The following is a 128,765-nucleotide window of genomic DNA, read 5'->3' as shown; positions in this document are numbered from 1 at the left end:
CGAGGAGCAATCAGGTCACAATCGGCCTGCCCCAGCAGAGACAAGAAGTGTCAGGAGCAGAGAAGTGGGTGGGAAGGTTCCTTCAGTATCCACAGGGGTGGGGTGAGGGCAGGTTGGGAGGGTCCTTCACCCACCAGTGCAGCTCCAGATCCCATACTCTGGGGGAAGCAGGAGGCCAAAAGGGGCAGGGTGGTTTCTACCAGCGCTTGAACCCCGGGGCCCTCAGCACCTCTCCTCTGGGGTCCCTGTGGAACCTGCTTTTAGTGTCCTGGTTGGTGTTTCTGTGTCTGTGAGCCTGGTCTTGAGCCCTGTGTGGGAGCCCATAACTGGGGCACAGACCTAGCACCAGCAGACTCCCAGGGGCACTCAGAGACCCCCCCCCCCACACACACACAGAGCTGCACACTGCCAGGGGCACTCAGTGTCATGGGGAGTTGGAAACTCGGTCTCTATGGTTGCTGGGGCTGCCGGTGAGGAGCTGGGCAGCCTCCATGGGGCTGGGAGCAGCTTCTACTCTATGACCTGGGCAGGGACCCACCAAAGAGATGCCCCAAGCAGCCATCAGCTGGGTTGCTCTTCTGCCCCCATGGACTTGGCTCTGGACTGGAGCTGCAGCTGCATTTTCCATAGCAGAAGCCTGTGAACGGGCAGCTGGATCCACCCAGGGGGTGACATGGAGGCCCCTGGGAAACCCTCTTTCCTGCAATTTCAAACACCTCCGTGTGAAAAGCAGGGGATCCCCACCCCCGCTGTCTGAGTCCTCCCACCTACTACGAGAATCTCAACAAGGCCAGGAGACGTCGTTACCTGTGGGGGTCACCGGCCTGGGGAGACTCTGGAGCGAGGCTGGAGGAGAAGAGCAGAGAGGGGGTGAGAGCTCTGGGGAGGGTTGGGGGAGCAGGAGAAGGAGAGACGTGTATAAACAGACACACACAGAGGGGCTGGGGGCAAAAGGGGCGCTCACCCAGCAGAGGCAGGAGTAGAGGCAGCACCATGCTGAGCCGATCACTCTGGGCTGGGAGCTGGGTTCTCAGCTCAGCTACTGGCCCCATCTGGGCACAGTGGGGATGGGACCCTCCCTCTGACGCAGGCAGAGGAAGTCACAGCCTCAGGTGTGGTCACTGCTCTGCTCAGTGGCATGACCGAATTTGGTGCTCGCTGCCCAGGGAGTGTGGGGAACAGCTGCCAATTTTCCACTGCTGATACTGAGGGGAGGAGCTAAACCAGCAGCCCCTAGTGACTGACAGCTCTGGAGCTAGGGCAGGGATGCTGCTGGGGTAAAGGAAATTCAGCTGAGTGACTCTAGCTTACGCCAGGCCCCATCGACTGCAGGAGACACAACACACTGACCCCAGCGGGGGACTGGTGACAACTCTCCAGCCAGGCCCAGATCCAGCTGGGGCCCTGCCGTGTATTTAAAAATAACTTTGGGAAGTTCTGCTGGGCTGCAGGGAACTTTGGCACAGACAGCGAGTGACGGGGCGGGGGAGGGTTTCCAGTCCCCAAACCCTGACCCCATGGGATGGGACTGACCCTGCTCGGAGGAACTGGAGCTGGAGGCTGGGCCATGCTAAGCAAGAGATGGAGCCTGGCTGGGAAAGGGCTGAGGAGAGAAGCACAGTGCAGGGCTCTGGGGAGGGCCATGAGTAAGAATTCAGAGGTTCAAGGTTCAAAAGCATCTAAGGAAGCTCAGAGGCATCTAAGATCTCAGCTTCTCACCACAGACCCTGGGTCCGCCCCTAGGAATGGTGGACGGGATCCTCCAACAGATGGAGAAGTGCTGCTGAGTTTGGGAGAAAGTCCTCAGAGTCATTGGCCTGTTCAGGACCAGCTGACGACCTGCAGAGCCCAGGCGAGTGTCAATGGGGCTGCAGATTATGGAGCCCAGGAAGGGATGGAGAGTTGTGCTGATCAGAGGTTAGTTTACTGCCCTTTGAGTGCAGGGGAAGGAGGGTGGTTCCCCCCAGGGACATTCTTTAATGTGACATCTCAAAAGCTCCATCTTCAACAGCACAATGACCACAGGGCTGACACAAGGGCCGTAACCCTCCCAGGAGGCGGCTGCATTTTAGTTGCTCACCGAAGTGTCTGTGGTGCCCAAAGCCCCTTCAGACCCTGTGGGTGTTTCTCAGACCTGGGTCTCCTCCTCCAGGCTGAGACGGGTGTTTCTAGCCCAAAGGAGTCACCTTGTGGAGAGAATCCAAAGCACAGAATGAAGTAGACAGTTCCCTGGCTCTAGAAGCAGCAGTAGGCAATACGGGGGATGAGGATATTGATGAGGAAGAAGGAGCCACCCACTTCTAGCTCCAGGACACAGAAGAAGCCACAGAAGGTAATTGAATGTGTTTATGGAAAAATAAAATGAATAAAATGAAGTCAATTCCACCCTGATGCAGGGTGGAGAACCCAGGGTAGCTGTGCCCAGCTGATCACCACAGAGGCTCTCTAGTGTCTTGTGTTAAAATCTCCATTCAATTTCATAAACTCATTGAAGTAGAGAACTGGAAGGGACCTCGAGAGGTCATCAAGTCCCATCCCCTGCCCTCACACGAGGACCAAGCACCACTTAGATCATCCCTGACAAGTGTCTGTCTAACCTGCTCTTAAATAGCCCCAGTGATGGAGATTCCACAACCTCCCTAGGCAATTTATTTATTGGCTGGTTTGTTATTTAATGGATCCCATGATGATGACATGATGTCAGAAGTGGTAAATGAGAATAAAACTGACAACACTGTGAATAAAAGCTACAGAGGGGTAGCCGAGTGAGTGTGTAGAGGATAAACTGAAAAAACAACAAATGGTCTGGTCGCACTTTAAAGACTAACAGAACATGTACATGGCATCCCAAAGCTCATGATACCATCTGCATGTTTTGTTAGTCTTTAAAGTGCTACCAGACTTAGGGTATGTCTACACTACCCCCCTAGTCTGAACTAGGGGGGTTAATGTAGTCATACGGAGTTGCAAATGAAGCCCGGGATTTGAATTTCCCGGGCTTCGTTTGCATAAAGCCGGCCGGCGCCATTTTTAAATGCCGGCTAGGTCGGACCCTGTGCCACGCGGCTACACACGGCACGGACTAGCTAGTTCGGATTAGGCTTCCTATCCGAACTAGCTGTATGCCTTGTGGAAGTGAATGTACATTGAAGTGAATGTAGCAGTCATAGGAGCAGAGGAGACAAAATGTCGGCTGTGGAAATTTTGGACATTTATAGCGATTTTAAGTGTGAGGAAAGGGAAAGCAGGAAATCAAATAGGGTATGTCTACACTAGCTCGTTAGTTCAAGCTAGGTAGGCAAATGAGGGCAACCAGAGTTGCAAAGGAAGCCCAGGATTTAAATATCCCCGGCTTCATTTGCATCGTCCCGGGTGCTGCCATTTTTAAATCCCCCTTAGTCCAAACTAACTGCCCACGGCTAGACGCGGCAGTTAAACGTTCATTCAAACTAACTCCTTCGTTCAAATTAACTATTAGTCCTTGTGGAATGAGGACTAACAGTTAATTTGAACCAATGAGTTAGTTCGAATTAACGTTTAACTGCCACGTCTAGCCCCGGGCAGTTAGTTCGGACTAAGGAGGATTTAAAAATGGCGGCACCCGGAAACATGCAAATGAAGCCGGGGATATTTAAATCCCGGGCTTCATTTGCAACTCCGGTTGCCCTCATTTACCTACCTACCTCAAACTAATGAGCTAGTGTAGATGTACCCATACTGACTAAATATGAAGAAAATGGCAAGTCAAAGAAATGAGCCCTTGGAGAGAGAGAGTTTTCTACAGGTGTGCAAAAAACAGAAAACTTCATGGAGTAATCTAGCCCAGAATGCAGGAAACTCAGCAGAGCTGTGACTTTCGGTGAGCAGACAGAGCTTCTGGTCAGAGGCAGGCTCATGTGTGTTATTAATAATGACAATGTGTGAAAACAAAAACTGCTCTGTGCAGGAGAGTTCACTGCAGAACATGCTCCCCAGACATGCAGGCAGCAGACACTGTGACAGCACAAGCCAAGAGTTGGATTCACTAGAAGGGGTTTTCCGTGTGCTACGTACCAGTGAATGCAGCTAGAATAGATCCCATCCAAGAGGGTCCCACTTGCCATGAAAACTAACACTGGCCTTGGAAACAGAGTGCAGATAGTTCTGTGGAAGTTGTGGCTCACTGCCTGGGCCCAAACACCTAGTTCCCTTTGGGAAATTCTATCACAAATAAGGGAAAATGATCAGTTTGCACAATGTGGCAGATCCCAAACACAGAACAGCCAAGTGCTCTCAGTGGCAGCCAGTCTGTTGAGGAGTCTCACAGACACACTGGGATCGAGCAGGCCTGAGGAGTGGGACTGGACCTGGCCTATGGCAGGGACTGGAACATTTCTCCCCAGCACCGTAACTAGCTAATTGTGTGGCAAGAATATAAAATTGTGCCCCTCATGTGTATGTATTCATGGGAGTTATTTTATAAAAAAGGGGGAAATATATTGTTATTATTGTTAATAATAACAACAACAATAATAATAATAATATTATTAATAATAATAACAACAACAATAACAGCAGCAACAACACAATGTTTATTTAATATAGTGATGAGATCTGCATATAGAGATGAGGAGAAACCGAAAGTAAAACCTAAAGGGGCTCCAAGCAGACACATGGACATGGTTACTGTGCAACAAACACACCAGGGGTGGGAGTGGGACATTGGTAACTAGCATCATCTTTAAAAAACCCACCAATTTCAGGATCCCATTCATTGTAGTGTCAAAGAAAGTGACACCAATTCTAGGCCTGGCTGTGTGTGGGAATTCCTTGCCCCCAGGGGAAGAGGCAGTAACAAGATTGCATGTTTGTGTCCACTTCATGGGTCAGGGCAGGAAACAGCAAAATGTTTTCTCCACTGATGTTGCACAGTTGTTTGGCTGCTGTCTGGGGTCCTTCTTAAACTGGGCAGGAAATTGCCCCTGTTGTGGCAAACTAGTGCTGTACTTCACACTTCATCCTGTGGCTGTGCGGGGGTTCACAGTTTCAGAGCAAATACTTAAAAATAACCCTAGGACAGGGGGTGTGGCCACTGTCAGTGGAGACGCTAATAAACAAGCATCTCACAAATTTAAACACTGAAGACATTTCTGCTTCTCTCCAGATGTGAGGGTGTTCAGAGTGTTAGAGCAAACGATTAAACATCACCGTGTAACATGCTTTGTGTCCAGTATCACTGAGATTAATGGAGAAACATATAAAAGGGCATCTCACAACATTTAAATACTACCGGCCTTTTTATAAGTCTGACACCTCTACAGAGCAAACCAGCCCCATTTGCCTTGGTCCAGTCTCCAGCTGTGAGTGTGTCAGTTCTTAGCTAATCTCTGCAACCAGGGCAAGAGCAGGGATCAGACGGGCCAGCGTCACACCCCGGCCAGTTTCACTTCTCTTCTGTTAGCTCAACCTACACACACTCATCAATCCACATTGCCTTGTCTGGGGCAGCCTTGTGTATCAGCTGCACCCACAGCACATCCCCAGCACACACACAACTCTTTCTGCGCACAGGGACATTCAGCATCAGGGTCGGTGGGTTTCACGAGATCCCTGACACGACAGCTCCATGTTCTGACACCACTGACTTGGGCTCACCCTTGCCACATGGCTCACAAGGGCTGTTGGGGTGTAAAGGGTTAAGGATATTGGTGCTTGTAGGAGGGGGAAGAGATGCAGGGAGATGCAGACAGTGTCTCCTTCCTTATCTGGCTGCCTTCCGGGTGGGCTTGGTCACCACCTCGCTGTACAGCACATGCGCCTCTGCAGCAGGCTGGGCTCTGTTCTTCCACGGGCTTGTGTGAGCACCTGAGGCTGAGAACTCGATGTGTGTGTAGGCGACTTCTGAGCCCTGGTGTGGGAGGACAAAGAAACAGTGAGTGGGAGGGGTGCCGGGGCACTGAGTGCTTGAATGATGCACGGGGAAGGATCTCTGTGAAATAGGGGTTACAAGGACATTGGAGGACAGAGTGAGAGTGATCTTAGGAAAATTGGAGACGTGCCCTGATAGCGTCAAGGAGGTGCAAAGATCTCCACGTAGAAAGGAAAAAATTAAAGGCTGTAAACTTTGAGTATCACTGGCGAGGTAGGAGCACTGCAGAGAAAGAGCCCAAATTGCATTTCAGTCAATAGAACGATGCTGCTGCCGGAAAGGCTCACATTGCTCTGGGCTGTATGAATAGCAATATTCTGTGTGAGGCAGTTGAGAGAATTCTCCCTGCCAATGTGACGCTGGTGAGAACTCCAGCAGAGCCCCTGTCCAGGCCTGGGCATCGCATTTGTGGACAAACTGCACAGAGCCCAGAGGAAGGCAACCAAACTGACCAGATGTTTGTACAATACGAGCCATGTGACAGGCGCACAGATGGGGCCTGTTCAGTTAGGAGATGAGAAAGCCGAGGACAGAACAGCCCTTCTGAGACAATGTTACAGACAGGCCGGTGACCGGCTGTTCTCAGTGTCCTTTGAAGGTTTTATTAATCCTAGCTCAGCACAGCGGGTAAGACTAGACTTGCTGTCTCTGCCCTGCCCTACATCTCAGTGAGTCTGTGGGGGTTCAGAGTGATGGGGAAGGGACGACCGAGACTCAGCCCTGCCTGAACAAACCTGCCTGAACAAACCTTGGGCCGCTTCCCTTGGGGGCTGTTCTCTGCCCCCCGGCCCAGATGGGAAGCTGCATTGCAGGACTGGGCACGAGATTCCAGCCGTGCAGTCCCAAGGCAGCTGGACTGTGCTGGGGGTTTGACTCTCTAAATCGATTCCTGTTACCTGATCTGCTTGCTCCACTCCAGCACTCGGGGCTTTGGGTCGCTTATTGTGACGACCGGGATTCGTGTTTCTGGCGTGTTCTCTGGACGCAGATCCCTCGGTGCCTGTCAGAGGCTTTGGAACTAAAACAGAATCAGAGGAGAACGGAGCTGAAGTGGGGAGGAGCAAGAGGGAATGACTCCACCAGTGTGTGACCCTGAGAGAGCAGACGCCAAGCTCAGCTTTGTGACTGTTGATTTCAGTACGTGTGTGAGTCTGTGACTTCCACCAGGGCACAGGGTGAAAACAGATCACAAAATATCTGTGTGTGTGTATAGATGTGCGCATTTCCACACCCAGAGCCATGAAGATTCCTGAATCTTTGAAATTATTTGACTCCTCCTTTAACCTTAACCCCAACCACAGCCAATGACTCAGCACTCATCTCTACGCTCAGTTCTATTGCATGGCCATGACCCCAACAACTCACCCAGGCAACCTGAGAAGTAGTTGGGCCTGGAGACGAGTTCTTGCTTGGGACAAGGGAACACTCAGATTCTCTGCTCTGGCCCCCACTTCCCGCGGGAGCCTAGACCCCAGGGGAATTGGCCACCTCAGTCCTGTTGATGCTGTGGCTCTCGCACCTCACTCTCTGCTTGTGACATGGAGCCAGTAGCTTGCGGGAATGCTCAGATGCTGTGGCAATGCCTGGCCCTTCCCACTTCAACAGACCGTCAGGACGTGAGAAATGATTTTCTGTCTTTCAGGCAGCATCTGAGGGACGGATTTGCAGGGTTTCCCCTCTTTCCTGACTGACTAGTGCTGCGTGGGGGTTGTTAGTCTTGAATCAAACAGCCACAGAGCTGGTTGTTGGGAATCGTGTGTTAGAGAAGCCAAACAGGGACCAATTCATGTTTGAAAAGCTACTAAGAGCTTTAGAACTTGATCTTTTTCTGCAGTGACTTTTCAGTCAGAGGTCGATATATCCTGGGCCAGGCATGTTGGGATTTGGTCTCCGTACCCCCCTTGTGGTGTGTTAGTTTGTAGTTGTTGGTGGTTTGAAACTGTTTATGCTGCTCATGACAGAATAGTCATTGGCTAGACCCCATTGGGGGAGCAGATGGGAGGTCAGAGCTCCCGGCCTCATTTCACCCACCTCTTTTCTTCCTGAAGCAGTAGCAGATCAGAGCGGCCAGGGCTCCAGCTGGAAGCAAGATACCACTTGTTAACAGAATAACCTGGGCTTTGGGTGAGGCTGTTCATGAAGGAGACAAAGAAAAGGGAGGGAAGGACAAATGAGAACAGCTGGACCACTATGGAGCAAGTGTGGGACCCCCATAGGAATCTTCCCTGGCAAGAACTATCCTGTGAGAACCCTTCACTGCTGCCCATGGCACGAGGTGTCTGTAGCAGCCTCCTCCTCGTGCCAAAAAGGGGACCAAAAGTCCAGGGGTTGTGTAGCATGGGCTATGGGGGATTAGTTCCTTGCTGAACTTCACATCCCCTGGGGCACATTCTCTCTCTTTGCCTCCATTCCCCAATTCTACAATGAGCATGGGAAGGATAAATCAATTAACAACAGCCCTTCAGAGGAAGCAACACAGGGAGGTGAATAAAGGAGTGTCTCACCTGTCCTGGTGACATTCACGGTGACGTTCCCAGCCTGGCTCTGGAGGGACGGGACCCACCTCCCACTCACGTTGTCCTCGTACCCGCAGGTGAATTCCCCGCTGTCACTGGGACTGGCCCGTGGGATGCTGAGCACAGAGCCCTTCACAGAGCGAGAGCCGGGCTCCATGGTGCTGATCTCAGACCCTGCATCCCTGGGGACAAACTCAACTCCGTCCTTGTAGAAATGAAACCTCCCCTCGCCGGTGTCCCCTGGGGCCGTGCAGGTGAGGAGCAGGGGGAGCCCTTCACTCACCGCTCCAGACGGGGGATCCACACTCAGCACTGGCTGGGGAGGGGGATCTGTGGGGAGCAGCAAAGGCGAGGGATCAGCAGTGACACGGAAGGAGAGAAAGTGAAGATGGTGCCCACAGTTCAGTGCACTCAGAGCTGACTTGGACTCTCTCTCCAGAGCTCTTGGTTCAGACCAGGATGCTGGGGGGCTCCCCACAGACATGAGCGAGGGCCGGGCTAGGGATGGGAATTGCCCCTTCACACACAATGGGGGCTGCTGGGATGTGGGAATTTTGCCAAAGCTCCTAATTTCACACGGTGGCTCCTGCACTTCAGGGCAGCAGGAAATTGAGCTTCATCTTTCTGTCTGGGGAAACGGCAACTCCCTGTCTGATTGGCTCCCCTCAGAAGGTGAAGGGACCATTCCCCAGGTAGGGCTCTTCCTACCACTTGCATCTGGACCTGCAGGTTTCATTTCTGACCATGTCTCTACAGTTCCTATTCTGAACCAGTCCATCTTCCTTCCACTGCACCTGGAGCGCCACTAAACTGACTAAAGGGGAGGCTGATAACGAGTTCCAGGTGGACCCCAAATCTACCAGGAACCAGGGGGTGATATTCCAGGGGGTTCAAACTGACCTGTGTGGCCCTGTGTGGAGCTTAGTTTCTCATATGGTGCATCGTGAGATGATACCCTGCCCTGGGGCCAGCAAACAGCAGGAGAAAGGGGGACTCACCTGTCACTGTGATGGGGATGGGGCTGCTTGTCTCCGATAGGAGCTCTTGACCAGAAACTGTTGTCCAGAATTCACAGCTGTACACTCCAGCCTGTGATCCAGACAGACCCGACAGCTGCAGGGGATGGTTGTAACTGTCCCGAGGGGAGGGGAGTTCCTTGGAGTGGATTTCCCAGCCGTCCCTGAAGAACCGGAACCCAGAAACAGCAGGTGCCCCAGTAGCTGAGCACGTCAGGGTCACGGCTTCCCCAGCGATGTAGACAGGCTGCTGTGGGGACACTGTGAGCTGGGGGGCTGGAAAAGACAAGAGGGGCAGGGAAGCAGATGGTTCCTACTTAGGAGACTGGGGACAGTGAGGCAGAGGAAGAACGAGTGAAGGGCAGAGGAGGGAGGGATCCTGGACACAGACTCCAGCCAGCCACAGCTCTGTGCCCAGGAACCACGTCTCCACAGGGCCATGCAAACTCTGAGCACCAGAGATCTCCCTGCTGGGAACCCAGGGGGTCCAGCCTCCCTTGCTCGGTAACTGAGGGGCCAGCTCCTGCTCAGGCCAGCTCAGTCTGCAGGGGCTGGGGCAGGGGGCTCATGCAGCTGAGGCTGGGAGTGTCAGGGAGCTGCCCCCAGAATGCACAGACCAGGATACTGGGTACTTACAGCAGGAGGCAACCATATGCCACAGAGACTTGGGAGACCCATGGCAGCATCTCACACTCCAGATGGGACATGGCCCAGTGACTCCAGGGAAGCCCCAGCCCCTTGAGCCTAGCTAGGATCTTGCCTATTCACCCACTGGGGTGTTGGTGCCAGCAGTGGGGTGGGGAACAGGACAGTGACCAATCCCTCTCCTGACACTAATCACAATGGAAAATACAGGCAGCTCAATATTCATTCAGGGTCTCCCCTGAAAGTGCCCAGCTCAGTGTCCAGTGCTGTGAGCTTCCTGGGAGCAGTGCCCACTGCAGTCCCAGTGCAGTGCCCAGTCTCTGAGGATGAGCTGGAACTCAAGCCCACTAGGGAGTGATTGAGATACAGGGAGGGGCCCTCACCACAGCCAGGGAGCAAAGTTGGCATTTTGGGATGGGCCTGAGATTCCCAGTGAGCCACTCACCAAAGAGCAGGAAACGGGCTCACCTGTCACTGTGATGGAAATGAAGTTGCTGTTTCTAGATGACTTCTCTCCTGTGGCATCACGTCTCCAGTACGCACAGGTGTAGGACCCCGACCATCCCTTCTCAGCTAGGAACTCCAGCCAGGGCTCTGCAGTGGAGGAGAGGAGGCTCTGCTGCCCTTTTCGAAAGGAGAATCTGTATTCCCCGGCCTGCTCATTGCACGGAGGGGAGCACATGAGCTTGACCGGCTCCCCGGGAGGATACACTTGGTACGTGGAGTTCCCCACGAGGGTAGGAGGTGGCAGGAGATCTAGAACAGAGGCAGGGGGTCAGTGCACAGGGAGAGGCCAGGATGCAATCAGAAAATTAAGAAGTGAGAGGAGAAATATAAACAGAAGCCAGCTGAATCTAGCTGCCCAGCACCTGCCCACACACTGGGAAATACCCCACGACGAATGAACCACGGCCTGATTCTCTCGCTCTCTGTCTCTCTTTCTCTTGTGTCCCATTATCTCTCTCCCCCAGAGATGAAAACCTGAAGCGCATTCCCAGCCAGAATTTGTGCAGCTCCCTCTCCTAGGAACCAGGTTGTGTTGAATCCCTGTCTGGTCACCTGAAGAACCCTCCATTGTCAAGAGTCTGGTCCCCAAGTCAGAACTTCTGGGCAAGGATTCAGTCCCCTGAAACTTCCCTTTGTGACACTGAACAGGCTCAGATCCTGGAGTCTTTCCTAGAACATGTACCTGCCTTCTGCCCAGCTGCGCAAATTCCTCCCTCCAGTCTCTGCATCTTCACCCCTGCACCCCCCAGCTTGTGACCCTCTATGTCCCTGCCCTGCCCTCCAGCCCGCTGCTCTCCCCTCTTGGGAACAGAGGAGCTGGGAAGGGGATCGTGCCAAGGAGCAATCAGGATACAATTGGCCTGTCTCACCAGAGACAAGGGGTGTCAGGAGCTGTGTGGGAAGTTTCCTTCTGTCCCAGTATCCACAGGCTGCCCCCTCTCCATCCCGGGCAGGGGTGAGGGCACATCGGGAGGATCCTTCATTCTCCAGTGCAGCTCCAGATCCCCACACTCTGGGGGGAGCAGGAGGCCAAAACAGGAAGGGCAGTATCTGCCAATGCTTCAACACCAAGCCCCACAGCAATAGCTAGAAGGCACTTTGGAGAAATGAGGAGGGTTGGCAGGACATGGGGAAGGGAGATTATCCTTTGGGGTCTCTGCAAAACCTGCTCCTAGGGCTTGGATGGTGATGCTGGGTCTGTGCCCCTGGCCCTGAGACCTCTGTGGCAGCCCAGAGCTGGGGCAGAGAGACCCCCCCTCCACACACAGCCCCAAACTGATGGGTCCTGCCTAGGGCTGTCAGTGGCATGGGGAGGTGGGAGCTCCATTGCATGGTCCATCCAGCCCTCACTCTCTGTGCTGGGACTGTCAGTGAGGGGCTGGGTAGTGCCCATGGAGATGGGGGCAGTTTGTCCCCTATGGCCTGGGCTGGGACCCACTGAAGAGACACCCAAGTAGCCATCAGCTGGGGCTGCTCTTCTGCCCCCAAGGATGTGATTCTCTGGACTGGAACTGCAGCTGCAGTTTCCATAGGAAATGGGCAGCTGGACCCACCCAGGGGATTACACAGGGGACCTGGGAATCCCCTTCCCTTCAATTTCAAACACCCCATGTGAGAGGCAGGGGATCCCCAGCCCCACTGACTGAGTCCTCCCACCCACCACAAGCATCTCAGCAAGGCCAGGAGACGTCGTTACCTGCGGGGGTCACCAGCTTGGGGAGACTCTGGAGCGAGGCTGGAGGAGAAGAGAGAAATGGGGGTAAGAAATATGGAGCAGGGATGGGGTGTGGAGGGGGAATATGGGCCGTGAAGGGGGAATCTCCAGACAGACACACAGAGGAGCCGGGGCCGAGAGGGGACACTTACCCAGCAGAGGCAGGAGCAGAGGCAGCACCATGCTGAGCCGGTCGCTCTGGGCTGGGAGCTGGGTTCTCAGCTCAGCAACTGGCCCCACCTGACCATAGGGGGGATGGGACCCTGGCCGGTGATTCAGACAGGCAGAGGAGGTCACAGCCTCAGGTGTGGTCACCGCTCCGCTCGGCGGCGTGACCGAATTCGGTGCTCGCTGCACAGGGCGTGTGGGGGACGGCTGCCAATTTTCCACTGCTGATGCTGGGTGGGAGGAGCTAAACCAGCAACCCCTAGTGACTGACAGCTCTGAGGTTGGGCCAGGAATTCAGCTGGGGTAAAGGAAACTCAGCTGAATTACTCTAGCTTACGCCAGGCCCCATGGACTGCAGGAGACGCAACACACTGACCCCAGCGAGGGATTGGTGACAACTCTCCAGCCAGGCCCAGATCCAGTTGGGGCCCTGCCGTGTGTTTAAAAATAACATTGGGAAGTTCTGCTGAGTGGCAGGGAACTTTGGCACAGACAGCGAGAGACGGGGCTTGGGCGGGTTTCCAGTCCCCAAACCTGACCCTGTGGGATGGGACTGACCCTGCTCTGGGGAACAGGAGCTGGACGCCGGGCCATGCCCAACTGGAGATGGAGCCTGGATGGGAAAGGGCTGGGGGGAAAGGGAGCAGAAAGGGGGCCAGCCCAGGTCAGATGGAGGATGAGGAGAAGGTCTCCTGTCCCTCTCTGATCTTTGGAGGCTGGAGGCGAGGTCTGGGAGATGCTCCACGCAAACAGCCTGGGGAAGGCCAAGGGGATATGCCCAGAGGAAATCCAAGGTTCAAAAGCATCTAAGGAAGCTCGGAGGCATCTAAGATCTTAGCTTCTCACCACAGTGCCCTGGGTCCACCCCTAGGAATGGTGGACGGGATCCTCCAACAGATGGAGGAGAAGGGCTGCTGAGTTTGGGAGAAAGTCCTCGGAGTCATTGGTCTGTTCAGGACCAGATGAGGACCCTGCAGATCCCAGGAGAGGGCGAATGGCCTACAGATTATGGAGCCCAGAGAGGGATGAAGAGTTGTTCTGATTGGAGTTTAGTTTACTGGACTGGATGCAAGAGATTGGGAGTGGTTCTCCACATGGGACAATCTTTACTGTGACCCAGCTCAAACCCTCCATCTTCAACAGCACAGTCACTGCAGGGCTTGGACTGTGACACGGCAGCTGTAACCCTCCCAGCCTCTTCAGACCCTGTGGGTGTTTCTCAGACTGGGGTCTCCTCCTCCACAATGAGACGGGTGTTTCTAGCCCTAAGGGGTCACCTTGTGGGGAGAATCCAAGGCCCTTCACAGAACTAGACAGTTCCCTGGCTCTAGGAGAAGAAGTGGGCAATGTGGATGATGAGGATATTGATGAGGAAGAAGCAGCCTCCCACCGCAGGCTCCAAGTCCCAGAATAAGCAACAAGTTGTAACAGAGGGTAATTTAATGTGTTTGTGGAAGAATAAAATGTAGAGACGATCCCTCCTAAGGGAATTGGGGAGTTTAGAGATGTGCCCTGGATGCTGGGGTGGAGAACCCAGGGTAGCTGTGCCCAGCAGATCACTACAGATGCTCTCTAGTGTCTTGTCTTAAAACCTCCATTCACTTTCATAAGCTCATTGAAGTACAGAACTGAAAAGGACCTCAAGAGTTATCGTGTCCCATCCCCTGCCCTCGTGGCAGGACCAAGCACCATTTAGATCATCCTGACAGGTGTCTGTCTAACCTGCTCTTAAATATCCCCACTGATAGAGATTCCACAACCTCCATATGCAATTTATTTATTGGCTGGGTTGTTATTTAATGAACCCCAAGATGATGACATGGTGTCAGAAGCTGTGAATGAGAACAAAACTGACAGCCCTGTGACTAAAAGCTTCAGAGGAGTAGCCAAGTGAGTCTGTACAGGATAAACATAAAAAACAACAAATGGTCTGGTAGCACTTTAAAGACTAACAGAACATGTACATGGCATCCCAAAGCTCATAAACCCATCTCTCTTTTGTCAGTCTTTAAAGTGCTACCAGACTATTTGTTGTTTTTTAAGTACTGTGAATAGAACTCCTGTGTTTGCACCCAAAAGGGGAGCTACAAATTGGGAAGAGCAAAGGCTTCTTGTCAAGGCTGCTCCCCGCTCTGTGACTTTGAGTGCAGAAGTTGTGGGCCTAAAAGAGACCCTGTCATTAAAGCTTATATTTAAAATAACACTGTATGGTCACACTGGGGGAAGTTGCAACCACCCAAATGCAAAACCCTTTGAGATGACTCACTTGAGAACTTCTTACTGTGGGGTAACCCCAACCACCTCAAACCTTCCTCGGGACAGAGCGTGAAAACAAAGTGTAATTTCTTAACAGCTGACCTTCCAATTCAGGCACGTTCACACACAACGCCCTGCCATCTAGGATACAAGAATCAGAGCATGTTCCTTAGAAAGTGATTTTAGTAATAAAACAACAAAGACAGACTTGATTGCTATGTGTTAAAGAGGAACAAAAAAGAGGTAGGTTAAAAGCACAGCTATCGCCTCCCTGGGATTCAGTTAGTGTCAGGGCTCACATGGCCTAAGCACAGAGTTGAACCATACCACAAAATACACAAATAACATGGTTGTGTCTAACTGAACACTCCCTGTTCCACTCACATCTGTAGTTCCAAGGTTTAGTCTTTCCTTAGGTATATTCATTGCTGGCTTACTCCATCTTTTGCCCAACTCCTGCTCTGAACTCACAGAAAAACTAAAGTAAGAGGAACACAGTTTTCAATTTAAATCATTCATTCTCTTGCTATTGTCTCCCTGGATATGTCTAAACTACAGGGTTTTCTCAACAAAAGTGTCCTTTTGTCGACAAAACTATACCTGCATCTACACTGCTGCTGAGTTCTGTTGACATAATGTCAACAAAACTCAGCAGTTTTGTCGACGGCTGTAAACCTCATTCTGCGAGGAATAACACCCTTTGTCGACAGAGTTCTGTTAACAGAAGGCGTTATTGCAACTACATTGTCCTTTGCGTTCACACTGTCATGTCAACAAAGCGGCTTACTTTGTTGACAGACCTGGATGTAGTCTAGACACTCTTTGTCGACAGAAGCTTTGTCAAAAATATCTGTCAACAAAACGTCTGTCAACAAAAGCCTATAGTCTAGACATACCCCCAGGCTCTCTGCCAAGACTTCTGGATACCCCTGTCTCTTGGCGTAATCCCTTACAGAGCCGTAAGCCCCCTAGATCGATCTAGGGAGGCTAATGAGGGTGACCGGAATTGCAAATCAAGCCCGGGATTTAAATATCCCACACTTGATTTGCATGTTCCTGGCCGGTCGCCATTTTAGAAATTGACTAGCCGGAAGTAACTGCCCGTGTCTACACGCGGCAGTGAAACGGGATTCCAGAATAAACCCCTAAATCGAATTAGGTGATATTCCTCGTGGAAAGAGGTTTACCACCTAATTCAATTTAGGAGCTTTATTCCAGAATCCCATTTCACTGCCGCGTGTAGACACGGGCAGTTACTTCTGGCTAGTCAATTTCTAAAATGGTGACTGGCCAGGAACATGCAAATCAAGCGTGGGATATTTAAATCCCGGGCTTGATTTGCAATTCCGGTCGCCCTCATTAACCTCCCTAGATCGATCTAGGGAGCTAGTGTAGACATACCCTTACAGAAAATTATGTAACTGAATATTTGGGATGTCTAGAATAGGGCACTATGTCTCCCATCGATCACACCTGTGCACGTACTGTGTGAGCTCAAATAGCTTGACCACATTAAGAAAAACAAAGAAGCCAAAAATGCAGCCTCCAAGTCTGACACTGTCAGAGAATACTGTAGAGAATTTAAAAAATCCCACAAACATTTGAATTGAATGTAGCAGTCATAGGAGCAGAGGAGACAAAATGTGGGGGGCAGAAAGCTTTGGACATTTATAGCAATTTTAAGTGTGACGAAAGGGAAAGCAGGAAGTCAGATACTGACTAAATATGAAGAAAATGGCAACTCAGAAAGAAACGAGCCCTTTGACAGACACAATTTTCTACAGGTGTATAAAAAACAGATGCCATCATGGGGCAATGTAGCACAGAATGCAGGAAACTCAGCAGAGCTGTGACTTTCAGTGAGCAGATAGAGCTTCTGGTAAGAGACAGGCTCATGTGTGTTATTAATAATGACAATGTGTGAAAACAGAAACTGCTCCGTGCAGGAGATTTCACTGCAGAACATGCTCCCCAGACATGCAGGCAGCAGACACTGTGACAGCACAAGCCAGAGTTGGATTCACTAGAAGGGGTTTTCCATGTGCTATGTGCCAGTGAATGCAGCTAGAATAGATCAAATCCAAGAGGGTCCCACGTGCCATGAAAACTAACACTGGCCTTGGAAACAGGGTGCAGACAGTCCTGTGGAAGTTGTGGATCACTGCCTGGGCCCAAACACCTAGTTCCCTTTGGGAAATTCTATCACAAATAAGGGGAAACCATCAGTTTGCACAATGTGGTGGATCCCAAACACTGAACAGCCAAGTGCTCTCAGTGGCAGCCAATCTGCTGAGGAGTCTCACAGACACACTGGGATCGAGCAGGCCTGAGGACTGGGACTGGACCTGGCCTAGGGCAGGGACTGGAACATTTCTCCCCAGCACCGTAACTAGCTAATTGTGGGCCTGAGGCAAGAATATAAAATTGTGCCCCTCATGTGTATGTATTCATGGGAGTTATTTTGCAGAGAAGGGGGAAATATATTATTAATTAATTATTATTATTATTGGCAATAATAGTAATGTTAATAGTAATAATAATAACAACAACAACAGCAGCAACAAGGCAATGTTTATTTATTATAGTGATGAGATCTGCATATAGAGATGAGGAGCAGTCAAAGGTAAAACCCAAAGGGGCCCCAGGCAAACACATGGACCTGGTTACTGTCCAACAAACACACCAGGGGTGGGAGTGGGACATTGGTAACTAGCATCATCTTTAAAAAACCCACCAATTTCACGATCCCAGTCATTGTAGTGTCAAGGAAGGTGACACCAATTCTAGGCCTGGCTGCGTGTGGGAATCCCTTCCCCCCAAGGGAAGCTGCAGTGACAAGTTCACGTTTGTGTTCACTTCATGGGTCAGGGCAGGAAAAAGCAATGTGTTTTCTCCACTGATGTAGCACAATTGTTTGGCTGCTGTCTCGGGTCCTTCTTACAATGGCAGGAAATCGCCCCTCGTGTGGCAAACTAGCACTGTACTTCACACTTCATCCTGTGGCTGTGCGGGGGTTCACAGTTTCAGAGCAAACACTTAAAAATAACCCTAGGACATGGGGTGTGGCCACTGTCAGTGGAGACACTAATACACAAACATCTCACAAAATTAAAACACTGAAGACATTTCTGCTTCTCTCCAGATGTGAGGGTGTTCAGAGTGTTAGAGCAAACGATTAAACATCACCGTGTAACATGCTGTGTGTCCAGTATCACTGAGATTAATGGAGAAACATATAAAAGGGCATCTCACAACATTTAAGTACTACCGGCCTTTTTATATGTCTAACAACTCTACAGAGTAAACCAGCCCCAGGTGCCTTGGTCCAGTCTCCAGCTGTGAGCTTGTCAGTTCTTAGCTAATCCCTGCAGCCAGGGCAAGAGCAGGAATCGGACGTGCCAGCAGCACACCCCGGCCAGTTTCACTTCTCTTCCGTTAGCTCGACCCACGTACACTCGTCAATGCAGATTGCCTTGTTTGGGGCCATCTTGTGTATCAGCTGCACCCACAGCCCATCCCCAGCACACACACAACTCTGTCTGCACACAGGTGTGGGCGGGTTTCACATGATCTCTGTCATGACAGCTCCATACTCTGATAGCAGTGACATGGGCTTGTCCTTGCCACATGGTTCACAAGGGCTGTTGGGGTGCGAAGGGTTAAAGATATTGGTGCCCGCAGGAGGGGGAAGAGACGCAGGGAGATGCAGACAGTGTCTCCTTCCTTATCTGGCTGCCTTCCGGGTGGGCTTGGTCACCACCTCGCTGTACAGCACATGCGCCTCTGCAGCGGGCTGGGCTCTGTTCTTCCACTGGCTTGTGTGAGCAGAGGTCGAGAACTCGATGTGTGCGTAGGTGACTTCTGAGCACTGGTGGGGGAGGACAGAGAAACAGTGAGGAGGAGGGATGCCTGGGCACTGAGTGCTTGAATTCTGCACTGGGAAGGATCTTTATGAAATTGGGGGTTACAAGGACATTGGAGGACAGAGTGAAAGTGACCTTAGAAAAATTGGAGCAGTGCCCTCAAACCTTCTAGGAGGGGCAAAGATCACCAGGTAGGAAAGAAAATGTAAAGGAACCTTTATAAATTGAATTTTACTGGCATGGCAGGAACACTGTAGAAAAGGAGCCCAAATTGCTGGGAAAATGTCTCTCGTCTCTCTGGGCTCTATGAACGGGAGTGTTGTGTCTGAGGGTATGTCTACACTAGCTCGTTAGTTCAAGCTAGGTCGGGTAATTAGGGCAAACGGAGTTGCAAATGAAGCCTGGGATTTAAATATCCTGGGCTTCATTTGCATGTTCCTGGGTGCCGCCATTTTTAAATCCCCCTTAGTCCGAACTCTGTTCCCGCGGCTACACGCGGCACGGAATAGGTAGTTCGAATTAAAGATCCTAATTCGAACTACCGTTACTCCTCGTGGACTACCGTTACTCCCTGGCTGTGTGTAGACTGGCAAGTTTTTCTGCAAAAGCAACTGCTTTTGTGGAAAAACTTGCCAGCTGTCTACACTGGCCACTTGAATTTCCGCAAGAGCACTGACTTCCTACTGTCTGAAATCAGTGCTTCTTGCGGAAATACTATGCTGCTCCCGTTCGGGCAAAAGTCCTTTTGCGCACAGCTTTTGCTCAAAAGGGCCAGTGTAGACAGCTCAGATTTGTTTTTCACAAAAAAGCCCCGATAGCGAAAATGGCGATGGGGGCTTTTTTGCAGAAATGCGTCCGTGCCAATCTAGACACGCTTTTCCGCAAATGCTTTAACAGAAAACTTTTCCGTTAAAAGCATTTGCGGAAAATCATGCCAGTCTAGACGCAGCCCTCCTGTTCAGGCGTGGACATCGCTCTTGAGGAAAGATGGAGACAAACTACAAAGAGCCCTGAGAAAAGCAACCAAACTGACCAGATGTTTGTACAATACGACCCATGTGACAGGTGCACAGTTGGGGCCTGTTCAGTCAGGAGATGAGAAAGCCAAGGACAGAACAACCCTTCTGAGACAATGTTCCAAACAGGACAGTGACCGGCTGTTCTCAGTGTGCACTGAAGGTTTAATTAATGCTACCTCAGCACAGCGGGTAACACTAGAAGACTTGCTGTCTTGGCCCTGCCCTACGTTTCTGGGAGTCTGTAGAATTTTGGAGTGATGGGGAAGGGACAACCACATCTCAACCCTTTCTCCTGCCTGAACAAACCCCGGGCAGCTTCCATTTGGGGCTGTTCTCTGCCTGCCCCGCCCCAGACATGAAGCTGCATCGCAGGACTGGGCACAAGATTCTGGCCGGGCAGTTACAAGGCAGCTTGATTTTGCTGGGGGGTTGAATCCATAAATCCATTCCCGTTACCTGTTCCGCCTGCTCCACTCCAGCACCTTTGGCTTTCGGTCGCTTATTGTGACGACCGGGATTCATGTTTCCAGCGTGTTCTCTGGGTGCAGATCCCCTGGTGCATTTCAAAGACTTTGGAACTAAAACAGAACCAGAGGAGAATGGAGCTGAAGTGGGGAGCAGCAAGAGGGAATGACTCCACCAGTGTGTGACCAGTGTGTGACCCTGAGAAAGCAGAAGGCAAACTCAGCTTTGTGAGTGTTGATTTCAGTACGTGTGTGAGTCTGCGGCTTCTACCAGGGCACATGGTGAAAATACATAAATAAATATTCCCCAGCCCAGAGCCATATAGATGTCTGAACGTCTTACATTAATTAACTCCTTGCTTAACTGTAACCCTAACCACAGCCAATAACCTTAACACTCATCTTTCACCACAGTGTTATTGTGTAGCCATGACCCAGCCCTGTGGGCACAACCCCAATAACTCACCCAAACAACCCAAGAAGACGTTGGGCCCACAGACCAGAGCTCTTGCTTGGGACAAGGGGAAACTCAGATTCTCAGCTCTGCCCCCCACTTCCCGTGTGAGCTTGGATCCCAAGAGAATTGGCCACCTCAGTCCTGTTAATATTGTCGCTTTCACATCTCACTCTCTGCCCGTGATATGGAGCCTGTTGCTCTGGGGATGCTCAGATGCTGTGGCAATGCCTGGTGCTTCCAAATTCAACATAAACTCAGGCCGTGAGAAATGCTGCATCTGAGGGATGGATTTGAGGAATGGATGGGAAGTGAAGGAAGGTGCCACTGACTCTCTCGACTCACAGGGGGTGCAGGTTTTTCCCTCTTTCCTGTCTGACTAGGGCTGTGTGGAGGGTTGACCGGTGCTAAATGCATCTTGGGCCAGACACACTGGCTGCATCTAGATTGGCGTCATTTTCCGGAAATGCTTTTAACGGAAAAGTTTTCCATTAAAAGCATTTTTGGAACAGAACGTCTAGATTGGCACGGACGCTTTTCCACAAAAGCACTTTTTGCGGAAAAGCGTCAGTGCCAATCTAGACGCGGTTTTCCGCAAAAAAGCCCGAATCGCCATTTTCGCGATCGGGGCTTTTTTGCGGAAAACAAATCTGAAGTGTCTAAGCTGGCCCATTTGAGCAAAAGCTTTGCGCAAAAGGGACTTTTGCCCGAACGGGAGCAGCATAGTATTTCTGCAAGGAGCCCTGATTTCTTACAGTAGGAAGTCAGTGCTTTTGCGGAAATTCAAGCCGCCAGTGTAGACAGCTGGCAAGTTTTCCCAAAAAGCGGCTGATTTTCCGGAAAAACTGGCCAGTCTAGACACAGCCACTGAGATTTGGTTTCTATGCCCACATAGGGGTACAGTAGTTTGTGGTTGCTGGTGCTTTATAGGTATTTACACTGCTCATGAAAGAGGAGTTATTGGCCAGACCCCATCATGGAGGTAAATGGGAGATCACAGCCCCAGCCACCTTTCACCCACCTCTGTTCTTCCTGCAGCAGTAGTAAATCAAAGCAGCCAGGGCTCCAGCTGAGAGCAAGACCCCACCTGTCATCAGCACAATCTCCTGGGCTTTCTGCGTTGCTGCTTACAAAAGAGACAAACTAAAAGGTAGGGAAGGACCAATGAGAACAGCTGGACCTCCATGGAACAAGTGTGGGACCCCTGCAGGAATCTGCCCTGGCAACAACTACACTGTGACAACCCTTCTCTGCTGCCCATGGCACAAACTGTCTGTAGCATCCTGCTCCTCATGCCAAAAGGGGAGAGAAGGTCCAGGGGTTATGGGCCTGCCTGGGGCACAGGCTATGGGGGTTCAATTCCTTGCTGTGCTGCAAGTCCCCTGGGACACATTCCCTCTCCTTGGCTCCATTCCCCATCTCTACAATGGGCACAGGATGAATCAATCCAGTAAGAACAGCCCCTCGGACACTGTGTGTGTGTGTGTGTGTGTGTGTGGTGCAGGGAATTCTGAGATTTGAGTGTCCACTTTGATGTTATTTCCACGTGTCCCCTGCCACCTGATCCAACTTCCCTTTCCCAGCAGAACTCCCACAATAGGTTTCCTCCCATGGGAACAGTACAGGGGACTGACTGAAGGAGTTAGGAGTGTCTCACCTGTCCTGGTGACATTCACGGTGACGTTCACAGCCTGGCTCTCGAGGGACAGGACCCACCTCCCACTCACGTTGTCCTCGTACCCGCAGGTGAATTCCCCGCTGTCATTGGGACTGGCCCGTGGGATGCTGAGCACAGAGCCCTTCACAGAGCGGGAGCCGGGCTCCATGGTGCTGATCTCAGACCCTGCATCCCTGGGGACAAACTCAACTCCGTCCTTGTAGAAATGAAACCTCCTCTCGCCGGTGTCCCCTGGGGCCGTGCAGGTGAGGAGCAGGGGGAGCCCTTCACTCACCGCTCCAGACGGGGGATCCACACTCAGCACTGGCTGGGGAGGGGGATCTGTGGGGAGCAGCAGGGACAGGACTGGTGAGTAAGTGAAGATGGTGCCCACAATTCTGTGTACTCAGTGTTGACCTGGGCTGTCTCTCCAGAGACTCTTATTTCACCTGAAGACTGTGAGGGGCTCCCCCGGACATGAGCGAGGGCCGGGCCAGGGATGGGAATTGTCCCATCACACACAACATGGGCTGCTGTGACATAGGAATTCTCACAAAGCTCCTAAGTTCACACAGTGGGCCCTGTGTGTCAGGGCAGAGGGATGCTGAGCTGTATCTCCCTGTCTGGGGAATATGGCAACTCCCTGTCTGATTAGCTCCCCTCACCGGCTCACCACAGCTCAGTCTGATCCCGCTGCTTCAGGAGCAAGCCACAGTCTGATTTTTAGCAGGAGGGAATGAGAGTGGGAAAATCTCCCAGCCTCCAGTGGTCTCTGCAGGTCTGGAGGCAACAGACTGGATCCGTCATCTCAGCCTCTCTCCTTCCAAAAGGGGTTTTCCTCCCTGAGGGTATGTCTACACTACAAAGTTAATTTGAAATAACAGCAGTTATTTCGAATTAACTTTAATAGCATCTACACAGGCAAACCGCTATTTCAAAATAAATTCAAAATAGTGGAGTCCCTCATCGAGGTAGACAAGCAAGCAGGGAACCCTGAGAATTGTCTGTCCGGGGTTGGGGTAGGGACCCTTTAAGCACAGAGCTCAGTTAGCCTCAGGCAGCAGCCCCACACACTAAGTCCTAACCTGATGCCCTGCCGGCACTGGTTCCGGCCAGCCTTACCTTCGGTTCAGGATCCACTCAGTGTGGACGTGCTATTTCGAAATAGTTTTTGTGTATAGATGTGTTCTTTCAAATTAGCTTAATTCAAATTAACTATTTTGAATTAAGTTAATTCGAAATAGCACTGTAGTGTAGACATGCCCTCAGACTTTTGGGGCGTGAAAAGACCATTCTCCCTGCTCCTTGCATCTGGTCCTGCAGGGGGTTCCCTCATGGACCTGACTGTGTCTCTACAGTTCCTGGTCTGCAGTCCTGCATCTTCCCCCCACTACTCCTGGTGTACCACTTAACTGACTAAAGCGGAGGCTTTTAACGCGTTCCAGATGGTCCTTGATGGGCTACAGGTTTCCGTTTCATACCTTAGGCTATGTCTACACTTGAGGCTTCTTGAGCACGAACGGCTGCTCTTGTGCAATAATCCGCCGTGCATCCACACTGCCCACCCGCTCCTGCGCAAGGAGATGTACAGTACGGCGTGGTAAGAGACGGATTCTTGCACAAGAGCTACGCTCTTTTCTTACAAGTGTAAGCTCTCTTGTGCAAGAGCTCTTGCCAAGACAGCTTCCACGTGTAAGAAAAGAGCGTAGCTTTTGCGCAAAAAGCATTTTAGCTATAGAGTTTTCTTGCGCAAGAACCCCTGCCACGCATCCACACTGCCATGGGCGTTCTTCACAAAAGCACGTCTCATATGGCAGTGCGGACGTGTTCTTGCGCAGGACTCCTTGTGCAAGAATTTTTTACGCAAGGAGCCACCAGTGTAGACATAGCCTCACTTCTTAAGTAACCCCTGGTGCCTTAATTCACCTTAGCTACCTGCCCTGTGCCTGCCACGGCAGCAGGGATTTGGTCAGCCATGGTCTCACATAGCTGTTTTATTGCTCTCTGGGGGTCATTTTGCCTTCTCCCCTCACAGAATAATAACACTGAATGATGTTCACATTTCTCCTTTTCAAGCATCTTCACATTACGTAAGAATCTGACCATAAATAAAGTTCCCTTGTTTGTATATTTTTTTTCTGTATGTCCTTAAAAATCATTCTTAGCATTTGCCAACCCTGGTCCACATATTACCCAAGGAGAAGCAGGGCCTCTCTCTGAGATCAGCTGGGTCGACTGGATTACCCAGTGCACAACAGACGTCAGGGATAGCCAGTCTCTGCCTCAGCTGTGAGTATGAACCAATCACGGCGGTGGGACCAGGGAACCTCTGATAGAAGTTGTTTCAGAGGGATCCTTCATCCCTGGGTGTCAACACCTCAGCGTAGCGTGTTCCCATCCAGTGCACATGGGCAGTGGATCCCTGCTATATTGGTGCTGATGCGGGAGTGGGTAAGAGGCCATAAATTGATCCATCTCGTGACGGTAATAATGAAGGAAGCAGCTGGGCTTCGGGGCTTAGAACTGTTCTGTCACCTGGGATGGCAGTACTTCAATCACCCTACACCAGTGGCCATGGCTGGACTAGGTTTCCCAATATTTCTCTGGGCTGGGACCCGCTGTACCCAAAAGTTCCATCAACAACTCTCCCCAAACCTACCAGGAGCCCAGGAGTGCTATAGCAGGGGATTCAAAAGCACCTGGTGGCCCTGGGACGCAGCTGAGTGTCTCACCCTGGGCATCATGAGATGATACCCTGTCCTAGCACTAGCAAACAGCAGGAGAAAGGGGGACTCACCTGTCACTGTGATGTTGATGGGGCTGCTTGTCTCTGATAGGAGCTGTCGCCCAGACAGTGTCTTCCAGAATTCACAGCTGTACACTCCGGCCTGTGATCCAGACAGACCCGACAGCTGCAGGGGATGGTTGTAACTGTCCTGAGGGGAGGGGAGTTTCTTGGAGTGGATTTCCTGCCCATCCCTGAAGAACCGGATCCCAGAAACATCAGGTGCCCCAGTAGCTGAGCACGTCAGGGTCACGGCTTCTCCAGCGATGTAGACAGGCTGCAATGGGGACACGGTGAGCTGGGGGGCTGGAAAAGACAAAAGGGGGCCAGGGGAGGAGACAGTTCCTACAGAGGCAGGGGAAAAGCCAGGGAAGGGCAGAGGAGGGAGGGATCCTGGGTACAGACCCCAGCCAGTCTCAGCTCTGTGCCCAGGACCCACATCCCCATGGGGCCATGCAAACACTGAGCAGCAGAAATCTCCCTGCCGGGAACCCAGTGGGACCAGCCTCCTCTGCTGAGTACCTGAGGGGGCAGCTCCTCCCCAGGCCAGTTCAGCCATAGGCTGGAGGCAGGGGGGCTTGGGCAGCTGAGACCAGGGGTGTCAGGGAGCTGCCCCCAGCAGGCACAGACCAGGATACCAGGTACTAACAACAGGAGGCAGCCATATGCCGCAGAGCTCTGGGTGCCCCAGGGGAGATTCCCACACTCCAGCTCGGACCTGGTCCAGTGACTCCAGGGAAGCTCCAGCCCTTTGACCCCTGCTGGGATCTCACCCATTCACCCACTGGGGTGTTGGTGCCAGCAGTGGGGTGGGTAACAGGACAGTGACCAATCCCTCTCCTGACACTAATCAGAATGGACAATCCAGGAAGCTGCAGGGCTCAATGTTCATTGAGGGTCTCCCAGACAGTGCCCAACTATAATGCTAGTGCTGTGAGCTTCCCTGCAGCAGTGCCCTGCACCAGTGAAGATGAGCTGGGACCTCAAGCTCACTACGGCATGTTTGAAATACGAGGGGCCCTGACCACAGCCAGGGACAAAGCTGACATGTCGGGATGGGCCTGAGATTCCCAGTGACCCACCCATCACATACCAGGAAACAGGGGCTCACCTGTCACTGTGATGGAGACGGAGCTGCTCCACCTAGATGACTGCGCTCCATTGGATCCCCATCTCCAGTATTTACAGGTGTAGGACCCAGCCCGTCCCTTCTCAGCTGGGAGCTCCAGCCAGGGCCCTGCAGTATCCTGGAGGAGTGTGCTGGGGCCATGGGGCCCTTTTTGGAAGAAGAATCTGTATCCCCCAGCCTGCTCACCGCGAGGAGGGGAGCACTTGAGTGCAAACAGCTCCCCAGGGGGATGCACCATGTAGCCAGCTCTCCTCCAGAGGGTAGGAGGGGGCAGAGGAGCTAGGACAAAGACAGAGACCCAGTGGAGAGGGAGAGGCCAGGATGGAACAAGGAGAAAATGAGAAGTGAGATGAGATCAGCCCTGGAGAAATAGAAACACAAACCAGACACATCTCACTGCCTTGCACCTACCCCCATGCTGGGAAATGCACCACAACAAATACACCCCGGCCTGATCCTCTCTCTCTCTCTCTCTCTCTCTCTTGTGTCCCATTATGTCTCTTCCCTGACGATGAAAACCCGAAGTTCATTCCCAGCTGGAAATTGAGCGGCTCCTGCTCCCAGGAACCGGAACATGTTGAATCACTGTCTGGTCACCTGCAGAACCTTCCATTGTCACGTGTCTGTTCCCCACGTCGGAACTTCTGGGCAAGGATTTAGTGCTCTTCCCCCCCTCTCCCCCCAAGCTTTTCCTTTGTCTCAACTCCTGGAACCTAGCCTGTAACATGGACCTTCCTTCTGCACAACTGGGCAAATTCCTCCCCCCATTGTCTGCATCTTCACCCCTGCACCCGACGGCCTGTGACCTCAAATGTCACTGCCCTGCCCCCCCAACATGCTGCTCTCCCCGCCTGGGAACAGAGGGGCTGGGAAGGGGATTTAGCCGAGGAGCAATCAGGACACAATCGGCCTGTCCCAGCAGAGACAAAGGGTGTCAGGAGCAGAGCTGGGTGGAAAGGTTCCTTCATGTGTCTCAGTGTCCACAGGCTGCCCCCTCTGCATCCAGGTTGAGAGGGTCCTTCACCCACCAGTGCAGCTCCAGATCCCACACTCTGGGGGAAGCAGGAGGCCAAAAGGGGCACAGCGGTTCCTGCCAATGCTTCAACCCCAGGCCCCCCAGGAGTAGCTAGAAGGTGCTGCAGAGAAGTGAGGAGGGTTGTCCCAATGTGGGGAAGGGAGGGGGGAGTTTTTCCACTCACCGCCTCTCCTCTGGGGTCTCTGCAAAACCTGCTTTAAGTGTCCGGTGGTGCTGGGTCTGCGCCCCTGGCCCTGAGCCCTTTGTGGGAGGTCAGAGCTAGAGCAGAGAGACACCCCTCCCCTTCACACACAGCCCCACACTGATGGGCCCTGCCCAGGGGCGCTCAGTGCCATGGGGAGGTGGGAGCTCAGTATCCATGGCCCGTCCAGCCCTCGCTCACTATGCTTCAGTAGCCATCAGCTGGGGTTGCTCTTCTGCCCTATGGACGTGGCTCTGGATGGGAGCTGCAGCTGCAGTTTTCTTTGGAGATGCCTGTGAACGGGCAGCTGGACCCAACCAGAGGGTGACACAGGAGCCCCTGGGAATCCCCCTTCCCTGCAATTTCAGACACCTCATGTGGGAGACAGGGGATCCCCACCCCCACCGCCACCCCCACTCCCAACTCAGTCCTCCCACCCACCACAAGCATCTCAGCAAGGCCAGGAGACGTTATTACCTGTGGGGGTCACCGGCCTCGGGAAACTCTGGAGCAAGGCTGGAAGAGACGAGCAGAGAAGGGGTGAGAGCTCAGTGGGGGGGGGGGGGGAAGGGCAGGAGAAAGAGATATAGGCAGTGAAGGGGGAGTCTCCAGACAGACACACAGTGGGGCTGGGAGCTGAGGGGGGCACTTACCCAGCAGAGGCAGGAGCAGAGGCAGCACCATGCTGAGCCGGTGGCTCTGGGCTGGGAGCTGGGTTCTCAGCTCAGCTACTGGCCCAGTCTCTCCATTGGGGGGATGGGACCCTCCCCTCTGATGCAGACAGAGGAAGTCACAGCCTCAGGTGTGGTCACCGCTCAGCTCGGCGGCCTGACCGAATTCGGTGCTCGCTGCGCAGGGCGTGTGGGGGATGGATGCCAATTTTCCACTGCTGATACTTGGGGGAGGAGCTAAACTAGCAGTACTTATTGACTGACAGATCTGGGGCTAGGACAGGGATGCAGCTGGGGTAAAGGAAATGGAGCTGAGTTACTCTAGCCAGGCCCCATCGACTGCAGGAGACGCAACACACTGACCCCAGCGGGGGATTGGTGACAACTCTCCAGCCAGGCCCAGATCCAGCTGGGGCCCTGCCATGTGTTTGAAAATAACATTGGGAAGTTCTGCTGGGCTGCAGGGAACTTTGGCACAGACAGCGAGAGACGGGGCTCGTGTGGGTTTCCAGTCCCCAAACCCTGACCCCATGCGATGGGACTGACCCTGCTCTTGGAACAGGACCTGGATGCCAGGCCATGTCCAACTGGAGCCTGGCTGGGAAAGGGCTGGGGGAAGAAGGGGAGCAGAAAGGGGGCAGCCCAGCTGAGATGGAGGATGAGGGAGAAGGTCTCTGGGTGTCTTTGGAGGCTGGAGGTGAGGTCTGGAGAGATGCTCTGTGGAAAGAGCCTGGGGAGGGCCAAGGGGGACATGCCCAGAGGAAATCCAAGATTCAAAAGCATCTAAGGAAGCTCTGAGGCATCTACGGTCTTAGCTTCTCACCACAGTGCCCTGGGTCAGCCCCTAGGAATGGTGGACGGGATTCTCCTACAGACAGAGCAGCAGGGCTGCTGAGCTTGGGAGTGAGTCCTTGGAGTGATTGGTCTGTTCAGGACCAGATGATGATCCTGCAGAGCCCAGGTGAGTGTGAATAGGGCTACAGATTATGGATCCCAGGGAGGGAGGGAGGGAGAGTTGTTCTGATTGGAGTTTAGTTTACTGGCCTTAGGGTGCAACACATTGGGGGTGGTTTCCCACCTGGGACAGTCTTTACTGTGACCCAGCTCAAATGCTCCATTTTCAATAGCACAGTCACTGCAGGGCTTGGACTGTGACACGACAGCTGTAACCCTCCCACGTCTCTTCGGACCCTGTGGATGTTTCTCAGACTGGGGTCTCCTCCTCCACAATGAGACGGGTGTTTCTAGCCCTAAGGGGTCACCTTGTGGGGAGAATCCCAGGCACAGAATGAAGGGCCCTTCACAGAACTAGGCAGTTCCCCGGCTCTAGGAGCAGCAGTGGGCAATGGGGAAGATGAGGATATTGATGAGGATGAAGGAGCCTCCCACCGCCAGCTCCAAGACACAGAATAAGCAACAAGTTGTAACAGAGGGTAATTTAATATGTTTGTGGAAGAATAAAATGTAGAGTCGATCCCTCCTAAGGGAATAGGGGAGTTTAGAGATGTGCCCTGGATGCTGGGGTGGAGATCCCAGGGTAGCTGTGCCCAGCAGATCACCACAGATGCTCTCTAGTGTCTTGTGTTAAAACCTCCATTCACTTTCATAAGCTCATTGAAGTACAGAACTGGAAGGGATCTTAAGAGGTCACCATGTCCCATCCCCTGCCCTCACGGCAGGACCAAGCACCATTTAGATCATCCTGACAGGTGTCTGTCCAACCTGCTCTTAAATATCCTCAGTCATGGAGATTCCACAACCTCCCTTGGCCATTTATTTATTGGCTGGTTCGTTATTTAATGAACCCCACGATGATGACATGGTGTCGGAAGCTGTGAATGAGAGCAAAACTGACAGCCCTGTGAATAAAACCTTCAGAGAGGGAGCCAAGTTAGTCAGTACAGGATGAACTTAAAAACAACAAATGGTCTGGTAGCACTTTAAAGAGTAACAAAACATGTGTGTAGATGGTATCCCACAGCTCATGAAACTATCGACATGCTTTGTCAGTCTTTAAAGTGCTACCAGACTATTTGTTGGGTTTTACGCACTGTGAATAGAACTCCTGTGTTTGCACCCAAAAGGAGAGCTACCAACAGAGAAGACCAAAGGCTTCTTGTCAAGGCTGCTCCCTGCTCTGTGACTTTGAGTGCAGAAGTTGTGGGCCGACAAGAGACCTTCAATCCCTGCCACTAAAACTTCTGTTTAAAAAACACTGTAAGGTCACAGATTTCCTGACCTTGTGTGGGGGAAGTTGCAACCACCCAAATGCAAAACCCCTTGAGGTGACTCACTTCAGAACTTCTCACTGTGGGGTAACCCCAAGCTCCTCAAACCTTCCTCAGGACAGAGCGTGAAATCAAAGTGTAATTTCTTAACAGCTGACCTTCCATTTCAGGCACGTTCACACACAACCCCCTGCCTTCTAGGACACAGGAATCAGATCATAGTCCTTATAAAGTGATTTTATTAACAAAACAAAGAAGACAGATCTGGTTGCTACTTTTTACAGAGCAACAAAAGAGAGGCAGGTTAAAAGCACAGATATTCCTTCCCTGGGATTCAGTTAGCATCGGGGGTCACAAGGGCTAAGCACAGAGGAGTTCAACCACATCATAAAATAAAAACAAAATAACATGGTTGCGTCTAACTGAATATTCCCTGTTCTACTCACATCTGTGGTTCCAAGGTTTAGTCTTTCCTTAGGCATAGATATCACAGAAAAATCCTGGCTCAGTCCATCTCTTGCCCAGCCCATGCTCTGAACTCACACAACAATTACAGCAGGAGGAACATGGTTTTTTATTAAAATCTCTCGCTCTCTTGCCATTGTCTCTCTGGCTCTCTGCCAACACTTCTGGATACCCCATCTCTTGGTGTAACCCCTTTGACAGACCGGGCCAGGTCTGGGCACAGCTGAGGGTGTCTGCTCAGGGATAATTGCAAACTCGGGGCTCTCTATAGCCCCCAGACTGGGGACCTTCTCAAACAGGCCATGAACCAGTCCCACAGAGTTTTTCAGCTGCATGCCTGGCCAGCCAGAAGCCTCACGAGAAAAACCCCTCCAACGCCCCCCCAATATCCATGCCCCAGATGACCCCAGGCCTCATACACAGGTCAGAGGTTTGAGAACCCAATGTCACTTTCCCCAAACAAGTTCTGTCCAGTTCCAAGAAACCAGCCACAGATCCAAGGTCAATTTACACTCTGTATCTTACCCATAAATCACGCTGAGCCAATCCTTTAGAATCTAAAATCTAAAGGTTTATTACTACAACAAAGAAAAGCACAAGAGTAAGGTTGTTAAAGTATCATACATTACATGCATCAAATCTCCCAGTTCTCGATGCAGGCTCACAGCAGAGATGTTATAACTGCTGGCTTAAAAGTCCTTGGTGTACATCATATGTCAGGATGGGTCCACAATTCCTTCTGGGTCGTTGATCCCTGCAATCCTGCATCTGGGATGAAGAGCTGAGCTGAGCACAAGATGGAGTTGGCCACATGGCCAATTTATATCCCCCCCTAGCTTCTCCCAAGCTGGAGAGAGTCACATGGTCTCTGACCAGGCACCTAGATTCCTTCATAGGTGGGTCTCTGGTACTTAAGAGACCTGTTGTCCCTGAAGCCTTGCTAATCAGCATGTCCATAGGCTAAGCCCATTGATCAACCACATACAGAGAAACTTCCAGTCTCCATACACAGTACATATTCATAACTCCACACACAGACATTAAACAGATATATGAAGAGCATATATAGAATCAGAAGAAAGTAAGCTTTTGTTTGACCCCTCACATGGCCCCCTTTGTACCAACTTTTGTGGCAAACCAAGAACTGAAAAAAACCAAATCCTACATGCGTTTGAATTTAATTTATCATTCACAGGCACAGAGGAGACAAAATGTCAGAGGGGAGGGAGCAGAAAGCTTTGGTCATTTACAACAATTTTAAGTGTGATCAAAGTGAAAGCAGGAAGTCAGATATTGACTAAATTTGAAAAAAATAGCAAGTCAAAAAGTAACGATCCCGTGAAAGACCATTTTCTAAAGGCCTGTAAACATTTGATGGCATCATGGAGCAATAAAGCACAGAGTGAAGAAAACTCTTGGTGAACAGATGGAGCCCCTGGCCAGAGACAGACCCACGTGTGGCATTAACGATGTGTGAAAAGAGAACAGGCTCCATGCAGGAGATTTCACTGCAGAACATGCTCCCCAGACGTGCAGGGCAGCAGACACTGTGACAGCACAAGCCAGAGTTGGTTTCACCGGAAGGGGTTTCCCAAGTGCTACGTACCAGTGAATGGAGCTGGAATAGACCCAATGCAAGAGGGTCTAACTTCCTCTGAGAAACCAGGTGTGGAAAGTGTGGATCACCACCTGGGCCCAGACAGTGCATTCCCTCAGGGCATGTCTACACTACAGTGCTATTTCAAATTAACTTAATTCAAAATAGTTAATTCGAATTAAGCTAATTTGAAATAACGCATCAACATACAAAAACTATTTCAAAATACCATTTTACTATTTTGAAATAGCGCGTCCACACTGAGCGGACCCTGAACCGAAGTTAAGGCTGGCCGGAACCAGTGCCGGAATTGCATCAGGTTAGGACTTAGTGTGTGGGGCTTCTGCCTGAGGCTAACTGAGCTCCGTGCTTAAAGGGACCCTACCCCCACCCCGGACAGACAGTTCTCAGGGTTCTCCGCTTGCTTGTCTACCTCGATGAGGGACAGCAAAGCAGTCCTGTCTTGGAGTGCCCTGAGTGCCCGCACTCGGGACACCACAGCACTCGGCCACATGGAGCCAGAGCTGCTCCTGGGCATGCAGGTGCATCTCATGGGGTCATTGCCATCAGCCTGGCTGCATTTGCTGCAGGCTGCCATCCGGAGGATCCATCAGGGGGCTGTCAGGATCCAGGAGGCCCTGAGGGAGAGCATCCACCCCTAGGAGCCCTCAGAGCCTCCTCAGTCCTCCCCACTGGGGGCTCATGCCCCATTCCTCCCTCACGTCTTTCCACTCACTCCTCCCTAGCCCCCCTTCCTGATGTCAAATAAAAGACACGTATGTTCAAAAACAGAAACTGTGTTTATTGAACAAAACTGGGGGGGGGATGAACTTCTGGGGAGACTGGGAAAGAGGTGGGAGAGGGGAAGATAGGGGGTGCAAGAGGGGAGGGGGAACCCTGGGAGGAGGGTGCTGGAAGGGGGAAGCAAGAGGAAGAAGGGGGAGGGGAAGCTCAGGGCTCAGGGTTGGGGGTCTCGCTGGACCAACTTGACTTTAATGCTGACCTGCTCCTGGGTTCGCATGTGGCCTTTGGTGGCCAGGCTGGCAGCTCTCCTGCCATAGACGGCCGTGTCATGAATAAGGGGAAAACAAAAACTTTGCTCAATGCTGCAGATCCCAAACACAGAAAGTCAAGTGCTCCCAGTGGCAGACAGTCCAGCTGGGAGGTGTCTCGCAGACACACTGGGGTCTAGCAGGCCTGAGGAGCGGGACTGGACACGGCCCAGGGCAGGGACTGGAACATTTCTCCTATTGACACTGGCCCCAGGAGCTCAGGTTCACATTCTGTCTGAGCCAGATGAGGAGAAAGTGAAAGTAAAACCTAAAGGGGCCCCAGGCAAACACAGGGACGTGGTTATTATGGAGCAAACACAGCAGTGGCGGGGGTGGGGCATTGGTAACTAGCATCAGCCTGAATAACACCCGTGTCTTGGCTCCCGTTCATGGCTGCTTGTGAGAAACTCACTCTAGAGAGCAGGTGCTCTCCCTACAAGATCACTTGGAGCTCTCTGAGGCTCTCACTCAAGAATATCCCCTGATCCAAGTGCGGGGCTGCCTGTCCGGTGACCATACAATTTGGATAAGCCAGTGCCCATCCCTGGGGAACGTGCCATTCGCTCTCCGCAATGCATTCCAGGCTGAGCCGGCGAGGATGGGGCAAGGCAAGTCATGCAAAGTGGTGAGGATCCGATGGAATAGCTGAGCTCCCTCATCGACACGGAGAAAACAACAGCCAGACACACCTCTCCTGAGCCCCAGGGACCTCCTTACTGCTCTCAAAAGAGAACATGAGAAACCACCACCGGAGAAGAGCTCCCAGCTCAGTTTGCAAAATGCCCCAGATCTCAGCACATTGGATCCATCCTCAGAATTCTGGCAGCTAAAATTAACTGGAGGGAGCTCCACACAATGCACATTTAACCCCTTGACTGGAAAACACCGTCTCTTACGCTGCGCCTCAGGCAGAGCTTGAGAACCAGGAGAGCTCCACGTCTTACTGGGGTGGACACGTCCGTGGGTGACACCATCATCTGGGGCTCAGCGAAAGTGGCGCGTGATCACAACTCTCAAGAAGTCCTGGATGCAGCCAGAGCTGCAAACCACAAACAAACGGAGGAGAAAGGTGTGTTCGGGGTGACAGAACTGACTTTGGACAGGGGAGTTATTTCCAAAGAGGGTGGAAAACCTGGGGGGAAAAAGATTTCACCTCTGAGATGATGCCAGGGTCCCACTTCAAGAAAGATGCCTGGTGCTCCATGGGCATGGTTAATTATCTTCTTATTTTATTCCCTTCCCCCAGAGGTGAAGGGGAGGTGACAAGTTCACATGCTCATCTCCAGTTCAAGGGCCAGCAATCAACAAAGTGTTTTCTCCTCCATGGTTTCAGAATTATTTGTCTGATCTCTGGGGCCATTTTCCTCTGGGCAGGTCACAGCCCCTCCCCTGAAAAACTCACAGTTCACACTTAATCTTGCTTCTCTCAACCTGTGAACAGGCCTGTGCTGGAGAATCACCCTGCTCTTCCCCTGGGTATTTGCCCCCTTGCCCTGACTCTGAACCTGGGCTCCTGAACGGCGGTGAAGCCCTAAGACCGTCTCAGTGTTTAGTTGTGGTTTTGCCCTGACTCAGGGCCCGGGCTGTGGGGCAGCCAGCCGGACCACTGGTTAACAGCTGGTTTACTGCCTGGCCCTGAACTGCTAATTAGCAGCCATCCAGCCATTCAGGCTGGGGACTGGAGGCTTGCCCCGAGTCAGCCTGGCCTCCTGCTGACTCAATGGGCTACACCACAGGATGTAGGTTTAACCCTTACAGGCAATTCAAGTTACCAAATGACTGGGCTGCCCAGAACAGGGCAGTGTCCCTCCCATTCATCACAGTCCCTTTGCCTTACATGCAAATGTGCTACTGTGGGCGTTTCACACTGTCTGAAGCGGCTCATGGGTCCCAACCTCAGAGCAACTCTCACAGCCAGGGCAGACACTGGCCCGAACTGCTGCTGGGTTCTAGGAGATTTCTCAAATCAAGTATCAAAATGTGAACTCCTAGGCTATGTCTACACTCGCATCTTCTTGTGCGAGTAATATGCAAATGAGGCTAAGCATTGACTATCGCCGAGCCTCATTTGCATAACTAATGAGCCGCCATTTTGCGGAAGAGGTTCTTGCGCAAGACAGAGCTGTCTACACTGCCCCTTCTTGCGCAAGAAAAGCCGTCTTGCACAATGCCGTTACACCTATTACTTGAGAGGAAGAACGGCCTTGCACAAGAGGGTTTTTCTTGTGCAAGAAGGGGCCGTGTAGATGCTCCTTGCACAAGAGCCTCTTCTGAAAAAAACGGCGGCTCATTTGTTATTCAAATGAGGCTCAGCGATATTCAACGCTTAGCCTCATTTGCATATTACTCGTGCAAGAAGACGTGAATGTAGACATAGCCCTGGGTCATTGTAACAGCCTAATCATGGAGTCACAGCTATTCCCTTTTGGCTCTCTAGTCCCTCTTTCCCCCAGACACACGGGAACTAGGGACATTGGTCACTGACACCAAAAATCACATCACGTGTTGGTTGCTTCCAGGCCCTAAACACCAGTCACTTACCCCAGATCAATTGGTTCCCTAGATCCTACACAGACCACACCAGTGGCCAGTGCTGTGAGAAACCCTTTAATGGTTTATTAACTAGGAGAAAGGAATAAGCGAGTGATCTGCAGGTTAAAACAGGCAAACAAATAGACAGCAATGAGTCACCGCCTGACTCTGAGGCGCGACGGAGATTTTTGTCTGATCAAAACTGTCCCTGGGCAGAAAGAGGAGGCAGCCCTGGTGATCTCCGGTTTCAGTTCAGTCTCTAGCCCTTCAGAATTCAAATGGTTAAAAACTAGATTCTTGTTGTCAGGGATTTTTATTCCTTTTCTGCAGAGATCAGGAGGATGGGACAAGCTACCTGCTCATCTCCAGCTCATGGGTCTGGAGAGCAAACAGCAAAGTGTTTTCTCCTCTGACGTTTCACAATTGTTTGCCTGCTGTCTAGGGGCTTTATTCACTGGGCAGGAAATGACCCCTCCTGTGGTGAACTTGTTTTTCACACCTAGTCGCACTTCCTGTAACAAACTCATATTTCTCACTTGGTCACACTTCTCTCTGGACTGTGTGGGTGTTTACAGTTAAACAAACAACACTTAAATATCACCTGATAACACGGGGTATGGACATGATCATTGAGTTTATTGCAGGCAGCCACACACACCCATTTTGTAGACTCTAAACATTAAACATTTTCCATGATACCTGTCAAGATGCTGGTTGGCTAAATATTCCGCCAGCAGTGACTTGGGTGAGCCCTTTGCTACATGCCATACAAGGGCTGTTGGGGTATAGAGCGTTCAGGATGTGAATGTCTGAGGAGGGGAGAAGATGCAGAGGAGCAGAGAGGGGGATTCCCCTCTTGTTTAGCTGCTTTCTGGCTGCGGGTTGTCACCACCTCGCTGTACATCACGTGCTCGTCTTCAGCAGGCTTGGCTTTGTGTTTCGACTGGGTCGTGGGGCCTGTGAGGCCAGGAGAGCTAAGAGCACAGAGGTGATTTCTGAGCCCTGCTGGGGAGGAAGGAGCAATGGTGGGAGGGAGGGGGGCATGGATGCTGCTGCTGAGAAGGAGGTTACTGGCATTCTTGGTGTATGAATGAGAAGAGACCAGGGAGATAATGGTCCTGCTCTACTCTGCACTGGTGAGGCCACAGCTGCAGGGGTGTGTCCAGTTGTGTAGAAACATGGGGGCACATTGGGGCGGGTCCAGAGGAGAGTATGTTCAGTCTGGAGGTGACATGGCTGAGGGGGGACATGCTGGCCATCTCCTAAGCCAATAGTATAAAGAGGATGGTGATCCACTGTTCTCTATGCCCACTGACGTTAAGGCAGAATGGGTGTAATCTGTGGTGAGGGTGAGCTAGGTTAGAGTTCCAAGAAACATTCTACCTCTAAGGGAAAACACCCACTTTTGCCACAGCCTGTCTCTTACTTGCAGAATAACTCCTGCTAACTTTGGTTCAGGCACCAGGCCCATGCTTCAGGGTCTTTCTTTCTCCTACACAGGGGAGATTCCAGAAGACTGGAAAAGGGCAAATATTGTGCCCATCTATAAAAAGGGGAATAAGAACAACCCAGGAAACTACAGACCGGTCAGTTTAACGTCTGTCCCAGGGAAAATAATGGAGCAGGTAATTAAGGAAATCATATGCAAACACTTGGAAGGTAATAAAGTGATAGGGAATAGCCAGCATGGGTTTGTGAAGAACAAGTCATGCCAAACTAATCTGATAGCTTTCTTTGATAGGATAACGAGCCTTGTGGATAAGGGAGAAGCGGTGGATGTCATATACCTAGACTTTAGTAAGGCATTTGATACGGTCTCACATGATATTCTTATTGATAAACTAGGCAAATATAACTTAGATAGGGCCACGATAAGGTGGGTGCATAATTGGCTGGATAACCATAGTCAGAGAGTTGTTGTTAACGGTGCTAAATCCTGCTGGAAAGGGATAACAAGCGGAGTTCTGCAAGGGTCTGTTTTGGGACCCGTACTGTTCAATATCTTCATCAATGATGTAGATATTGGGATAGAGGGTACGCTTATTAAGTTTGCAGATGATACCAAACTGGGTGGGGTTGCAACTTCTTTGGAGGATAGGGACATAATTCAAAATGACCTTAGCAAGTTAGAGAAATGGTCAGAGGTAAACAGGATGAAGTTTAATAAAGAGAAATGCAAAGTGCTCCACTTAGGAAGGAACAATCAGTTCCATACATACAAGATGGGAAGCGACTGTCTAGGAAGGAGCATGGCGGAAAGGGATCTAGGGGTCATAGTGGACCACAAGTTGAATATGAGTCAAGTGTGATGCTGTTGCAAAAAAAGCAAATATGATTCTAGGTTGTATCAACAGGTGTGTTGTAAGCAAAACTCATGAAGTCATTCTGCCGCTCTACTCTGCACTAGTTAGGCCTCAGCTGGAGTACTGTGTCCAGTTCTGGGCACCACATTTCAAGAAAGATGTGGAGAAATTGGAAAGGATACAGAGAAGAGCGACAAGAATGATTAAAGGTCTAGAGAACATGACCTATGAAGCCAGGCTTCATGAACTGGGCTTGTTTAGTTTGGAAAAAAGAAGATTAAGGGGGGACATGATAGCGGTTTTCAAATATCTAAAAGGGTGTCACAAGGAGGAAGGAGAAAATTTGTTCCTCTTGGTTTCTGAGGACAGGACAAGGAGTAATGGGCTTAAAGTGCAGCAGGGGAGGTTTAGATTGGACATTAGGAAAAAATTCCTAACTGTCAGGGTGGTCAAATATTGGAATAAATTGCCAAGGGTGGTGGTGGAATCTCCCTCTCTGGAGATATTTAAGAACAGGTTGGATAGACATCTGTCAGGGATGGTGTAGACGGAGCTTGGTCCTGCCTTGAGGGCGGGGGGCTGGACTCGATGACCTCTCGAGGTCCCTTCCAGTCCTATGATTCTATGATTCTACACCATAACTCCCCAGAGTCACAGATTCACTGATTTTGGGGGGCAGCTGACACCACCAAGTGAAACCCCTTTCTGCTTGAACCCAGGAAGGAAGCACTTGGATTTATTCCCCAGGGGTTCCCCAAGATCTTCTGCCACAAAGGAGCATGGGGAAAAAAGAAACAAAAAGTGGAGAAAACAAACTGTCTCTCTGATAGCTGACCTCTCAGGCTAGCAGGCACATACACAGAGACCTCTTGTCATCTCCCAGGACACAGGAATCAAATCATCACCTTAAAAAGAATGATTTTATTAACAACACAAAAAGAAATACTTAATGAAGCATACTTGGTTACTAAGTGTTACAGAACAACGGAGTAAAACAAATTAAAAACACAGAGAACATCTCTGGATAAAGCTCTGAGATAGTGAATGGGCCAGGGAGGGGATGGATTCACACAGAGAAGTTTTAACCAAACAACTAAAACAAGGAAAATTGCCCAGATCACGACTCGTGATCCCTTCCTGGTTCAGTGCACTTCCATGCCCCGAATTCCTGGTAGGCATGGTGATTCTGATGACTGCATGTTGGTCCCTGCAGCCCTTAACTTAGAAGACACAAAGGAAGAGCAGATCAGGTGTCTATATACAATTCCAATTTCAGCTCTGTATCCCATTGGCTCTTCTGGCCCCCTGCCAACACACTTGCTAGTTACTTGATTTTAACACTTTAGTGACCGGTGCTAGCCAGCTCTCCTCCAATCCATCATACTCCCAAATTGTGGAGATGGAGAATGGAAACAAGGAGGGGAAAAGTACCGCAGGCCCCAGGGGCACAGCAGGGAGTTGAACCCCCATCCCCAGGGTTCCCAGCCAGTCCAACAACAGCTGGACCTTCCTTCCTCTCTTTGGGATGAGGAGCAGCTGGTACAGAGTGAACCTGCCCTAGACACCCAGTGAAGGGTGGTCTCAGGAAATGTGTTGCAAGGGTGGAATCCTGCAGGGTCCCAGAGCTTGTCCCAGGGCTGCCAGCTGTCCCCATGTCCCCTTCCCTCCCTTTGCTTTGTCTCTTGCCTGCACAGCCCCACTCAGCACCCCGGGTATCCTGCTGCCCACAGGCAGCCTCTTGCCTCCAGCTGGAGCCCTGGTTGCTCTGCTCTGCTACGGCCGTAGGAAGAGAAGAGGAGGGTGAAATGTGGCTGGGGGCTGGGACCTCCCATCAGCTCCTTCAATGTGGTCAAGCCAATAACTGTTCATTAAAAACAACACGTCCTCCTGTCGCACCTAGAGACTCACTAATACACATAAAGCATCATGAGCTTTGATGGCCACAACCCACTTCCTCAGGGGAGCAGAGTTCGAGGAAGTGGGTTTTGCTCACAAGAGCTCATGATGCTATTTATACATTTGTTAGTCTCTAAGGTGCTACAGGCCTGGGCCTTGTTTTTAAAGTTGCAGACGAACACAGCAGCCCCCCTGGGACTATAGTAATTGGGGTAAATAGTTTTAAACCATTAACAACCACAAACTACCACACCACCATAAATCCGCCTTACTCTGTATATCTGTTTTACCCAGAGAAAACTCATGAAGTCGGCTTCATTCATCAGTAAAGGGGATGAATAACAGCAGCTGTTTCACCCTAGGGAACAATTATTTATACTGGCTTTGATAATAAACAAAGTGATTTTATTAAGTATAAAAAGAGGGATTTAAGTAGTTGTGGCTGATACCAGGCAGATCCAAGTAAGATACTGAGCTAAAATATATTTTAAAAAAACCACACAAAGGAGGCCTAGTGCACTCAGAGATGTTGTTACAAATCAGAGTTTCTCACCCTAGATCTCATTTCAGCGTAAGCCAGCCTTGTCTGTGAAGACAGAGGCAAAAAAAATGTAGGATTTCAGCTTTTCCCACTTCATCTGTCACTAGGCTGCCTTCCCAAATCAGTAGGGGCCCCACATTTTCCCTAACTTCCTCCTTGTTTCTAACATACGGTATGTTAGAAACATACCTATAGAAACCCTTCTTGTCCTGCATATCTTTTTCTAGCTACAACTTCAGTTGTACTTTGGCCTTACCGATTAAACCCCTTCATGCCAAAATCCCTTGGGTGTGTCTAGCCTACATTTTTTGGATTTTTTTTTGAAAAAAAAATGCAGTCTATACAGAGTTCTTTCGAAAATAACCTCTTTTTTGGAAGAACCCTATAAACATCATTTTTTCCGAAATAAGGGTTCTTTTGAAAAAGGGTATTTTTTTTTAAAGAACCCTGTCTAGAATGCGGGGGGGGGTTCAAAAAAATCTCACCCGAAAAAGCGATTGCAAGAGGTTATGCAAATGAAGTGCAAGATATGTAAATCAGTGATTCGTTTGCATTTTTTATTTCGCTCATTTGCATTCCTCTTTCTGGAATGTAGTCTGGATGCACTCTTGGGCTATGTCTAGACTGGCTAGTTTTTCCAGAAAATCAGACGCTTTTCCAGAAAAACTTGCCAGCTGTCTACACTGGCCACTTGAATTTCCGCAAAAGCACTGACTTCCTACTGTAAGAAATCAGGGCTTCTTGCGGAAATACTATTCTGCTCCCGTTCAGGCAAAAATCCCTGTTGTGCAAAGCTTTTGCGCAAAAGGGCCAGCGTAGACAGCTCAGATTTGTTTTCTGCAAAAAAGCCCCGATCGCGAAAATGGCGATCGGGGCTTTTTTGCGGAAAAGCGCGTCTAGATTGGCACGGACGCTTTTCCGCAAAAAGTGCTTTTGCGGAAAAGCATCCATGCCAATCTAGATGCTCTGTTCTGAAAATGCTTTTAACGGAAAACTTTTCCGTTAAAAGCATTTCAGGAAAATCATGACAATCTAGACACAGCCTTGGTGTCCAAGCTCACACAGGAAGTGGAGGACGAAGCAGAAAATTTGAATTTCCCCTTGTCCCAAACAAGAACTCTGGTCTCTGGGCCCAATTTCTTCTCCAGGTTGTTTGGGTGAGCTGTTGGGGTTGTGGCCACAGGACAGGGCTAGACAATAGCACTGTGGTGAGTGGTGAGTGCCATGGTCATTGGCTGTGGTTAGGGTTAAGGTTAAGGGAGGAGTAAAATAATTTAACACTTTCAGGTATCTTCATGACTCTTTGCTGGAGCAATGTGTATTGAAATACAGAGACAATTTCTGACTGTTTTCACCCTGTGCCCTGGTGGAGGCCGCAGACTCACACACATTCTGAAATCAACAGACACAAAGCTGAGTTTGGCATCTGCTTTCTCAGGGTCACACACAGGTGGAGTCATTCCCTCCTGCTGCTCCCCAGGTCAGCTCCATTCTCCTCTGGTTCTGTTTTAGTTCCAAAGCCTCTGCCAAGCACCGAGGGATCTGCGCCCAGAGAACACGCCAGAAACACGAATTCTGGTCACCACACGGAGGGACCCGAAGCCCGGGTGCTGGAGTGGAGCATGTGGAACAGATAACAAGAATGGATTTATAGATTCAATCCGGGCTGGCCTTAAGCTGATTTCCAAATCAGGCCCTGGGCCCTTCATTCAAAAGTCAGCTCCCTCGGCTCGGCTCCCCCTTACCTGCGCTGCGCACACTGCCGGCTGCTGCTGCCCTGCGTGTTGTTTGCAGGTGGGCGGGGAGACGCCCGGGCATGACGTGACGTCACTCCCGGGATTTTAAAGGTGAAAAGTGACACGCTGCTGCCACGGCGCACGCGGTTCACAGTCCGGCCCCGCAGAAGGAGTAGGAGCGGTGGGAAGGGCTTGTACTGGGGGGGAGGGTACCCAGAGACAGGCTGGAGGAGAGTCAAAGGCCTGGGGGGGAGGGCAGGAGGGGAGGTGTCAGTGGGAGGGGGACAGGGTGATGCTGAGAGAGGAGAGAAGAGGGGAAGGGCATTGGGGGCTGGAGGAGAAGGTGCTGGGAGAAGGCTTGAAAGAAGGGGTGGGGATGGAGCAAGGCATGTGTGAGGGCACAGAGGAGCAGGAAGAGAACGGGGGCAGAGAGTGGTGAGGGGATGGGCAACAGGGAAAAAGAGGGCAAAGGGGACAGGGGCAGTGAGGGAAGGGGGAGGCACGAGGAGGGTGCAGTGCTAGGGGAAGGTCCAGGTGCCAGGGGATTCTGGGCATGAAGCAGAAGGGCAGACACCTGCAGGGGAGGGACCAGCACCAGAGGAGAGAGGCAAGGCAGGTGTGTAGAGGGAGGTGTTAGAAGAGGGGTAGCTCACATGATCAGAGTGGGGCTACTGGAGGAGTGGGCACAGCGGGGAGAGAAGGGCTGGAGGAAGGGGGCAGGTCGCAGGAGGGCTGGGGGCAGTGAGAAGGGCAGGAGTCAGGACAGCAGAGGAGAGTGAGGAGTTGGGGGGCAGCAGGCACCAGGGGAGCTGATGGAGCAAGGAGAGGAGACATGGCAGCAGAGAGAAAAGGTAAAGGGTTAAAAATATTTATTAATAACGTGGTTTGCTGCCCACGGCAAGTTTGTTTGCGCCCCGCGGTGCAGTTTGGGTTTATGAGGGATCAACACGTGGCCGGCGAGTGGGAACCAAAACAAAAAAGTAGTCAGTGTAATGATCTTCTGTTGACAGGTGTTTTAGTAGTTAAATTCTTGGACTGTCATTGCTCATGAAAAGTGCTGTCACATAGGTAGAAATCGGGTAAATGTTGCATTTTGTTAATATCAGCAGAGCTGACTGAAATGGGGCCTGTGTGTTGTGTAGTCCTGCCTTCATCTTTGTATTCATGCCTGTTGGTGTGAGAGAAGCTATTTGTATATATTTCATTGCATATGCAACCACACTTAAGTTGAGGCCCTCAGCATGTTCTGTAAGTGTCAGTGTGGCCCCTGGGGCTTCCAAAGTTGAGTTGCCCTAGCTCATCCCTGACAGGTGTCTGTCTAACCTGGTCTTAAATATCTGCAATTTCAGCCCCTTGCTTCTCATCCTAACCTCAGAGGCCAAGCAGAACATTTTTTCTTCCTCCTCCTTGTGACACTCTTTTAGATACTTGAAAGCTGCTCTCGTCCCTCTTTGGTCTTCTCTTTTCCAAGGTAAACAAGCCCAATTCCTTCAGCCTTGCCTCATAGCTCATGTTCTCTAGACCTTTCCTCATTTGTGTTGATCTTCTCTGGACTTTCTCCAGATTCTCCACATTTCCTGAAATGTGGTGCCCAGAACAGGACATGATACTCCAGCTGGGGCCTAATGTAGATGGCTCATTCTCTGCCTAGGGGATGTGAGACTGAGCGGGTTAATTTCCAATCCTCCTGTTTATTTCTTTCCTAAGCCAGGAGGGCACAGTAGCTCTGATGGTGGTAGGAGATGGGATCCTTTATTTTAAGAGGGATAAGGGATCTTTTGGAAAAGGCTTTATTTTCCGAAAGATCCACGTCTAGACTGGCACTTTTTTCCGGCAAAGCTCCAAGCTGGAAAAAAGCGGCAGCCATTTTTATGCTAATGAAGCAGGGGAGATTTAAATCCCCGCTTCATTTGCAAATGCGATAGGTCTAATTTGCATCCCTTTTACGAAAAAGGCAGAGCTGACTAGAATCAATTGAGTCCTTGTCTTGTCTCAGTGATCGCTTGAGCAAAAATCATTGATAAAATCTTGTGTAGACTGACCTTGGACTCAACATGCAGGCAGTGTGTTGAAGGGCAGTGCAAAGGAGGCAGTGGTGGGGAGGTACCATATTACCTAGTGAAATCATTGGTGCTGAAATCACTAAGGACTGGAATGTAGCCACAGAACTGACATTTTCTTCACAAATACTCCATTTTTGCTATTTAAAAAGTAAATCAAGGTAACAGAAAACTGTTAACGCTTTCTGGTAACTTTTTAAAAATCAAACTTTAAACTCTATTGACAAGATTGGCTATTTGCAATTGAAAATATTTGACCCACACTTAAGGCAACTGATTTAATTTTGTGTAAAATTTTGCATCATAAATGATGGCATTTTTTTTTAAATGTTCAACTATACTGATATACATTTTGATCAGATCTACTTCTGATGTGATATTTGTGCGTGGTTGTGGTTTGTTGTGTGGGTGCTTTTTTTTTTTTTTTTGCTCAACAAAAAATCCTGGGTAGGGGGGTCCTGGCTAAACTGTTCGAATTGGGCCCTGCACTTCCTGAAGCCGGCCCTGGATTCAGTCCCCCAGCACAGTCCAGCTGCCTTGAAACTGCACGGCCGGAATCTTGTGCCCAGTCCTGAGATGCAGCTTCCTGTCGGGGCCGGGCAGGCAGAGAACAGCCCCACAGGGAAGTGGCCCGGGGTTTGTTCACTGATTTCAGGGCAATTCTCCCATTTTTTCTCCCCTCACACCACTCCTGTCCTCCTCCGTCCCGGTTAGTTCCCATTTCATAGCTGTGTTCTCAACTCCATCGTTCAAGCATTGAGTGTCCATCCACCCCTCCCCCTCCCTGTTTCTCTGTCCTCCCCCACCAGGGCTCAGAAGTCGCCTACGCGCACATCAAGTTCTCAGCCTCGGACACTCACAGAAGCATGAAAAAACAGAGCCCTGCTTGCTGCAGAGGTGCATGTGCTATACTGCGAGGTGGTGACAAACCCCACCCGGGAGGCAGCTAATTAAGGAGGGGAAACCACCCTATGTTCCTCTGCATGGTCTCCTCCTCCAGAATCTGCATCCTTCACCCTTTGCTCTCTCAGCAGCCCTTGTATGTCACTTGGGAAAGGGCTCACTAGAGTCACTTAGCAAAATGTGGAGCCAGCCATCATCACAGACCATATAAACACTGGCACCCGCTGGCCATAGATATCACCACATGGTGTATTACAGGCTGTGTAGAAAGAGTTTTCTGTCTGCTGGAAAAATACCATGGGGGCAGGTGATATACAAGACAGTCCTAGACAAGGGAATGTGGATGTACAAGTCTGTAACAGGCAGATTAACACTATAGAGCTCCTGTGCCACAGGCAGGTCTGCTAAAAGCTCCTGCCTAAGCAGCAGGGGTTAGCTAAGAACTGGCAGCCTCATAGCGGGTGACTAGACCAGGATTTATAGATTCCTGGGAGTCAGTTTTGCTTGATACAGATGTTAAATTGATGTGTCTGTAATGTGGGTGCGTCACCACCCGCAGTAATCTCACTGGTAATGCACATGTCACATGCGATGACATGATGGGTCCGTGTTCTGACACTGTCAGTGCCCACACAGGCTGGAGAGACCCTGACCAAGGGTGGAATACGAGTTTGCCAGAAGAGGGGCTATTTCCTGCACAGAAAAAGAGTCCAGCAGACATGAGAGAAATGGACCATCACACGACAAAACACTTGGTTAGTCCTGCTCCAAGCTCTGGGAGGAAAGTGAGATCTAGTGTGTTCCAGAGAGACTCAACCCAGCCGTTCTGTCTTCATTTAATTTTCTTTCTACCCCACTTGGCTTAGTGTTCTCTTCTACTAGTCACGGGGCAAGTGCACCCTGTCACCTTTTGGGGTGAGTTAAGGGTGTGGTAGTCCTGTGGATAAGTCAATATGGCTTCCCTTAGCCTCAGGGTGGCTTTGCCCAATGGGCAGAATCAATGGCACAACCCCTGACTGCAGAGCAGTGTGGCCTAGTGGCTGGAGCCAAGGGGTGGTTTGCTGGGCCTACCTGCAGTGGTGGGGGTGCTGGAGTCAGGGCCCCAACACCCTCCTTGCTCCACCAGGTCCCAGTCCAGTGCCCTGCTAATGTAGGGGTAATAGATAGTCCCTGGGCTATTTCTTATTGTGACCCCTTGTTACGTAGTGGGGGTACCTTGCTGGTTGCTAGGCTGGGCAGTGGGCTGTGGGTGACCTCCACTGGCTGGTGGCTGTAGCGTGGCCCAGCAGGGCCGAGGGTGAGTCATTATGCAAAAAGGGTCTCTCAACCTGTGCGACCAGCTACCCCCCAGGGAGAAAAACAAAGGAAGGTGGAATGCTGCCCTGGCTGGGGGCAGGGCTGGAAGTGAGGGGGTTAGTTTCTATCTGGGAACATGGAGGAAACAGCCTACGGAAAGGGGCTGGGATTTAGGGGCCCAGTCTCCCCCATCTCAAGGGGGGGCTGAGGCATCCTGGGCCTGCCCTGTAACCAGATTACATCTGTGCTGTGCTGTATCCTGGAGAAGCAATAAACTCCCTCTGTTCTACTGGCTGGTGGAGTCTGTTCGGGCCATTACAGGGGAGCAGGAGACGGGAAAACCCCAACGCGCCGTCACACCCCTACATTAGCAGTCTCTCGGCTCCTTGTGCAGTGATGCTTCTGGTTGCTGCAACCTCCCTGAGAATCTGCAGGTACCTGGGCACCTCTCTGGGTCTCGGTGTCTCTCCTCTTGTTCTGTCGGGCTGGGTTTCCATCCAGTGCTCAGCTGGAGCCAGCACCGTGTGTCCTTCCTCCTTGGCTGCCAGACCAGACTGAGGTGGGTGGCTCCCTTTTATACTGCAGCAGCACTTGGAGCAAGCCCAGTAGGGGTGTGTGTGTGGGGCTATTGCAGCCAAGAGCTTAACACCTTCATTTCCCGTGTGGGACAAGTGTCTCCCATCACACAACTGTGCAACGGCTGCACAGCTTGGGAAATTACACCAATAATGGGGCCCTCCAGCTGGGTCAGGTTAAAACCCTCCCCCAAGGCTTGGGAGAACTGCCTTCCAACAGCCCTGACCGTGACAGTGTGGAAGGCCTGTGCTGGCAGGTGCTGGAGAAGCCTCAGCCCTCGCAACGGATTCGGAAGGATGGAGCCTCCACTGCAACAGGAAAGATAAGATGCAGGGCCAATGGGTGAGTCCAGGGGCAGCCACCAGGGGGCAGACACCTCCTAGCCATGCTGGGGCCAGGAGACGGACTCCATCCTCAGAGAACTGGCTGGATGCTTCCAGGTCTCCATGAGGGCCAGCTGTGGTGAGGGACCTCGACCCACGGAGATGGACGCCTGGGGTCTCGGCCCACTAGACACACCCAAAGCCGAGCAGCTGCCAGGATCACCCCTCACTGACAACCCTCAAGACATCAAACATGAGCAGTGGGGGGAGTTCAGGAAGGAGCCCAGGGCAGTGGGGAGTGGGTGACTCCCCCATTTGTGGTCTGCGTGTTGTGGGGGGACCCCTGCCAACCCAGCAACAGTCTTCTCTGCCCAGAGAGCTTTGGGCTGGAGTGTGGTGGAGTCAGGTAGGCCCAAGACCCTGTCACCCATCTGTGACGTAGTGAGGGAGAACTGTCTGCTCTATAACCCAGTGTGGTATGGAGGTGCCTTGCTGGTTGCTGGGCTTGGGCAATGGGTGAGCTCCACTGTTTGTATCAGGGCCCAACAGGACAGCGGATGAGTCACTAGGCAAGGGTCTCACAACCTGACCGACAGGTTACCTCGCAGGGACTGAGACAAAGGGAGGAGGGCGGAGACCAACCCCTGTCTGGAGGGCAGGGCTGGAAGACTGTTTTAGTTTCTGTCTGGTAGCATGGAGGAAACAGCCTAAACAAGGGGGCCTGGGATTTAGGGGCCCAGTCTCCTCCATGTCAAGGGGGGCTGAGGCATCCTAGGCCTGCCCTGTAACCAGATTAGATCTGTGCTGTGCTGTATCCTGGAGAAGCAATAAACTCCCTCTATTCTACTGACTGGTGGATCTGTTTGTGCCATTACGGGGGTGCAGGAGGCGGGGGACCCCCGACACGTCATCACACCATCCCTGGAGTGGCAGTTTCCCTCCTTGCCAGTTGTGAAGCCACGAACCTGCACCCTGCACAATACACAGCTGGTGGCTGCTTGAGGCATTTCTGTGGTGGTTCTCTGCCTAGGCCACAGGCACGGATGATTCTCCCATCCCCATGGGTGCTACCCAGCCCCTCACTGGCAGCCTGAACACAGAGGGTAAGGCCTGGATGAGCCATGGAGACTGAGCTCCCACCTTCCTATGCCACTGAGCTTGGGGGAGAGGGGGTCTATAAAATCCACTAACTGCAGAACCCCAGAAACATAAATCTGGTCAATGGGAAGACCTGAACCTGAGTCCTCCTGCCCTTCTCCTTGCCCTGCCTGGGGCGCAAAACAGCCCGGCCTGGGGCGCAGGAGAGCGAAGGCCGGTCAGGATGGAACGCTGTGACTCACCGATTAACTCTTTCGTATCCTGTATACCTCCCCCTCCCCCCCCCCCCCCATTCCGAGCGGGAAGAAAGATGCGGTTTGTGCGGTGCAGGGACAATCCTGGAAACTCTTCAACCCACAAACAAACAAACCTCCTGCCCCCGGTTCCAAGTTACATGAACCTTAAGGACAAAGGGAGCGAAATGGTTCCCACCAACCGGGCAGAGCCACAAGGGGGCAGCAAAGTGTCACGTGGGAGCACGAAGCGTTTCTTCCCGCAGACTGACCCTGGGCACAGGCTCCGGGAATTCCCGCCCCAGCGCCCAGGGCTGGATTGTCCCAGGGAGGGTCCGACCGCTCCGCCCCCTTCCCCGTCAGCACAAGGGCAGCGCCCAGGGCCCCTCGGAGGGTTTAGCCCATTTCACCCGGGTAGGGAGAGTTCTTGGTTCTGACACGTCAGAGAAATGAGCAGGCCGCTCTGTGAAGTTTGCAAGAGGAATTTTGCTCGAATCCGGGATAAAATCCCCATTTAGTCAGGTCACCTTGAAAAGGGGGGTGGCAGGCCAGGGACTAGAGCAGAGACCCTGGTGCCAAGTCTCTTACATGCCCAGACGCCCACAGTGACCCATCTCCAACACTTCAGTAAAAGCTCTTGGGGCCTATTTAAAGCGGCACAAACCCTTCTGCCAGCTTATGATTGGGGGGGGGGATACAGCGGCCACCTCCCCCCCGAAATGGAGCCCATTATCCTTGGGAATATCAGGCTGAGATTTGCTGAGATCTCTAAGGGGTTGTGGGTGCCAAGTTCCCCCTTACTAAGGCAATAGAACCACCTAACCGCCTGCCTAGTGCCCTGCCTGTGCCTCCACCCCATAATCAACAATCAGTAACCAATAAGGAGACCTAAATAGCCAATAGCGGTTGAGTTTAGGACGCATCAGCGATAAGTTTTGGGGGGTAAGTTTCCCCGGAACAGGGAAGGACGCGGAGTAACTGGAGTCTCAACATTCAATTTTTTTCATCTCCTCCTTTGCTCATGCTAATGACTGGGCACCAGAAACTAATCGGAACAGCAGCTCGGTGGGAGAGTTTAATTCACTGAGAGCTTTGGGGTGCTCCTCTGCAGCAGTGTGTGTGTGTGTGTGTGTGTGTGTGTGTGTGTGTGTGTGTGTGTGTGTGTGTGTGTGTGTGTGTGTGTGTACACACCCAGGAAGGACACAGGGAGGGGCCTTTTGATCGTCTCCTTCTTGCCCCTCTGTTGGGCGCTGCCTCCTTATGAAAATCCCCGCTTCAGGCTGAAATAGTGGCCCCCGGGGTGCCCACAGCCACTGTGTCCCCAGGCGCTGAGCTGCCCTCGCGAGTCCTTCACTGTCCCCTCCTCGCGCACCATGAACTCCCCGCTCTTCACGCTGCTCCTCCTGGCCCTGGCCCCGGCTCCAGGTGAGTCTCGGCAGGAGGCGGCGGGAAACAACGACGGTGGGGGCGGGGGAGAGTGGGTTGGAGTCTGACCGATCCCTACTTTTCCCAGGTGCCCGGTCCCAGCTCCGGCTCCAGGAGTCCGGCCGGGGCGCGGTGAAGCCCAGAGAGACCCTCACACTCACCTGCTCTGTCACTGGGGGCACCGTCACCAGCAGCACCTACTGGCAGGCCCCGGGCCAGGGGCTGGAGTGGATAGGGCAGGGGCGGGAGCACAAACTACAACCCGTCCCTGCATCACCATCACTGTGGATTCCTCCAGCACCAAGTATTATCTGCGGCTCAGCTCGCTGACAGCTGCAGACACCGCCACGTATTTCTGTGCCAGACACAGTGACACGGAGCGAAGCAGGGACCGGCACACAAAGGGGAAGGGGATTCTGAGCAGGGCAGTGAAGCCAGAGCTTCAGGGAGAGCTGGGCCCAGAGTCCCTCCCCTCCCCACACGGACACTGACAGGGCTGGGTCCCTCCTGCAGGGAGCAGCACAAATATCCGCCAACCAGCATGCAGGAGATACTGGAATGGGAACTCCCTGCTTTAAACTCCCTGCTCCTCAGGACACAGACTCATGGGACTGGAAGGGGCCCAGAGCGGACATCTCGTCCCAGGCCTGCACTCCTGGCAGGGCTCAGTGTTATCGAGACCATCCCTGAGAGGTGCCCTTGGCCACATCTGGGACTGGAACTAGCAAACCTCTTCATCCGGGTTAGATCTGGCAGAGATCCAGCCTTCCAGGCACACACAGACCTGGTTTGGAATTGACGGTAGCATGTTGGGGCTGGGCTGCTGGGTAACCCTGACCCTGGTGGTGGCAAGAGAAGCTGCTGTGCACTGGGACATGGCTGAGCTCCGGCCTTTGGTCAGATGGGGACATGGGAGTGGAGTCTTGTGTAGGTCTGGCCCCGTTGTGGGCAATGAACCCTGCAGGACCTGGCTCCTAACTGTTCGGACAACGCGGTTCTTGAGGGAGGTCGGACGCTCCGGGTCTATTCACCCTCCTGAATCCGGCCCTGGCTGATGGACCGGTCTGCGAAATATTCACAGAATCAAACATTCACATCGCATGTGTGTTCCCATGTCCCTCACAGAGTAACTGAATCATTGGAGCACAAGCTTAAAGACCCACTTTTGCCCACAAAAGCTTATGCTTGAATAAATCTGTTAGTCTATAAGGTGCCACAGGATTTCTGGTTGTTTATGCAGATTCAGACTAACAGGGCTACCCTTCTGATTCTCAGATAATAAGGACTGTGAAACCTATTGTGTCAAATGCATTGGTAAACTCCCTGGGGGAAACTATGTGGATTCTCTATACCTGGTACATACAGTGCCCAATAGAGAACATGTGCATCTTATATCAAACACAACAATAACAGCAATCCAATAATTGCCCATTGGAGGGCGATCAGTAAATCTACCGCCCACGTAGCCATGTCTGTAGGCGCAGCTCAGGATGCATCCAGTGGTTATGAAGCTCTGGAGACTAGCTGGTTTATCTTCTCGTTTAGAGAAGTGTGTATCGGTGTTAGCTGGAAGGTTCCCTAGGCTGCGTAGGCCTGTTTCCTTCTAACCAGCTCTTAATCATTCGCAGGAGGAGCGATGTTTTTAACGGAGGGACTCGGCTCGCCTAGCAATCTCTTCCTGGTTGTGTCAGTCTGGAGAATATTTGGGCTTTTACTTATGAACTCCGAGTAGTGAGAGAAAAAGGAACTCGGGGTCCTGCCACCCGGGTGTGTCCTGGGAGCCATCAATCTGTGTGCACCAGAGCAGAAAGCTTCTCTGTCTCTGTCTCTTTCTCTCTCGCTTTCTCTCTCTCTCCTTCGCTCCCTACGAGGCCGGGGATTCCCGTTCACCCAAAGCAGCTCTGTGTCCGGTACAGAAGGAAGGGCTGGAGGGAGGGGATGTTACCGCTGAGGCTGAGCGCCCGGTATTCACACGGGACTCTGACTTCTCTTCCGTTCCCTTCCATCCCACCCCACCCCACTTCCCCGCCTCTGGCTAGGCTGCTGGAGAGCCACCCGGGAAGTGGGGGGTCGGGATTGGTGCGTGCCTGGCCGCTATTCGCTGTCACCCTGCTCCCCAGCCGCTTCGCAGTGGCAGGCAGGTCTGTCGTGACCGCTCCGCTCGCTGGGGCTTCCCTCCGAATTATCGGGTTCACACGGCGCCTGTGCGGCGGCGAGAGGCGAGCGGGTCCTTTTCTAGCACGTGCTTTCGCCTCCCCCTCGCCTGACTCCCCCGCCCTCGCGGTGTCCAGAAGGGGGATCCCCGCAACTCTGAGCGGGCGGGCGGGGTGGAGGAGCCGCGACCCCCGGCTCCAGCCGGCCGGCTTGGGACCGCGTGTGGGGGGAAGGGGGAGAGAGCGAGCCGGACCCAGCCCCCTGGGGCTTTGGTAGCGCCTGGGATTAGCGGCTGCCTCGCCCTCCCTCCAGCCGAGCGGAGAGTTCGTGCAGGGCGCCGCATTGAAACCAGGGGTCCCCAGCGGGGAGCGGAGGCGGCCGCCGCTGCAGGGGGGCCCATTAGAAACTAGCAATTCCCCCTCCCTCAAAATAGCACCGGCCTCTCTTATCCCCCCCCCCCCTTTCTCTGCTGCTGCTTCCCCGGCTGCAGGGACCCGCGGCGGAGGGCGGCAGGCGGGGCGGCTGCGATCGCAGCTCTCCCGCCGGAGCAGGCGGTGTCTGGCTCCAGATGCGGATTGCTCAGGCACTTGGCGGGCACCGGGCAGGAGGCGCCTGTAGCGGCGGCGGCAGCAAGGGGAGCCGGCTGCTGAGGGGCGGCCGGGGGAAGGGGCCTGCCGCCTGCCCCGAGCCGGAACCAGGGCAGGTGTTACCCGCGGCGGGGGGCGGGTGCCCCCTGGGTGCATCTGCAGCCGGTCTCGCTTGTCCCTGGCGCTCGGGGAGGGACTTGCTGTTTCTTATCAGGCAGGAGATACGCAAATTCAGCTGCAGTTTCCGGCATAAATCTGCGCCTCTCTCTACCCAGGCCGCACCCGCAGGGACAATCCACAGCCCCTGGGTCTGCGCAGTGACCAGCCAGTCCCCGGAGAACGTCCCCCTCCAGCACCAGGGACAATGAGACTTTGGTTCTTTTTCCTGTTCACTGGGGCGGCGTTGAGAGGCGATTTCTCCCCCTAGATACTCTGCAGAGGTAGAGGAACTTCGGCTTTTGCTGTGGCTACAGGGGTGATTATTAACGTGTTTTATGTGCAGGTGCCCGGTGCCAGGAGCTGGTGGAGTCCGGAGGGGATGTGAAGAAGCCCGGAGACTCTCTGCGCCTCTCCTGCAAAGCCTCCGGCTTCACCTTCAGCAGCTACAATATGCACTGGGTCCGGGGAAAGGACTTGAATGGGTCGCTTATATAAACCGTGATGGGAGTGCTATACACTACCTTGATGCCGTTAAAGGCCGATTCACCATCTCCAGGGACAACCCCAGCAACCTGCTGCACCTGCAAATGACCGGCCTGAAGCCCGAGGACACCGCCCGCTATTACTGTGCGAGACGCACAGCGAGGAGAAGCCGGGCTGAGCCCAGACACAAACCTCCCCTGCAGTGAGGTTGGCGCTGGGGGCGCCCAAGGTCCGCGTGTGAGAAGTAAGATCATTGGGAGCCAAGGGCGGTCACCTGCGAACCCTCCACGTCCTTGCGACCGTCCCACGTGGCGATGTCTGCAGGCGCAGCTCAGGATGCATCCAGTGGTTATGAAGCCCTGGAGACTAGCTGCTTTATCTTCCCTTTTAAAAGAGTATCGCTTTTACCTGGAAGGTTCCTTACAGGGCCGGCTCTAGGCACCAGCAAAACAAGCAGGTGCTTGGGGTGGCACATTGCCAGGGGCGGCATTTCTGCCCGCAGGAAGAGCAGGCGGGGAGCCCAGCGGAGGCCCCCCCTCCCCGGCTGCTCCAAGTCTGCGTCTGGCCCGGGGGCGCTGGGAGCTCTGAGCGGGCAGCCCCAAGGCACGACCCCAGCCTTGTGGGTTTCCCATCTCCTGCACCCCCGAAATGGCACGAACAGACTCCACCAGCCAGTAGAATAGAGGAATCCAGGATACAGCACAGCGCAGATCTTATTCAAGTAGGAATAAGAAATCCTCCGGAAAAGGACTTATTTTCCGGAGAATCGCGTCTAGACTGGCGCTTTTCTCCGGCTTATCCCCAAGCCAGAAAAAAGCGGCAGCCATGTAAAGGCAAATGCCGCGGGGGATATTTAAATCCCCCGCGGATTTGCAATTCCAACTCGTCTCATTAGCATCCCTTTTCCGGAAAGGGGTGCCAATGTAGACACAGCCCATGTGCATTCTTGTGCAAGTAAATTTACAGTAAGGCATTGGAACAGAGGACTTCTTATGCAAGAGTTATTCCTCTCCCCATGGGTGATCGGGGTACTGGTTGGAGCTATGACCTCCCCAAGACCGGGGGGAGGTGTACAGAAATGCTGCAGTGTGACAGCTCACAGCTCACAAGTCGTTTTCTCTGTTTCTGACCTGGTATATTGATTGGTGTGTTTAGAATCCAGATAATGATGCAAAATCCAAGGCTCATCCCAGGCATGTGTATGGCCCCCATTTACCTCATGTCCCTGACACGGGGCAATGCAGGGTCCCCTTTTCAGTTGGCTCCTGTGATGTAGTGGGGGTGCTGTCTGCTCTATAATAAACGGCCGGTATGGGGGTGCCTTGCTGGTTGCTGGGCTTGGCAGCTGTTTGTAGCACAGTCCAACAGGACAATGGATGAGTCACTAGGCAAGGGGCTCCCAACCTGTCCCACCGGTCACCTCCCTGGGAGAGGAACTGAGGGAGGAAGGGGGAGTGCAGCCCTAGCTGGGGGGCAGGGCTGGAAGTTGGGCAGTTTCCTGTCTGGAATTATGGAGGAAGCAGCCTAAACAAGGGGGCCTGAGATTTAGGGGCCCAGTCTCCCCCATGTCAAGGGGAGCTGAGGCATCCTAAGCCTGGCCCTGTAACCAGATGACATCTGTGCTGTGCTGCATCCTTGGAGAAGCAATAAACTCCCTCTATTCTACTGGCTGGTGGAGTTTGTCCGTGCCAAGATGGGGGTCAGGAGTCAGGGGAACCCCAATGTGTCATCACAGAAGGGAGGGGAAAAGCGATGGCTGGTGCTGTTTTTGGGGGAGGGGGAATTGCTAGTTTCTAATGGGTCTCCAACAGGTCGCCTCCCAGGGAGAGAGACAAAGGGAGGAAGGCAGAGACCAACCCCTGTCTGGGGGGCTGGGCTGGAAGAGAGTCAGTTTCTGTCTGGGAAGCAGGGGAGAAGGAGCTAGGGAGGGGGCTGGGATTGTAGGGCCCAGCCACCCCCCATCTCAATGTGGGGGCCCTGAGGCCTCCAAGCCCCAATTCCTGTAACCAGATGACATCTGTGCTGTGCTGTATCCTGGAGAAGCAATTAACTCCCTCTATTCTACTGACTGGTGGAGTCTGTTCGTGCCATTATGGGGGTGCAGGAGATGGGGAAACCCCAACGCGCCGTCACAGCTACTCAGCAGGTAAACTTTGGGGATGCCCCAGAATGAGGAGGAGCAGGGGGAGGGTGGAGGTGAGGAGGAGAAGGATTCACAGGGATCCCAAAGTCGCGGGGCTGCCAATGGCAGGGCTGCAGCTTCCTTCCTTCCTCTCTTCTCTGCTCCAAACCTTCCTCCTGCTTTGGCAGCCTATTTCAGGAGCCTCTCGGCCCCAGGCTCCATTGACAGCACTCCCTGCAGACATGTGGGGCCTAAGCCGATGTCCGTGGAAGCCATTTAAATATCCCCTCTGATTTCAATGGGATTTGGGTCACAATGTTCCACCCCTCTTGCTCCAGGAATGCAGGGGCAGGAAATGAGACCACCTAGCGCAGGTGGATGAACTGTGAGTGCAGGGGATGAGACGTGATGGCCTCTCTAGGGCCCTTCCAATGCTAGAGTCCTAGGAATCTATGATGCTCGTTTTGTTTTTATCATCACGGGCATCATGGTAGGACCTATTGTGTGGAATTCTGATCTGAGTCCCTTTATGCAACACCCTGCACAGGCACACAGAGACGGTTGCTGTCAGTAGCTATCCACATTGAATAGCTGAGAATGACAAAAGATGTAATTATCCATGTATAACAAATGGGGAAACTGAGGCACAAAGCATTTTGGTTACATGCTGAAGGGCAAACAGAGATTCTTCTGCCCAGATGGGACTTGAACCTCGACTTCCTGTAGGCCAAGCCTTTGTCTTAGTCACAGCATACTGTTCTGGAAATAATTCCCATGGGCTATTGTGATGTAGTGGGGGTACCTGGCTGGTTTCTATGCTGCTGGCTCTGGGGTAACTAACCCCCACTGGCTGCCGTGGGTACCAGGACCCAGCAAAACAGGATGAGTCACTATGCAAACCAGTGGCCAGACACCCCCCCATGGAGAGGAACAAAGGAAGGTGGAATGCTGCCCTGGCTGGGGGGCAGGGCTGGAAGAGAGTGAGTTAGTTGCTGGCTGGAAGCATGGAGGAGACAGCCTAGGGAAAGGGGCTGGAGTTTAGGGGCCCAGTCTCCCCCATCTCAAGGGGGCCTGAGGCATCCTAGCCCAGCTCTGTGACCAGACTACATCTGTGCTGTGCTGTATCCTGGAGAGGCAATAAACTTCCTCTATTCCACCGGCTGGTGCAGTCTGTTTGTGCCATTTCGGGGTGCAGGAGACGGGGGACCCCCAGCGCGCCGTCACAGCTATTCAAATGCAGTTGTGTTGAACTGATAGTTTTCAGTTAATAAACACTATAACCCTGAGCTGCCCCTGCTTTTGCTTCTAGGCCCACCCAGTGCCCAGAGCTTGGGGATCAATGGAGGTTTCCCATTGCGCATCAGAAGCTGCCTTGATTTTAAAATCATTGTGCACCGTGTGTGCTCTGACCTCCCATTCCTGGTTTGTTTTGCCCAGGCACCAGAGTCTGGGCTTGTGGCTCTTTGGAAGTTGGCTTCTGATGCCAGTGGAAAGACATCAAAAGTGCACGAGTGCAGACTTAGCTGAACGAGAGCTCCCAGTGCAAAGCTGGGGCCACAGAGCTAATGTGACCCTGGGGCACACAAAGGAAGATCTTTGAGTAGGAAAGAGGCGGTTTTGCCTCTGGTTCCTGCACCACTTGAATACTCTGCCCAGTTCTGGCATGCAAAATTCAAGCCAGGGGCTGATTGCTTGGAGATGATGCACACAGCAGCTATAGAATCCGTGCAGTAGAAATCCTGCCTTATAATGATAAACAGAGGCTACGTCTACACTGGCATGAATTTCCGAAAATGCTTTTAACGGAAAAGTTTTCCGTTAAAAGCATTTTCGGAAAAGCATGTCTAGATTGGCAGGATGCTTTTCCGCAAAAGCACTTTTTGTGGAAAAGCGTCTTTGGCCAATCTAGACGCGGTTTTCCGCAAAAAAGCCCCGATCGGCATTTTCGCAATCGGGGCTTTTTTGCGGAAAACAGTACTGTGCTGTCTACACTGGCCCTTTCGTGCAAAAGTCTTTCGGAAAAAGACTTTTGCCCGAACGGGAGCAGCATAGTTTTTCCGGAAAAGCACTGATGATTTTACAGGAGATCGTCAGTGCTTTCCTGGAAATTCAAGTGGCCAGTGTAGACAGCTGGCAAGTTTTTCTGCAAAATCAGATGATTTTGCGGAAAAACTTGCCAGTCTAGACACAACCAGCAAGCTGTACAGATCTGTGTTATGAGGCTGAGACTCTCAGAGACCTCTACAAAGTTTGTGTGTCCAGTTCCGATTCATTCTGGTGCAATCTGAGTGTGCATGTCCCTCGGGCAGCATTGAAAATGTCAGCCTGACAGCGCAGAAAACACAGCTCAGGATTGTAGAAGCATTTCTATGGTAGATAGAGCTCCAGATACATGGGGCTGCGTTGGCATGGGTGAACGGAGAAAGTCACAAAAGCCACCGAGGGGCCATGCTGACGTATTTATAGGTGGATTTCTAAACAGACTCACAAACTGCACGTCAACATGCAGGCCTCTGACCTCCTTTCAGTTTTCTCAGAGCCGCTTTCACCTCCTTGTTGCGCAGCGTGTAGATGGCCGGGTTCAGCATGGGTGTGACCAGGTTCCCAAAAATATCCACAGGGGTCACCAGCACTTTGCTCATCTCTGGGTGAGAGTAGATCAAAGCGCAGGGCCCGAAGAATATAGTCACAACGGCCAGATGGGAGGCGCAAGTGGAGGCCGCTTTGCGCCGCCCTTCGCCCGCGTTCATCTTCAGGATGCAGTAGCTGATCCTTACGTAGGAGGCGAGGATGAGGACAAAGCAGCTCATGTGCACCACCCCAATGTTGGTGAAGCTCACTGTTTCCAAGATGTACGTGTCCCCACAGGCCAGTTTGGCCACGGGGAAGATATCGCAGAGAAAATAGTCCACCACGTTGGACCCGCAGTAGGGCAGCGTGAAGGTCAGGCTGGTGAGGACGGTGGCATGGATGGAGCTGGCGATCCAGCTGCTGGCGGCCAGGAGGGCGCACACCCGGTGGTTCATGATGAGCAGGTAGCGCAGCGGGTGGCAGATGGCCACGTACCGGTCAAAGGCCATGACAGTGAAGAATAGACTTTCAGTGCTGGCCAGGAAGTGGAAGAAGAAGACCTGGGCCATGCACCCGCTCAGCGAGATGGTTCTACTGTTGGCCCAGAGGATGGCCAGTAATTTGGGGATGCTGATGGAAGAGATACCAATGTCCAGCACAGCAACATTGCAAAGGAAGAAGTACATGGGGGTGTGCAGGCGGCGGTCGGCGAGAACGGCTGATAGGATGAGCAGGTTGCCCAGCAGGGTGCAGAGGTAGAAGGCTAAGAAGGTGAAGAAGAGGATGGTCTGGAGGCCGTCGGTGTTGGGGATCCCTAAGAGGATGAAATGAGTCACCTGGGTGCGGTTCTCCAGCCTCATTTGGGTCTCTTTCCTGGGGAAAAGGGAGAGAAATACAGCCAGTGAATTACAGAAACAAAAAAACCCATCACCCTCTAGCTACAATGCTCCCCTTCCATCCACTGTCCCCAGGACTCGCTTTCCTTGCGCTTGTAATGCCAGTTGGGGGCAGGGCCTCACTGTGCGGGCTCTGAGCATGGTGAGAGAACGTGCCTGCCATGGATATCGGAGTCAACACAGACCAGACAAAACGGACCATCCGATTCTATTAGAATCTCTTCTGGTCTGCTCTGCGCAAGTTTCTTCTCTTCTCCCCTTGTGCAATTACAGTTTCTTCAGTCATGTTCTCTCTCAGGCTGCTCACTACAGTAACCTGAAGCCTTCTGTTTGCGGCTAACATTTGAGGAGTGGTTCTCTCTCTCACCCTCTTTTCAGAAACTAGAAGACAGTGGCACTTTAAAGTGTATCTACATAGCACCCTACATTTGAAATAAGATACACTTCTTTTGAAATTTGGTGCAGCTAAACAGTACCAACATTCAAAATAACATCCTATTTTGTGACATCCCTTAACCCTCACGGAATGAAAAATATTTTGAAGTAACGGGAGGCTTGGTAAGGCACAGGGTATCTATTTAGGGTTACCTGTGGTATCCCAAAATAGCTCCACTGTGTAAAGATACCTAGGTTCTGGGGGCAAAAATCACTTTGTCAAATGCCTGGAGTACAGTACAAATAAATGACGGTCACATGATCACCAGCCTATACCAGAAACCTACTGACCAGTCTTCTTATGCCTCTGGCTTCCATCCTGGTCACATCACATGATCCACTGTCTACAGACAAGCCCTAAGGTACAACCACATCTTTTCCAGTCCAATCCGTTTCACAGAGATAAACACCCGCATGGGCTCCATGTGTTCAATGAAGCGGTTTTTACCCAGGAAAGCTTATTCCCAAATAAATCGGCCAGTCTTTTTGGGACTCCTCATTTCTGCAGACACAGACCAACAGAGCTGCCCCTCTGGTTCCTCTCTGCAGAGGGCTGGCCCTGGTGCGCAGTGGAGGGATTATCTAGGGAAGGTTTTGTAGGTAGAAGCACGGGAGCTGCAAGAGACGAGTGGGTACTACGGAGGAGGGGGAGGAGAAGGGAACATGCAAAGGGATGAATGTGGGGAAGAACTGAAAGACTGGTGTCTTGGTGGCTATTTGGGTTAGAGGGAGAAGGAAAAGGGGGCAGCCCCAGCCAGAGGCTGGATCGAGGGCTGCCGAGAGAGACGTTAACTTGAAGTGGTTGCCATTATTCACAGTTTGGGTCAGCATGTCTCAGCCCTCCCCCACCGCCAACAGCCGCCCTGGCCACAGCTCCTCATCTGCTCCGCTGTGGTCAGCAGGCTGGGCTGTGCAGCTGTCACCCCGGATGGGATTTTTACAATGAGATTTGAAGGACGATGGTGCAGTGTCTGGTGGCGTTTGGCAGGGAGGTTCCCCATGCGGGATCCAGGGCTGCAGGGCGGGGTTATGACAGACGGGGAGAGAAATCGATGACACAGCCCAGAGGCAGGCGCTGCACGGATGGGGCCAGAGGGCTGGTCGGATTGTTCTCTACAGGACACCCCTGGCTGACAGGCCCTGGGGGCGGCGGGGCCAGGCCAGAGACAGGCAGAGACCGAGGGCCATGCAAGAAGGTTGGTACCAAAGCAGGCGCCTTACACTGGCTGCATGGGCAGAGGTGGCTCCAGCTGACTGGGATTCTTCCCTTCTGCCCCGGCTGGCACTCCAGTGGCCCCATCCAGCATCCTCCCCAGCCTGGCCCACTGCCTGGGAGAGGGGCCCAGCTGGGTTGCCTGGGACCCACCCGGGAGCCCTAATCAGCTGGCCAGGGCTGCCACCGTGCCTCACATCCCACTGCTGCTGAGCCCACCACTTCCCGCCGTCTCCCGGCTCCGCCTGGGTCTTAAATTCCCTCCAAGCCCCTCAGGACCGGCCCTGAATCCCCACCGGGCTCCAGGCTGAGCCTTCAACAGGGTCACCAAGCAACAGAGTTTTGGCCTCGTTTTGGAAAAGCCCAGAGGCGCCCAGGGCCAGGCCATCAGACTGGTAATTAGTGGCCAAACCATGGAGCCGGAAGGGCCCGATCCCCAGCTCCACCCAGCCCGGATTTTGCTATCGGCCGCCTGGCCTGACTCCTGAGGGCTCCGTTAGGTTTCCTGGGGCTGTTTCTGTCCGCCCTGCACGTGGGTGTGAATCAGGAGAAACACCTTTGGACTGGAGAAGCCGTGTAGATTTGCACCGGAGACCGAAGCCCTGAGATGCCTGTTCTACGCCCTGTGCTGTTGGGGGGTTGGGATGTTGACCCTCGTCTGGGCTCTGCTGCCCTTTGACACAAGCCAGAGAATCCCCCTGCGGGGTGAAATAGCAGAGGCTGGGCCAGAGCTTGGGCTGGAGGCCTGAGTCCAGCCGAGCTTTCCCCTGGGGGTGTCCCCACCCGGCCTCCTCTCTGTGTTCACAGGGAGGTGTTCATGCAGCACGGTGGGGACAGGTGGGGGGACATTCCCGCTGTGCAGACGGAGACTCCATCCATCCCGTGCACCACAGCGCAGCCCTTTTGTGGCAGGACAGCAGAGACGCTGAGAAGGGAACTGAGCCATTTGGGGCAGGACAGCCGCCCCTCCCCCAACCCCCCTGACACCGAGCCAGCCAGACTGGCCTGGCAGAGCTTGCTGTCTAAGTGACCCACCCGGGGAAAGGTTAATCACCCTCACCCCCTTCACTGGGATGCACGTCGCTCCGCATCTTCCCGGGCCTTGGGCGGGTTCTGTTCCCCTCCCTTCCCCCCACACCACCACTTTGCACAACCAGGACCCAGGAGCAAGGGCCTTTAGTGCGTTATGGCTAATTGGACTCAACCAAAGCTGCTCCCTTCCCAGCCAGGGCAGTGGGGTGGGCACAGGCCTCGCCAGACACCTGGGCTGTGCACCTTGCACTCTGGGGTTGGCAGGGGCTGGCTTCACGGGGGGACGCTCTGTAATGGAGACAAAGCCACAGACACTGCACAGAGGGAGGGGAGCGGGACAGGCCCCTACACTAGGGGCATGAGCTCATCCAGCCACTTGCTTGTGTCCCAGCCCTGCAGGTCTAACAAGGCCCCCAGTGATCCCTCTAATCAGTCTCATTCCCTGCCCTTCCCTGGTGGGCACCTCCCCTGGGAGCTGGATGCGGGGCAGACGTGACGATTAATCTCTGTAGATGTGTTATCCCCAGCCCTGGCTCACTACCCCTTGGGGTGGAAGGGGCCCTGGGATTAATTAAAACATTGGCATTGCTAACGAGTCCCCGGCCTGGAACTTACTGCGCTGGGAGCCAGGCTCAGCTGTAAGTTTTGCTTGGCACCAGCTGAGTTCTGTGTGTTGTTGCCACGAATGTCGGAGCCGGACTAAACTGGATGATTTTCTCCATTAAGAGTTTAGCTAATGGCCGAGAGTGCGCGCTTATAGAGTGTGCTGGCGAGATCAGACAGGGAGGGGCTGCGAGTCCCTCGGAGCAGTGGCTCCCAAACACTGGCTGCCAGTTTATGAACTGCGGGGTGCCGGGCTGCAGGAGCTGCCAGCGCTGAGGCCAGGTGTTCATGGCAGCTGAGCTCTGGCAGCCCTGGAGGCTGATTTCTGTGCAGTGGCAGTGCTGGGTCAGTGGGGGTAGGAGGAGGCAGAACAGGCGACACTTTTCTCCTCCCCGCCCCACTCAGGTAAGATGATGGCTCTGCTAGGTCTCCACGATACCCCCACCCATGAGGGTGCAAGATGCACTTGGGGACGTAGGAGGTGCGATGGAGAAGGGAGCATGTGCGCTGCCAATAGCTGCTCCCTTTCCTGTGCGGCAGTAATGGGCGCTCTCTCTGGAGGGGCAACCTCACTCTAGGGAGTGTGGGGATGGGTTGAGGCAAAGGGGTGCTGGGTGAGGCCATGATGGGGTCATGGGGCAAGAGAGTGTTGGCATGGGATGTAGGGGTCAGAGGTTAAAGGGTCAAAGGGCACAGCTTGTAGGGGTGGGGTGTCAAAGGGTGGTAGGCACTGGGGAGCAAGGGGCTATGTTGGGGCTTGACAGACCGGTAATGCAATATTTCCATAATGAGTAAGCAAATATGCAAATAAAATATTTCCAGTCCGCCAAAAGTGGAGTTTGCCAGTCTGCAGCATAAAAAACATTGGGAACCATTGACCCAGACCATCTGTTTGCCTCTTTTGTCTACTGGTATATCTGCCCCAGCTGCTTTATTTTCATGTGGTGCTGCTGGGCATCCCTGGTGTGTCACCTCAATTCCCCAAAACCTCTAGCAAAAATACAGATTGGCAGAAAATATGCTAATAAGATCATAACTCATGCAAATGAATCCCTCATTAGCATATTTTTTGCCAAGAAACTTCATGGTGTAAACGTCGCCTCCCTGAGATCCAAACCCACAAAGACGGATTTACTCACTTCCACCACCCAAGCTAGTGAAAGAATATATAAAATATGCCCTTGGGATCACTTGGGAATCCCATCCCTAGGGCAAAGCTGTTCCCCCCCCCCCCCCCCGCTCCATCTTGCTTGGAGTTGGGAAAACAAACAGAGGGAATCCGCAGGGAACAATGGGCTCTGCTCCTCCTGGAGGATTTAGGCACGCAGGCTTTAAAGACACAACAATCACCCGACACCAGTTATTCAAAACAAAAAGAAAAACATTTTTATTATCAAAACAAAACTACTGTTGCAAACAGTAAATGACTGGGTTTTAAAAAGCCATGGAGTGAAATAGACTCAAGGAAAGTCCCTGGGTTGCAATCCTTACTTCCAAAGAGAAAATCAATTAACCAGCTCAGACGTGATTTACAAACCCCCAAACAGGGAAAACAAAACCTAAAGGCTACGTCTAGACTGGCATGATTTTCCTGAAATGCTTTTTAACGGAAAAGTTTTCCGTTAAAAGCATTTTCGGAAAAGTGCGTCTAGATTGGCAGGATGCTTTTCCGCAAAAGCACTTTTGGCAGAAAAGCGTCCATGGCCAATCTAGACGCGCTTTTCCGCAAAAAAGCCCCGATCACCATTTTTGCGATCAGGGCTTTTTTGCAGAAAACAAATCTCTGCTGTCTACACTGGCCCTTTTGGGACCACTCTCTCCTGACCTTACCAAGAGGTTGCACCAAGAGGTGTTCTCTTCTCTCCGGAACCTGTTCTGGGGTTTTCCACACACTCCAGGCTTCCCTCTAGGCTTGTTGATCTGTGCCGGCTGGTTATGGGTCAGCAGCTGGACCTGCCCATCGTGGCTCCGTTGCTGCAGGGCAAATCACACAACAGATCAGCTTCCTGGGCTCTCTGGGAAGCCCTGAGGGCAAATCTTTCTTCTGTGCCAGCTTTAACCACTAGGTGGCACCCTCATGTGGAGATACCATAGAGAAGCCAGCGTGGCAGAAATTTCCCTCTTAAAGGGGAGATGCCACAGCACCTGTGCTCCAGCATTCCAGATCCCATGTCCCTCCCCAGAGGGGTCTGTGTCTGTCATGGTGGCTGGGCACTTGGGAAGAGGTTACTCACCTGTGCCAGCCCCAAAGGAACTGTTGACATACACAGGCCTGAAAAAGGGAGAACCATACATCAGTGGCGGAGCAGGGTACAATGAGCAGGCATGGGGATGGGTCTGATCCGGGAGCAGGAAGAATTAGGGTCAGCAAGGGAATGGAAGTAGGTGGTCGGGTCAGGGGTAACAAAGCTTTTTTGTCCTTGCATTCATCATTCCCTTTTACTCCGTCATCTGCTCTCACCTCCTTTTTTCCCTCTTCACATGCTCCTTTACTCCATGTCTATCTATGTCTCATATTCACTACTCTGTTCTCTGTTTGATACCTTCTTTCACACCCTCTTTCCTCTGTCCCTATCATCTCCTCTGCTTCTTTCCTTCGTTGATTCATGCATTGCTTTACTTTCCAATTCCTTCCTTCTCTGCCTCCCATTCTTCCCTTCTGATCTCCCTCAGTAAGCATCGACAATCATCCATTTTTCCATATGCAGGCAGACTGACTAAAGTATCCCCGCTGATGATAATAAGCAAAGTAAGAAACATGCTGCTTGAAAATTGATGTTTGCCTTAGGGACATTTACTTTGTTAATGTGCCATGTTAAAATAAGCCATTTCCCTTGGCACTTAGCAAGCTGTGATTCTTGTCTGTGATTGTTGGGACCTTAAATAATTAGAGCATAAGTCCCACTCAGAATTTCTCATGACCATGAAAATTCAAAGAGGAAAAATTGGGGGAAACACTTAAAAATCACCATCAATCTTATAGAAAAATAAAAACCAGATTCTTCTGAGCCATGTTCTCAATTCAAATCCTAGTAGCTTGGCTTTGAGCAGCCATAACCAGGTGATGGTCAATTAGAAGTTGGGGACATTCCACCTGGGTTAGATGCCAGGCTGGGATAGCCATTCCTGTCCTCCCTCCCCCTGCCCACCAATTACAAGTTCCTAATGGGGTGAGCCAGTTGGCTGGGTGTGGGCAAACCCATTTCCCTTTGGTTGGAAGCATATCAGCCTCTGCAAGTGGGGCAACTTACTCTGTTGGTTCTGCAACATGACCTGCGAAGAGAAGGGGAAATGGAGCCATTAAGCAGCTGGACACATGGTCTAGAGGATCTCTGGGGTCTTTGGCTGCAAGCTAAGGTCTGGGGATCTCTGTGAGTACAGGGAACAGTTTTACAGCAATGTAGGATGTTGTGCAATAATCCTGTTGGGATTGAAATGAAAGGCCTGAAAGGGGGATCTCTTTGGACCGGACAAGGCTGCAAGTTTTGCTGTTGGGAATGAGACATACAGTAGGGGACAGGGAAATACCTTGCTCCTAAGTTGCCGCTCTTGATTGCATCTCATGGGGTCTTGCCACTGTGTTTCCAAGTCCTGATTCCTGAGGATCTCTGCCCCTTTACCTCTAGCCCCATGAAATAACTAACCCTTCAGTGTCCTTAGAGACATGCCTGAGTGTCTCACCTGGAGGAGAGTGATGATCTGAGGTGAAGCCAGCAAGCCAGAGACATCCTGGCCTCCTGGAGGTCGAGAGACTCAGCAGGCAAGTGTGACCGCCAGGGCTGGCCTTACCATGAGGCGAACTGAGATGGCCACCTCAGGTGCCAGACTGTGGGGGGTGCCACTAGGACCCAGTAGAAAATTGTGTCTGCTGCTGGTGCATGTGCAGGAGAGCAGTTCCATGAGAGGAGTAGAACGGGAAGAAGGCAGAATTGAGACCTTTCAAAGTTTTGGCCCAAGCTAGCGGGAATGGGGGCATCATTTGAGCTCCCCGCCTCAAGTGCCAAAATGTTGTGGGCTGGCCCGGGTGACCAACTTTGGGGGCCAGGTTTGTTTCAGAAGAGCGAGGTTCAGAGCGGGAGGCCAGAGAGAATTTCCCCTGTCAGGAACCCATGGGCTCTGCTCTACTGATTGACCACCCCCCACACAACCAAAGCCACCGGCTGTGTCTAGACTGGCAAGTTTTTCTGGAAAATCAGCCGCTTTTCCGTAAAAACTTGCCAGCTGTCTACACTGGCTGCTTGAATTTCTGGAAAAGCACTGACAAGCTCATGTAAGATTGTCAGGGCTTTTCCAGAAATACTATGCTGCTCCCGTTCGGGCAAAAGTCTTTTTCCGAAAGACTTTTGCGTAAAAGGGCCAGTGTAGACAGCAGAGATGTGTTTTCCGCAAAAAAGCCCCGATCACGAAAATGGCAATCGGGGCTTTTTTGCAAAAAAGCGCGTCTAGATTGGCCACGGACGCTTTTCTGCAAAAAGTGCTTTTGCGGAAAAGCATCCTGCCAATCTAGACGCACTTTTCCGAAAATGCTTTTAATGGAATAACGGAACTCATGCCAGTCTAGACGTAGCCACCATGTCTGTAGCTCTGACACTTATGTCCCAGATGACATCCAGGGATGTTAGTTAATAAAAGACCTGTTGGATTCCCCTCTCCCAACCTCCCCCACCCCCAAGGTCTCTACACCAGAGACCCAACCTCCCAGTCTCTCACCACCACCAGCAGCACCTTTCCTCCTCCTCCTGCAGAAGCAGATGAGAAGAAGTGAGGAGAGCAGCACCACGGCTCCGACACATCCAGCCATGAGGGGCATCCAGCCTGGAGAGAAGGGGACAGGTGAGCTGTCGGGGGGATATAAGGGGAATTTTGCACCTGCTGCTAGAGAGCAGATGTTACTTTCGGCTGCAATGCTGCCCTCTCCAGATCAGAAGTAGAAGCCACAGAAAATCTACACCAGATGTTCCTTCTGAGCTGGGTCTGTGCCTTGCACTGTGTCCACACTGCAAACGGACCAGGCTGGAACTCATATAACTGCAGGACTTTGGGTTGAACCTGCTGTGCTGCAGAGTCCTGACACCCAACAGCTGTGTGTTGGCTGTCCTGAGTCAGACAGGTGTGTGTGTGTGCATGGCAGGAGGGGAGAAGCTTGGGTTGAAATGAGTGGGATCCAGGCTCAGTTGGCAGTGTAGACCTACCCTGATTGCAGCTTGGGGAATCCTTTTTGATCACGATGATATTCACAGCCTGGCTCATGAGGGATGGGACCCACCTCCGGTCTATGCTCTCCTCATACCTGCAAGTGAATTCCCCAGTGATGCTGGAATTAGCCTGTGAGATGCTGAGAATAGAAACATTCCTAAGGCCAGTGCTGGGTTCTGGGAAGTCAATCCCAGATCCTACATCCCCAGGGATGATCTCAACTCCATCCTTCCAGAAGTGAAACCTCCGCTCTCTCCCATTCCAAGAGGTTTCACAGGCGATGAGAAGGCGGGAATCTTCGCTCAGCACCATAGAATGGGGATCCACACTCAGCACCGCCTGGGGAGGCAGATCTGTGGGGAGCAGGAAAGTAGAGAAAACAGTGGGGGAGCCACAGTGTTAAGTGTGACAAGGAATAGACAGGAACAATGGGCACCAGAGGATGGGAGAAAGGGGATGCAATACTGTACACCGGACACTAGAGAAGCAGAAGGTGGGGGTGGGGGGACTATACTGTATAATGGGCACTAGGGGGCAGCAGAGGGTGGGTGGGGAAGGGGCGGCTATACTGTATAATGGGCACTAGGGGGCAGCAGAGAGTGGGCGGGGAAGGGGCGGCTATACTGTATAATGGGCACTAGGGGGCAGCAGAGGGTGGGGTTGGGAAGGGGCAGCTATACTGTATAATGGGCACTAGGGGGCAGCAGAGGGTGGGATGGGGAAGGGGCGGCTATACTGTATAATGGGCACTAGGGGGCAGCAGAGGGTGGGGTGGGGAAGGGGCGGCTATACTGTATAATGGGCACTAGGGGGCAGCAGAGGGTGGGTGGGGAAGGGGCGGCTATACTGTATAATGGGCACTAGGGGGCAGCAGAGGGTGGGGTGGAGAAGGGGGGTTATACTGTGTAATGGTCAGTGGAAGGCAGGGTGTGGGGGAGGGATTTTCTATACAGTCCAATGGACACTGAGGTTTTTCGTACCAGTCACGCGCAGAGGCACGGGCTTGCTGGGGGGCGACTGGAGGCGGTGCCCATGTAGCTCTGTGCTGTACCCACACCGGTAGGTCCCTCTGTTGCTGAAGGTGACGCTCAGGATGAGTTCGGGCCCCAGGTTCTCTGTAATCAGCTCCTCATCTCTCCGTAACCAGGTCCCTTGTGGCTCGTAGGGCCCAGCAGGGACAACACACTCAACTGTCACTCTTTCCCCGGTCACGTAGACTGGGTGGGTCGGGGAGAGTCGCAGAGACGGGGCCGCTGGTGCCGGGAACACAGAGGCGGAGATGGGGTCGCTAGCACGAGAGGGCACCGCCCGCCCCTGGATCAGCTGCTCGTAGATGCAGGAGAACGAGCGGGTTGTGTCTGTGATGCCATTGGCTAGGAGATCCATCTGCCAATTTGAGCTATCTCCCAACGTTTGTCCTATCGCCTTCCCACTCTGGTAAAACCCGAACCGCTCTGGGGAGACCCCCGGGGGAGCCGAGCAGCGAATTTCCACCCTTTCCCCAGACACATAGGCCAGTTTATGCGGAGACAGCGACACCGAGGGCTTCGGAGGAAGATCTGCAGGAAAACAAGCAAAATTTAACCTCCTGTGGCAAACGTCTCCAAACAGCCCGCGGAGGCCTGTCCAGAGCATCCCCCCAAGGGTCGGAAACCTTCTCACTTTGGCCAGCCCCTGGTGATTGAGCCTGGTTCCCTTCTTTGTTCTCCTGCCCCCTCTGTGCTGCATTGCTTGGCCCTTCCCCACCCACCCCCAACTTGGTTCAGATGCCATCAGACCCTGCTTGGTCAGAAATTGGGGTGAACCAGCCCAGCTCCCCCACCCCAGCTCCCCCACCCCAGCCCAGCTCCTACTGGGATATGGGGATTCCCAAAATAGGCCCCGAACCACAGCCAGGCTCAGCCCCTCCTTAGGAAGCCCAGTGGGGTGAGCTTCCCCCCAGATTGGGCTTGATGGATCTTGGTAGGGCCTGGTTCCCACTAGACACTCTGCAGTGCAGTGCGCAGGCTGTGGAGGGCAGGGAGTGGTGATACACATGGGGTCAGAGGGAGCTAGTGGGCGGGCGGCATGACGGGGTGAGGTTTGCTGGCAATTGGGAAATCTGGGCCGGAGAGGAGGGGGAGTCCCTGGAGAGATAACACTCCCATACCCCATAGCACTGCCCCCTCCTCCAGGGAAGGCAGCCTCACCTTGCACTGATAGGGACACCGTCCGGCTTCTCTCTGATAGGATCTGTCGCCCGGATCGCAGGCTCCGGTAGGCACAGGTGTACGTCCCGGCCCTCCCTGTCTCTGCCACCACCTCCAGCTGGGCGACTCCGTCTGGGGCAGGGACCCCTTCTTGGATCAGCCTCTCCTGCTCTCCATAGAACCTGTATCCCTGTGGCCTCTCGCCCCCTGGAGCTGAGCACCTGAGGGTCACATGCTCCCCAGAGAGATAGAGAGGCTGAGGGGGATGCAGCGAGAGTGTGGGGGATGCTGGGGCAGCTGGGACAGAAGATCACAGGGGAGGAATCAGGAATGAGAAATACCCAGCCAGAGAGCCAATGGCAGGAGCTGCCCACTCCCAGTCAGTCAGCCCCAGGGTCTGTTCTCTTCCTTAGCCTCCATTCACACCCACTCCCCATGAGACCCAACACCAGGCTTCACTTGGAGCAGCAGGAACCAGGGCATCCCATTGGGGGCAGGCAGGGAGCAGTAGCTGGTGGGCAGGGGCAGATGAGAGTTTTGCGGGGCCCAGGGCAGCACAATTTTGGGGCCCCCCTTTGGAGACAAAATAGAAAAGAGGCGTCAAATGCACAAATTGAAGCTATTTTCATATTAAATGTGACTTGGGTAAATCTGATGGAAACTTAATTTAGTTGGATAATTTTTGTTTTAATGATATTGTAATTCATTTGTAAACACAATTCTGCATTAATAATTAAACATTTTCATTTGCATTTAAGTCTAGTCTAGCTGTCTAGCTCTTTTGGCAGCACATTCTTCAATTATGTCAGTAAAGTCCATTTCTTTACACAGGTCGTTTTCAATCGATATAATCGAAAGATCTACAATACGCTCCTGGCTCGCAGTCGATTCTCTTTGGCTGCCCATGGCTGGTATTTTCCAGGCATCGCTGGGTGTTGGGGGGAGGCAGCATGTGTCTGTTGGGACTTGGGGGGCCAGGCAGCATTAGGTGTTGGGATTTGGGAGGGGACTGTACCACCCCCAGCCTCTCTCTGGGCGGGGCAGGAGGGTGGAGCAGCAGGATACCCGGGCGCATGGCCAGGTGTTGTCCTTCGCCTCTCTGGCAACGAGCCGCTGCGGTGCACGCGCCACTGGCTAACGGAGCCGCTCGTGGGCTCGCAGCGAAAGGCAGTGGCGGAGGCGGCTCCAGCCGGTGAGGGCAGCAGCAGCAGATATACGGCAGGGCGAGCGGGGCTGGCGCGGGGCCTATTGAAGCGTGGGGCCCAGGGCAGCCGCCCCACTTGCCCTGCCCTATATCTGCCGCTGCTGGTGGGAGCTGAACCTTGCACTCCGAGTATAAGGGGCAAGTGAATTGCGGCGAAATCTCAGAACCTGGGCACCATCCAGGCAGACTCTGGGTCTCAGGCCCGTATCCCTGGTTTAACACCCTTGGGAGTCACCATCCATGATAATCCCTGAGTCCCACCAGAATCCATATCAACCTTGCTGAGCTCCTGTGACCCCTCCCTCCCTGCCCTGCACCAGCCCCATCTCCCCTGGCTGAGGGTAACTAACGGCCCTTCGCATGCCCGTCCCAAGGCACTCACCCCGCACAGTTACATAGATCTTGTTACTGTCCCTGGAGGGGACCTCCTGCCCAGACTCCATTCTCCAGTACTGGCAGGTGTACGGCCCCTCGGCCCCTGTCGCAGCCCTGAGCTCCAGCCAGGGTGCCCCACTGGGAGATGGGAGCTTCTCCGGGGCCTGGCCCCTTCTTCCGCTGTAGAATCTGTATCCCGTCACTGCCTTGCGTCTGGGAGCCGAGCAACTGAGATTGAGACGCTCCCCTTGGTAATACACAGGGGCCTGGGAGCCCAGGGAGAGTGTGGGGGGCGGCAGGGGGTCTGGAACAGAGGCAGAAGGGGAGGCAGCTGAAAAGATGGAAAAGGGGCTGGTGATACCGAGAACAAAGTGATAGAACCAAGCCCCCGTCCCTTGCGGGTCTGTGGCTGCAGCCTGGGAATCAGCACCTGGCAGGGAACCCAGGGATCCGCATGTGTCACCCTGAGGAGCTGCAATGGCTAGAGGCTGCAGTACCGCCTGCTGCCACTGGGGGGATACTGGTGGAGTCGGCCTCCCGGCTGGGCCTTTAACTCGCAGCTTGCCTGTGCTGCCACCTTTCATGACAACAGCCTGGTGCCCAGTTACTGCCACATGTGCAGCCTGACGCCTCTGGCACGGCTCCTCCCCAGCTGAGGGGCCCAGCCCTGTGCAGGCTGAGATGTGGAACAACCACAGGGTCTGTTTGGGTCCAGTGGCCCGAGGAGAGACTCTGCTCAGTCCAGGCCTGGCTCTGCTGAAAGGTTCCCCAGCCCCCCACCCCAATCCCCACCCCATAGCCAGGGATCTGGAGCAGAGAACTCCTGTGAGACACCAGAAATGAGGGGAGGAGGGGAAAAGAGATGGCAAACCTCCCCGCATTCCCTGTCCAACCAGCTAGTCTCTCCCTTGGGGTTCATCAGAGCCAGCCCCCCTAGAGAGGAGAGGCCCCTAGAGAGGAGAGGCCCCCTGCCTCATTCCCTGCCCCCTGGAGCAAACCAGCTAATCCCTCCCAACAACGACTCCCACAGACCCTCAAGACAGACCAGGGGGTGAATCAGGAGCCTCCAATGACACCGGCTGGGGGAGGATCTGCAGCCAGGCTGTAAGAGGAGAGACAAGAGGCGGGTGAGAGCTGTGGAGTGACATGGGGTGTGAGGGGCAGGAGTGAGGGATGTGGGGGAGAGAACCCTGGACGCTGGATTTACAGTCAGTCCCCCTGGTATGTTATGGGGTGCAGGGCAGGGAAAGAAAGAAAAAGATTCAGTGGATGGGGCTGGGGTAGGACCTGGAGGTGGGTGGGTGGCCTAGGCCACAGGTGGACATGGAAGAAGGTCAGCGGAGGGCCTGGGGCTGGACTCGGAGTCTAAGGCTACAGGCCAGGGCTGGACATCAGGACACTTGGGTTCTAGTCCCACTGGAGCTGGGCCTGGCAACATCTGAGGTTTGACAGCCAGTCACTGGGTCGCAGGCTGGGCTGCTGACAGGCTGCGGAAGATCCTGGGCTCCCAAGCCTGCCGGATCCTGGGAAGCCCTGCGAGGTCAGCCTTTTCCACAGCCTGCTGGGGAACCGGCCGACCCACGCCCAGAAGCCCTGGAGGCAGAGGCCAGCACATGGCAGGGCCCCTCACCTGGCAGCTGCTGGGTGACACTGACACAATCATGTCACTTTCAGCGTGTGTAGTCACAAGGGGGCCCTGATCCCGGTGAGGACAGGGCAGCCCCCAGCACAAGGGGTCCTGCTGCTCTAGAAACCTCCCCACCCAAAAGCCTCCTCAAGCTAGTGCTACTACAGCTCCCTGCACAGCAGCACAGACGGATGCGGAAACACATCTCAGCTGGGAATAGCCAGCAGAACTGCAGCCTGAAGGGGACACCAGCCCCTGCAAGCTCTGGGAAGGGGTGGCTGTTTGGGGAGCCGGGGAAAGCCCCTGGGAAGGCAGGTGTGAGACGCCGGCTCTGTTAATCTTGGAGGAACCCAGGCGCCCGAGGTAGGGAAAGCTGGTGGGCAGAGGGGATGCGCTGGTGCAGGAAGAACAGGGTGAGCGGGCAGGCAGAAGCGGGTCCCGACAAGCCACCCTGCATTGTCTCAGCCCCGTTCAAGGCCCAAAGCCCTGCAGGAAGGGGACTCATTTTGCAGTCGTCACCAACATGGGCCCTGGTTCAGGGGATGGAAGCGGAGCTGGGGGAAGAGGCAGACAATCAAAGAGCACCTGGGCCGGGGAGTGGAGGGGCAGCAAGAGATGCAGAGAAGGAATGAAAACGGGTGATAGAGAAAAAGGACAAAAAGCAAAGGGAGGAACCAGACCAAGAGCAGAGAGACTGGCCGAGGTGGGGGTTGAAGTCGGGGGCATAAGGGATGGGGGACTGAGGCAGGGGCAGGGAGGATCAAGCATGGATATGAGGGGCAAAAGGGGTCACTCACCCAGCACAGCACAAAGGCCCCTTAGCTCCATCCTGGGCTGCACTAGCAGAGGCTGGAAGCTGCAAGCCCCAGGCCTGGCCCTGCCTCTCTGCTGACAGCAGCCAGGGTCCTATCAGCGCAGACAGCGGAAGTGCTGTCTGAGGGATGCCGCCACCGCCCCCCCAGCCCCAGCACTGAGATGTCAAGTGCTGCAGGCTCAGAGCAAGACTGACCACAGCCCAGCTTTGGGACTCCCAGCATGCCTTGCAGCCCCAGCCGCTCTGCACCCGTGGGCCAGGTGTGAGCAGCCAGGGGCTGGTGGGAGGGAGGAGGATCCTGCTAGTTTGTGTGTCTGGGAAATGCATCGAGCTCTGGGGTGGGACAGCTGGGGACCAGCACAGAGTGCCACTGCCTAAGGGTCTCTCATTCCAGAGTAAGAGGCAGCGCCCCCTGGAGTTACACTGGGGCACTGAGGTCAGCATGGACCCCAGTGGAACACACCCCCTACCGAGCCCCATCCCCCACTCTCTGCAGCATGACCCCACCCCAATGCCTCCCCCGAAGCACAGCGCAGGGGCTCACTCCAGCCCTCTCTCCTCACTTCCTGCGGCATTTCCAGGAGCTGCTCTTTGGGTCCTGGGAGCCAGGCTGAGGGGATGTTCCCTGCAAGCTGAGTGCTTGGGCAGCCGCCCAGAGGAGATTCGAATGCCGCCCAGCTGATGAGCAAAGTGCCCACAGTCGGCAGCGTGTGGTCCCACTGGTGGGGCAAATCTGCACATGCCTCAGTGCCCAGAACAAAACTATTGTGCACGTGGATGGAAACAATTAGAGAACGTTGGATGTGGCCATCACTAAAGACCAAGCTGCGGCCGAGCTGAGAGCCGATCTCACACCACAGAGAGGGCAGCGTAGGGGAGCGTGGACAACTCCATATTGACCAGGCTGCATTGTCCAGCCTTGCCTTGACCAGACGCGATGGCTGCCTTGCCCAAAGTGTGGATTTCTAACAAAGCCAACCCAGGCCTGATTCAAGTCTGGTGCAGATAAGCCCACAGGCCAGGACAAGGCAAAGGGGAGCTCTGAGACTCAGGAGCGCTTTAAACAATCGTGCGCAGGGAGTACGGTATAGTGACACCCTGCCAAGAACATTGGGAGAAACCTGGCACTGGGACATAACAATTCTAATAAGGTACAGCCATAGAACTGTCAATCAAATATATAGTGTTTGGAACAGCCTGAGTAGCAGGATGTATCCCAAATATGGGTGTAACAGGTATTTTATGCAATATGCAATCACTGGTAGATATTACTAGAATGACCAAGTGGAGCATAAATATAGGAGTAGAACAGAATCAGAGGGAGGGAATGAGCAGGATTGACCCACAGGTCCGGCTCAATAGAACTAGAAGTGGTTGGTGTCCTGACATGTGGGAATCAAAGGGACTGCGATCTCCCGCCTGGCGCTGTAGGTAGCATACGGGTGAAGTGTAAGTGATCTTGTCTTACTTAGGCTACGTCTACACTGGCATGATTTTCCGAAAATGCTTTTAATGGAAAAGTTTTCCGTTAAAAGCATTTTCGGAAAAATCGAGTCTAGATTGGCAGGACGGTTTTCCGCAAAAGCACTCTGTGGCCAATCTAGACGCGGTTTTCCGCAAAAAAGCCCCGATCGCCATTTTCGCGATCGGGGCTTTTTTGCGGAAAACAGTACTGTGCTGTTTACACTGGCCCTCTTGCGCAAATGATTTGCATAAGAGGGCTTTTGCCCGAATGGGAGCAGCACAGTATTTCCGCAAGAACACCGATGATCTTACATGAGATCGTCACTGTTCTTGCGGAAATTCATACGGCCAGTGTAGACAGCTGATTTTGCGGAAAAACTTGCCAGTCTAGACATAGCCTTACTGTATTATAATAATCTTCTAGTAATTGCTTTTGCATGGCTTTGTGCTGTATGAATTGCTTTAGAATGTATCGTATTTAAAGTTTCAATTGCATAATCCTTGTTTTTAAGGCTTGTAAAACTACAACACCTGTATTAACTGCTTGGAGCTTGCAGTAAGTAAGTGGTTGAGTCTCTCTGGAGGGTCCTGTTTCCCTTGCAACTACAAATCAAACCACAGGACAGGGCAGTAGAGGCTCAGCTAGCGGCAGGTCTCCTCCCCAGCACCAGGGGCCCGGAGCCTGCAGCTGTCTCAGCCGAGCTCTGTGGTTTGAGGTCAACTCTCAGCTCTGCTGCGGCCGAGTCTTCCTTTTAGTGACAGTCATAGTCGCTCGGCTCTGCCTCGGCATGTCTCCAGCACAGCGACTGCACCGGCCCCGGCCCCGGCCTGGCCCCAAATAGCAGCTGCAGGAAGTGGTGAGTGGGAAAGTGGGGAGAGGGGGCTGGAGTGAGCGTCTCTCTTGTGCTTTGGGGGAGGAACTGTGGAGGGGGCCCCTGCTGTGCAGGACTGGACTGGGGGCTGCAGCCCCTGCCGTGAGCTGTGGGTGAAGAGCAGGAGGGTGTCATGCTGCAGGGTGTGGGTCTCAGTAAGGAGAACTTCCTTGGAGTCAGTGCTGAATTCCCTGCCCCCAGCCTATAACCTGCAATGAGGAGCCATAGGCAGGGGTCTAAGGAGGGAGGCAGAGGGGAAGGGGTGCAGCTGCCCCATCCCAGGGCTGGCTGCATCTGAGCCACAGGCAAGTCTACCCATGTGGCACCATGTGTTGCTGTTCCCCATCTGTCCCACTCCAGAGCTGGTTGCTCAGAGATTAACAAGGACAGAGCCTGTTCCTGGCAGGTTCAGTTCCAGACAGGTTCTGGATGTGACTTCCACAACCTGCCTTCCCTGGTGCTTTCCCCTGCTCCCCAAAATGCAGCAGCCTTTTCCCTGAGCTCTCAGGGGCTGGGTTCCCCTACAGTTTCACGGTATGCCTACTTTGCATTCCAGATTGGGAGGCGGGGGGCTGCCATGTGCTCAGTTCTGCCCCCAGGGCTCCCTGGAAGGCAGTCAGAAGGACTGGCAGGGCTGCTCAAGACCTGTGGGGCCTGGGAGTCTATCTATCTATCTATCCTCTATACTCATTGTAGCGGCGCTAAGACCAGCCTCCTGCACCCCCGTAATGGCACAGACAGACTCCACCAGCCAGTAGAATAGAGGGAGTTTATTGCTTCTCCAGGATACAGCACAGATGTCATCTGGTTACAGGGCAGGCCTAGGAGGCCTCAGCCCCCCTTGAGATGGGGGAGACTGGGCCCCTAAATCCCAGCCCGTTGCCTAGGCTGCTTCCTCCATGATACCAGCCAGAAACCTAACTCCGGGTATGTCTACACTACCACCCTAGTTTGAACTAGGGTGGTAATGTAGGCAACTGGAGTTGCAAATGAAGCCCGGGGTTTGAATTTCCTGGGCTTCATTTGCATATTGCCGGGAGCCGCCATTTTTAAATATCCGCTAGTGCGGACTCCGTGCCGCGCGGCTACACGCGGCACGGACTAGGTAGTTCAGACTAGGCTTCCTATTCTGAACTACCGGTACTCCTCATTCACCGCAGCAGCTTGGGGTTGGTCCCCTTCATCTGGTGCACCCAGGTCAGGGGGCAGTGGTCGGTGTACACCGTGAAACGCCGGCCAAACAGGTACGGCTGCAGCTTTTGCAGGGCCCACACCATGGCTAGACATTCCCTCTCTACGGTCGCGTAGCTCTGCTCCCGGGGCAGCAGTTTCCTGCTCAGGTACACGATGGGGTGACGTTCCCCTTTCTCGTCTGCCTGCATCAGCACCACCCCCAGCCCAGTGTCCGAGGCGTCCGTAAACACGATAAAGGGCTTGTCAAAGTCCAGGTTTACCAACACTGGAGCCTTGGCCAGGGCTTCCTTCAGTGCACAGAGAGCCCTCTGGCACTGCTCCATCCAGACCACCCTGTCTGGCCTCCCCTTCCTGATTTAAATCCCCGGTTTCTTAGGATATGGATTCATGGGATTGGATGGGGCTTAGAGAGACCATCCAGTACAGCCCCCTGCACTCCTGGCCTGGCTCAGTGTTATCTAGACTGTCCCTGAGAGGTTCCCACAGTTCTGTGATCGGGGCAGCGATGGAGCTGAAGTTGGGCACAAACCTCCGGTAGTACCCCGCCATCCCAATGAAAGCCTGGACCTGCTTCTTGGTCTGCGGCACAGGCCAGTCCTGGATGGCCTCCACTTTGGCCGGCTCTGGCTTCAAGCAGCCACTCCCCACCTTATGGCCCAGGTAGGACACTTCGGCCATTCCAACCTTGCACTTCCCAGCCTTTACGGTCAGCCCAGCCACCCTCAGCCGATCCAGTACCTGGCTGACCTGGGCCACGTGGTCCTCCCAGGATTGGCTGAAGACGCAGATGTCATCTATATACGCTAGGGCACAGTTCTCCATTCCCCGTAGCAGCTGGTCCACCAGATGCTGGAAGGTGGCCGGCGCCCCTTTGAGGTCAAAGGGCTGGACTAGGAACTCATAGAGCCCCAGTGGGTGATAAAAGACAATTTCAATCTGGCCTCCTGGTCTAGCGGCACCTGCCAGTAGCCCTTGGTTAGGTCCAGGGTGGTGAGATAGCGAGCTCCCCCCAGCTTGTCCAGGAGCTCGTCGGGCCTTGGCATCGGGTAGGCGTCGGACACCGTGATGGCGTTGAGCTTCTGGTAGTCCACGCAGAACTGGATCGACCCGTCCTTCTTGGGAACCAGCACCATGGGAGAGGCCCAGGGGCTGGAGGATGGCTGGATCACCCGCAGGGCCAACATGCCCTGGACCTCTCTCTCCAGGTCCTGGGATGTTTTCCCCATGATCCTAAACAGAGAGCAGTGCACCGGGGTGAGAGTGCCCATCTCCATCCGGTGAACAGCCAGGTTGATGAGACCAGGCTTGTTGGAGAACAGCTGCTGGTGGGAGCGCAGCACCTCCCGGATCTCGGCCTGCTGGGCCGGGGTGAGCTGGTCCGAGAGGGAAATTGACTCCAGCGAAGAGTCCTCTCCGGTCCCAGGGAACAGGCCCACCAGGGGATCCTCCCCGTGCTCCTCCCAGGGCTTACACACGGCCAGCACCAAGTTCTCCCTGTCCCAGTACGGCTTCATCTTGTTCACATGATATACCCGCTGGCCGCGCGTCCGGCCCGTCAGCTCCACCACGTAGTTCACCTCGTTCAGCTGCTTAACCACCTTGAAGGGGCCGTCCCAGGCGGCTTGCAGCTTGTTCTTCCGCACGGGGATCAGGACCATCACCTGGTCCCCGGTAGCGTAGGCGCGGGCCCGTGCATTGCGGTCGTACCAGACCTTCTGCTTCCTCTGGGCCCTGCTCAGGTTCTCTCTGGCCAGGCCCATGAGCTCGGCAAGTCTTTCCCGGAATGTCAGGACGTATTCCACGACCGGCTCACCCTCCGGGGAGACCTTCCCCTCCCACTCGTCTCTCAGTAAGTCCGGGGGGCCCCTCACTCGCCTCCCATGTAACAGTGCTAATGGTGAGAACCCCGTGGGCTCCTGGGGCACTTCCCTGTACGCAAACAGCAGGTGGTGTAAATACTTATCCCAGTCCTGCGGGTGCTGGTGCATAAAGGTCCTTAGCATCTGCTTCAGAGTCCCATTGAACCTCTCCACCAGCCCGTTGGTCTGGGGGTGATACGCTGAGGCCCAGGTGTGCTGGACCCCACACTTCTCCCACAAGCACTGGAGCAGGGCGGACATGAAGTTGGATCCCTGGTCCGTGAGAACCTCCTGGGGGAACCCCACCCTGCTGAAAATGGTCAGCAGTGCGTCTGCCACCGTGTCTGCCTGGATAGAGGGCAGGGCCACGGCCTCGGGGTAGCGGGTGGCGAAGTCCACCACCACCAGGATGTATTTCTTCCCTGTCCGGGTCGCTCTGTAGAAGGGCCCCACAATATCCATCGCCACCTTCTGGAAAGGCTCCTCTGTGATGGGCAGGGGTCTCAATGCAGCTTTCCTCCTGTCTTGGGCCTTCCCCACTCGCTGGCAGGAGTCGCAGGAACGGCAGTACCGCTGCACGGCCACAAATATCCCCCGCCAGTAGAAGTTTTGGAGCAGTTTCTAGGGGCCGGCTGCCAGGATTTTTTGTTGAGAATAAATAAATCCCGACAACCGCACACAAAGAAGAGTCACAGCCGTTTTCTCTGGGCTCTGCACAGGTCGTGCAAGCCAGGGGAAGAACCCCTCCCCCGTAAGGGCCAATGAGACTAAATGTCTGAGCTAATTAACAACTGCGCCCAACCTAACCAGATGCCGAGTGGCAGAGGGAGCAGGACGCAGCAGCCGGTCACACGCTATTGGTTCATTCACAAGACCCTGCGGCCCAATCACGTAAGAGCCATTTCCACTCGGCAGAGGCAACCTGTCAGACAGAGCGAGGGTTTGACTCCAGGTTTTCCAACGCGCCCGTGTGGCCCTAAGCCAGGCAGGGCACGTTCCTACCCGCACCCAGGGCTCAGTGCAGGGCCGGTGTATAGGCAAAAAGTGAAACCGCTGTGCACCCAAAGTAGCAAATTCGGAGAAGTTAGTGTTTTGCTCACTACACCGGCACCCAAATCACCGGCTGATTTTAACCCTTTCGCGTTCCAGCGCCAGGCCTGCGGGGATGCGCTTTGTCTCCAGTGATCACAGCAGTGTTCTCCTGTGACCTGCCGCAGGGTGGAGCCGGGGCGCGTGAAACCAACGCGGTTCCCTTCCTGGCTGTAAGTCGGTGTGTAAACCCGCCAGGAGCTCCGGGCTTTATACCCACGGGCCCTTCCAGTCCCGCCTCGGGCCGCTAACAAAACACGCACATCCATGGCCAAGCCTTGTGCTTAAATCCGAAGCGCCCAGAGATACTTTCCAACCCACCCCCCTGTCTGCAGACCTGGGCCTATTTCTCCTACTTCACTCCCTTTATCATGCTGTCCGGGCGGAGTTTTCTCCTCTTGCTAACAGCTCTCTCCAGTGCGTTCTTGTGCCGGTGAATTACACCCGTTTGCCGATCGGTTCTGTGTGCGCGTCGGGTGCCTGACTGGCTTGTTCTTTGTTCGCAGGTGCCCGGTGCGATGGGGAGCTGGTGGAGTCTGGGGGAGGACTCAGAAAACCAGGCGAGTCCCTCACACTGTCCTGCAAAGCCGCTGGATTCTCTTTCTCCAGCTACTCGATGAACTGGGTGCGCCAGGCTCCCGGGACCGGGCTGCAGTGGGTGGCCCGGGTCAGACACGATTCAGAAACAACCCACTACACAGATTCGGTCAAAGGGCACTTCACCGTCTCCAGGGACAATCCCAAAAACCTGCTGTCCCTGCAACTGACCGGCCTGTAGTTGGAGGACACCGCCCGCTATTACTGTGCTAGGGACACACAGTGACACAAAACGTGCCAGAGATTCTACAAGAACCCAGCCTGCACCCTCTGCCTTGAGCCGCCTGGGGGCAGCAGTGACCGTGCGGCAGAGGGAACGGGGTTGAGAACAGGCATCAGTGTGAATCAAAATTCTGCCCTGAACTTTTAACTCCGCACCTCCCTGGCCTTGTCAATGGCTGAGCTACGGCTGGAGACCGGGATTTCCAAATTGTATTCCTGAGGGAGCCTGTGGCTCCCTCACAGAGAGATGTGGGCAGGGACCGAGCGCGGCATTAGAAAAAGCCAGCCAGGCCCACAGCTCTCCCTGACCCCTGCCACACTCTGCGCCCCTCGCTCCGCTGCTCCCGCTTCTCCTCACCCCCTGCCAATCTCCCCGCAGACCAGGCTGAGAGAACCGACAGCAAAGTGCATGAAAACACGCTAGTTACACCCCTCTCTCGCAGCCAGGCTGAGCTTTGCCACTCGTTGCCATACATATGGGCACCTCAGTCCTTTTATAATCCCTTCGGAGCTTCGCAGCCCCTCAGCCTGGGCACATCGGTTTGAATTCCGGAAGGACTGGAGCCCGGGGGAGCCGGACAGCCACCTGCCTGCTGCTCTCAGTAGGCGCTCAGAGCCAGATCCCCGAAGGGAATTCCAATAACCAATGAGCAGATGTCAATAATCGATAACGCTTGAATTTGGGATGCATCAGGCATAAGTGTTTGGGGGTTGGAACAAGGAAGGGTTCGGAATAACTGGAGTCCCAGCGCCCAAAATTCGATTTCTTCGGTGCCTGCTTTGTTTACACCAATGAACTGACACCAGACACTAATGAAACAGACAGGAGCAGAGTGAGAGTGTTTCATTCACTCTGGGATTTTGTTTTTTCCTCCTTTGCAGCAATGAGGAAAGCGAGTGTGTGTGTGTGTGAGAGAGAGAGAGAGAGGGGGGGGGGAAGACTATGTCTGCAGAGGGGCCTTTTGATTGACTCCTTCTCGCCCCTCCCTTGGGGGATGCCTCGTTATGCAAATCCCCGCTCCGGGCTCTGAGCTAAAGAAGCGGCTCCCGTGAGTGCAAAACTGACGTGTCCTCCCCTCCTAGTGCACCATGAACTCTCCGCTCCTCCCGCTGCTCCTCCTGGCCCTGGCCCGGGGTGAGTCTCGGTGCGAGGTGGCGCGGGTTGGGGGAGGAGGCAGGTGGGTTGGAGTCTGACCGATCCCTGCTTTTCCCAGGTGCCCGGTCCCAGTTCCGGCTCCAGGAGTCCGGCCCGAGCGTGGTGAAGCCTGGAGAGACCCTCACACTCACCTGCTCTGTCACCGGGGCCACCATCACCAGCAGCTACTGGTGGCACTGGATACGCCAGGCTCCGGGCCAGGGGCTGGAGTGGATGGGAGGATGGACCGCGAGCTCATACTACAACCCGTCCCTGCAAGGCCGCATCACCATCACCGTGGATTCTTCCAACACCAAGTACTATCTGCGGCTCAGCGCGCTGACAGCTGCAGACACTGCCACGTATTTCTGTGCCAGAGGCTACACAGTGACACGGAGCGAAGCAGGGACCGGCACAAAAAGGGGAAGCGGATTCTGAGCAGGGCAGTGAAGCCGGAGGAGTAGAGAGCTTAGCCCAGAGCCCCTCCCGTCCTCACACAGACACTGACAGGGCTGAGTCCTCCAGCAAGGAGCAACAGGAAACCCCCTGCTCCCGCTCCCACTCCCCCGCCCACACACACACCGGCAGGCAGGGGATACTGGAATGGGAACTCCTGATTTAAATCCCCGGTTCCTTAGGACACAGATTCATGGGTTTGGATGGGGCTTAGCGAGACCATCCAGTACAGCCCCCTGCGCTCCTGGCCTGGCTCAGTGTTATCTAGACCGTCCCTGAGAGGTGCCCTTTGCCGCAGCTGGGGCTAAAGTAGAAAAACTCTTAATCTGGGTTAGATCTGGCAAAGGTCCATTAGCGTTGCTGTGCAAGGGCTGGGAGGGGTTCAACAAGCAGTTCCGCCTCCGTCCCCCTGAGCAACTACAACCCTTAAGAAAACGGAGAGACACCGCCCCATGCCTCTGTCAGGGCATCTGGATGGATTAGTTTTGCTTCCTCTTTCAGTAGGTCTTTATGGAAATGGGGAATGTCTGCACTGTGGAAACGAAAGGGGCTGTCTTGGACCATGAAGTAGAACAGTTGAAAGATACATTGTCAGCAGGGTATCACGGCCTAGATCCTGGGTTTAATTCCCCGTGGCGCCTTCTTGTGACCTTTGCTCATCTCTGATCTCCTTTTCCATTGTCCTTCTGGGAAACAGAAGAGTCCTCCACTGGCCACCCGAGTAATGGCTTCTAAAGGAAAAGGCTTATTGGAGAGGAGCGTTGGAAATAATGAAACCTGGAGCTAGTGAAGAGGCTGCTGGGACTGGCCTTGGCAGGGTGGTTGCTCTGACTGCAAATGCTGGGACATGACAGCCAGACCGACACGCCCTTGTGATTCCCTGGGGGTGTCAGAGCCCCGAGAGCGCAGCCTCTGCAGATCCTGTAGCAATGGAGAGTTACTCTCCTTTCACCTCTCCTTGGATGTTCAATGGCAACACTTCCAGCAGTCGGGAGAAAATTCCTGGAGAGCAACACCAGCGCTTAACTAGCAGGAGACCCACTTGTCCGCTAGATGGCACTAAAGGGACAACGTCTGTTTTTATTCTCAAGTGAAGTCCGCAAGTGAAAAAAGAAGCCGCCCCTTTACTGCCATCTAGCGCGAACGTGGCTCTCCTGTTTTTCTAGACAGATAAATTACAATTACAGCATCATTAAGGCCTGAATTCCAGTGCAGGTTCGGTTCCTCCTTTGGGTACCGGTGCTCGCTGTTTTCTGTGTCGCTGTGTGTCTCTCCGGGCACAGCAACAGGGGGCCGTCTCTGCAGCTAGCAGCGAGCGGAGCTGCAGGGAGACTTGGTTCTTGAAGGAGTCTGGACGGAAGAGCTGTACTCTGGGTACCAGGTGGAACCCCAACATACTCGTCTCAGGCACTGAGGCCCTGTCCCGGGAGGCTGCCAGATCCAGATACACCGCTGGGGATGGAGACACTCGAGACAGCGAAGGTCAGAGTGAGGCTCTGGGGGCTTCAGTGCCCCCGGGCCGGACTGGACCATCTGGGGAGCGGGGCATCCACCCCGGGGATATCCGGAATGGGGGGAGGGGAGATACCCAGGAGTCAGGGATCTTCAAAGCGCGATCGGACCCCAGGCGCCAAATGTCCGGGCTGGACACAGAGGGGCGCGCAGCCGCGCTTCCCGGAGTCTCGAAGGAGCTGGAGGGCTCGCAACTCACGTGTCTCTCTCCGAAACCTGCAGCCCGTCTAGTGTGCGGGGGCCTGCTCCCCTTTCAGGGTCTCTGGTGAATAGGCGCCCCCCCCCCCAAGCTGCTCCAGTCCGGATCCCAGCTGTGTGTTTGGCCTCCATTCTCCTCCCCCAAGGCTCTGTGGCGGGGGGGGGGGGACCATAAAGAAAGGCCGGGTCTCCGTGTCTCGCCCAGCCTGCGCTGCAGGGGCTGCTCACAGGCGCTATCCCGCTACTGAGCAACACGGGAGCTTTGACCTGCTCCCTTCCGACCTGGGCTGGTTCGCTCCTCCTAAGGCAACCTGGGGACCCCCGGCTCCCCAGGGACCCCCATGTCGATGCAGCCCTCAGCACAGACACCGACTCAGCACAGCCCCCTGCAGCCCAGACCTCCTGAGTTCAAATGATCCGCCGGCTTCAGCCTCCCTGGGAGCTGGGATCCCAGGCACCCGACTCAAGGTTCAAGCTCTGCGGTTTGAGGCGCTGGCCAGAGCGGGCGCCAGGGAGCTGCGCTAATGCCGCTCCCCGCACATGATCTAAGGTGCCCCGGGTGTTTCGGGGGCTCCATTCCCATCGGTCACACTGGGCGCACTGGGGGGAGGGGACCTGCCCCACCCGCACACACACACACAGGCTGGTGCTTCTTTTCCCAGCGCTGCTGGAGGCTGAGGCTGGAGGCGTCCGCAGTTCAGGGGACCCTGCTGGGCCACGTTCGGCCTCGACACGGTCACTGCTGGGAAGTTTTAGGGCCGGGGAGAGGGGAGCCGGGTCAGAAATGGAGCAGGTCAGAGCTCTGGGCGGGGCGCACTGAGAGCGGGGAGCCCCTGGGACTAGCTGAGGCTGAACCAGACCCGGTCTGTGTTGATACCGTCGCGCGCTCCATTCTGAGGGCTGGGCCCAACCCTCTCCCCTCCCCCCCATGGCCCGTGTTCCAAGGGCAATGCCAAGGGAGATGCCAATACCACATGGCGCCTGCGCTCGGTTCCACTGGACAGAGAGTTCAAGGTGCAGCCTGGCTTTGGTAGCCAGCCGGGCGCCATGGCAGGTGTTTGTGATCCCAGCGCCCGGGAGGCTGAGACCGGTGGATCGCTTGAGCTCCGGAGTTTTGGGCTGCTGGGGACTGTGCCAAGTGACTGTGCCAAGTGAGTGTCCTCACTCAGCGGGCGGCTCTCAGCCGGAATGTCACCCCTAGAAATGTGCCGCCCCAAGTATGTGCTTGCTTTTCTGGTGCTTACAGTCGGCCCAGGTTCTAGGAGATAGGCATCTCTATTGATTTATTTAAAGATCCACATGATGGCAGCAAAACTTCACGTCTGAGCATGACGCTGGAATCCGGAGTTAAAATCCCCATTTATTCCGATTACCTTCAAAAGGAGGGTGACAGGCCAGGGGCTGGAGCGGAGATCCTGGTGCCAGTTCGAGGTTACACCCCTGCTCTGTCCACCCAATGTGACCCACCTCCAGTGAATGCAATAAAAGCTCTTGGGGGGGGCTCATCCAGATCTCCTCTGAGAACCAGAGGCACCCAGCAGAGAGGGGCCGGCCTCTGTGCCCTGACCCCACTCCCTAGCAGAAATTCTGGGGACTCCAGGCAGAAAGAAAGTGGAGGGGACCCCACTTGCTTCAGCCCAGGGTCCCACCGCACTGCAATCCACTTCTGCCTACTCCTAGTGCCACTCTCTGTCCTCCCATCCTGGTGCCCCCCAAAACTCCCTCCCTGCATTTCCAGCCTCTTATCTCCCCACCCCTTGTGTCCATGCTCTTCCCATGAGTAGGTTCCCCCATTCCCAGCCCCCACTGCTCCCCGTGCCCCCCAGTACTCACCTCAGGTCACCCTCAGAGGGGTGCTCCCCAGGCTGCCGTGTCTCACCACACACAAAGTTCAGTAAAGGAAAATCCCTTCTTCCGTGGGGCAGGAACAGCCCAATAAAGTGTTGTTAAACTCCTGCTCCTTGTTCCCAGCTGTCTCTGTTCTAACGTGAGTTCCCCTTAGGGGAGGGTTTCTGTGAGCCCAGCAGAACAGCCCCAGCAGCTTATTCCACAGCTGTGATGTTTGAGAGGGACTAGCTGGAGAGACAGGACTTTGTACCAGGTGGGAATAGGAGACACAGCGACAGTCTGTCTAAACGACACCCCTTTTCCGAGAAAGGGATGCGGTCTAGGCTCATCGAAACTGAAAATGAAGCTGGCATCTGAATACAAATACCAGGTTAATGGGCAGTGCTATGCACAAGGTGTGTCCCATGAGCTTGGACGCTGAATGGGGCTGGGCTTCAGGCACCGTGTCCCCTGGGACGACTGACCGTCTCTCTGTGTTCTGTACAGATGGACCAGCTGTCGGAGGGAGGGGGACTGGACCAGCTGTCGGAGGGAGGGGGACTGGACCACCTGGGATAGCCTCCCGCACCCCACATTTCCTAGGGCCCCCGCGTCCCATGGCCAAGTCCCAGCGACAGCACCTGGGGGTACTCTGAGTGCTGCACCAAACCCTGCAGGGCTAGGTTTAGGAGGAGCCACGGCTACCGCAGGAGAGCTGCTGGGACCTGCTTGCCTAGGGCCACTCACGCAATGACTTCCTCTCCCTTGTGCAGAGCATGCTGCCCTCTCCCTCTCCAGCCTCTGCTCCCACTCCAGCTGTCGCTCCTCCTCCCACTCCCACTTCTCCCCACCTTCCGCATCCTGCCGAGGCCCCCACAGCCATGGTGGTGGGATCCACAGAGTCCAGCACCCCTCCCAGACCCAACCCTGAGCCTCTCCTCCCCCTTCCTCTCCCTTCCAGCTCCTTCCTCCCTCCCTCAAGGTTCTCAGCACCCTCCTTCTTCCACCCTCTCTCCTCCCCTCTCCCAGTCTCTTTCTCCAGCCTCGCCTCAGTTTTGTTGACCCCAGAGTAAAAATGCAGAAGGTTTTCAGAAGAAAAGTGCCCTTTCTTTTTTCATCAAGAAAAGAGGGCAGGGAGGCATAAGGGCTGGGTCAGCAGTGAGCGGTGAAGCTGAAGCCCCCAGAAGATGGGGAGAGAATCACTGGTACCCCAGGGAGAAGCTCTCCCTCAGGGCCACCTGGATGCACCTAGCACCTGCTCATATGCCCTGCCTTTGTGCTCAGCCTCTACCCTGGCAGGAAGGCCTCCCCCTTCCCTTCACACATGTTGTGCAATACCCAGCACGTAGCCATCACACACGGGAGGTTGTGCTCCCTCAAGTCCAGGCAGGTGAGGAGGCATCTGAACTGCGCCTTTAAGCATCCAAAGGTGCGCTCAACAACTGTGTGTGTCCGGCTCAGCCTGGCATTGAACACTGCTCAAGAGGGGATGAGGTGGCCGGTGTAGGGCTTCATGAGCCACGGCTGTAGGGGATGGGCCACTTCCTCCACCCGGCAGATGGGCATGTTCACGAACCCCAACCTGCTGGTGCCATCAGGGAAGAAAGTCCCCAGGTGCAGCTTCTGGAACATGCATGAGTTACGGATCACACCTGTGTCACACGCCTTCCCCAACCACCCTACTGAGATGTTCATGAACTGGCCCTGGTGGTCAGTCACGGCCTGCAAGACCACCAAGAAGCATTCCTTGTGAGATAGGGTAGATAGAGGTTTAGGGATGGAAGGCTGCATGGACGGACGGGTGGATGGGAATTGGAAGATTAGATCTGGTTGCAGCTAGAACTTCTTCAAACCCCTCCCCATTTTTCCAGACGCAGTGGCGTCAGGACTAAGGACAAGTCACGGCACAAGTTCCTTTTCTCCTCTGAGTAACTTTTGTGCCCCTTCCAGCCAATGGGGAAACCTCCCACTTCGAGGGGTTCAGGTCCCACCTACACCCCCAGATCCTCACTGTGGATAACATCACTGAACCCAGGAGTCTTAGCACCCACCCAAGAGCATTAACCACCAGCCCAGCCTCCCCGTCCGCTCCTGGCATGGGCAGGTCCAGCCGCTGCTCTGGTGGGCAAAGTTGGATGCATCAATGTCTGGATCTTTTGCAACTTGCCTTTATTACTGGCTGGCTGTGGAGTAAGTAGCAAAGCAAGGGAGCTGAGCGAAATGCAGCCGGGCAGGGGACTGGGGCAGTAGAGGATCAGGGCTGATGTTTGATCGGCAGCAGATCAGAACAGATGTCCCAGAGTTCTCTTCAGCTGGACTGGCTGCGTCCCGGACCGGGTGTGTTTGGAGTGAGCGGTGGATGCTCCAGGGGCCAGCATGGAGGGAAGGCCCAGAGAGGGCAGGGCCGGGGGCGGTTCCAGCGGGGATGTGCAGGTGGACATTACGGGAAGGATCTCACACAATCCGTAACTCGCCCGGCTCACACCGGGGAGAGCAGCAACCTGCCGGGTCCACACCAGGGTTTGGCTCCTCACGAACATGGTCCAGCTGCTCCCTAGCCAAGGGGCAGAACCCGGCCCTGAACCTGGATCTTTAGTCTCCTGAGGCGTTGGGCACGACCAGAACAGAAGAGTGGCTGGGGGAGGGGACTGCAGCTTGCAAGGGGGAGGAAACTCAGGCTGGGATGTGGGGCATTGAGCCCCATTGCCGATGAAGCCTGACACCTGGCACTCTCCAAGGCACAGGAGCGAGGCAGAGCCGGGCTGTGCAGTGACCCCTGGGGGGACTCAGGCCTGAAGCTGACTCATTTCATCCTGGATCCAACTGATAAAAGCGGAGACTCTGGTGTACATGCCAGGGATTTTCCCAGCGATGAATAGCCGGGAGACCATTCCCTGGGCTTTTCCATCGCACACCAGGGGGCCGCCGGAGTCGCCCTGCAGAACAAACCAGGACATGGATCCTCCACCCCCACCTCCACACCATCCCCTAGTTGGGTCCCGGGAACCAGCCATCATTGACAGAAGCCTCTGACTCTGGGGAGGAGCTGGGATTTGCAGCCAGCCCAGAGAGCTCCCGGCTCTGTTCCCCATGGGATCCCGTCCCTGTGTACTCACCGGCCCCACGGCTGGCGGTTCTCAGCATCAGGACCAGGATCTGCATGAGCACCAATATCTAGGGAAATCAGCAGGCCTTGAGTCTGAACCCTGGGGGATTTATAGGGCCAGCAGCAAGATCTCCAGCTGTGGGCCAATCGGACCTTGCAGGGACCCTTAGGGTACATCTAGACTACCGCGTTTTGTTGACGGAAGTTTTGTCGACAGATACTGTCGACAAAACTTCTGTCGACAATTTGCGTCCAGACACATGGTGTTCTGTCGACAAAGCAAGCCGCTTTGTCGACAGAACTCCGTAGTCTGGACGCAGTGTTACAGGCAATAACACCTTCTGTCGACAGAGTTTGTCGACAGAAAGTGTTATGCCTCGTAAAATGAGGTATACCAGCGTCGACAAAACCGCGGAGTTCTGTCGACGTTATGTCGACAGAACTCCGCGATAGTGTAGACGCTGGTATTGTTTTGTCGACAAAAGTCCACTTTTGTAGACAAAACTAGGTAGTCTAGACACACCCTTAGAAACCTCAGCATCAGGCTGCTGACAGGTGGGGGGCAGGGTTTAGACACAGGAGAGCCTGGGAGGGCAAAGCCCCACCTCCTAGCACCCAGCCCCACAAAAATGGGAGCAGAGGTAGCTTTTCTGAAGATCTTTGGTGATACTAGGTCCTTCTCTGCTGGGCTCTGCTGTCCCTCCTGCCCAGCTCTCCTTTGGACCGGGGTGTGTGTATCCATCAGGATGCTGCCTCCTCGCTGGGCGTGCGCGGAGAGTCATGACAACCAATCAGCAGCACGCCTGGGAAATGTTTAAAAAGTGCCTGGCCGAATGTCCCCCCAAAACGCCCCTAAAACCACAACCCACTGACATGCCAGCAGGACAGAGAGGTGTGGTCGGTTGGGTGGAGGGGTCGCTAACATCCCATTGACCCACATCTGCCCAGATCCCGGGCAGGAGTTGAGGGCTCTGGCTGAGGAAGGAAACTGGGAATGAGGATTTTGGGGTGTAGCAAGGTGCTCTGGGCTGGGATCGAGGGGGTCAGAAGGTAGGAAGAGAACTGAGGGGGGGGGGGGCTGGTGTTTGTGAGAGGGAAGGCTCTGAGTAGGGTCCGGCTGGGGATTGGGAGTTTGGAGTGTAGGACAGGAAACAGGACTGGGATCCAGGGGTTCAGAAGGCAGGAGGGGCATCAGGGATAGGGAAGGAAGTTAGTGCCGAAGATGGGATCCAGGTGTTGGGATCCAGCAGAATGTACCTCAGTCCCCCACTAGCTCCACCCCTGCAGCGCCCATTGGCCGTGGTTCCTAGCCAATGGGAGCGGTTCCTCCGGCTGCTCTAACGTGTACAAACCACGTGTTTTTGTTGAAACTGGAGACCTGGTCACTCTGGAGGGGTGGGTGGAGATCAAGCCTTTGTAGGGCTCCCCCCAGCTGATGGATATCCCCCTCACCCTGCTTGGCTTCATCTTCTGGTGCCTGCTGAGCAATAAGGGTGGGCTAGAGGGATCCAGGATGGGGGATCCTGTCTGCCCCCTCCCCTCTGACACTTCATCATTAACCACCCACCCAAATGTCCACTCGCAGCTCTCCTGCTGCATGGCTGGCTACTGCCTGGCTGGAGGGAGGGGGGGGGCTGGGAGACAATATCTCCTTGGAGGAAATAGCCCCATGGGCAAGTCCCTTTGGGATGGGGCAACCTCACCTGAGCATGAGACACCTGCCTGGAGCCCAGCTCACCTGGTGCCAGGCGCATCTTCAGTGCCAGCATCTAATTGGTGGAGAACGCGGGTGCTGGCTTGGCTCAGTTCCCCCCTTCCTAGCCAGGTCACATCTCAGAGCAGTGAGCAGGGGATGGGGAACAGACTGCAGGTTCCTGGCGTCTGGCCATGAAGCCCAGGGCAGGCATTCCCCCGGAGGGTGGGGAAGAAGAGCCGGCCAGCTGGTGGAACCACAGGCGGTGCAGATACCAGACATGAGAAGAGGCCATCGCTCACCTGGCATCCTTGTCAGGTACCAGCTCAGGGTCCCAACTCCCAGGGAAGCGAGGAGGCAGCCAACTACGATCACCCTGTGGGCTGGGAATCTGGAAATGCCCCGAGACAGACTGAGCTATGGACTCCCTCCCCCTAGTCTTTGTGTCCTCCCCTTCCTCTTCCTCCTGCTCCCTGGGCTAGCATCCCCCTCCCACACCGGTCTGCTCCATCCAGTAAGTCATGTGGCTGTCCTGCAACTCTACCCCCTCCTCTTTGCCAGACCCCAACCTGCTCTCTGATTCCTCCCCCTCTGAGCCAATCAAAGACCGTCGCCACCTCCCCCTCCCCCAATGGTGGATTGTCCACTGGGCCACCGGCACCTATCCCCAGTCCACCTGGTAATTGGGGCTCCCATGTGCCCCAACCCACTCCAGCCATGCAGGCTCTTGCTTGGGAGCAGGGTGGGGATGTGTGGGGCTCATCCAGAGCTCCATCTGAGGACCAGAGGCACCCAGCAGAGAGGGGCCAGCACCTTTGCCCTAACCCCACTTCTTGGCAGGAGTTCTGGGGACTCCAGGCAGAAGGGAAGGGGAGAAGATCCCACTTGCTCTGGTGCAGGGTCCCACAGTACTGCAATCCACCTTGGCCTCCCTGTAGTGCCACCCTCTGTCCACCCATCCTGGTGCCCCCCAAACCTCCCTCCCTGCCTTTCCAGCCTCTCATGCTCCCACCCCTTGTGTCCATGCTCCTTCCATGACTAGGTGCCCCATTCCCAGCCTCACCCCAGTGCTCCCCGTGCTCCCCAGTACTCACCCCAGGTCACGCTCAGGGGGGTGCTCCCCAGGCTGCTGTGTCTCACCACACACAAAGTTCAGTAAAGGAAAATCCCTTCTTCCGTGGGGCAGGATTAGCCCAATAAAGATTCAATAAACTCCTGCTCCTTGTTCCCCATGTTAGAACACAGACAGAGAATTCCCCTTCGTGGATGGTTTCTGGGATCTCAGCAGAACAGCCGTGAGCTTCAGTTTTGCTTTGTGTAGCTCCTTAAGTTTAACGGTATGAATAATAGAAGGGAGGGAGTTTTTGGATCTTTACCCCTGCTGGGCATACAGCCAAGGCAATGAAAAAAGCTGGTTTGTTCCTAAATATCTTACAGCCACTTAACAGGAGTGAGTTTCAGTTTTGGTTTAGCGTAAAGGAATTTAGTCGGAAGCTCCTCGTCTTTCTTATGTGAAAGATGCAAGGAACCCGACACAGACATTAGATTAGTCTGATCTAAAAAAAGACTTTGATATAATCTAAGGACCAGGCTGAAATCACACTTGTTAAAACCAGGTGACATGGAGCTGGGAGTTAATGAGTCAAAGCTGGTGCACTGGACTTTGGACCCAACTTGAGAGCGGCCAGACGAGGTCAGACGAAAGGTCCATCCAGACCACTATCCTCTCTGCTGACAGGGGCAAATGCCAGATGCCACAGAGGGAGGAAACAGAACCAGAAGTCATCCAGTTATCTCTCCCCTGTCATCCATCTGCAGCCTCAGATAAACAGAGTCCAGGGACCCCATTCCTTACCCATCCTGGCTAATAGCCATCAATGAACGTAACCTCCATGAATTGATCTAGTTCTCTTTTAAGCCTGTATTAGTCATAGCCTTCACACCCTCCTCAGTCACATGCAACTTCCAGAAGGGGGGGTTCCACAGAGGCTGGAGAGAGGCTGTTCTCAGTGGGGGTGGATGGCAGAAAAAAGAGCAATGGGCTCAGGTTATACTGGGAGATCTAGGTTGGATATCAGGAAAAACTATTTCACCAGGCAGAGGGGGAAGCGCTGGACTGGGTTCCCTAGGGAAGTGATGAAATCCCTTGAGGTTTTCAAGTCCCAGCTTGACCAATCCCTGGCTGAGTCGATTGAGTTGGGTTGGTCCTGCTGTGGGCAAGGCGCGGGACTTTGATGACTCCTGACGTCTCTGCCACCTCTATGATTCTATGTAGGATCAGCCCCGGGGATGGATCTGCAATTGCTCACCATGGCTGTTGTTCAGGTCACTGTCAGATGGCCTGGCTGGCACTGGACACAGGGCTGTGTGGATCGGGTGCTGCCCGCCCCCCTCCAGGAACTAACCGTGAGAACGGCCCAGCGAGCACAGAGCAGGAGGTGGGTTTAAAGTGGCCCAACAGGGCAGGAATGGTGAGGATCTGCCATAAACGTCACTTAGTCGACTGACATGGGAGACAGCCGCACGCCGCTGGGTCTGATGGGCTCGTGTCCAGTAGCCTCTGGGACATGATCCAGCAGTTTCCCTAGCAATGAGGCAGCCAAATGATTGGAATTTCCCAACGGGAGCTAGGGTTCAACCCAGATCCTAACTCCCCTAGGCTCTTTGCCTTGACACTCATGGGTCAGGGCAGTGGTGGGCAATCATTTTTGATTGGAAGCCACTTTAGAAATGTTTAGACATTTTTGAAGTTGCCCTGGGCTGCTCTGGAAGAGGTGGGGCCTCAGGGGGAAGGGGCGGAGTCAGGACCTGTCTATAATTCCCTCCTCACAGACGTTGATTGGTCTGGGGATGGGGAGCATCTTTGCCCCCCGCCCTTCCCAGAGAGAACCACCAGATGTTCTGAACAGCTGATGGGTCCCTCTAGGTGCCAGTGCCTCTGGTGATGGGAGGAGACTTTGTGCTCTCCCCACCTGCCTCCCCCAGGTTCCCACAACCCAGCCTGTTATTTCTCCAAAAGATCGCAGACAGGAAGCAGTCATGGTATTCCCCATTCCTTGTGATTGAGTGTATTTTAGGGTGGCTTCACTCAGTGCTGAGCAGGGCAAGGCAGACAGAGATCCAGCTGAGGCTCTTGTGATCTTTTGCCAGCCCTGGAGCAGGAGCAAGCTGGGGACATGGGATTTGGCAGGGTGGGAACAGTGAGGGGGGTTTGGGGTGCAGAGTCTGAACTTGGCTGGCGCTACCTGGCGCTGTAACCTCGTGAATCCCAGTATGGTCTCTTGCTGCTCCCATTGGCTGCAATGCCAGCCAATGGGAGCAGCAGGGGAAGTCCATCATAGCACAGGGGGCAGGGGGATTAGTTCGAGCCGCAGGCCACTGGTAGTCCAGGGACCACCCCATGAGAACCACTCATCTGGAGATGTAGCTCACTGGGCACAGAGTAGATCGACGGGGATAGCGGGAAATAGATGGCTTGATGGGGATGTGAAAAGGCGTCTCCCCCAGCCCGGGGAGCAGCTGGTCTGGATATTGCACATTGGGTAAATCGCTCAGTCCTAGATTGTAACTTCATTTTTATTCAGGCTGCTTACAAAGCAGGAAATGAAATGCAGCAGGCTGGGAGCAGCTAGGCAGGAGCGGTTCGGATGCAGGAATTGCTCTAGAAGGCCCAGTGAGCACAGTGGTGGCAGGTTTAATGTGGCCCAGCAGGGCTGGGGATGGCGAGGATCACCCAGAAATCTCATCAACCGGCTGAGATGGGGGAGAGCCCTGATCCGGCGGGTCTACCCCAGGGCCAGGCTGGTGAGCAGTACCCCAGGGGCCATGGACCGGCTGTGTTCCTGTGAAAAGGCAAGCAAAGAATTGGGATTTCCCAAGAGGAACTGGGCTCCTAAACCCCCTCAGCTCCTGCCTGGATGCTCATAGGCTGAGGGCTGCCTGAGTGGACCAAGGACGGGGGGAGATCGGTCAGCTTAGGGGAGTGGACTCAGCCCCCTGGAATGCTGCCCCACATCCGGGCACTTCCAAAGCAAACAAGCGGCGCAGCTCCAGCCTAGGCAGGGATTCACAGCCGGGGTCTGTCCCCCAGCCTCTTCATTGTCTTTTTGAGCCAAGGCAAAAAGGCGGAGATTTTCGTGTAGACGCCGGGAGCTTTGCAAGGCCCCCAGGAGACGATGCCCTGGGCTGTGTCATCACACACCAGGGCCCCCCCGGAGTCGCCCTGTGAAACAGAACAAGCCACAGATGGAAAACAGCCCCAGGAGTCAGTCCCCGCTGATACCCGGCCCCGTGACACCCCTGATGTCTTCCCTGGCTCTGCTTACACCTCGAGTCCCAGGCTCAGCAACTCACCCCGTTCCCGGTCAAGCTGGTTCCTGCAGCTCCCCAAAAGAAGAGTAGACGTGTTCCCCTTCACCTCTCCAGCACCGGGCACGGCCTGGTCACCACTCGACCTGCCACCCACCAACACCTCACTCATCACACAGATTCATGAAGACACCCAGAAGCAGGCAGGGGACTTACCTGGGCAGAGTCCCTGCAGTAGGAGGGGTTCCCCACACACATCATGGTCTTGGGGTTGTAGTGACCATATAGCCAAACAGGTTTCCTCGGACATGCAGCATCTGGCATCACCTGCACCTCCACCTCCTGGAGCGTGTCTGGGTATAAGGAACTCTCTGTGCTGGTGAAGCCCCAGCCAGCGATGCTGCAGACGGTGTAAGGTTTCACTTTCTCTTTCACGTTCGGCAGCTTCACTATATCAACCCAGCTGTTCAGCTCCGCATTGGACTTCAGCTGAGAGAGCACAAGGAAGACGGGAATGTCAGAGTCAGACGGGCCACGGGCATGCAATAAGATCAATGTTGCAGCAGTGTGAGGTCACTGGGGGTGGGGGAAGGGAGTGGTACCTGGAGCAACATGATGTCATTGTGTAGGTTAGCCTTGTTGTAATTTTCATGGGGTGTCTGGAGCTGCACAGTGATCTCTTGTCTTGTGTCCTCTGGCTGGCGGACGTTGTGGGCTCCCAGGTACACAGTGACCTCTCTGTAAAAGTTGACGGTAACACGTGGAGTATTTGGGTCAGCGTGTTTTGCCTTCAGGTGGTGCCAGCCCGTAGCCCGTACCCTGCCCAGTGGTGTCAGGTCCTTGAAACTCACCAACGCCCCTTGAGCAGGTCAGACCCCTGGGCTCTGCTCCCACAGCCTGGCCACCGCCGACTCTTCCCTGAGCCCCTCACCGGCACCAGAGCTCCTGGCTTCTCTATAACCACCCACCCGCATGTCCCAGCCCAGAGGCACTTACTCTCCCTGGCAGTGAGCGGCCGTCAGCACAAAGTTCTCTGCCACCAGGAACTCGCCGCAGCCCGAAATCTTGTCTCCACGTCATATACGCAGATAGGCCATGTAGGGCCTGGAGTGGGGCAGGGCTTCCCATCCCCCGATGATCTCACCTGGGGGAAAGTCAGAGTCATACAATGGCCCCCCTCATCTTCCTGGATAGGGACTGAGCTCCCCATCCGAAAGGGGGGCTCCCACAGCCTCCTTCCACCCCCTTAATGCTCTCCCTGGGGGATCCCGGGACCTGGATCCTGGCCCCCTGCTCTGCTTTGCCCCACAAAGTGGGGCTGGAGGGGAAATATGAAGCTTTCACCTGGCTGGGGGCAGAATCAGTGTCAACCACCCCCAGAGTGGGGCAGTAATTGCCCTGCCTTGTGTTCACAGCTCTGTGGATCAAATCCACCCCAGGCTGCTCCAGCCTGTCCCCAGCAGGGCACGGATGGGGCTTCTGTGACTGCTACTTCTCCACCCACCCACAAGGACCAGGCTGGGCTGCTCCTCGCCCGACTCACCGAAGTATCGGTGACCGAGGAAGTGGCTTCAACTGAATGAATCCTAGCCCAGGGAGCACTTTCTCCCTTCCCAGCTTGGCTGGATTTTTTTTTTTTTTGTGTGCAACCTGTCTTTTTCCTTCCACTGCTGCGACATGTTGAAGGGACAATTTTTCAGGATGAAAAAAATAGTTTGGGGGTTGAAAGTGAAAAGTGAGACTATCCCTCGGGAAAACAACAAATCTTCTGGGATCTGCTCAGCAAAAGGCGCCAGGCGGGTGGGTGGGAGTGTTGGAAAATCTCCCCTTTAAGGAATGGCAGAGATTGGCTTTACTGTGGGAGCTAGACCCAGGTCAGGGACCACTTACTGTGCTAGTCACTGCACAGACCCACCCATCCCTTCTGGGTTCAAAAAGACACAGAATCATTTTTGTCCTTTAAGGGGAATTGGATACCCAAGAGCATATTGCTAAGGATTTAGGTGCCTGATTTCCAGCCATGACAATAAGAGACCCATAGACAGGTTAACGTTCCCCCCATAGATCGTGGGATGAGCTGGAAAAGGATCCCAAGTTGCTTAGGTCCGAGCCCTTAACCTTGGGCAGCAAGAGCAGGGACCTCTCTCCAGTATCTGCTCCTTGAGTCTCTTCGGCCACCCTGCCGGTGGCTCATAGCAAGTGGGGGACACGACTTAGCAGTGGCATCTCAGAGAAGCCATCTGGAAGCTGATCCACTCACCCCCATAGGCCGAGAGTCCCAGAGCTACTCAGGGGAGGCTGCAGGGGTCCCAATAGGCCGTTGCGCCAGGTAGTTCAGGGGAAGACCCTCACTCACCCCACAGTCCCCTACCCTGCATGGGCCCCTCTCCGCACACCCCCAGCTCCCTTCCCCCACTCACCAGACCAGCCCCCAGGGGGCAGGAGGAAGACCCAGGGGAGAAGTCCCACCACCAAACGCTGCATCGTCAGAGCCATCCGGGGCCAGGCACGGAGCCGCTCCCTCCGGCCTGAGGCTTTTATGGACTAGGTGGAGGCAGGGCCAGCCAATCACAGGGCCACATACACTCCTTCCCGGGAACATCAATTGCAGATGGGGCCACAGTGAAGAGATGCCCATTGGGCAATTCTCAGGTAATGGCCGCGCCCACCTAGCGGGAGGTTTCCTCTCTGCTCCGGTCCCTGGCCTGGCGCCATGGCCAACAGGGCCCCTGCCCGTCCATCTGCCTGAGGATGTGGCTAACACGGCCGCCCACTGCATGGCTCTGGCTGAGGATGTGGTTAACGCTGACCTGCACAACCACTGGTGCTAGAAACGCTCCCGGGCCTTTCTGCAGCGAGATGTCACAACACGAGATTTCAGGGGGGCCAGGAGGGACAATTCCTGCCCCTCTGCTCACTCCAGAGACCGGACCCACTTGCTGGCAGTAGGAGACGCGGGGCCTTTTCCCTCTAGGGCAGAGGGACCAAAGTTTGGCTCACGGGCCATATCAGTCCCTTCTGTACTGCCCTGAGCTCCCACCTTAGGATGGTCCCCAGCTCCTCCCCATCTGGACCCTTCACCCCAGCTTCAGCTCCCCCAACACAGGGGCCATGCGCTTCTCAGGTATGGCGGTGACACAGCCAGCCTAGGGCATCGGGTGGCACTAAGCAGGGAGGGCTGGTGTACCCCATACAGCTCCCCTGCCACACCCCATGAATCCTCATATCCCCACATAAGTAACCTCCCTCTTAGAGCCCCTCCCCCAACTGCGCCCCATAGACAGCACCTCCCCCAGGGTGGTAACATCCCCATTCGTGCCCCCATCCAGTGTCAGGTCCAGTATGCGACCCTCAGGCCAAAGGACTTGTCCACACCTGCCCTAGGACATGTCTGTGCAACTATCACAGCTCCTTTTCCCTCTGTCTGCCCTTCCCCATCCCCATGGGCTGTGCACAACACAGATCAGTATCGGCGCGGGGTGAGAAGTCACACCCTGCCCCCTGTGTGAGATAGAGATGGGTGGTTCTGATCTCCCTGATACCCGCCTACCACCTCCGACCTTGTGTACGTGACACCCAAAGCGTCGCTACCCCCACGCCAGGTGTCGGGTGACAGACGCTTCTGCCGCATTCAGTGTGTCGGCCCTCAACAGAGCTCAGCCCCATCCCCTGTCCATTTGGTCCCTGGCCATTGGGGGAGGTGTCATCTCCCTCCAGGGAATGGATCACACAGAACCATGAGCATCCCTGGTCCAGCCATATCTGTGTAGAAGGTCCCAACCAATCCCCGTGGAGGCTCTGGGTCAGGTCAGTGACCCCTACTGGAGCAACCAGCCATCTCCAACTGGCAGGTGGGTCCGTAACTGGAAGGGTGGGGAGATGATTCTCCAATAGATGTATGGGCACTAGATGTTCCAGGAGTTGGGGGGAACAAGTGGAATTGAACCAGGCCGGACTACCAGGCCTACAAGGAATATGGGGTATTGAACTGGACCTTGGACACAGATCCGGTTATTTTCTTTGTCTTGTGTTCTGGATCAACTTCTCTGTGGGCCCCTGTAGACTGTGGCTACGTCTACACTGGCATGATTTTCTGGAAATATGGAAAACTGTTCCATTTTAAGCTATAACTATTTCCGGAAAAAGTGCGTCTACATTGGCCACGGACGCTATTCCGCAAAAAAGCCCAGACCGTCATTTTCGCGATCGGGGCTTTTTTGCGGAAAAGACTACTGGGCTGTCTACACTGACCCTTTTCCGGAACAGTTTTCCGGATAAAGGACTTTTGCCCGAACGGGAGCAGCATAGTTTTTCTGGAAAAGCAGCTGATTTCTTACAGTAGATCGTCAGTGCTTTTCCGGAAATTCAAGGGGCCAGTGTAGACAGCTGGCAAGTTATTCCGGAAAAGCGGCTGCTTTTCCAGAATCAATGGCCCACTGTAGACACAGCCTGTATGTTTTAAACTGTAGCCCAGAGGTACTGTGTTCTCTCTGTTTTAATCTGTTCTCTCTCAGTTGCTCTGTAACACCCGGCAACGCGGAATGCTTTATCGAGTACATCTTTTGTTTAGTTCCTAAAATCTCCTTTTTTTTTTTTGAGGCAACAGCTGGATTCTTCTGGCCTGGCAGGTACCAGGAGGTCTGTGTGTGCCTGCCTAAGGCAGAGAGGTCAACTTTTAGGGTGCGTCTAAACTACATGGCTCCATCGATGGAGCCATGTAGATGAGGCTGATCGGCAAAGGGAAATTAAGCCGCGATTTAAATAATCGCAGCTTCATTTAAATTTAAATGGCTGCTGCACTGAGCCAACAAACAGCTGATCAGCTGTTTGTCGGCTCAGCGCCCTAGTCTGGACGCTTGCAGTAAAGGAGCTAGGGGGTGCTCCTCTGGTAGAAGTTCGAAGTGCTTTCTTGTTCAGTTCAAGAAGAAAGGGGGTTTTGGTTCCCTTGCTGGTGGCAGTTATCACCCATAGCCAGGGGATCTGTGACTTAGGGGAGATTTTAAGCAGAAGCCCATGGAGACAAGGGATTTAAGATCTCTTGTGGGCCCCACCTTCTGCACTTGGAATGCCAGAGTGGGGAACAGCCTTGCTAAGACACAAGCCCAGCCTTCCCCCATAGGAGTGACACCCCCAACCACTACCCAATCCCTGGCCGAGGCAGCGGCTGCTCTGGATTTTGCAATTCGGGGTGATCACTCAGACCCACAGTCGCCTTTTTTTGGAACTTCATTTTTAGTCAGTGCTGACCATGAAACAGGGAGCAAAATGCAGCAAGGCAGGGGTGGGGCAGGCTGAGAGAGGTGGGAAAGAGGGATCAGCCCTGGGGATCGATCTGAAATTGCTCGGCATGGCTGTTGCTCCGGTCCCTTCCAGCTGCCTGGCAGGCGCAGAGCTCAGGGGTGTGTGGAACGGACATTGCCCCCCGGGAACCAACCGTGGCAGGTTTAACGTGGCCCAGCAGGGTGGAGGATGGTGAGGATTTGCCAGAAACCTCATCAACCGGCTGATGCGGGGGAAAGCCACAAACCGCCAGGTCTACCCCAGGGTTGGGCTTGGGTTCAGAACCCCACGAGAAATCCAGCAGGGAAAGGCAGCCAGTGGGTTGGGATTTCCCTATGGGAGCTTTGCCTAAGCCTGGCTCCTAACTCCCCTAGGCTCCTGTCTTCATTGTAACGGGTTGGGGGCCCATGGAGCACAGGGCAGGCAGCAGGTTAAACGTGGCCCAGCAGCGCAGGGGATGGTGAAGATCTGCCACAAACATCACTTGACTGGTGGGGAGATCCCCAAACCGCCAGGTCTGCCCCAGGGCTGGGGTCGTGTCCAGTGCCCCAGAGGACATGAACCTGGGAAGAGGCAGGCCACACAACTGGGATTTACCAATGGGAACTGGGCTTGAATGCAGCTCCTAACTCCCCTAGGCTCTCTTCCTTGATGCTTATGGGCTGGGGGCTTCCTGAGTATAGCAGTGATTTGTGGGTACAAAATGGGGGAGGGGGAGCCCCTTGCAAAGCAGCCCTACATCTGTCTCCTCCAAAGCACAGAAGCAGCGCAGCTCCATCCGGGGCAGCAATTCACAGCCGGGCTCCGGGCTACAGCCTCCTCATTGTGCGTTCGATCCAGGGGACGAAGGTGGAGACTTTTACGTACACGGAGGGAGCTTTGCAAATCCCCCAGGAGACGATGCCCTGGGCTTTTCCCCCACACACCAGGGGGCCCCCGGAGTCGCCCTGCGAAACAGGAGAAGCCACAAATGGAAAACAGCTCAAGGAGTCGTTTCTCGCTGATACCTGGATCAGCAACACCCCCCGGTCTCCACTTGACCCCTCCCATCACCCAGATGGATTCAACCCCCCCCCCCCCCCCTCACACTGTCCTGCTGGTCGCTGCTTCCCCGTAAGACGCGACACTTCCCCACTAGCTTTTCCACCACTTAGTCCAACATTTTCTGGTTAGAGCAGCTTCATCAATCCCAACCACTTCTCAAGAGGGGTGAACACGAGGGGCGGGAGGCACCTTGGCCGAGTCATTCAGAAAGGCTGGGTCCCCCACACACATCATGCTGCACGGGTTATAGTGACGGTACGGCTTGTACGGGTGTCTCAGACATGTGGCATCTGGCACCACCACCACGTCCACTTCCTGGAGCGTGTCCGAGAGACAATCAACAGTGGGCAGAGTCCGGCCCCAGCCAGCAACGTTGCAAGTGGTCCACGGTGCAACTCTCTCCCCGGAGCAGGGCAGGGCGAGGGTACCAACCCATCTGTTCAGGACCGCAACGTTTTCCAGCTGGGAGAAAAGAAACAAAGTTAAATAGGTGTGTTGCAGTCAAAACCTGGCTGGTATGGGCAGCAGTGTGAGGTCACTGGGGGTGGGGAATGGGATGGGGTGGTACCTGCAGCAGTGTGAGGTCACAGGGGGTGGGGGATGGGATGGGGGCGGTACCTGCAGCAGTGTGAGGTCACTGGAGGTGGGGGATGCGATGGGGTGGTACCTGCAGCAGTGTGAGGTCACGGTGTGGGGGATGGGGCGGTACCTGCAGCAGCATGATGTCATTGTTTAAAGTCTCCCTGTTGTACTGTGGGTGGGGGATCTGCCGGCAGACTTGGATCCGTTGTCGGTGCCTTTCCCGAAGCTTGACGTTATGGGCTCCCAGAAGCACAGTGATGTTGCTGCGAAAGCCAAGAGCAACCTGCTAAGATTGGTCTGGCTCACTAATTCTTGTCTCGCTGGGATGGGGCAGCCTGGGACTCTCTGGATGGGTCTCAAGTTCCTTCCCTTCCCCTTGAGTGTCTGCTCCTCCCCAGCTCCCCAGCCCAGCACTCTATAAAATCATGAGTGGTGTGGAGAGGGCTGATAAAGCAAAGTTATTTATTAGTTCCCATAATAGAAGAACTAGAGGACACCAAATGAAATTAATGGGTAGCAGGTTTAAAACTAATAAAAGGAAGTTCTTCTTCACACCGCGTGTTGTCAATCTGTGGAACTCCTTGCCAGAGGAGGCTGTGAAGGCTAGGACTATAATAGAGTTTAAAGAGAAGCTAGATAATTTCATGGAGGTTAGGTCCATAAAAGGCTATTAGCCAGGGGATAAAATGGTGTCCTTGGCCTCTGTTTGTCAGAGGCTGGAGAGGGATGGCAGGAGACAAATCACTTGATCACTGTCTTCGGTCCACCCTCTCTGGGGCACCTGGTGCTGGCCACTGTCGGTAAACAGGATACTGGGCTAGCTGGACCTTTGGTCTGACCCAGTACAGCCGTTCTTATGTTCTTATGCCCTGGGGCTATGACCCCTCCCTGTCCTGTGCTTTAGCCCCATTGATTTGCCAAGTGCTGGGTTTCGTCCGTGGGTCACAGAGGCCCCTAGAGACTTTCCGACGCCCCCTGAGCAGGTCAGACCCTTGGGCTCTGCTCCCCCAGCCTGGCCTCCCTCTGCTCCTTCCCTGCGCCCCCCTCATGCTGACACCAGAGCTCCCGGATCCCCATCCTCCACTGACCCCACCCACCCCCACATCCCAGCCCAGAGGCACTTACTCTCCCTGGCAACGAGCAGCCGTCAGCACAAAGTTCTCCGCCACCAGGAACCCACCACATCTAATCCTCTCATCTCTGCGTTGTATTTCCAGATACGCCATGTAGGGCCTGGAGTGGGGCCGGGCTTCCTTTCCCCCGATGATCTCACCTAGGGGGAGGCCAGGTCCATACAGAGAGCCCCCTCAACTCGCTGGGCTGGGATCCAACTCCCCATCCACACTGATAGCCTCCAAGGGTCTTCCCTCCCTCTCTGATCCTCCCTCAGAGCATCCGTGTCTCTGGATCTCTGCCCCCTGCCCAGCTCTGCCCCACACCGGGCCCGCATCGGCTGGAAGGGAAATATGCAACTCTAACCCCACTGAGCGGGCCATCTGGAGCGGGGCACTATTCACCCTGCTTCGCCTTGTGCTCACCGCACTGTGCACTGAAGTCACCCCAGGCTGGTCCAGCCACTCGCCAGCAGGGCACGGACGGAGCTTCTCTGCATGTTTCTCCACCCAACCACAGAGATGAGGCCGACTCCACGCCCGACTCACCGAAATACCGGTGCCAGGGGAAGTGGCTTTTATTGAACGAACCCTACGCCAGGGAACTCTTTCTCCCCTCCATCCTGGGTATTTTTTTTCCTTCTGCTCCTAGTTCTTTCCTTCCAGTCGTGAGATATTTCTAAGGACAATTTTCAGGCTTTGGTGGCTGAAAAATGTTAGTGTTGGGATTGAAAAATGCCAAGTGAGAATGTCTCTGGGGAAAACAAGGATCTGCTCCGAGAAGGCACCAGGCCAGCAGGCGGGAGTGTTGGAAAATCTCCTCTTTAAGGAATCACACCGATTGGCTTTATGGTGGGACCTAGACCCAGGTCAGGGACCTCTTACTGGGATAGTCACTGCGCTGACCCACAACCCCTTCCCTGAACAGTGTTGAGTTCAGAAACAGAATCATTTTCATCTTTCAACGGGGAACTGTATTTAGGTGCCAAATCTCCACTAGCAACCCATGGAAACAAAAGCCCCGGAGACAGGTTTCATTTCCCCCACAAGATCCTGGGCTGAGCTGGAAAAGGATCCCAAGTTTCTTAGGTCCGAGCCCTTCCCCTTAGCTCCCTGCTCTTGCCTCTCTCCACCATCTGCTCCTTGTAACTCCCCAGCTGCCCTGCCGGTGGCTCATTCCATCTCCAAGTAGGGTGCACATCTTGAAAGTGACATCTCAGAGAAGCCCTCTGGGGGCTGATCCACCCACCCCCACAGGCTGAGAGCCCCAGAGGTACTCAGGGAAGGCTGCAGGGGTCCCAATAGGCCCTTGCGCCAGGTAGTTCAGGGGAAGACCCTCACTCACCCCACAGCCCCCTACCCTGCATGGGCCCCTCTCCACACACCCCCAGCGCCCTTGCCCCACTCACCAGCCCAGCCCCCAGGGGGCAGGAGGAAGGTCCAGGGGAGCAGCCCCAGCACCAAGCGCTGCATCGTCAGAGGCATCCTGGGCTGGGCACGGAGCCGCTCCCTCCCACCTGATGCTTATATGGACCAGGCAGGAGAGGAGGGGGGGCTGGGTCTGCTAACCACAGGCCACGTACACTCCAGGAACATCCATTTGAGATGTGCCATGGGTCAAGGTGACCTCCAGGTCACAGCCGCACCCACCTAGCAGGGGGTTTCCTCTGCCCCAGTCCCTAGCCTGGCACCATGGCCAACAGGGCCCCTGCCCTTCTGTCTGCCTGAGGATGTGGCTAACACGGCCACTCACCGCCTGGCCCTGGTGGAGGATGTGAGTAACCGTGCCCCTCCCCAACCACCAGAGTCAGAAACAGGGCTGTAAACATCCTCATGGAGCATTATCTGCTGGGTGAGCAATCACACCCTGTCCTCTGTGTGCCAGGTGGCTCTGATCCCCTTGAGACCAGCCTCGCACCTCGGGCCTGGTGTACCTGACACCCAAAGGATCTCTTCCCCCTCCGACACACACAGATGTCCAGTGACAGACACGTCTGCCCCATTCAGTTTATGAGCCCCATCCCGTTGAGGTGGTCCCTGGCTAGTGGGGGAGGTGTCATTTCCCAACAGAGCAGGGAGCATCTCTGGTCCAGCCATGTCTGTGTGGATGGTCCCAGCCAATCCCCCTGCTGCCTCCGGGTCAGGCCAGTGACCCCTACTGGAGCAAGGAGCCGTGTCCAAGTGGCGGGTGGTCCAATACTGGAAGGGTGGGGAGATGGTTCTCGAATAAAAGTATGGAGCTCTAGGTCTGTGTAGAATGGACTCTCTGATGCCCAGGGATTTGCACTGATCTCAAAACCATCTACAGGTCAATGGAGTAATCAGGAATGGAACAACTTCCACTGGAATGAATTGAGTAATAACTGAGATGCAGATGGTTGGGTGTTCATCGACCTCAAAAGGCTACAGAGCTCCTCCAGAGTGTCTCTTGATGGCGACAGATCTATTCCCATTGGTGTACAGAGATATACACCTATCTCACAGAGCTGGAAGGGACCTTGAGAGGTCATCAAGTCCAGTCCCCTGCCCTCATGGCAGGGCCAAGAACCATTCCTGACGGATTTGCCCCCGATACCAAAATGACCCCCTCAAGGTTTGAGCTCACAACCCTTGGTTTAGCAGGTTACTGCTCAAACCACTGAGATCTCTCTCCTCTGTTACACCATCACAGTCTAACAGAGGGATCCAGAAATGAAAACCAGAGATGCCAAGACTGGGTACACAAAGAGATGGCCACTAAAGGATGGACACCGCGTTTCTACCAGGTAGCATAGGGTCATGGAAAACCGGCCAAGTTTACCGATGTTTCTGTGCAACGTTAACCGTCATAATGGTGTCAGGGATAAGGTGAGCTATGCACAGATTCTCAGAGGGAATTTCCTTAAGTAGCATATGACATTTGAATAAAGGAATTAGCGCTCTCTTAAAAAAAAAAAAAAAAAATCAGGATGCCCCCTCCCCCAGCTACAGACTTGGATACGGTAGAGACTAACAAATATAGATTTTTCTTCATGTATCTATGATCATGAAGTTTTGTGGGTGAAACCCACTTCATTGGTGTGTTGGAGCGGAAACAACAGACTGTATGGTAAATAGTACAGCAAAAGTAGTTTCCTGTCAATTGTAGGGCCTGTGTTCATGAAGTGCCGTAACGAGGCTAAATGTGTCCCTTTCATTGCTTTTGATGTGAAAATGCAAATATCAAAGGCAGGGGAAATGAGCTTTGTACTGCATTAACCAGTTAATGTTTTTGTTCAAGCCCAGGGTACCGGTATCAAATCTGTCGATTTCAGATTCTACAGACTCTCTCTGCAATTGGCTAGTGAAATCCTTTTGTAGAAGAATGGCTACCTTTAAACCTATGATCGAGGGGCCAGAAAGGTTAAAATGCTCTCCTACAGGTTCATGTTCTGATTCATGGGAAAGCACCCAGGAATCCTGGCTCCCAGGCCTCTGTGACCAGGTGCTGCCCATTAGCTGACTCGAGAGTGGTTGGGAGATATTTCCTGTAACTCCGAGGAGGGTGCTCCTGTCTGCGGTTGATGGTGTACTTGTCTTGCCTGTCATAGAATTATAGAACCATAGAGCTGGAAGAGACCTCAGCAGGTCATCAAGTCCAGCCCCCTGTCCAAGGCAGGACCAATCCTAATTAAATCAACCCAGCCAGGGCTTTGTTAAGCTGGGACTTAAAAACCTCTAGGGATGGAGGTTCCACTACCTCTCTAGGGAACCCATCCCAGCAGCGGCAGATTTAGGGCAGGGCAAACGGGGCGGCTGTCCTGGGTCCCATGCTACCCAAGGCCCCACGCATGCGCCGTGTCAAAGGGGGAGGCCCTGCGAAATTGTGCTGCCCTGGGCCCCACGGCACTCTCATCCCCCCGCTGCATCTCAGTGCTTCACAACCCTCCTAGAAAATAGAGTTTTTCCTAATACCAATCTAGACTCCCACACTGTAACTTTAGATGATGGGTCCTCATTCTGCCATTTGTCACTACTGAGAACAGCCTCTCTCCAGCCTTTTGGAACCTCCCTTCAGGAAGTTGAAGGCTGCTCTCAAATCCCCCCTCACTCTTCTCTTCTGCAGACTAAACAGACCCAACTCCCTCAGCCTCTCCTCGTAGGTCCTGTGCCCCAGCCCCGGAATCATTTTCGTCTCCCTCTGCTGGCCCCTCTCCAATGCGTCCACATCCTTTCTGTAGTGGGGGGCCCAGAACTGGACACAATCCTCCAGATGTGGCCTCCCCAGAGCTGAATAAAGGAGAATAATCACTTCTCTGGATCTGCTGGCAATGCTCCTCTTAATGCACCTAAATAACCATTGACCTAAATAAACAACTAAAAGGTCTAATTTCTGCTGCTCTGCACTACAAAGGCTGAAGCAGCACAGAGGAAATGTAATTGCTGTAGAAGAATTGCTGGTTTTTGCAATTGTATTGTGCTTTTATGAAATTTACGGCCACCTACATTTTTATGGACTTTATGGACATGTCCAATTGAGGCTAATTTTGTATGGACTGTTCATACATGTACTGATGGTTGGTAAGCCCACTGAGACGGCTTCTGTTTGGTGGAGCAGTAGAGTTAAGGCAGCTTGTGCCTGTCCTAGCTCTGCCCCACTCCTGAAAGCAGCTGGCGTGTACAGTGATGGCTCCATGGTGCCATGTTCTGCCCCACTCCGATAGGCACCGAGCCCACAGCTTCTACTGGCCACAGCTCCCTGTTATCGACCAGTGGAAGCTGCAAGAGAGGTGTCTTCCATCAAGGATTGCGTGGGAGCGCTCCCTTCTCTGCCTTTTTCAGGGACATGTCAGCCCCGTCCAGGAGCACCACTTACCATGGGGATCACAACCCCAACCTTGGCAGGTTCCCCAAGTAGTACAAGGGCCCTACCATCAATCAAATGTTAGCTCCGCCCCCTACCCCGGCAGTCCCGTCTCCCCTGTCACCGGAAGTCTCGCCCTTGGTGGTAATACATCCGGGGTCAAGAAGGACAGGTGACCGGAAATAAGGGGTGTCATGTGACCCCTCTAAGGACTCGCCCTGCCTCCCTCTACCAATCAGGAAGCGTTTTTTCCCCATGTGGGACCACCCCATGAGCCGCTTTGACCAATCGGGGGGCAGTTCCAGGATCGGATGACCCGCCCAGAAGTGGGTCATGTGACCCTTCTAAGAGCTTCCCATGACACCCTCATGGGCAAGAAGTTTAAAGAGTCTATAAAACAAATGCCCAGGGCCTTAACTTTCACACACATTAGTTTACTACCCTGAGTGATCAGTTCTAGGCACATCTTTTCCTTCAGTAGCTGTCTAACGACTAAGTACACATCGTAACTTTTGGAATTGTGTGCTATGAATGTGTTGTCAAGGAACTCTTTGCCAATAAATGTCTTAACTAACAGAGACACACTCACTACCCTTAAATTCCCAGGATTTTTCTGGTTTTACGGCCATAGCAAAAATGTAATTGGGGGTGTGCAACCCAGTCTCCTGCGTGCATTCGAAATCATAAAAAATATACTCTGAGGATTCGGGCTTTCTAAGGCTGTCCATAAAACAGAGATGATTGTCTATGTTGCCAACAAGAAAGCCCTTACACTGCTTACAGCGCCGCCGCTTGTCCACGGAAGACTGACACTCATCACACAAAGTTTTAGACAGGCATTCGACTTGTTTTTTCGATGCGCCGTCTATGTGTCTGACTAAGAACACTTGGGATTGACAAAATAGTCTACAGCTAGGACACCTCAGTGGCACGCCCACGCTGTCTGAGCACGTTCCGCTCAAGCAGAGGCAGCAACAATACCTGCAAGAGTGGTCGTGACTGTACACTGTGTGACAAAACTCAATTTTTCGCTCCGAACAACTTTTTCCACATCCAGAACCCCATAGTAATGCTCATCGTGCAACAGGATAAAATCGTCTTGGGGTACACCGGAACCTCCATTTTAAAAAAGCCCCAGCCGCCTTTCGCCGTATACAGCACCACCTGTATGTTAACTCCTAAATGCTGTTCAAACTTTGCTACGCCGCTGAGCATAACCTGTTTTGGATCTGACCACCCCAGTTTCTCGTGAAGCTCTCTCACCCCCTCTAACAATTTGGCGTCCGTAGGTTTACGATGGGACATGACGGCCAAGAGCCCGCCCGCAAAACACAGATTGATACCGGTGTAAGCCAAGTCTACTAAACATCGTCTCTTTTTATGAATAATTTGACTACTAAGGATAGAATTTAAAACTCTATGAACACCCCAACCCCTGTTTTTTACAACTGTCACAAGGAGGCGCAATGTTCCATTGAGGTGCAACTCTCTATTACTCTGGAACACCTTTGAGGTCTGGTTTAAAAAATCTTCAGCAGTCAGCTCGTCCCTAGTTCTTCTGACCGAAAACAAAGGGTTAGTTAAATTACGGCTCTCTAAACGTAACTGAACATAATCATCAGGGCCTACCCTACCATTAACGTCATCTAGAACTAACTGTATTCCCCTACGCATGGCTTCAATAACCTGTTCAGCTGAATTTATTTGCTCAAGATTGACAAAATGAAATTCCTCACAATACACTTACCCCACAAATCTACGTACTTCACGTTGCCAACTTCTCGCTCTCTCCACATACGACTCTGGATTTTCACAGGCAGTTGAGGGTTCCTCTACGGGCCCATCAGGGGCATCTTCTGCCTCAGCTGCTATTTCAGAGTCAGAGCGGTCTCCGTGAAATTCATCAGGACTAGCCAAGGACCCGTCTACAGACTCACCACCCAGCAGGTCAGATAAGCCATTTTGTGAGCCTCCAGCAGGGGGCATCTCTTTTTGGTATTTTTTCCTCATCACCTCTTTAGGATTTTTTAAAAAATTTGCAGTCATCTTGGCCTGGAACTTTTTGGAGGCCACCAGTTCATTAACCAAATGCTGTCCCCTCTCTTTCTTTTAGGCCCCCTGAGGATACAGAGTTCCTCAGTTTTCTGAATGAAGCATCAAACTCTTCCCCCATACTAGAATATGGGGGAGCTGTGATGAGCTTATGGTTTTGGGAGAATGGTTTGTCAGTCCTTGGTTTTTTATTCACAACCCCTAGAGCGCGTGCTCCGGGTTTGTGAATGTGTGTGGTTTTGCACACGTTCAGAACCCCTAGAGCGCGTGCTCCGGGTTTGTGAATGTGGGCGTTTTTGCTCACAGTTCTCAGGGCTTGGTGTGGCAGTAGTCGCTGAGGAACTGGAGTTGTGTTTGTGTGGCTGCAACACCTCGGCATTGCAGGAGTTTTCAGTCCTTGGTTTTTTATTCACAACCCCTAGAGCGCGTGCTCCGGGTTTGTGAATGTGTGTGGTTTTGCGCACGTTCAGAACCCCTAGAGCGCCTGCTCCGGGTTTGTGAATGTGGGCGTTTTTGCTCACAGTTCTCAGGGCTTGGTGTGGCAGTAGTCGCTGAGGAACTGGAGTGGTGTTTGTGTGGCTGCAACACCTCGGCAATGCAGGAGTTTTCAGTCCTTGGTGTTTTATTCACAACCCCTAGAGCGCGTGCTCCGGGTTTGTGAATGTGTGTGGTTTTGCGCACGTTCAGAACCCCTAGAGCGCCTGCTCCGGGTTTGTGAATGTGTGTGGTTTTGCGCACGTTCAGAACCCCTAGAGCGCCTGCTCCGGGTTTGTGAATGTGGGCGATTTTGCTCACAGTTCTCAGGGCTTGGTGTGGCAGTGGCCGCTGAGGAACTGGAGTTGTGTTTGTGTGGCTGCAACACCTCGGCATTGCAGGAGTTTTCAGTCCTTGGTTTTTTATTCACAACCCCTAGAGCGCGTGCTCCGGGTTTGTGAATGTGTGTGGTTTTGCGCACGTTCAGAACCCCTAGAGCGCCTGCTCCGGGTTTGTGAATGTGGGCGTTTTTGCTCACAGTTCTCAGGGCTTGGTGTGGTGGTGACCACTGAGGAACTGGAGTTGTGTTTGTGTGGCTGCAATACCTCGGCATTGCAGGAGTTTTCAGTCCTTGGTTTTTTATTCACAACCCCTAGAGCGCGTGCTCCGGGTTTGTGAATGTGTGTGGTTTTGCGCACGTTCAGAACCCCTAGAGCGCCTGCTCCGGGTTTGTGAATGTGGGCGTTTTCGCTCACAGTTCTCAGGGCTTGGTGTGGTGGTGACCACTGAGGAAATGGAGTTGTGTTTGTGTGGCTGCAATACCTCGGCATTGCAGGAGTTTTCAGTCCTTGGTTTTTTATTCACAACCCCTAGAGCGCGTGCTCCGGGTTTGTGAATGTGTGAGGTTTTGCGCACGTTCAGAACCCCTAGAGCGCCTGCTCCGGGTTTGTGAATGTGGGCGATTTTGCTCACAGTCCTCAGGGCTTGGTGTGGCAGTGGCCGCTGAAGAACTGGAGTTGTGTTTGTGTGGCTGCAACACCTCGGCATTGCAGGAGTTTTTAGTCCTTGGTTTTTTATTCACAACCCCTAGAGCGCGTGCTCCGGGTTTGTGAATGTGTGTGGTTTTGCGCACGTTCAGAACCCCTAGAGCGCCTGCTCCGGGTTTGTGAATGTGGGCGATTTTGCTCACAGTCCTCAGGGCTTGGTGTGGCAGTGGCCGCTGAAGAACTGGAGTTGTGTTTGTGTGGCTGCAACACCTCGGCATTGCAGGAGTTTTTAGTCCTTGGTTTTTTATTCACAACCCCTAGAGCGCGTGCTCCGGGTTTGTGAATGTGTGTGGTTTTGCGCACGTTCAGAACCCCTAGAGCGCCTGCTCCGGGTTTGTGAATGTGGGCGTTTTTGCTCACAGTTTCCTCAGGGCATGGTGTGGCTGTGACCGCTGAGGAACTGGAGTTGTGGTTGCATGGTTGTTTCTTACCAGAGTCTTTTGTTTTGTCCTTGGGTTTGACGTATGTGAGGTTCGGACCACCCGGATGCTTCATCTGCATTCTTGTGGTGTTTTGCGTTGTTAAGGGTCTCAAAGCAGATTCCTGGTTCTTTGGCAGTTCTGGAGAAGGTGTCCTTGTAGCTCTGACTACAGCATTGTCAGAAAAGTTGTCCATGCCTGTGAAGTGGGGGAAAAACATTTTTTTTGTAAAAACACAACAACAACACACCTAAACTTAACATCTCTCTCACCCACACCTGTGTATTTACTTAAAACCTCATAGAGCCACCAAACCGACAAGCAAAATACATTTACTGGGCTTCATCGATCCATCGGTCACTGATGCTGGGGAATTTTCCTTTTCAGCTGTCTCTTTCCTTTTTCTTTTGAGCTCCTTTTCCCTCTGGTCGAATGACCTCTCATGTTTTGACCGTACTGTGGAACAAACAACATTATTATAAAACACATGAAACCCTCTTGTAAACTTTAAAATCATTAGGGGTTTTTCTATTTAAAAAGTTATAGCTTTAAAAACAAAATAATCCATTTCAGGCTGTACAACAAACACCAGTTTTGAATTTATTTCTACCACTTAAAAAAAACAAACAAAAACCCACACAATTTTTTTAAATACATCTCATTTTGCAGAATAAAAGCCAAAACTGCTTTTAAAACCCCTTGTTAGTTTCAACAAACCAAGTACTGTAAAAAACCCTACACCTATGCCTTGCACAGCCTCTTCCCCCTCCCTCCACACACATACACTAAACAGCAGCTTTATAACACACACTAAATCAAGTTGGCAACCATATACTTTTCAAAACCCACATGCATTGAACACATCACATTTTGCACAGAAAAAGCAACCCACCAAACACACCTTACCAGCAGTTTGCCAACATCTATTTTAAAAACATACCTGTGTCTATCACAAACTCCATCACACACACACCTTCAAAAACTCCCCACAACGGTTTTAAAACCATTTGCAACTCTATTTTTTAAAAGCAGCGGTATGCAACAAACTGCTTTTTAAAAACCACTTATCTGTAGCATAAGCCCCTGAATCACCCACAACTTAACCCCTACTGCCAGCTTTTTTAAAATAAAATCGCCAGGTAAAAACACTCCACCTTTTTGTAACCATCCCAGATACTTTTAGCCTAACCCCACCACTTCCTCCCCCAACTCAGAATTGAACATTTATTTTGAAAACACATTTGGCACAGAAAGAACAACCCACCAACCAGCAGTTTGCCAACATATAGTTTAAAAACACCAATAAGCTCCCCCACAATTAAGTTTTGAAAAAAAAACCAAATCACAATTTAAACGTTACAATTAGTTAAAAGAAAAAAATAACCCGCACGCTTTAAAAAATGATTATGGATAGTTACCTTCTACCACAGGGTAAAGGCATGCTGGCACAGGGCTATTCTGTTTTCCCCTATGTATATTTGGGACTATGGAATAAAGAACAAGCAAAAAAATGTGAGTTAGGATTACCCCCAAATGCTTCAAACCCCATTTTAAAAACACACCTAGGTCTTGCACAGACCTCATCGCTCTCTCTCTCTTACAAATGACACACACACAAACCCTGCATAAATTTAAAAGCCAACTGCAAAAAAGTTACCTTTCACTATGGGCACATGCTTGTTCTGTCAATCCCCCCCCAATGTGTGCTTGGGCCTTAAGGTTAAAGAATAAGCACAAATATTAGTTAGTATTACCCAGGGTTTTTTTTTTAAACAGTATTAAGCACAACTACAGTTAAAAATGGTTTTTACCTTGGCCTGGTGGGGAACTGCAGCTTAAAATTACTGGTTCCATGTTAAACAGATCACACCGCAATAAAGATAGCCACCATTATTTTACTAAGAGAGCATGGCCAAAGAGAGGCATTATAGAATATATATTTTCAAAGTTAAAAACAGGGAACACACCTTCTCCTGTTGCAGTCCAGCAGCCATTCAAGAAAGTTTCTGTTGAAAAGGACAGTCTCCAAACTACCTAGGTTTTTGATACCTTCCTAACCCATTGTTTCAAACAACTTCAACGTAGGAGCTAACAGGTGAATTTGATCACTGCAACTCTGAAATAATAGATCCTTAAAGACATAGGCACCCCTCCCTAACATTGCCCTTTGTCATCTGAGGGTGGAAGAATTAAGCTGTCTCCACAACTGAGTTGCTTTCGGCTACATTTTTTTCCTTTTAGTTAAAATATATTTTTTGTAGGGCTTTCTTACAGTATTAACAGTAAAAGCACCAATCCTTAATGTAGCTGTATCCATTTCCACGTGGAGACTTTTTGCAGATATCAATACATGTCTTGGGGTTTGTTTTTTTTAAACATGCTTCTTTCATGCTGAAGGCTTGGGGTTTAAATGAAATGCTTTTAAATGTTTGATTGTCTTTAGAGCAAATGCTTGTTCTAAAGTATGGGTAAAAGTTGGAAACATTTCAGTTTGGGGTTAGACCCTTAATTTTTTTTAACTTTTAATGGCTAGAAAAAGTAGTCCCTAGCATTTAACCAACTTCTGGGTCATATTTAAACTGTCCAATAGCATTTCTACCAACTGCTGTGTCCTTTAAACTGTCCAATAGCATCTGCAAACTCCTGAGGTGTTATTTAATTAGATATTCATTAGAGCCCACCCATCCAACCCATCAAATTTAATTACTGAACATTACCCTCACTTGAGGGTAAGTGGTCACACCTAATCCGAACCATTGACTAGAGCCCCTGGCTATTCAGTGAGGTGCGGTTAAACCATTGAGTTTTTGTCTAATCAATCCTAACTGGGGGGAAGGGGGGATTTTTTTCTTTTATTTAAAAAAACAAAACATTTTGAGGGGTTTTTCCTTCCCCTGAGTTTCTACCATACATCTTTCATAGTCTTTTTCTTAAGCAGGGTTCTGTAACTTTTTGTACGCACCAGACATTCAATATAACCCTCTAAGCAGGGGTCTTTTGGCTTGGTCATGGTCTTTAAAACACTGTGAGGATCTTGACTGAATTGCACTGCATTTACCAAAGTCACCCCTTGTGCTAAGTGTTCTTGAGTTAAGCACAGACATTGCATAGCATTACCTACGGCAATAACAGTATTTAATAATGGACTATGGAGCACTTTAAAGACTAACAAGATGGTTTATTAGGTGATGAGCTTTCGTGGGCCAGACCCACTTCCTCAGATCAAATAGTGGAAGAAAATAGTTTCAAGGGAATCCTCTGAACTGTCATTCATGTTAAAATTCGACACTCTCCGGGAAGGAATGAACAAAGGCTCAAACTATCTTACCCATCACCTCTAATACCATTAGCTCACAGACATCTCACTCTCCCTACCTCTAATATAATTAATTCACAGACACTTACCTTCCTTCCTTCCTGCCCCCCCCCCCCCCCCCCCGCATCCCCCTCCTATTCTGAAATGTGATTTGTCCTTTTCATATGTGTTCATTTTTTTTAATTGTATCCTTTGGTATATATGGTTGTGACTATTTTCTTCCACTATTTGATCTGAGGAAGTGGGTCTGGCCCACGAAAGCTCATCCCCTAATAAACCATCTTGTTAGTCTTTAAAGTGCTACATGGTCCTGTTTTTTGCTTCAGCTACACCAGACTAACACGGCTACATTTCTATTAGTATTTAATAAGCTTTCCAAACACAGTTCAGCACATAGGCCCCGGAGCTTGCAGTTTATATCCTCTGGAGTCCAAGTCACACAGTCATGGTACCACTGGGCTGGTGCATCTATGACACAACCCTCACAGTCCTCAAAAAGCTTTTCCCTAAGGGTATGTCTACACTACCACCCGAGTTCAAACTAGGGTGGTAATGTAGGCAACCGGAGTTGCAAATGAAGCCTGAGATTTGAATTTCCCGGGCTTCATTTGCATAAAGCCGGGCGCCGCCATTTTTAAATGTCCACTAGTGCGGACTCTGTGCTGCGCAGCTACACGCGGCCCGGACTAGGTAGTTCGGACTAGGCTTCCTAGTCCAAACTACTGTTACTCCTCGTGAAATGCCAAAACCCTGCTTAAGAAAAAGCCTATTTGTAAGATGTCTAAAAGGATGAAGTTAGAAAATGGTGAGGGGACACACATGAGATATAAAACGTAGTAGCTGTAAATATCTATTGAAAAGGGGCTTTTGTGACTATCTTCTCTCAGAAGGTTTGTGTGATCCTTACATGAGTAAAAGATTTAGTGGAACACATGGTCTGTATGTTTTTTAAATAAAATCATTTAAAAAAAATAAAGTTTGTGAGAATCCATTTTGTATAAAGAGGCCCATTTACTGAAAAGGCCTGAAAGATGTATGGTAGAAACTCGGGGGAAGGAAAAACCCCTCAAAATGTTTTGTTTTTTTAAATAAAAGGAAAAAAGTATCCCCCCCCCAGTTAGGATTTATTAGACATGAACTCAATGGTTTCACCGCACCTCGCTGAATAGCCAGGGGCTCTAGTCAGTGGTTAGGTTTAGGTGTGACCACTTACCCTTGTTGAGGTTAATGTTTAGTAATTAAATTTGATGGGTTGGATGGGCTGGCTCTGATGAATATCTAATTAAATAACACCTCAGGAGTTTGCAGATGCTATTGGACAGTTTAAATATAACCCCTGGGGTGGGTAGAGCGGTATTGGATAGTTTAAAGGACACAGGAGATGGTAGAAATGCTATTGGACAGTTTAAATATGACCCAAGAGCTGGTTAAATGTTAGGAGCTACTTTTTCTAGCCATTAAAAGTTACAAAAAATTAAGGGTCTAACCCCAAACTGAAATGTTTCTAACTTTTACCCATACTTTAGAACAAGCATTTGCTCTAAAGACAATCAAACATTTAAAAGCATTTCATTTAAACCCCAAGCCTTCAGCATGAAAGAAGCATGTTTAAAAAAAACAAACCCCAAGACATGTATTGATATCTGCAAAAAGTCTCCACGTGGAAATGGATACAGCTACATTAAGGATTGGTGCTTTTACTGTTAATACTGTAAGAAAGCCCTACAAAAAATATATTTTAACTAAAAGGAAAAAAATGTAGCCGAAAGCAACTCAGTTGTGGAGACAGCTTAATTCTTCCACCCTCAGATGACAAAGGGCAATGTTAGGGAGGGGTGCCTATGTCTTTAAGGATCTATTATTTCAGAGTTGCAGTGATCAAATTCACCTGTTAGCTCCTACGTTGAAGTTGTTTGAAACAATGGGTTAGGAAGGTATCAAAAACCTAGGTAGTTTGGAGACTGTCCTTTTCAACAGAAACTTTCTTGAATGGCTGCTGGACTGCAACAGGAGAAGGTGTGTTCCTTGTTTTTAACTTTGAAAATATATATTCTATAATGCCACTCTTTGGCCATGCTCTCTTAGTAAAATAATGGTGGCTATCTTTATTGCGGTGTGATCTGTTTAACATGGAACCAGTCATTTTAAGCTGCAGTTCCCCACCAGGCCAAGGTAAAAACCATTTTTAACTGTAGTTGTGCTTAATACTGTTGAAAAAAACCCCTGGGTAATACTAACTAACATTTGTGCTTATTCTTTAACCTTAAGGCCCAAGCACACATTGGAGGGGGGGGGACAGAACAAGCATGTGCCTGCAACACTTTATCCCATAGTGAAAGGTAACTTGTGTGCAATTGGCTTTTAAAGTTATGTGGGGTTTGTGTGTGTGTGTGTGTGTGTGTGTGATTTGTGAGAGAGAGAGATGAGGTCTGTGCAAGACCTAGGTGTGTTTTTAAAATGGGGTTTGAAACATTTGGGGGTAATCCTAACTCACATTTTTTGCTTGTTCTTTATTCCATAGTCCCAAATATACATAGGGGAAAACAGAATAGCCCTGTGCCAGCATGCCTTTACCCTGTGGTAGAAGGTAACTATCCATAATCATTTTTTAAAGCGTGTGGGTTATTTTTTTTCTTTTAACTAATTGTAACGTTTAAATCGTGATTTGGTTTTTTTTTCAAAACTTAATTGTGGGGGAGCTTATTGGTGTTTTTAAACTATATGTTGGCAAACTGCTGGTTGGTGGGTTGTTCTTTCTGTGCCAAATGTGTTTTCAAAATAAATGTTCAATTCTGAGTTGGGGGAGGAAGTGATGGGGTTAGGCTAAAAGTATCTGGGATGGTTACAAAAAGGTGGAGTGTTTTTACCTGGGGTTTTTATTTGAAAAAAAGCTGGCAGTAGGGGTTAAGTTGTGGGTGATTCAGGGGCTTATGCTACAGATAAGTGGTTTTTAAAAAGCAGTTTGTTGCATACCGCTGCTTTTAAAAAATAGAGTTGCAAATGGTTTTAAAACCGTTGTGGGGAGTTTTTGAAGGTGTGTGTGTGATGGAGTTTGTGATAAACACAGGTATGTTTTTAAGATAGATGTTGGCAAACTGCTGGTAAGGTGTGTTTGGTGGGTTGCTTTTTCTGTGCAAAATGTGATGTGTTCAATGCATGTGGGTTTTGAAAAGTATATGGTTGCCAACTTGATTTAGTGTGTGTTGCAAATGGTTTTAAAACCATTGTGGGGAGTTTTTGAAGGTGTGTGTGTGATGGAGTTTGACACACACACAGGTGTGTTTTTAAAATAGATGTTGGTGTTAGGCCCTAGAGAATTGGGCCCAGTGCAGTTATGTTAAGACAGATCAAGGAAAGAGGTTAACAAAAGTTTCTAAGTAGTCCCTGAGCAGGACTAGAGACATAGTTCAAGCAAGGGGGCGCTCCCTACATACTTGCTTGAGTTGCAGAAGTAAAGTAAGTGAAAGGCTGTGCCTGTGATGGGAACAGCTAGTTTGAGAACTGAGAAGGTAACTCCGTGTTTCTGTTCTCACCCTGATCTTAACGAACTGTTTCTGCCCTCTGTTGTTTTAACTCCCTGTCTCTTTGTTGTTTGGTACTTGCCTTCTGGGCTGATAAGAAAGCTGTTGACGTATTATGAATTGCTTAAGGCCATGAAGTATACACATTAACACTAGAAGCTTCTAACTAATTAAGGGAAGGCTGAGATGCTTGGGCAAATGTTTTATGACGCGATGGAACTGTCTATATAATCTTACTTGTTACTGAAATCAGAGCTGGTTCACTTAGGAGACGGGCCACTCTCTATTGTAGTGTGCACTATTCAATAAAGAGCTTGTGATTAGATCTTGCTGGTGTTGCCTGTCTCTTTGCGGTCAGACAACGAACGGAGGCCGTCCGGGTTAAAGTCCCTGACATTGGCAAACTGCTGGTATAGAGTGTTTGGTGGGTTGCTTTTTCTGTGCAAAATGTGATGTGTTAAATGCATGTGGGTTTTGAAAAGTATATGGCTGCAAACTTGGTTTGGTGTGTGTTATAAAGCTGCTGTTTAGTGTATGTGTGTGGAGGGAGGGGGAAGGGGCTGTGCAAGGCATAGGTGTAGGGTTTTTTACAGTACTTGGTTTGTTGAAACTAACAAGGGGTTTTAAAAGCAGTTTTGGCTTTTATTCTGCAAAATGAGATGTATTTAAAAAATTTTGTGGGTTTTTGTTGTTTGTTTTTTTAAGTGGTAGAAATAAACTCAAAACTGGTGTTTGTTGTACAGCCTGAAGTGGATTATTTTGTTTTTGAAGCTATAACTTTTTAAATAGAAAAACACGCTAATGATTTTAAAGTTTACAAGAGGGTTTCATGTGTTTTATAATAATGTTGTTTGTTCCACAGTACAGTCAAAACGTGAGAGGCCCTTAGACCAGAGGGAAAAGGAGCTCAAAAGAAAAAGGAAAGAGACAGCTGAAAAGGAAAATTCCCCAGCATCAGTGACTGATGGATCGATGAAGCCCAGTAAACATATTTTGCTTATTGGTTTGGTTGTTCTGAGGTTTTAAGTAAATACACAGGTGTGGGTGAGAGAGATGTTAAGTTTAGATGTGTTGTTGTTGCGTTTTTACAAAAAAAAAGTTTTTCCCCCACCTAACAGGCATGGACAACTTTTCTGACAATGCTGTAGTCAGAGCTACAAGGACACCTCCTCCAGAACCGCCAAAGAACCAGGAATCTGCTTTGAGACCCTTAACAACGCAAAACAGCACAAGAATACAGATGAAGCATCTGGGCGGTCCGAACCTCACATACGTCAAACCCAAGGACAAAACAAAAGACTCTGGTAAGAAACAACCATGCAAACACAACTCCAGTTCCTCAGCGGTCACTGCCACACCAAGCCCTGAGGAAACTGAGCGAAAACGCCCACATTCACAAACCCGGAGCACGCGCTCTAGGGGTTCTGAACGTGTGCAAAACCACACACATTCACAAACCCGGAGCACACGCTCTAGGGGTTGTGAATAAAACACCAAGGACTGAAAACTCCTGCAATGCCGAGGTGTTGCAGCCACACAAACACAACTCCAGTTCCTCAGTGGCCACTGCCACACCAAGCCCTGAGGAAACTGTGAGCGAAAACGCCCACATTCACAAACCCGGAGCACGCGCTCTAGGGGTTGTGAATAAAAAACCAAGGACTGAAAACTCCTGCATTGCCGAGGTGTTGCAGCCACACAAACACAACTCCAGTTCCTCAGTGGCTACTGCCACACCAAGCCCTGAGAACTGTGAGCAAAAACGCCCACATTCACAAACCCGGAGCAGGCGCTCTAGGGGTTCTGAACGTGCGCAATACCACACACATTCACAAACCCGGAGCATGCGCTCTAGGGGTTGTGAATAAAAAACCAAGGACTAACAAACCATTCTCCTAAAACCATAAGCTCATCACAGCTCCCCCATATTCTAGTATGGGGGAAGAGTTTGATGCTTCATTCAGAAAACTGAGGAACTCTGTATCCTCAGGGGGCCTAAAAGAAAGAGGGGGTACAGCATTTGGCAAATGAACGGGTGGCCTCCAAAAAGTGCCAGGCCAAGATCACTGCAAATTTTTTAAAAAAGGCTAAAGAGGTGATGAGGAAAAAATACCAAAAAGAGATGCCCCCTGCTGGAGGCTCACAAAATGGCTTATCTGACCTGCGGGGTGGTGAGTCTGTAGACGGGTCCCTGGCTAGTCCTGATGAATTTCACGGAGACCGCTCTGACTCTGAAATAGCATCTGAGGTAGAAGATGCCCCTGATGGGCCCGTAGAGGAACCCTCAAGTGCCTGTGAAAATCCAGAGTTCTTTATGGAGAGAGCGAGAAGTTGGCAACGTGAAGTACCTAGATTTGTGGGGTAAGTGTATTGTGAGGAATTTTGTTTTGTCAATCTTGAGCAAATAAATTCAGCTGAACAGGTTATTGAAGCCATGCGTAGGGGAATACAGTTAGTTCTAGATGACGTTAATGGTAGGGTAGGCCCTGATGATTATGTTCAGTTACGTTTAGAGAGCCGTAATTTAACTAACCCTTTGTTTTCGGTCAGAACTAGGGACGAGCTGTCTGCTGAGGGTTTTTTAAACCAGACCGCAAAGCTGTTCCAGAGTAATAGTTGCACCTCAATGGAACATTGCGCCTCCTTGTGACAGTTGTAAAAAACAGGGGTGAGGGCGCTCGTAGAGTTTTAAATTCTGTCCTTGTGAAAGGAGGAGTACAGGTAGTTCCGAATAGGAAGCCTAGTCCGAACTACCTGGTCCGTGCCGCGTGTAGCCACGCGGCACAGAGTCCGCACTAACGGACATTTTAAAATGGCGGCGCCCGGCTTTATGCAAATTAAGCACAGGAAATTCAAGTCTCGGGCTTCATGTGCAAGTCCGGTTGCCTATATTACCACCCTAGTTCAAACTAGGGTGGTAGTGTAGACATACCCTAAGACAGTGGCTAAGGACGGTATAAACACCAACGCGTACAATAGAGCGCATAACTTTTTTACGCTTAGGATGTGGCACTGGCTCAACTAGGTGAATGCCAAGCCACCCCCTGAATTCTTCATGGCCGTCGTCCCTGGCGTTCTCTTCAATGCTTTGTATCGGTGTTGAGCAAAAACAAGGTGGGCCTGATTCGTCTTCCTTGTCCGATGCAATGCTGTCCTGGGTCTGAGGGTCAGCTAGAAAGGCATCGTCGAGCTGTTGAGAAATTGCCAGAAAGAAATAATGTAAGACGCTCTGGTCATTTTTTTTTTAAAGTTTACTAAATCGCGGTTTCCTAACCCCATGATGCCCCAACTTCGATGTTTCATTTACCTGTTTGGCTTCTTTTCCATGCATCTTCTCCAACTTCTGGGAGCCGTGGTCACCTTCCTCCTGCAGGCCATCTAGCTCGTCGGGCTGCTTCGTGAGTGGTTGGGTTTTGGCATCAGATTCCAGTGTATCCATCAGTGGCTGGGCCAAAGGGCTCCCTTCAACTTCTCCTTCCTCCTCGGAACTGTCGCTGATGTAGCGCTTTCTTCTCAGCACCAAAACAAAGTTGGTGAAAGAAGCCATGTTTCCGCTCAGCGTTTGCATGCTCTCTGAAACATGCGCTCTTGGAACAAGATGGCCTCCTTTTGTGTGGCGCTAGAACTTATGGGGAAGTGCTATGCTCTGATTGGCAGAGGGTGTCATGGGAAGCTCTTAGAGGGGTCACACGACCCCAGGTCTGGTCAATGGGTCCTGGAACTGCCCCCCCGATTGGTCAAAGCAGCTTGCAGGGTGGTCCCACAGGGGAAAAAACCCTTCTTGATTGGTAGAGGGAGGCGGGGCGAGTCTGTAGAGGGAGGCGGGGCGAGTTCTTAGAGGGTCACATGACACCCCTTACTTCCGGTCACCTGTCCCTCTTGACCCCGGATGTGTTACCCCCAAGGGCGGGACTTCTGGTGACAGGGGGCGGGACTAATGTTTGATTGATGGTAGGGCCCTTGTACTACTTCTCCATTTTAGAACTCACTCCTCAAAATTCAATTCAGGCATAAGAGAGGAAATGAAACTGAGACAATGCCCAGACCAGTCATGAACCCAAACTAGCCCATGTTGTGAGCAGTACCAGGAGTAACCACAGTCCCCCACGTGTGTGTTGGTGAGTGGGAGATGCAAGGGGAGGGCAGTGTGTGTTTGTGAGACTTTCAGAGACACACACAATGTGAGAGAATGGTAGAGATTTGAATTGCCAAGATCCCTCCATCCCCCTCTCTCTGTGTGGAGATGGGATACAGGCGTGGAAGGGGAGGGACACCCTGACATCAGCACCCCCTCTTCTCCCTCCCACAACCTGTCCGGAAAGGAGGAGTTTCCCAGGGGGGCCGCTCCAAGGCAGGAGCATCAGGACAGTGGGTGGAAGGGCAACTGAAGTTTCAGTGCTTGATAGCTTGGCATCCAAACCAGTCAGGATCCCCCTGACGGACCAGGAGGGACTAGTTGCAACTTGGGAGGTGAAAGGTGATGGAGGTGAAAGAGATCCCGAAATGGTCACATCCTTGATCCTAAGGAGAGGCAGGAGCAGCAGAATACGGCCCTGTGACGTAGTGAATACCAGAATACGGCCCTTGCTGGTTGCTATGCTGGGCAGTGGGCTGTGGGCGACCTCTGCTGTCTGTAGCATGGCCCAGCAGGGCAGGGGGTGAGTCATTATACAAAGGGGGCTCCAAACCTGTCTGACCAGCTACCCCCCAGGGAGAGAAAGAAAGGAAGGTGAAATGCTGCCCCTGGCTAGGGGGCAGGGCTGGAAGGTTAGTTTCAGTCTGGGAAGCAGGGGAGAAGGAGCTAGGGAGGGGGCTGGGATTGTAGGGCCCAGCCACCCCCCCATCTCAAGGGGGGGTACTGAGGCCTCCTAGCCCCAGTTGTTCTAACCAGATTACCTCTCTGCAGTGCTGTATCCTGGAGAAGCAATAAACTCCTTCTATTCTACTGGCCGGTGGAGTCTGTTCGTGCCATTACGGGGGTGCAGGAGACGGGAAAAACCCAACGTGCCGTCACAGGCCCAAAGATGTCAATGCAGCAAGGACGTCCCCATGCAGAGAAATTGGGAGGGCTGACGGAGTGCTGAAGATCGGGCTGCTTCTCATGAAGCCAATACGGAAGGCTCAACTGATGTGGGGGGTGGGGCTTATCGGCCAGGGTTACCCTCTGTCAGGGCCCATCCCATCTTATTTTCTCTGCAGATCCAGCATAACACCCAGCATTGGCCAAGGATCAAGCTTCCTAACCCATGAGAGCTGCGATTGCCTGTTCCTTCAGAGGCACATAAGTGATCCATCGGGAGGGAATGGAGGTGAACCCTGGTGCATTGCCACAGATTAATTGCCCACCCCTGGCTTAGCTCTTAAAGTGTAGGAGGAGTCCTTGAACAGACTCACAGACAGACGCATGAACCTCTACAATATAGAGCTCCATGATTGGGGGAGAGATTTATACAAGACGGGCCATGTGAGGTGTCATTGGAAGCGTGAGGATCGGCCCAATAGGATATGTCCTATTTCTGAGCGTGTCATCTTTGTGTCTGAGGAGAGGAGTACGGACAATGAATCTGTATTTCAAATACAGGACATGGATCTAACCCACGACCAGCGGCGGAGCGAGAGAGAGCCGATGGGCCGTCAACCAAGACAATGGACCATGCCAGAGCTCAGCCTTCTTAGGAACCATTCAGATAACCTGTGAGTAATGGCAGCTGTCGCTCGGCAAATCACACGAGAGCATGTGACCAGATCACATGACACTGAATTTCCTTTAGATCCCCACACATCCATTTTAGATCCATTCCTATCCATAGAGATCTTTTAGTTTTCTCTAGAGACTCATATCTATTGTAGATCTATCCACGTCAATAGAGATCTATTCTAGTTTCCTCTACATCACCACACATCCATTCTAGATCCATCACATTCCATCGGGATCTTTTCTACTTTCTTCTAGTTGCCCAAACATCCGTCCTAGCCCCATCCCTGTCCAGAGAGAGCTATTCTAGTTACCTCAGGATTCTCATGCATCGCTCTAGACTCTTCTCCCCAATCTGGCCAGTGCTGGACCCACCTGAACAGGGCTCCACAGCCATTTGGAATGTGGGCCAGGAGCATCGGAGACTAGCCCCTGTGGGAGATGGGATGCGGAAATGGCTGGACCTGTGATGCTCACTACTATGTGTGTGCAAATCCGCCCCGCTTCCACCCCCAACAGGGAGAGGATTCTGTTAAGTTGGGTCCTGCTTTGGGCATGGGGCTGGACTCGGTGACCTTCTAAGGTCTCTTCCTGCCCTAGAGTTCTATCGCTCTATGGAAAGAAATCCCATGCAACCCTTTTCTTGGGGCTCTTTGGGTTGACATGTTGGCCACTGGGAGGTTCGGTGTGTGAAAGGCCCAGGCTTGGGGGAGGAGCATGGGGTGGCTGACAGGATTCAGAGAACCAGGGAAGAGCCGTAATCACAATAAGGAATAAGACCATCTAGGCCCTGCTCCTCAGAGGGGTTTGGGTGCCTAACTCCCTTTGACATCCCAGCCAAAGGCAGATCCCTGAGACTTGCATCAGGAAAGGGGCACTTTCCCAGGTATATGCCCTGCACCCCAATCCCTGAGCCCCTCCCGCATCCTAATGCCCTCCCCGAGCCTCAACCCCCAACCTTCTGGCCCAGCCCTCAGCCACCTCCCAGAACTCAAACCCAGACTCTGCACCGCACTCCTGCCACCAACCTCCCTGGCACTCCAAATATCTTGGCCATAGCCGCACCCCCGGGCTCCTGCTCTCACTGAAGCCCTTGCCCCCTTCTGCACCCAACTCCTACCTCAGTCCAGACCCCCACATTTTTGGCACCATCCTGGAGTCCAGAGAAGCCAGGAGCCGGTGCCCCCGTCATGGGGTGATCATGCTGTTTTGCACACAGGGGTCTCCAAAATCTACTAGGCCCAGCTCCAAAGGAGAGTCCCCTCTTCACCTCCAAAACCCTCAAAAGAGCCATCTCCTTGCAGCACTGCTGGCCGGACAGGTCTGCAGATCTCCACGCTCTCGATCTGCCCTGGCTTTGCCCACAGTGCGGGGCTGGAGGCTGCTGTCAGAGTGTGTGTCTGGCCTGTAGGTTCAGGCCTTGTCCCTCCTGGCCTGCCCCTGAAATCTAGGGGTTAAGGGATCTTGCTGCAGAACAGCCCTGGAGTGTTTCTGAGACTGCTGGCTAGGGTGGGGCAGCGTTAGTCACGTCCACAGTCAGGACCAGGCTGTGAGCCGCTGTGTTTGCCCATCCATTTGCCTGAGGATGTGGCTGGGACTCTGTTGGCCATGGCGCCAGGCCAGGGACCAGAACAGAGAGGAAACCTCCCTCTAGGTGGGCGTGGCCGAGACCTGAGAATTGCCCCAATGGGCATCTCCCCCCATGGCCGATCTCCAGTGGATGTTCCCAGGCAGGAGAGTATGTGGCCCTGTCCCCACCTGGTCCATAAAAGCCTCAGACCGGAGGGAGAGGCTGCATGATGTGCCCAGGATAGATCTGACGATGAAGCGCTTGGTGCTGGGGCTGCTCCCCTGGGCCTTCCTCATGCCCCCCGGGGACTGGGATGGTGAGTGGGGGAAGGACGCTGGGGGTGTGCGGAGAGGGGCCCCATGCAGGGTAGGGGGCTGTGGGTTGAGCGAGGGTCTTCCCCTGACCTGCCTGGGGCCGAGGGGCTAGTGGGATCCCTGCAGCCTCTCCTGAGTATCTCTGAGGCTCTCCGCCTATGCGGATGGGGGGGATCAGCCCACAGGGCTTCTGTGGGACCCCACTGCCAAGCCGTGTGTCCTACTTGGAGACGCCACGAGCTGCTGGTAGGGCGGCTGGGGAAAGACGGAAGGAGCAGATACTGGAGAGGGGCAAGAGCAGGAAGCTAAGGTGACGGGCTTGGAGCTAAGAAACTTGGGATCCTTTCCCAACTCAGCCCAGGATCTCTGGGGGGAACTTCAACTTGTCCATGGGGCTCCTATTTCCATGGGTGGCTGATGGAAATCGGGCACCTAAACCCGCTAGGAACACACCCCTGGGGCCTCAGAAACCCCTTTTAAGAATGAAAATGATTCTGTGTTATTTTGAACCGGACACTGCTCGGGGAAGGGGTTGTGATCCATGCTGGGACTAGCACAGGAAGAAGTCCCTGACCTGGGTCTAGGTCCCACAATAAAGCCAATCGCTGCCATTCTTTAAAGGGGAGATTTTCCAACACTCCCGCCCACCCGCCTGGAGCCTTCTCCCGAGCAGATGCCAGGAGGTTGGTTGTTTTCCGGAGGGACATTCCTACTTTGCATTTTCAACCCCCAAAGGAAGTTTTTCAGCCACCAAAACCCTAGAAAATTCCCAGCCCGGGAGGGAAAGAACCAGGTTGTAGAAGAAAAACATTCAGCCAAGCTGAAGGGCAGAACGCTTCCATGGGTGGGATTTCTTCCGTCAAAACCAGTATCCTTGGCATCGGGGATTCATGAGTCAGCAGAGGAGCCTGGCACCTGTGGGTGGGTGGAGAAGCAGCCACAGAAGCCCCGTCCGTGCCCTGCTGGGGACTGGCGGGACCAGCCTGGGGTGACTTTGGCCCACAGTGCAGAGAACACAAGGCAGGGGGATGAGTGCCCCACTCCGTGTGCTGGGTAGTGACTCTGCACCCAGCCAGCCCAGAGATGCAGATTGACCCTCTGACCCCATAGGGCGCCCTCTGTGTGGGGCAGAGCAGAGTAGGGATCCAGGGACACCGATCCCCTAGGGGAACGTCTCGGGGATGAGGCTTTGAGGTTCCCAGTTCAGATGGGGAACAGGGTCCCAGCGCACAGAGGTGAGGGGGCTCTCTGTATGGACCTGGTCTCCCTCCAGGTATGATCACTGGGGCCAGGAAGCCCAGCCCCACTCCACGCCCTGCATGGCCTCTCTGAAAATACAGCAAAGAACCAAGACAACTCTCTGCGGTGGGTTGCTGCTGGAGGAGAATTTTGTGCTGACGGCGGCTCATTGCAAGCAGGGTCAGTTCCTTTGGGCTGAGATGTAGGACCAGGGGAGGGGAAGCTGGGAGCTCTGGTCCCAGTATGGGGGCAGGGGAGGGGAGGGGGCAGCCAGGCTGGGGGAGTAGAGCCAAGGGGTCTGATCTGCTTAGGGGGCATTGGTGAGTCTCTAGGGGCCTCTGCAACCCACTGCCCAGCCCCAGTGCTGGGTAAATTCATGGGGCTACAGGCAGTGAGACCAGCTGGGGTCTGGCCCATGGCCCAGCATGGGGCAGGGAGGGGTCACAGTCCCAGGGCAATTGTGCAGGGTTCTGGGCTGGGGGACTGGGCATCTGGAGGTATCTGGGAGGGAGGAGTTGGCCGTGGGTCGATGGCATCCAAGCACAAAGGAAGGAACCTGAGACCCAGCCAGACAGCACCGCGCTGCCCTGTCCCAGAAAATCAGAATTTGAGCCAGGGAAACACGTATTCAGCTCCCTCCCAAATGCCCCACGTGGGCCGCGCTCGGCTTTTACAGCAGCGTCGCTGTCGTCCTGCGGGGCCCACATCAAACAATGGGAACGGAGTCGGCAACGCATCCGTGTGCAGCAACAGTCCCTCCCCGTGCAATACAACAGGGAGACGTCAAACAATGACATCATGCTGCTGCAGGTACCGCCCCCATCCCATCCCTCA

The 128,765-nt window shown here is 52.9% G+C and overlaps 4 protein-coding genes, 1 non-coding gene and 1 pseudogene across 5 annotated transcripts; all 6 read right to left on the bottom strand.

The window, feature by feature from the left end:
* Window positions 1–8,326: 8,326 nt before the first annotated feature.
* On the bottom strand, window positions 8,327–71,540 carry LOC149521180 (basement membrane-specific heparan sulfate proteoglycan core protein-like). The gene is made up of 7 exons (XM_089774368.1): window positions 71,480–71,540; window positions 68,685–69,263; window positions 67,735–68,057; window positions 59,261–59,267; window positions 22,207–22,529; window positions 13,602–13,608; window positions 8,327–8,754 (listed from the first exon to the last, which is right to left on the bottom strand). Exons 1-7 carry the CDS (start codon window positions 71,538–71,540, stop codon window positions 8,327–8,329), a joined length of 1,728 nt encoding a protein of 575 aa, XP_089630494.1.
* Window positions 58,257–59,217, bottom strand: LOC149521181 (putative olfactory receptor 10D4). Its single transcript, XM_089774149.1, has one exon. The coding sequence runs from the start codon at window positions 59,187–59,189 to the stop codon at window positions 58,257–58,259; it is 933 nt and encodes a 310-aa protein (XP_089630275.1). The 5' UTR covers window positions 59,190–59,217.
* A 13,147-nt stretch (window positions 71,541–84,687) lies between the features above and the next one.
* Window positions 84,688–84,974, bottom strand: LOC149521179 (signal recognition particle RNA). Its single transcript, XR_016348118.1, has one exon.
* Window positions 84,975–95,203: 10,229 nt separating this feature from the next.
* On the bottom strand, window positions 95,204–97,124 carry LOC142821264 (granzyme H-like). The gene is made up of 4 exons (XM_089774367.1): window positions 97,096–97,124; window positions 96,048–96,183; window positions 95,662–95,934; window positions 95,204–95,359 (listed from the first exon to the last, which is right to left on the bottom strand). Exons 1-4 carry the CDS (start codon window positions 97,122–97,124, stop codon window positions 95,204–95,206), a joined length of 594 nt encoding a protein of 197 aa, XP_089630493.1.
* A 3,554-nt stretch (window positions 97,125–100,678) lies between these two features.
* On the bottom strand, window positions 100,679–104,612 carry LOC142821215 (mast cell protease 1A-like). The gene is made up of 4 exons (XM_075912065.2): window positions 103,477–104,612; window positions 102,479–102,614; window positions 101,959–102,231; window positions 100,679–101,672 (listed from the first exon to the last, which is right to left on the bottom strand). The coding sequence occupies exons 1-4, from the start codon at window positions 103,575–103,577 to the stop codon at window positions 101,535–101,537; spliced, it is 648 nt and encodes a 215-aa protein (XP_075768180.2). The 5' UTR covers window positions 103,578–104,612; the 3' UTR covers window positions 100,679–101,534.
* A 4,595-nt stretch (window positions 104,613–109,207) lies between these two features.
* On the bottom strand, window positions 109,208–112,472 carry LOC149521178 (uncharacterized; annotated as a pseudogene).
* Between the last annotated feature and the right edge of the window lie 16,293 nt (window positions 112,473–128,765).

Source organism: Pelodiscus sinensis, chromosome 30, assembly GCF_052426305.1.
Source record: "Pelodiscus sinensis isolate ZL-2025 chromosome 30, ASM5242630v1, whole genome shotgun sequence".
Classification (NCBI taxonomy): domain Eukaryota; kingdom Metazoa; phylum Chordata; order Testudines; family Trionychidae; genus Pelodiscus; species Pelodiscus sinensis.
This window is presented reverse-complemented; position numbering and strand designations above follow the sequence as displayed.

Coding starts and splice junctions, on each gene's coding strand:
- LOC149521181 (XM_089774149.1), bottom strand. CDS start 59,189: ATGAGGCTGGAGAACCGCACCCAGGTGACTCATTTCATCCTCTTAGGG.
- LOC142821215 (XM_075912065.2), bottom strand. CDS start 103,577: ATGGCGTATCTGGAAATACAACGCAGAGATGAGAGGATTAGATGTGGT. Junction 102,615..103,476: donor GCTGCTCGTTGCCAGGGAGA/GTAAGTGCCTCT, acceptor TGGCTTTCGCAG/CAACATCACTGTGCTTCTGG. Junction 101,673..101,958: donor TTCTGAATGACTCGGCCAAG/GTGCCTCCCGCC, acceptor CCTGTTTCGCAG/GGCGACTCCGGGGGCCCCCT.
- LOC142821264 (XM_089774367.1), bottom strand. CDS start 97,124: ATGTCGCAGCAGTGGAAGGAAAAAGACAG. Junction 96,184..97,095: donor CAGTGGAAGGAAAAAGACAG/GTTGCACACAAA, acceptor CAACTTTTACAG/AGAGGTCACTGTGTACCTGG. Junction 95,935..96,047: donor ATGACATCATGTTGCTCCAG/GTACCACTCCCT, acceptor GTGCTCTCTCAG/CTGAAGTCCAATGCGGAGCT.
- LOC149521180 (XM_089774368.1), bottom strand. CDS start 71,540: ATGGAGTCTGGGCAGGAGGTCCCCTCCAGGGACAGTAACAAGATCTAT. Junction 69,264..71,479: donor GATCTATGTAACTGTGCGGG/GTGAGTGCCTTG, acceptor GTTTTCCTGCAG/ATCTTCCTCCGAAGCCCTCG. Junction 68,058..68,684: donor CGTGCCTCTGCGCGTGACTG/GTACGAAAAACC, acceptor TGCTCCCCACAG/ATCTGCCTCCCCAGGCGGTG.